The sequence below is a fragment of the Lonchura striata genome, chromosome 19, assembly GCF_046129695.1.
Source record: "Lonchura striata isolate bLonStr1 chromosome 19, bLonStr1.mat, whole genome shotgun sequence".
Lineage (NCBI taxonomy): Eukaryota > Metazoa > Chordata > Aves > Passeriformes > Estrildidae > Lonchura > Lonchura striata.
The window spans coordinates 10815737-10953332 of NC_134621.1; the positions used below are offsets into that span (position 1 = coordinate 10815737).

The 137596-nt window shown below is 56.0% G+C and overlaps 7 protein-coding genes across 8 annotated transcripts in view; 3 read left to right on the forward strand and 4 right to left on the reverse strand.

Moving 5' to 3' along the window:
- Nucleotides 1-5013: 5013 nt before the first annotated feature.
- Nucleotides 5014-96804, reverse strand: SLC39A11 (solute carrier family 39 member 11). The gene is made up of 10 exons (XM_077787397.1): nt 96754-96804; nt 95478-95591; nt 94297-94335; nt 89523-89681; nt 72986-73124; nt 48452-48622; nt 29504-29573; nt 9332-9430; nt 6974-7132; nt 5014-6420 (listed from the first exon to the last, which is right to left on the reverse strand). The coding sequence occupies exons 2-10, from the start codon at nt 95583-95585 to the stop codon at nt 6342-6344; spliced, it is 1023 nt and encodes a 340-aa protein (XP_077643523.1). The 5' UTR covers nt 95586-95591; nt 96754-96804; the 3' UTR covers nt 5014-6341.
- A 6329-nt stretch (nt 96805-103133) lies between these two features.
- Nucleotides 103134-106418, forward strand: SSTR2 (somatostatin receptor 2). Its single transcript, XM_021548511.2, has 2 exons — nt 103134-103238; nt 103695-106418. Exon 2 carries the CDS (start codon nt 103750-103752, stop codon nt 104857-104859), a length of 1110 nt encoding a protein of 369 aa, XP_021404186.1. The 5' UTR covers nt 103134-103238; nt 103695-103749; the 3' UTR covers nt 104860-106418.
- Nucleotides 106419-110287: 3869 nt separating this feature from the next.
- On the forward strand, nt 110288-118141 carry COG1 (component of oligomeric golgi complex 1). The gene is made up of 14 exons (XM_021548512.3): nt 110288-110546; nt 110749-110993; nt 111595-111776; nt 112039-112209; nt 112285-112438; nt 112605-112815; nt 112936-113706; nt 113935-114081; nt 114930-115091; nt 115325-115452; nt 115859-115967; nt 116448-116557; nt 116650-116725; nt 117958-118141. The coding sequence occupies exons 1-14, from the start codon at nt 110289-110291 to the stop codon at nt 118099-118101; spliced, it is 2868 nt and encodes a 955-aa protein (XP_021404187.3). The 5' UTR covers nt 110288; the 3' UTR covers nt 118102-118141.
- Nucleotides 118142-118617: 476 nt separating this feature from the next.
- VCF1 (VCP nuclear cofactor family member 1) lies at nt 118618-126196 on the reverse strand. Of its 2 annotated transcripts, XM_021548513.1 has the most exons (4): nt 126099-126196; nt 124538-124634; nt 120781-120843; nt 118618-119267 (listed from the first exon to the last, which is right to left on the reverse strand). In XM_021548513.1, exons 1-4 carry the CDS (start codon nt 126143-126145, stop codon nt 119028-119030), a joined length of 447 nt encoding a protein of 148 aa, XP_021404188.1. In that variant the 5' UTR covers nt 126146-126196; the 3' UTR covers nt 118618-119027. The 2 variants fall into 2 exon arrangements, with proteins under 2 accessions (XP_021404188.1, XP_021404189.1); XM_021548514.2 differs by lacking the exon at nt 120781-120843.
- A 157-nt stretch (nt 126197-126353) lies between these two features.
- MTNAP1 (mitochondrial nucleoid associated protein 1) lies at nt 126354-129577 on the forward strand. Its single transcript, XM_077787444.1, has 5 exons — nt 126354-126367; nt 126527-127347; nt 127636-127743; nt 128169-128285; nt 128743-129577. The coding sequence occupies exons 1-5, from the start codon at nt 126354-126356 to the stop codon at nt 128769-128771; spliced, it is 1089 nt and encodes a 362-aa protein (XP_077643570.1). The 3' UTR covers nt 128772-129577.
- Nucleotides 129578-129921: 344 nt separating this feature from the next.
- Nucleotides 129922-132243, reverse strand: CPSF4L (cleavage and polyadenylation specific factor 4 like). Its single transcript, XM_077787445.1, has 6 exons — nt 132144-132243; nt 131528-131677; nt 131174-131269; nt 130954-131047; nt 130471-130531; nt 129922-129990 (listed from the first exon to the last, which is right to left on the reverse strand). The coding sequence occupies exons 1-6, from the start codon at nt 132241-132243 to the stop codon at nt 129922-129924; spliced, it is 570 nt and encodes a 189-aa protein (XP_077643571.1).
- A 2356-nt stretch (nt 132244-134599) lies between these two features.
- Nucleotides 134600-137596, reverse strand: part of CDC42EP4 (CDC42 effector protein 4) — a 6830-nt gene continuing 3833 nt past the window's right edge. Inside the window, exon 2 of the mRNA XM_077787398.1 lies at nt 134600-136478. Within this exon, the coding sequence (XP_077643524.1) occupies nt 135426-136376 (951 nt within the window). The 5' untranslated portion in view covers nt 136377-136478 and the 3' untranslated portion in view covers nt 134600-135425. The remainder of the gene's footprint in view (nt 136479-137596) is intronic.

The window sequence follows — 137596 nt, forward strand, 5'->3', positions numbered from 1 at the left end:
TCAGAGCCCCTTGCAGGGCCTAAAGGGGCTCCAGGAGAGCTGGAGAAGGACTGGGGACAAGGGATGGAGGGACAGGACACAGGGAATGGCTTTAAACTGCCAGAGGGCAGGGCTGGGTGGGAGATTGGGAAGGAATTCCTGGCTGGGCTGGAATTGCCAGAGCAGCTGTGGCTGCCCCTGGATCCCTGGAAGTGCCCAAGGCCAGGCTGGACAGGGCTGGGAGCACCGTGGCACAGTGGGAGGTGTCCCTGCCCACGGGATGGTGGCACCAGATGGGATTTAAGGTCCCTCAACCCAACCTATTCCAGGATTCTCCAAAATCTCCTCTCCAAACTCAACAACCCCCGACACAACATCTGCCCTGGGAAAAGGACCCCGTGAGCCGAAATCCCTGTGTTCCCTGTTCTGCCCAGGCCGGGCCGGGCAGGAGGAAGCTCCGGGCTGGCTTTGGGGCACAGGAGGCTGGCAGGGGAGCACGGCTTTAATTGCGGCGCGGCTGCCAAGCCCAACAAAGCCGCGCACGAAGAATGGGAGTCATTTATTCTGTCTGCAGGTCCGGGTTGCTGCCGTGCCTCGGGAGGGGCGGGAGGTGAAATCCATCCCTTTCCAGGCAGTGACTCAGGTGCCGCGATCCGCCCCGGGCGCGCATCTCGCACGGCGAGCGGCTCCAGCCGCGCTCGCCGCGGGCTCATAATGGGATTATTGTTCCTTTGCGTGCAAAGCCTCGCTCGGGCTCGGTGTCCCCGCCCTGCCCTGCAAACCGCAGCCGCCCGCGCCCTGCCAGCCCCCGGCTCGGCACGGGCCGCCCGGCACGGCCCGCTCGGGGCTGGCAGCGCCCGGAGCCGCCCTGCGCCCCGGGCAGCGCCGGGAGCCGGGAACAGCCGGCAGGGACCCCGGGCACAGCCAGCCCCACGGGACTGTCACCGGGATGGCAGACCCGCGGGAGTGTCACCGGGACAGCCAGCCCCATGGGAATGTCACCGGGATAGCCAGCTCCACGGGAATGTCACCGGGACAGCCAGACCCGCGGGAATGTCACCGGGATGGCAGACCCGCGGGAATGTCACCGGGATGGCAGACCCGCGGGATTGTCACCGGGACAGCCAGACCCGCGGGAATGTCACCGGGATGGCAGACCCACGGGAATGTCACCGGGGATGGCAGACCCGCGGGAATGTCACCGGGATGGCAGACCCGCGGGAATGTCACCGGGATGGCAGACCCGCGGGAATGTCACCGGGATGGCAGTCCCGCGGGAATGTCACAGGGACAGCCAGACCCGCGGGAATGTCACCAGGATGGCAGACCCGCGGGAATGTCACCGGCACAGCCAGACCCGCGGGAATGTCACCGGGACAGCCAGACCCACAGGCACAGTCAGCTCCACGGGACTGTCACCAGGGTCACCAGTCCCACAGGGGATGGCAGCCCCACGGGACCATCACAGGGACAGCCAGACCCACAGGACTGTCACAGGGGTCACCAGTCCCACAGGGATCATCCAGACCCACGGGACCATCACAGGGACAGCCAGCCCCACGGGACTGTCACCGGGGATGGCAGTCCCACAGGAATGTCACCGGGGATGGCAGTCCCATGGGACTTTCACTGGGACAGCCAGCCCCACGGGACTATCACAGGGATTATCCAGCCCCACGGGGCCGTCACAGGGAATGTTGGTCCCACAGGGGACATCCAGCCTCACAGGGACTGTCACAAGGATCACCAGTCCCACAGGGATCATCCAGACCCACAGGACTGTCACAGGGGATGGCAGTCCCACAGGACTGTCACAGGGAATGGCAGTCCCACGGGACTGTCACAGGGGTCACCAGTCCCACAGGGATCATCTAGCCCCAAGGGATCTTCACAGGGATCATCCAGCCCCATGGGACCATCATAGGGATCATCCAGCCCCACAGAAATCATCCAGCCCCACAGGGTCCATCATAGGGGACACCAGTCCCACAGGGGACATCACAGGGGACATCAGCCCCACAGGGATCCCACAGGGATCATCCAGCCCCACCCTGAGCATCCCGGGGAGCTCTGGCCACCCCTCCTGGAGCTCTGCCAGCCTTGGGAATGTCCCTGGGTACCCTGGGCAGTGCCCAGCACCCTCTTTAGGGGAGGCACCCTTGAGGGGAGATCTTTCCCTGTGATCCATCCCCTGGCACAGCCCAGCTTTCCCCGGCTCCCGTCCCTGGGAGCAGCTCCTGCCCCGGCACCGCCCCTCAGGGGGAAATTCCCCTTCTCTGCCCGCACAGCCCCGGGCACGGGCACTGCCCCCTGCCCCGGGCGGGCCTGGCACACTTCAGGGATCTGGGCAGGAATTCCTTCAATGTCCCATCCAAAGGTGCTCCCCTCACCGCCAGGCATGAGGGAGGAGGGAAGGAGAAAAGGGGAAAGGGGGAAAAAGGGGAAGGGAAGGGAAGGGAAGGGAAGGGAAGGGAAGGGAAGGGAAGGGAAGGGAAGGGAAGGGAAGGGAAGGGAAGGGAAGGGAAGGGAAGGGAAGGGAAGGGAAGGGAAGGGAAGGGAGAAGGGGAAAGGGAGAAGGGGAAAGGGAGAAGGGGAAAGGGGAAAGGGGGAAAAGGAAAGGGGGAAAAAGGAAAGGGAAAGGGAAAGGGAAAGGGAAAGGGAAAGGAAAAGGAAAAGGAAAAGGAAAAGGAAAAGGAAAAGGAAAAGGAAAAGGAAAAGGAAAAGGAAAAGGAAAAGGAAAAGGAAAAGGAAAAGGAAAAGGAAAAGGAAAGAAAGGAAAAGGCAGTGTCCTGCTACCAGCAGCCTCCATCCTCCACTTGGTGTGGATTTAAGGCCAAGCCCAGCTCATTCCTCCTGGCTCCAGAGGAGCTTCCCTGGGGGCTCCTCCACCATCTCCTCACCAGCCACCGATGGTGCTGGTCCCGGGCAGCACCTCCATGGTGTGGCCTCTGAAACACAAAAAATAACCAGAACAAAAGCAGGAAAATCCACCCAGCCCTGCATTCCTGGCCTTTTCCACAGCCACGGTGCTTGGCCAAGCGCTGGGAGCAGCAGCTCCTGCACAGGCAGCAGCAGAGCACCTCCAGTGCCAAGCACAGACACCCCCGGGGCTGGGAGGAACTGGGGGATTTCCCATTATTTTCCCATTATTTTCCCATTCTCAGGTCACCCCGTTCATCAGCAGGGCTTGGAAAACCCCAAAACATCCACAAAAGCAGCAGCAGAGAGGCCACAGGCTGGGGGATTGGGGTGGGAAAAGGAAAGGAAAAAGTAAAAAGGAAAAAAGAAAGAAAAAGAGAAAAGAGAAGAAAAAAAGAGAAAAGGGGAGGGGAGGGGAGGGGAGGGGAGGGGAGGGGAGAGGAGAGGAGAGGAGAGGAGAGGAGAGGAGAGGAGAGGAGAGGAGAGGAGAGGAGAGGAGAGGAGAGGAGAGGAGAGGAGAGGAGAGGAGAGGAGAGGAGAGGAGAGGAGAGGAGAGGAGAGGAGAGGAGAGGAGAGGAGAGGAGAGGAGAGGAGAGGAGAGGAGAGGAGAGGAGAGGAGAGGAGAGGAGAGGAGAGGAGAGGAGAGGAGAGGAGAGGAGAGGAGAGGAGAGGAGAGGAGAGGAGAGGAGAGGAGAGGAGAGGAGAGGAGAGGAGAGGAGAGGAGAGGAGAGGAGAGGAGAGGAGAGGATTTATTTGGGGGGTTTGAAGTTTTAACTGGAGAGGGGTCAGCGTTTAAGTTTCCCTCCAACCACTGCTAAAATTTATTATGATTTTAATACCAAACCCAAGAATCTAAAGGTATTACTAAAAAATTAGGAAGGAGGGGAGAAATCCCCAGCTAAAATGTGGTATTTTGCTCGTGAGCAGCTCACAGGGCATTTCGTACCCCCCCAAGGGCTGAGTGTTCCCATGGGAAGGATGGAAAGAGAGGGACAAACGTGCCCTGTGCTCAGCAGGAGCTGTGACCCAGGGCTGCTCCCGGGGTTCCTCCCCTCTTCCAGAGGCAGGGGCACAGGCTGGGAGCTCCAGGGCCAGTCCCTGGTATGGGGAGGGAGCACAGCAATCCCTTGGCTGCATCCCGACCCCCAGGACCCCAAACCCCTCTGCAGCCAGGGGATGACTTCCCCCTTTTCCTCCAGCCAGGGAGCAGAGCCCATCTCCGTGTCCCAGGCCTCGGCTGGGTGTTTGTATCCCCTCTGCTCCCAAATCCCACTTTTCCATGGACGTTTCCTGCCCACAGGGGTCATTTCAGGCCTGGCCCCATGCCAGCTTCCCCCCACACCAAGGAATGGGGGGATAATTTCATTTCCCTCCAGGGGACAAAGAGAAAAGAGGGATTTTCCTCTGGGATTTCTATCTCCCTCTCTGCCTGCTCCTTCCCTAGGGCTCCATCCTCATCTGGCCTGGCTGCATCCAGGCAGGATTAAATGCTTCATGTGGCATTATCTCCCAGAAATCTGATTACAAGGCTGCCTTGAACTCTCTAATGGTTTTGGTGTTTGTTTTTTTTTTTGTACCAGCTGGCACCACACGCCAGGAATTAAAGCAGGAACCATCCCTGACAGGCTGGAGAATCCCAAGCCGTGGACATCCCGGAGGATTTGAAGGTTTTTAAGCTGGAAACAGAGGGCTCAGAGCTTCCCAGAGCCTTCAGCGTGGGTGGAATCAGGGAGAGCAGGGGGAGGTGCTCCAGCCCTGGGCATGGGACGCTGGAAGGGCTCTGATTCCCAGCAGGGGCAGATCCCTTCCCTCTCCTGCCCTGGGGTGAAGGACGGCTCTCACCTTTTAAAAAGAAGAGCTTGACCCCACTGCTTATCCTGCTAAAGGCTGAATTCCCAAATTTCCTGCGTGCCTTTAAGGACCTGGCTCAGCCCCAGGCATGCACACCAGGATGAAGCTGCCTCTCCTTGGCTCTCCCCCTCTTTTCCCAGCCCCGAGGAAGCTGCCTTCCCAGCCAAGAGGAGAGCCAGGAGCAGTGAGGCTGGAGGAAGGAAACCCAGCGGAGTGGAGGGAGGAGGAACAAATCCCCGGATTTATGGCAAGGGAACAACTCCGTGCAAACTCCATTTCCCATTTATTGAAAGCAATCACAGTTAAAAGGTCAAATCCATCAGCAAACAGGAGCTTTGGATCATCCAGAGGGACACACAAAGGAAACCCATCCAAAAAACAGGGACCAAACCAAATGGAGAGCTCAGTTTATTCCAGCCTGTTCCCTTTGGCTCCGGTGGGACCGAAGGCGGATCTGGGACATCCCAGCCCCACTTCCAGAGGGACTGAGCAGCAGAGGCAGCCAGGTGATCCAGTTATTCCCACGGGAGGGTTTGGGGAAGCCCTTTGTGCTGGGATTTGCAGCATCCTTCCAAGCCTGGCAGCTCCCTCCTCCCTGGAGCACAGGGATGGGCAGGATTCCCTCCCCAGCCTGCATCAATCCTTGGCGCTCGGGAAGAGCCATTCCACAAGAAATGCTTGGGAAGCATCAGGAGAAGAGGCAGGGACCTCCATGCACAGCTCTGGCTCTCCAGGTGGGATAATTAATCCATGCTGAGGGATTTGTTCAGTCATTCATCCATCCCGGAGCGCTCCAGTGCTGGCTGGGCTCCGCTCTCCCTGCAGCTGCAGGGTGAGCAGGACAAGCCTGGCTCGGCTCTTCAGGGACTTCTGATCACTGGAAGCAGCAGCTGAAATCCAGAATCCCTTGGGAAGGCCAGACAGCTCCACATGGAATTGCATGGGAAAGATTCAAATCCTCCTTTCCTGGTGTTTTTCCCATAGAAAACCCTGGATATCGGAGCGGTGCCCCTCTGAGATACATTTGGGGAAAAATGACATTTCCCTCTTGCAGAGATCCCACGAAAATTCATCTTTATTTGCCTGGACCATCTCCATCCATCCAAACCAACTCCCTGCAGCGTTCCCGAGGAGCAGCAGGATGTGGAAGACCTGTGATCCCATGGCTTATCGCAGTCCTAATGCCTTCAGCCTTCCCAAAAAAGGGTGGAATTCCATACTCCATAAGGAGCTTACTCCATTTCAAGGCCTCAGTACTTAACCCCAGACCAGCCTCCACACGGGAGAGGGAATTCCCAACCTCTGACAGGACAGAGAGAATCAAAATCCCAAATGCCTTTCCTTGGAGAAACCAGCCCAAGTCATCCAAGAGGAAAACCAAACCAGGATCTGGGAGGACCCACCCATATTTGTGTTTGGAAACCGTCGCCAGGAACTCGGAGGGGAGGGGGAGATACAAAATCAGAGGAAATCAACACCAAACCAGATCCCAAAAATCTATGTACAGATCCAGTCCCGGGCTGAGGCGTGTCCGGCTGCCGATCCCGCGGCGCGCGGGGCTCTGCTGTCTCCTCTGGGAAGGCAGCCCTGCCCTATCCCAGCCCCACATCCAGGGACATCATCACCACAAAGCCCAGGATGGAGGTCCAGGATGCCAACTTGCCGTTGCCGCTGCAGGGAGAGGGGAGAGGGGAGCGCTGCAGGAGGGAGCGCTGCTCCTGTCCCGTCCCAGCCCCGCTGCTCCCGAGCCCCCTGCCCGGGGGGACATTCCAGGGCACGGGGAGGGAGCACAGCAATCCCTTGGCTGCATCCCGACCCCTCAGGATCCCAAACCCCATCTCCAGCCAAGGGGTGACTTCCCCCTCTTCTCTCAGTTTGCTGCCTGGAGGATTCGCATCCCCTCCATCCAGCCAAGGAGCAGAGCCCACCTCCACTTCCCAGGCCTTGGCTGGGTGTTTCTATCCCCTCTGCTCCCAAATCCCACTCTTCCATGGACATTTCTTGCCCACAGGGGTCATTTCAGGCCTGGCCCCATGCCAGCTTCCCCTCACACCAAGGAACGAGGAGGTAATTTCATTTCCCTCCAGGGGACAAAGAGAAAAGAGGGATTTTCCTCTGGGATTTCGGCCTCCCTCCCTTTTTCTCCCCAACTCCTCCTTTCCCATGGCCACTCCTCATTCCCAGGGGTAGCTGGGACTCCCCCAGAGGTGCGGGGGGGTCTCACCTGGTCTGTGCCTCGGGAATGATGTCGTCCATCACCACGTAGACCATGGCTCCGGCGGCGAACCCCAGCGCGTAGGGCAGCAGCGGCTCCGCCAGCACCACGGCGAAGGCGCCCAGGACCCCGGCCAGGGGCTCCACCATCCCGCTCAGCTGCCCGTACCTGCCAGGAAAAAGAGCCAAAACATCCCTGGAGCCCCGGAGCAGGGCTGGCACAGCCATCCCAAAGGGATCACGGGGCTCACATCACCCCATCCCCCTGTCCCCCCATTCCCAGCGCAGTCGGACACCGGCCACGCCTGGCTGAGGCACCTGTGGGACTCAGATTCATCAAAGAGAGAAACGTGAGTTTCCAGCCAGGCAGAAGCCTGGGAAAGAGCTGGAGAAGAATGTCAATAATTCTTTATCTCTCTTGTTATTCACATTGTTTATAGTTAAGTTCTATCACTGTGTTTCAAGCACTGTACACCAATGGGCTGAGTTGTTTTCACTTCAGGACCAATGGAGCTGGTCCTCACAAAGCTCTGTATAAAAGAGCAGGGTATTTTGAATATGATTTATTCAATATGATTTATTACTATTATGAGTTTTACTCTCAGCAGCTTCTGAGTCAGAGTCTCTTCATTCCCATCCTGCCTCGACAGACACCTGGACTGTGGTAACAGGAAAGGGTTTGACCTGACCCAGCTGAATTTTCCAGGCAGGATCTAATTCCTGTCCCCAGCAGCTCTGTGGGATTTGGGGATCCAGCTCCCAGACAGAGGAAACACTTCCCATCAGCACAAGTCAGTCCCAAAGAGCACACCTGGCCACAGCCTCAAGCAGGATAAAGCCACGTTCTTCCCACTCCTTTTCTTTCCCTCTAGGATCATTCCCACCTCTCTGGAGCATAGGAACTCCCTTCCCAGCAGCAGAGTCCCAGCACTTAAGGAGGTGGGTGGGAGGAAAGAAAAGCAAAAACTTTGGAGCAGTTTGGGAGCCTCCCCCTGCCCCCCATCCATCACCGGAGCAGGACAGGGGCAGGAACGCAGCTCCTGCTCCCAGGGTTTGTGCCCTTGGCTTTGGCACCTCAGGGAAAAGGGGGTAAAAATAGAAGTGGGGTTAAAATCCAGCCTGAAGGGAAAGAAAAATGAAGTGACATAAAAATTAAATATAATAATACTAATAATACTAATACTAATACTACTGCTAATAATAATAATAATCATATCATAATAATAAAGGAAGTGCAGGATCTGGGACCTCAGCACAGGCACTGAAATGGGAGGTGATGATGTGTCAGGATCAGAGATTCAGCCCCGGGTTCACTCCTGGGATGTGATGATGGTTGGGATCAGGAATTCATCCCTGGGATGTGGTGATTGATGGGATCAGGATTCATCCCTTGGGATCCAGGGGCTGGCTCTGAGCTTGGAGGGTGTGGCAGGAGCAGGACAGCGCTGGAAAGCTGCAGCACTCCCAGCACCAGAGGGAACACAGCAGATCCAGCAAGCCCATCCCTGTGGGAACCCAAAATGTCCCTCAGACATTTTTGGATGTTCTGGTCCAGGTCAGAAGCATTTGGGACCCTGGCAGGCAGCTGCAAACAGCTGTGATTTTGGGTTTGAGCCATGGAATGAACTACCAACCTTGCAGGAAGAACAAGGAGTCACAAAATTTTAGATATTATAGTAGAAGTAGTCACAAAGTAGAGGGAAGAATTTTTGAGTGCCGTACAGGGGGGTTTTAACACCTGTACAGGGGGGTTTTTACTTTGTACATGGGGGCCAGAGGTTTTAAGATGGAGGAATGTAGGCCAGTCCTGTTCCTCCTCTTTCTCCTTCCTCACCTCCATGTTCTTGGTGATGTTGGCACTCACAGATTGGTTTAGAGTAGAAAATCACCATTTAATATAGGTAATAGGCATTGGGAAAAACTGTAACCATGTCACACGTAATGTCCCATATAAAAGATAGAAAATCACCATTTAATATAGGTAATAGGCATTGGGTAAAACTGTAACCATGTAACACGTAATGTCCCATATAAAAGACAGCAGCAGCCTTGGCGGGGAGAGAAGAAGCCGTCGGGGTCAGAGAGGATGTCAGGGTGTGTGTGTGCCTCTGCCTGAGCTCTGAGCAAACCACAGCAGCCCCAGGAGAAAATCTTTTAGATAACTTGCAATAAACTGCCTTGAGACCCAACAACAGAGACTGCAGAGTTTTCTTTGGAAGCTCGGGCTGGAGGAGAGACTTCCCCAACTCAGGGTGGTCTTTGACACATCCCAAGGGCAGCTCCCTGATGGAACAGCCCATGGGTGTGGGGGATCTGTGGGAGGAGAGCTGCTGAAGGCTCCTTCCCTGGGAGCAGAGGCAGAGCTCACCAGAAGGCTTTCCATGTGGAAAATCCAGCGCCACGGAGAGGCAGGCTGACAGCCAGGCCCTCAGGGAAGTTCTGCACCCCAATGCCAATGGCCAAGTTCCTAAAAAAAAGCATAAATAGATCAATTTATTTATGTCAGGGGCAAGGCTCAGCCCAGGATGGGCTGCAGGGAGCACGATTAAGGATTCAGTGGAATTGCTCCCAGACCCAGTGGACAAATTTAACAGGACCCCAGCAAATTCCATCCTCCAACAGCTCCAGAGCTTCCATCAGCCCCATCATCAGGCAGGGAGCAGATGAGGGAGAAGAGATTTGTCCTGGGAGGCCCCTGGAGGGATTCCAGCCCGAGGATTCCCGGGAGCTGCAGCATTCCCAGACCTGGGCACCTCTTTTCTCTCTTTTCCCCCCTCTTGCATCCCATGGAAAGGGAACACTTGGACTTCCAGGGTCAAACTCAGGGCAGGGGAGAGCAGGGCTGTCTGTCAGTCATGGAATCCCAGAATCCTGGAATGGTTTGGGTGGGAAAGGATCTTAAAGTCCATCCCATTCCACCCCCTGCCATGGCAGGGACACCTCCCACTGTCCCAGCTGGCTCCAAGCCTTGTCCAGCCTGGCCTTGGGCACTGCAGGGATCCAGGGCAGCCCCAGCTGCTCTGGGAATTCTATTCCAGGGCCTCCCCACCCTCTCAGGGAAGGATTTTGTCCTTACAGGGAGGAATTCCTTCCCTGAGCAGCTCCCGTTGGGTCCTCCTGGAGCTGTGCCTGGGTCTGGGATTTTGGGGAATGTTTCAGGCACCAAGCAGGGCTCGTGTGTGTTCCCTGGGCTCCCCACACGTGCCTGTCCCACACTGGGAGCTTCTCCAGCCTGGCTGGAGCTTTGCTGGGCTGTGTTGGTGGCACTGGGGGACACCAAGAGTGGGAGCACGCCGGGCTCGGGCTCTGAGGGGTCTCCAGAGAGATCCCAGAGCCTGTCCCAAGCTCATTCCTGCTCTGCCAACAGCTGCCAGCTCCCTTTTCTCACCCCCTCGTTTCCTATGAGTAAAATAAGCCCGGTGAGAAAAACCTCTCCGGGTTGTTTAAACTTCTCCCAGGGTTTACAGAGGAGGGGAGGGGAAGGGGGAGAGGCTCCGGGTTTCCCTGGGCAGGACAGGCCATTACAATCACAAACATTATTCCAGGCAAAGAGAGGGAGGACGGAGGGGGAAAACCATCCCTGCTGGAGAACACTGGAGCCGCTGTCTGGGCTCCGGGGTTTTTTTTCCTCCTTCCCTCGCTCAGCACAAAGCAGCTATTGCTGCTCCTGGCCACAACAAATTACCGGGGAGGGAGCTGTGAATGGAGGGGTCTGTGTGGGAAGGGGGGGAGCTCCCCCCATCCCGATCCCACCGGGAATAGGGACCCCCACGCTGACCCCTGAGGGGCAGGAGGAAGGGATGGAAGGGGGGAGATCCAGGAGAAACCATCAGGGGTTTGTCCCTGCGGTCCTCCTGCTCTCCTTCCCACACACCCCCCAGCACAATCCATGTGGGCTTCCCAAATCCAGGAACAACCCCAGGACAATCCATGTGGGCTTCCCAAATCCAGGAACAACCCCAGCACAATCCATGTGGGCTCCCCAAAACCAGGAATAACCCCAGCACAATCCATCCAGGCTCCCCAAATCCAGGAATAACCCAGCACAATCCATCCAGGCTCCCCAAAACCAGGAACAACCCCAGCACAATCCATGTGGGTTGTCCAAAACCAAGAACACCCCAGGACAATCCATCTGGGCTCCCCAAATCCAGGAATAACCCCAGCACAATCCACCCAGGCTCCCCAAAACTAGGAACAACACCAGGAGAATCCATCCGGGCTCCTCAAAACCAGGAATAACCCCAGCACAATCCACCCAGGCTCCCCAAACCAGGAATAACCCCTGGACAATCCACCCAGGCTCTCCAAAACCAGGAACAACCCCTGGACAATCCACCCAGGCTCCCCAAATCCAGGAATAACCCAGCACAATCCACCCAGGCTCCCCAAATCCAGGAATAACCCCAGCCCTACAGCTGGGGCTGCAATCCCTGCCAGCCCAGGGCAGGATTTTATCCCTTTTCCCAGAACGGAGGTGTTCCCATGGCAGCTCCAGCGCGGGCCAGGGCCGGCCCCGCCCGGGGGTCTCGGGGGGCAGCAGGGACCCCCGGGCCGGGAACGTCCCCAGAGCCTCTCCCGGCCCCAGCCCCTCCTGCTCCCGCCCAGACCTGCTCTGCAAGCCCCGGGACCACCCCAGCCTCCCCCCGGCCACCTCCGCCCGCCGTGGGGCCCGGGAGCCTTTCCCAGGGGCTCGGATCCCGCTGGGATGAGGAGAGCCCCGTGCCAGGCTGGGAGCACCGGGACTGGCCCCGTGCCAGGCTGGGAGCACCGGGACTGGCCCCGTGCCCTGTACCGGGACTGGCCCCGTGCCCTGTACCGGGACTGGCCCCGTGCCCTGTACCGGGACTGGCCCCGTGCCCTGTACCGGGACTGGCCTCGTGCCCTGTACCGGGACTGGCCCCATGTCCTGTACCGGGACTGGCCCCGTGCCCTGCGCGGGCACCACCCCAGGGGCGCCTCGGGGCACCCCGATCCCCCCAGGAGAGGGAAGGGATTCGCCTCCGGTCTCCAAATAAAGCCAGCCCGAGGGACAGTCCCATCCTGAGGGGGCTCCATCCCAAGGGATATTCCCAATCCAATGGAAATGCCCTATCCTGAGGGATGCTCCATCACAAGGGATACTCCAACCTGAGGGATGCTCCATCCCAAGGGATACTCCATCCCAAGGGATACTCCATCCTGAGGGATGCTCCATCCTGAGGGATACTCCCAATCCAAGGGATACTCCATCCCAAGAGATACTCCATCCCAAGGGATACTCCATCTTGAGGGATAGTCCAACCTGAGGGATACTCCCAATCCAAGGGATACTCCATCCCAAGAAATACTCCATCCCAAGGGATACTCCATCCTGAGGGATCCTGAGGGACACTCTGCCCCAAGAGATACTCCACCCCAAGGGATACTCCCAATCCAAGGGATATACTCCATCCCAAGGGATATACTCCATCCCAAGGGATATTCCCATCCTAAAGGAAACTCCATCCCAGGGGATACTCCATCCTGAGGGATATTCCCATGCAAGAGATACTCCATCCCAGAGGATACTCCATCCCGAGGGATGCTCCATCCCAGAGGATACTCAATCCCAGAGGATACTCAATCCCAGAGGATACTCCATCCCGAGGGATGCTCCATCCCAGAGGATACTCAATCCCAGAGGATACTCCATCCCAGGGGATACTCCATCCCAAGGGATATTCCCATGGACGGGATACTCCACCCCACGGGATACTCCACCCCCGGGGAAATCCGTCCCTCCCGGCCGTGTGCAGCTCACACCTTCCCGCAGCTCCGGGCGAGCAGGAGGAATCAAAGCCGCATTGTGTCCGGGGGAACAAAGGCGCCTTTTGACGGAAATAGGTGGGGATTCTTGGAAGGCTTCCCCCGGCTGCAAGGGAATACATTGCAAAACACAGGCACAGAGACACGGCCTCGGGTGGCACAGGGACACGGGGACAGGGACACGGGCACGAGCCGACACGAAAATCCGTGGGGTGAGGGGCTTGGGGTCTCCCAGGAGAGGAGAAGAAAGGTGGGTAAGTGGCAGAGAGGTGGTGGAGTCAGATCCCATCTGGCCGGAGTTTTGCCAGCCCTGGAGGTGCCCAAGGATGTGGCACGCGGTGCTCTGGGCTGGTGACAAGGCAGGGATCAGGCACAGGTTGGACTTGGTGATCCTGGGATTCTGTGTCCAGATGGACAACCTGCGGCTCGTCCCCAGCCTACAAACTTCAGCTGGTCCCACGGAAGCACATCCAGGGAAAATCACACCAGACTCTGACCAGAGTGTCCCACTGGTGGCTGTCACCAGCACAGAAATGTCACTTGTGTGACTCCTCCATGAGGGCACTACAGCCTCCGTGTCCTTGGAAGCATCACGGAACCAACACACACTGATGTGTTGCCTTTCCCAGCTCTGCCTCAACTTCCCCGTCTGTAAAACCAGGGCGGTGACACCCACGGGACAGCCACATCCTCCAGAACCGCCCCAAACTGGGCACAGAACCCCCAGGACACGTGTCACCCACAGGTGAGCTCTGCCCTGGGCTTGGCTCATCCTCCCACGCAGCAGAGCCCAGTTTTTGGGGAAGAAAAGGCCAATCCATGCCCTGCTGGTGGGGGTCCCCCACGGAACAGCTCCGTGACCCCCGGAACATCCCGGGGCCGCACCTCCTACCCCCCTCTCCTGCCAACTGCTCCGGCACCACGCTGCGAGACTCCAAGTTCACTTGCAAAAAAAAAAAAAAAATTGGCATCGCCGCATATTTGCAAGGTCAAGGCACAGAAAGCCTTCTATAAGCCTAAAGCCTTGTTTTCAAGGGCCTATTCTTTGACGGGGTGATTATGAAAGCAGGCTACATATTCTTAACAAGCCCCTTTTCACTCGGGCTTTCAGTTCCCCCGCAGTGGAGAATGTGCATGTGTATTCTTGCATGGCAGCCCTTCCATACTGTTGGGATTGTTATGGGGCCGCCGTGAAAGGCACGATTGTTTGGGGTTGCCGCGATTGCAGCACGGCTGCCCCCGGGCCGCCCGCCGAGGTGTTTGATCAGGGCTGCAGGTGGGAAGGAGCTCCCGGGGCCCTTTCCCCAGACCTGCCCTACCTGTCAAACCCCGCTGGGCACAGCTGCTCCTTCCCTCTGCTCCTAGGACCCGTCTGATGTCACCCAGGTGTCACCCAGGTGTCACCCAGGTGTCTCCCAGGTGTCTCCCAGGCCACCCCGACGCCTTCAGTCTGAGCTGTTCTATTCCCCACATTCTGCACTGCATTGGGAAATAACTCTGAACTCCATGGAAAGTGTCAGCAGCTCTCCTCACAGCTCAGCACACTGAACAATCCTTCTCCAGCCCAGAACCAGCTCAGCACACTGAACAATCCTTCTCCAGCCCAGAACCAGCCCAGGCACACAGAACAATCCTGAACCAGCCCAGAACCAGCTCAGCACACTGAACAATCCTTCTCCAGCCCAGAACCAGCTCAGCACACTGAACAATCCTGAACCAGCCCAGAACCAGCCCAGGCACACTGAACAATCCTTTTCCAGCCCAGAACCAGCTCAGCACACTGAACAATCCTAAACCAGACCAGAACCAGCTCAGCACACTGAACAATCCTGAACCAGCCCAGAACCAGCCCAGGCACACTGAACAATCCTTCTCCAGCCCAGAACCAGCTCAGCACACTGAACAATCCTGAACCAGCCCAGAACCAGCTCAGGAACACTGAACAATCCTTTTCTAGCCCAGAACCAAGGACACCACTGCAGCTTCAGGCCCAAAAAGTGCAAACAGCAGGAAATGGAGGAGAGCAAACTGGGAGAATGGGACTGCACAACCTGGAGCTGGACTTGGACAATGAACCCAACATGGAAATGGACCAGAACTTGTAAAATGTGAAAACTCATGACCCATCATCCATCCTTGGTGTAGCCCTGGCCAGGCTCTTGTGCTGCCCAAGGTGAATCCTTTGAGGCCTTTTAAAAAATCCCCACTTTAACTCTGCCCAGCCTCTGTTCCAGGGAGCCTCCCAAGGCTCACCCAGCACCATCCTGACCCCTCCATGGGCACCTGCTGACCCCCTGGCAGTCGAGGTTTGAAAGGCAAGTCCCCAGAGGAAGAGGAAGGAGGTTATTCCTGCATATTTTTCATCTCCAGCATTTCAAACTGTTCAAAAAACAGGGAAAAAAAAGGATGTAAACCTGCAGTGCCTCCTGGTCTGGAGTGCAGCCACAGGGACACAGAACTGCATGGAACAGCATGGGCCAGGCAGGGATGGAGCAGGAATCCCAGTGCCAGGCAGGGATGGACTGCCTTGGGTTGGAAAGGGAATTAAAGCTCATCCCACTCCTCACTGCCGTGGCAGGGACACCTCCCACAATCCCAGCTGGCTCCAAGCCCCATCCAAGCTGGCCCTGGGCACTGCCAGGGATCCAGGGGCAGCCACAGCTTCTCTGGGAATTCTATCCCAGAACATCCCAAATCTCACATAGAATAATTTTTTCCTCCCAGGGAAGAATTCCTTCCCTGAGAAGCCCCTGCTGGGTGTCTGCTGGAGCTGAGTGTGGCTGGCACATGCCCTGGAACACCAGCTGCCCTCCTGCCACTCTCTGCTCCTCAGGAGCCACTTCCAGCCCCCTCCCCACCCTCCTGTCCCAGTTCCCAGCCCATCCCTCCTGTCCCACCTCCAGCCTGGCCCCGTGCCGGCCCCGCACGCTGCAAACCTCGAGGATTTTAGGAAATTTCATCCTTAATTTCTCCCCAAGGCACAGGAGCTCTGTTCAAAGGCGTAAAACCTGCTCTTCCCTCTGAGTGCAGCAGGAATTCAGCAGCAGTGAATTCAGGAATTCTCCCCTTTTCCCCACACAAATCCCACCAGGGCCAGGCCAGCCCGGGGCCCTCTCCAGCCAACCTCAGCTCCTCATTCCCACCCTGAATCCCAAAAATCAGGAGCCTCCTCCAGCCCCAGTGGGATTCAGGTGCTGCCCTGGCCAGTGATGCCTCAGGTTTCAGTTTTTCTATTTTTCCCATTCTGTGCTGCTTCAGTGTGTGGCTCTGGGCTCCACATGAGGGGATGCTGAGCTCTCTGCACAGAGCAGAGACAAAACAATTCCTGCTCCAGCTGGGCACCAAGGACAAATGATCCAAACCTCAGCCCAGGAGCACAAACAGCGTGGGCTGGAGAGAGAAAAACAAGCAGGATGGGACTGATGGGCTGGAGCTGGAATGGGACAATGAACTCCAAGGTGCCAATGGAGCAGAACTGATCCCAGGGAGAGCCCCGGGAGCGCTCGTGCATTTTGGGACCATTTTGGGTCATTTGGGTGCAGCCTTGGCTGGGCTCTGGTGCTGCCCAAGGTGGATCCATGGAGGAGATCCTTTGGATAAATCCCTGCTTTGTTCTGTAGCTCTGGCCAGCCTCTGCTCCAGCTCAGCCTTCCCAAGGCAGCACCAGGTGAGCCCCAGGTGCTGCCCTGGCCATCACCACCCCCTTCCACGGAGAACTCATCCCCTGTGTGCCTTCATCCCTCACCTCCCCCAGCTGTGGATTTTGGGGAGAAAGCCATCCCAGGATCACAGAATCATGGAATTAAAGAAAAGACCCTGCACATCACCAGACCCAGCTGTTCCTCCAACACGGCCAAGGCCACCACTGGTGTCCCCAAGTGCCACACACATCAGCTGAGCTGTTAAACCCCTCCAGGGACGGCGACTCCACCACTGCTGGGCAGCTGTGCCAGGGCTGGGCAGCCTTTCCAGGATGGAATTTTTTCAGTATCCAGCCTAAACCTCCCCTGGTGCAACTTGAGGTGATTTCCTCCTGTCCTGCCACTTGTCACTGGGGAGAAGAGCCCTGCCCAGCTCAAAACCTCCCTGCTGGCCTGGGTGGGCACCAGGAGACACAAAGTGGAGCTCAGCCCCTGTCAGCGCAGGGAATGCAGGATGGATCCCATGGTTCAGGGTCTGCTTCTTCCTCTGCAGCTTTCAAACCCCGCTCCTTATCTGCCTGCTCATTTCAGAGACTGTTTGGTTTCTGAGTCAGCCTCAGGGTGAAGGTTCAGCTCTGCCCTGGGGTGGGAAGCACAAAAACAAATTTCAGGAGCTCCTCCTGCCCTGCTGAGCAGCAGGAAAAGCTCCGGGAGCCTCAGCACCTTGTCCAAGAGCAGGAACTTGGCCTGGGAGCTCAGGATCCAGCCAGGCTCCAGCTCCCCAGGGCTGCAAATCAGGTTTGTTCACCTCCCTCATCCTCCTCGCCTCACTTTTATTTTCTGTAAGGAAAGGAGCCGTGTGATCCAGGCAATAAATCCCTAAAAACCACCCCTTCAACCATTCCCCCACCCCAGCATGTACTTTACACTGAGATTTCATGGCACATCAAGTGATTTTCCATGTGAAATTGAGGAAAGATGAAGCCCTGGCGCTGCTTCCAGGAAAATTCCTTTGCAGGAGGTGGAACTGCCCTGGTCCTGCTCCCACAGCACGCAGGGAAAAGATCCAGTGCACAGACACTTTTATACTTGCACACTTGTGGTTTGCCAATTTTAAAAGCTCACAGATGCTTGCATAAAATCACAGAATGGTCGGGAAGAAGCTCAAAATTCCCCCAGTTCCATGGGCAGGGAATTGTGGCACCTTCCCCAATGCCAGGTTGCTCCAAGCCCCGTCCAGCCTGGCCTGGAGCAGGTCAGGAATGGCTCAAACACCACAAGTGCCCCTTCCCAGTGTCACCCCCATCCTGGTTACTGGGCTAAAGTCCTGCCCAAGGAAAGGGATCAACACCAGACATCCCAAATATTCCCAAATATTCTCTTTCCCAGAGGCCGGGTCAGCCTCAGCAGGCTGAAGACTGAGGAAGGCTCCCAAACTGCTGCAGGAGATCTGCAACAACCCTAAAATGCAAAGCCTGTGGGGATGGAGAGAGCTCCCACCCCACCAGAGCTGGTTCCTGACAGGAATTCCTCCATTTTCCAGCAGAAAACCAAGGACATCCTTCCCTGGCAGCACCTCCAACCAGCACCAGGAGGTTCCAGTTAAACCCTTACCCCCCCTGTTTTTAAATACCTTAAGACAATCCTCATGTGAGACCTTATTAATTCTATTTTAAAACAGCATCAGCCTGCAAATAATTTCAATTTTTACATATTCACAGTGGGCCAGCCCTAAATAAAGTGGGATTTAACGAGGTGGCTGCATTGATCTGGGGTAGGGCTGGAGCTGCAGGGAGATACAGAACTTTATAAAGGTTTTTTAAATTGTATTTTTTTTTTAAATCAGTCACCCACAGAAGCTGGGTGGTCTAAAAGCAGGGCTGGGACTCTGGTGCACATATAAAAACTCCCAATTAATGTTTATGGCTCCATGCAGAAAGCATCGATTCTCTCCTTTTTGTCTGAATCTCCAACCTGGGAGCACATTTCACATGGAAAATCACTTGATGTGCCATGAAATCCCAGTGTAAAGGCCGTGCTGGGGTGGGGGAATGGTTGAAGGGGTGGTTTTTAGGGATTTATTGCCTGGATCACACGGCTCCTTTCCTTACAGAAAATAAAAGTGAGGCGAGGAGGATGAGGGAGGTGAACAAATCTTGAGCTGAGGATGAGGGAGGTGAACAAACCTGATTTTCCTTCCTGGAAAGAAGCCCCAGGGAATCAGAGCCCAGCTGAATATAGAGATAAAACCAGGGATGTGGGTAGAAGTGGGGATGTGCAAAAAGAGGGATGCAAGGCAAAGCAGGGATGTGGGACAAAGCAGGAGGGATTCAGCCAGAGGTGCTGAGCCGGGGTGCAGCTCAGGAGCCTCCCCTGCTCTGGGGCTCCCCAAACCTGCCAGAGCTGAGCTGAAGCACCCCCGGGGCCACCCCAGCCCCCAAAAACCCTGCAGGACCCTCCCAGCTCCCTAATGAACCTCACCCCCCAGGCAGTTAATTAAAAGGTGTTTAATGAGCATCTTCCCCCCTGCTCTGTAGCAGGGCTGGGCTCTGCTCCCTTTCTCTGGGATTGGGGAGAGGTGGGACCCCCCCTGCCCCAGCTCGGGGGGGTTTCCCTGAGCTGTTCCTGGGCTCGGACAGGGATCAGGGTCCAGCCCCACTCTGGATCTTTGCTCTCTCAGTTCCTCTGGATCAGGGTCCAGCCCCACTGGGGATCTTTGCTCTGAGCTCCTCTGGATCAGGGTCCAGCCCCACTCTGGATCTTTGCTCTCTCAGTTCCTCTGGATCAGGGTCCAGCCCCACTCTGGATCAGGGTCCAGCCCCACTCTGGATCTTTGCTCTCTCAGTTCCTCTGGATCAGGGTCCAGCCCCACTCTGGATCTTTGCTCTGAGCTCCTCTGGATCAGGGTCCAGCCCCACTCTGGATCTTTGCTCTCAGCTCCTCTGGATCAGGGTCCAGCCCCACTCTGGATCTTTGCTCTCTCAGTTCCTCTGGATCAGGGTCCAGCCCCACTCTGGATCAGGGTCCAGCCCCACTCTGGATCTTTGCTCTGAACTCCTCTGGATCAGGGTCCAGCCCCACTCTGGATCTTTGCTCTGAACTCCTCTGGATCAGGGTCCAGCCCCACTCTGGATCAGGGTCCAGCCCCACTCTGGATCTTTGCTCTCTCAGTTCCTCTGGATCAGGGTCCAGCCCCACTCTGGATCTTTGCTCTCTCAGCTCCTCTGGATCAGGGTCCAGCCCCACTCTGGATCTTTGCTCTGTCTGAGCTGCTCTGGCTCCATCCCCAGCAGAGCCAGAAGCTGGGAGTGTGAAGAGCAAACCCCACCGTGTGCTGTGCCACAATGATTCCCATTCATCCCCACCAAACACAGGATAACATTTTCGCCTGGTTTCAATCTCCCTACATTAATCAAACTTTCATTTTTCTTTTTTGTTTCTTTTTGGTTTTTTTCTTTTTTTTTTTTTCCCTCCCCCAGCCTGAGAGATGCAGCGTGGGAGGCACAGGCTGTCCCATGGAATAATATTTTCCAAGCCCTGCTCAAAGTCTGCCTGTCAGGCCGAAGCTCCTCTGCTGTCTGTTCCACCAGAGCTGGACAGGAAACAATCCGTGGGCACAGCAGATCCAAACAAGGCCAGCATTCCCAGCAAAAGGCAGCATGAATGGGAACCATTGTGCTGTGCTGGAGGAAACATCCCCAGCATCGTCCAGGGGGGGAAATATTTCTGTTTCCATCACTTCCCTGCTACTTTCCCCTCTGTCCCAACAGAGATTTCATGGAGGGAATCAAGGATGGGGGTGGGATGGTCCATGGGAAACCAAAGCAGGCTGAGCTGGGCACCCCCAGGTTAACTCTGCGCCATAATAAAACTCAAAAATAATATAAATATAAATATAAATATAAATATAAATATAAATATAAATATAAATATAAATATAAATAATATATAGACAGACAGACAGATATAGATAGATAGATAGATAGATAGATAGATAGATAGATAGATAGATAGATAGATATTTTAATTTCCCCCTTCCCAGCATCCATGGAGAGCCAGGATCAGCCCTGGAGCAAACCTGTTAGGCTTGGAAATATAAAGAATTTTTGCAACTTTTGGGGTTGTAAACTAGATCTTAAAATGAAATACGAGATTTGATCTGAGACCTTAGAAAAGGCTTCTAACCTTAGGCACTAGAAGTGAGAATGTAGATTTGTAGTTTAAAGTATATTTAATACATATATATTTATTATATATAAGATATACTTATCTTTTTTATATATATACATATATATACCTATATATACATATATATACTTATGTTAGGTAAAAGCAAGTTTAAAGTTTCAAAGTTTGAGATACAGAAAAAATGAAAGCAATTACTAAAATAAACAAGAAATTTAGCACACAGTGCTGTAAGTTTGTCATAACATAATTAGCTAAGAAAACTTACACTCTAACATACGAAATATTCTAAAATTAAGTCAAAACCACAAATATCCTTGTTAGTAGCGTTTCATTAGTCAATAAATCCTTAGAAAGTCCTGTAACTAAAAACCTTGTAACCTCTAAATGATGCTCTAAAGGAGCGAGCCGAACTCACCCTTCTCACCCATGTAAAAAACGAGAAAAAACAAACAGCAGCACCAAAACCAACCCAAAAATCCCGCCTCAAACGAGTTCCAAACCCATCCCCAGACCCGAGAGGGGCTCCAGGAGGGACCAGCCCTGCCCAGCAGCTCAGCAGGGACAGGGGAGCTCAGGGGGTCCCCTGGGACAAACCCCCCAAAATCCACCCTCAGCTTCATCCTGAGGCACAGCCCGGCCAAAAACCTTTTCAGCTCCCCAAATTCTCTGTGTCCAATCCAACCTGGATTCTCTGGTGCCCAGAGCAGCTGTGGCTTCACAAATCAGCTCCTTCTGCTCCCCAAATTCCCAGCCGGAGGAATTGAGGGCGTTTCCCTTGGACCTGCCCTGGCCTGGGGAAGAGCAGCCCTCTGGCAGGGCTTTTCCAGGGAAAAAGGCACAGCTGGGAATGCTGCTGGCTCCACCCCGTGAGACCAGGCACAGGAGTGGGATGGGGACATGGATGCAGAGGGGCAGCAGGATGCCCAGGATGGGCACTGCCATGGAATTGCCATCCCAGACACCTCTGCATTCCCAGCACAGGGACAGGAGCTGCCTGGCCTGGAAAAGGAAAATCTCCACGTGCTTTTGTGCAGGGAGAGTGCAGGAAATCCATCCCTGCTCCATCCCCATCCTTCAGTCCCAGTCACACTCACAGGGATTGCTTTGCCTGCAAGCAGCCAGGTTATTCCCTGGAACAGTGAGGCCCATGCTGCCCTGGCCCAGCTTATTTGGGATGGGAGCAGAGGAGCAGCTGTGCCCTGTCCGTGCCAGGAGCACAGGGAAGGTGCCCCAGCATCCTGCAGCACCAATGCCACATCAGCTTCCCAAGATCCAAGCAAAAAATGCAGTGAAAATCCAGGGTTTGGCATTCCCCAGGCTCCATTTTCCAGCCTTAACAACAACTTTGGATCAAATATTTGAAATTATAGCCACAAGGGATCCTAAATTAACCCCACAACTGTGGGATGGGTCACTGGGAGCTGCACCCACACAGAGATATTCCTACTGGAAGAGCATCCCTTCACATCCCAGCTGGAAAACAGCTCAGCCAGAGCAGAACCACAACTGGCAGGCAGAAAAAATCAGCCAAGGGTGCAGGGAACATCCATCCCACCTGCTGGAAACACAGAGCTGGGGCTCCTGACAGAGGAGGAGATCACCCAGCCAGGAACTGGCACAGAAATCCAGCTGGTTCCAAGTTCATTGTGCACCAGATTCCCTTTTCCTGCCCAAATCAGCCAGCCAAGGTGCAGGCACTGCTCACCACACACCCTCCTCCTCCTCCTCCAGCTCATTCCCAAACACTTCTCCTGTTAAAAGCAAATTCCCCTGGCACAGGTTTTTTCCAGCAGTTCTCTGTTCCCTCTGCACACTCCTGAATTCCTGCCATCCTGCCCGAGGAAATTCATTTTATGGCAAATTTCTCCTTGACAGAAAAAAAAAAAAACCCTCAGGAAGCAGCAAGACTCCATAAGAAAATGGATTTGGCTTTTGTGTGCTCGCCTCCAGCATGGGGATGAGCTCCTGCAGACAGCAAAGAGCTCCTGCGGGATTTGGGAGGGGCACACCCAGGATCTGGGAGATTCAGGATTTGGGAGATTCAGGATCTGGGAGATTCAGGATTTGGGAGGGGCAGATTCAGGATTTGGGAGGGGCAGATTTAGAAGATGCAGATTTGGATTTGGGAGGGGCACATTCAGGATTTGGGAGATGCAGATTTAGAAGATGCAGATTTGGATTTGGGAGGGGCACATTCAGGATTTGGGAGATGCAGATATAGGATTTGGGAGATCTAGAGTCAAGATTTAGGAGATGCAGATTTAGGATTTGGGAGATTCAGGATTTGGGAAGGGCAGATTTAGGAGATGCAGATTTAGAATTTGGTAGGTGCACATTCAGGATTTGGAAGATTCAGGATTTGGGAGATGCAGATTCAGGATTTGGGAGGGGCACATTCAGGATTTGGGAAATTCAGGATTTGGGAGGGGCACATTCAGGATTTGGGAGATTCAGGATCTGGGAGATTCAGGATTTGGGAGGGGCAGATTCAGGATTTGGGAGGGGCACATTCAGGATTTGGGAGGCTCCTGCACCCCACTTATCCCTCAGGATCACACTCTGCTGCCACGATGGGGTGGGATGGGAAGGGGATAATCAGCCGCTCGTGCTGATCCTCCGAGGAAGAGCTGCTGATGGGAAAAGGCAGGAAAAGAGACACCAGGGACCCCATTCCCCCCGTGTTCCCGGGATCCCAGCCACGGCTCCCCAGCACCCCAGGCCATGGGGTGAGGGCTCGGGATCACCCCGGGGACCCCTGTGCTGCTGCCACCCTCTGGAGCCACGGAGGGACTTGGCGGAAGGGACACGGCGGGTGTGGCAGCAGCAGGGACCTGGCCTGGTCCCTCTGCTGCTCCATCCAGCCTTGGGAAAGGCACCAGGAAAGGGGAGCAGGGGAGACAGCCCTGGGTGTCCCCTGCATGTCCCCTCTGTGTCCCCTGTCAGTCCCCTCTGTGTCCCCTCTGTGTCCCCTGAGTGTCCCACAGTGTCCCCTGGCTGTCCCACGAGTGTCCCCTGCGTGTCCCCTCTGTGTCCCCTCTGTGTCCCCTCTGTGTCCCCTGTCAGTCCCCTCTGTGTCCCCTGCGTGTCTCTTCTGTGTCCCCTCTGTGTCCCCTGAGTGTCCCACAGTGTCCCCTGCCTGTCCCCTGGCTGTCCCATGAGTGTCCCCTGCGTGTCCCCTCTGTGTCCCCTGCCTGTCCCCTGCCTGTCCCCTCTGTGTCCCCTGCCTGTCCCCTCTGTGTCCCCTGCCTGTCCCCTGCCTGTCCCACGAGTGTCCCCTGCCTGTCCCCTCTGTGTCCCCTGCATGTCCCCTGAGTATCCCTTGTGTGTCCCCTGTCAGACCCTTGCCTGTCCCCTGCGTGTCTCCTGGGTGTCCCCTGAGTGTCCCCCGCGTGTCCCCTCCCTGTCCCCTCCCTGTCCCCTGCCTGTCCCCTCTGTGTCCCCTCCCTGTCCCCTGCGTGTCCCCTGCCCACGCCCGCCCGTGCCGCTCCCCGCAGCTCCAGCCCCATCTGGTTCCTGTTACCGCAGCCACCCAAGGAGGGAGGGGAGGGGAGGGGAGGGGAAGGGAGGGGAGGGGAAGGGAGGGGAGGGGAGGGATCCCTCCCCCGCCGTTCGGGGGAGAACACGAGGAGGCAGAGCGGCTTTTTCAAGCCATGGCTGCCCTTCTCGTTACCTTCCTGCCTGGAAGGCGGCCAGGAGCAGCTCCTGCCTTCCCCATTCCCATCGGGAGGGAGCCTCCCCCGCCGGGCACGCCCGCGCTGTCCTGGCGCTGGCTCCTCTCCCGTGCCCGCAGCACTTCGGCCCCAGCTGCTGTTCCCACCCCGCGGCGATTCCCAACATTCCCACCGCTGGAATGCGGGGCAGGAGCAGCAGGGTCCCACAGCAGCGAGGGATGCTCCTGCCTGGGCTGGGAACAGCTCAGCCCCACCGAACACCCCAAAAGGGGCACCTGCCACCATCCCTGCCAAACCCCATTCCAGGGATGGGGCAGCCGCATTCCCTGGGAATTCCCTGGGAATTCCATCCCAGCCCCCCACAGGGAACAATTCCTTCCCAGTAGCCAACCAACCCTGCCCTCTGGCAGTGGGGAGCCGTTCCCGTTCCTAATCCCGTTCCCATTCCCGTTCCCATTCCCGTTCCCATTCCCAGGCACAGCCTCTCCGTGGGTTCTCCCCACGTACGAAAATCCCGGCCAGGGGCTCCGATCCCGCCGCGGCTCCCGGAGGATCCCGGAGGAGCCCGGGCGCAGGAACGGAGCCTGCACACCCGGTGGCAGCAAAGAAACGCGCAGGAGAATCCCGGGAAGGGCCGGGATGCAGAATCCCGGGATGCTGGATGAGCTGGGTGATGGGCAGGAATGAGAATCCTGGGATCCTGGAGGATGGACAGGATAGGAGAATCCCAGGATTCTGGGAGATTGGCAGGATGGGGAATCCAGGATCCTGGAGGATGGACAGGATGGGGAATCCCAGGATTCTGGATGATGGGCAGGATGGAGAATCCCGGGATCCTGGAGGATGGACAGAATGGGGAATCCTAGGATTCTGGCAGATGGGTGGGATGGGGAATCCCGGGATTCTAGGGGGTTGGGCGGGATGGAGAATCCCAGGACCCTCCCGAGCCCATGGATTCCCGGGCTGGCTGAGCTGATCCAGCACATCCAAGCTCCAGGCGTGTTCCAAGATGGGATTCCCTTCTCCCTAATTCTCATTTCTGGGGTTTCAGCAATTCCCAGGAGTGCCCCTGGCTGGGAGCACCCTTGTGGGGCAGCTCCTGCTCTGCTCACAGCCCCGGGACAGCCCTTGGCATCCCTGCGGAGCCAGGAACGGATCCAAGCGGGATTTGGGGAAGGAATTGCTCCTGCGAGGGTGGAGGCCCAGCTCTGCAGGACCAGCCTGCCCCAGAGGCTCGGTCCCACCCGGGGAAGGAAAGGCGGGATGGAGCAGGGAAACTGAGGCACGGAGCTGCTCCATTAAAAGGAATGGATGTGAGGGGGATCCTGACCCAGAGCTGTGTCCAAAGAGCAATTTTCCCTCTGGATGTGTCCAGAGCCAGCACTACCCATCACATTCAATAAAATATTATATATTTCTATAAATTCTATAAATATAAACTCTATAAATTATAGAAATAGATAATATTGTCTATTTCTATAAATTCTATAAATATAAATGCTATAAATTATATAAATATATAGTGTATATTTATATATAAAAATATATATTATATATATTATATATATTATATATAATATATATTATATATATTATAATATATAAAAATATATATTATATATTTATATAATATTATTATAGAATATTATAGATATATATATATATAATACATATATAACATATCCTGAACCAGGACAAATATATATAATAATAGATAAGAACATAATATATAATAATATAATATATACCAATATAATACAGTACAGTATAATAATATTATAATAGTATAATATTATAATAATATAATATAATACAATATTTATAAATACCATAGAATATAAATTCAATATGATTTAATATCATGGAAATTCCATATGATTTATATTCTATAAAATTTATGATATAATTTCTATTCTATAGAATTTATAATAGAATTTATATTCTATAGAATTTATAATAGAATTTCTAGTTAATGTAATTTATAATAGAATTTATATTCTATATAAACATAATCTATCTAAAAAGATCTCTATTCCAGCTCTTTTTCAAGCCTCCAGAACACCAAGGGACGACCTCCAACCCTCCTGGAGATTCCGGAACCATTTCCCGGAGCTGACACTGATGGCAGGCAGCGGCTCTGCCCCTTCCCAGCTGATCCCTTCGCTTTGGGATTTCCCTGCTCCACCCTCATCCCCGTGACTGATGCCCTTGGAAAAGCCCCAGCTGCTCCTGCCTGCTCAGCTCCCCCAGCAGTGAGGGGAGAAAAAAAATCTCCTTTTGTTCCTGAGCCTCTGCTGGGTGTATGAGGAGCTTTTGATCCCCAAAGGTTAGGGGAACGCAGGGAGTAAAGCTGCAGAATCCTGCTTTTCTCCCTGTGGCATCTGTGGCAGCCAGGGAATTGGGAATGGGAGCTTTGGGATGGGTCTTTGTGGGGCACGGCTTGTGCCGGGCCATAGAAGGGGCTGGGCAGCCTGGATGGACCCAAAATTATCCTGGATGGGCCCAAAATCAGCTTGGATGGATCTAAAATCAACCTGGACAGGTCCAAAATCAGCCTGGATGGGCCCAGAATCAGCCTGGATGGGCCCAGAATCAGCCTGGTGGGATCCAAAATCAGCTTGGATGGATCTAAAATCAACCTGGACAGGTCCAAAATCAGCCTGGCTGGACCCAAAATCAGCTTGGATGGGCCCAAAATCATCCTGCAGAGTTCCAAAATCAGCCTGGATGGACCCAATATCAGCCTGGATGGATCCAAAATGAGCCTGAAGGGACCCGAAATCAGCCTGGACAGGCCCAAAATCAGCTGGGAGGATGATCAGCCTGGATGGATCTAAAATCAACCTGGACAGGTCCAAAATCAACCCAGATGGACCCAAAATCAACCCAGATGGACCCAAAATCAGCCTGGATGGACCCAAAATCAGCCTGGATAGGCCCAAAATCAGCCTGGATGGACCCAATATCAGCCTGGATGGATCCAAAATCAGCCTGAAGGGACCCAAAATCAGCCTGGACAGGCCCAAAATCAGCTGGGAGGATGATCAGCCTGGATGGATCTAAAATCAACCTGGACAGGTCCAAAATCAACCCAGATGGACCCAAAATCAGCCTGGATGGACCCAAAATCAGCCTGGATGGACCCAAAATCAGCCTGGATAGGCCCAAAATCAGCCCGGAGGGACTCGAAATCAGCCTGGATGGATCCAAAACCAGCCTGGATGGATCCAAAATGAGCCTGGACAGATCCAAAACCAGCCTGGATGGATCCAAAACCAACCTGGACGGATCCAAAACCAGCTGTCCGACCCCACAGATCCTTCAGCAGGAATCATGGCAAGGTTTGGGTTGGAAGGGACCTCAAAGATCAAGCCAGGGCCACCTTCCACTATCCCAGGCTGGAGCAGCCTGGCCTGGGGCACTTCCCGGATCCAGGTGCCTCCCCACCCTCACCGGGAGGAATTTCTCCCTAAACTGCAGCCGTTCTCCTCAGGAACGAGGTGCCAGGGCCAGAGCAGCAGGGGCACAGGGCAGGGAGCAGCAGAGCACGGGGAGAGCCCGGCACGTTTGAGAGGTGCCAGCAGCTCTCGAAAGGCTCGGCAGCTCCTCCAGCCCCGCTCCGGGTTTGGGATGCCTTCCTCCTCTTCAGGTTTGTGATCCCTTCTTCCTCCTCTCCAAATCTGTTATCCCTTCTAGCTCCTCTCCAGGCTTGTGATCCCTACCTCCCTCCTCTCCAGGTCTGTTATCCCTTCCTCCTCCTCGCCATGTTTGTGATCCCTTCCTCCTCCTCTCCAGGTTTGTGATCCCTTCCTCCTCTCCAGGTTTGTTATCCCTTCCTCCTCCTCTCCATGTTTGTGATCCCTTCCTCCTCCTTTCCAGGTTTGTTACTCATTCCTCCCTTCTCCCCAGCTCTCTCCAGGTTTGTGATCCTTTCCAGCTCCGTTCCAGGTTTGTGATCCTTTCAAGTTCCGTTCCAGGTTTGTGATCCTTTCCTCCCATCTCTCCAGGTTTGTTTTTCCTTCCTCCTTCCTCTCCAGGTCTGTTATCCCTTCCTCTCTCCTCTGCAGGTTTGTTTTCCCTTCCAGCTCCTCTCCAGGTCTGTTATCCCTTCCTCTCTCCTCTCCAGGTCTGTTTTCCCTTCCAGCTCCTCTCCAGGTCTGTTATCCCTTCCTCTCTCCTCTCCAGGTCTGTTTTCCCTTCCAGCTCCATTCCAGGTTTGTTTTCCCTTCCTCCTCCTCTCCACCCAGCCCAGCTCTGCCGGGGTGGACGCTGCCAGCCGTGCTGTGCCCCTGCTGGGAGGAGCAGGACAGTCCCCAGTGCCCAAAATCCCAGAGTCTGGAGGAGCTGCATGATTGATGCCCCCAAGAGGCAGCAGTGCCAGGAAGGGTTTTCCTGGGAGCTCTGCCAGGAGCAGGAATGCCAGGACTCGGGGGTAGCAGGATGCCAAGAGGACCAGGAGCCTTCCCTGCCACCAATTCCAGCGTCCCTGCCTGGCAGGGATGGCACACAAAGCCACCAGATGCTTCCCAGCAGCTGCTCCCACCATGGGATGCTGCTTTTAGGGAAAATCCCAGCATTTCCCTGTGCCAGGGATCCTGTCTGGAAGCAGCTCTCAGGTGGGACAGCAGCAGGAGGAGGAGGAGGAGGAGATGAAGGAATCCTGCAGGGAGCCACGGAGACACCAGGCAGGGGCACTGGGAAGAGGAGGGTGGAGATTCCACCATTCCTGCTGCCAGCTCCAAGGAAAGGGATTTACCAGGCTGAGGTTTCCCTCATCTCCCCCTGATTTACACATCCCCAGCTCCCAGCCTTATCCCGTTTCTCCTGTCCTCTCCTCTGGAACTCCCCACAGCAAAGCAGCTGCCAGTGCTGAGCTGAGCATCCCCAGGGATGCTTAACAGGGAGAAGGGAGCAGGATGAACACCCCAAAATCCCTGGCTGCACTCCTGAGAGGCAGCAGCACCCACTGGGACACTCAGCTGCCTCTCCCCAGCTCCAGTGATCCCAGAGAGGCAAAAACCACGGAGCCACTGCGGGACCATCAGCACCAGAAACCTTTTCTCACATCTGGCCAGCACAGCGTGAGGAAAACGCAGCAGCACCAGGAATTTCTTCCACTCCCTTTGCCACCCTTGTGCTTCCAGGCAGGTTTCATCAATCCATGGATCTCCAACCCCCCCCAGCACGGGACAAGGTGGGACAGCCAAGCTCCAAGAGGCAAAGGAACACACAAAAAGCAGGACTGGGCCTTACCTGGCACTTTGGAACGTGGCAGACTCGGATTTCCCAATGGCCCCGAATCCAACTCCCACTGCCAGGCCCTCTGAAACAGCAGGGAAAAACCAGTAAGGACCAGTAAGGTGCAGCCCTGAGCCCACCAGCCCTCCTGCTGTGCTGCTGGGGGGAACAGGAGCCCAGCCCAGGGGGATCCTGGATTTGAATCCAGGAGAATTCAATCCAGCGCTGCCCAGGGATTCCCACTATGGACCCAAGCTGCTCTCCAGCACGGGGAGAAGGTTCTGGATTGATGAAGGAGAAAAGATCCCAATCCCCAGCAGCTGGAACGGGATTTCACCAAGGAGCCAAGCAGGGCAAAACAGCAAAGCTGCTCCAAAAGGCTCAGCCAAGCTTGGGGCATTCCAGAAGAACCAAAGCCCAGCTTCTCCCAGGAATCCCCCAGGAGCTGGGCTACACCAGGACCAGGCTCCCAGCAGTGCCCCCTCCCCTCTCTCTGTGCCCCAAAACCAGCACAACACCTGTAGGGACAGGCTCCAAAGCACAAGAAAAGCTAAATTCCATGAGAAAATTCCTGCCTTGCAGATTATTGTACATTACGGCTAATCCCATAATTTTAAATACAGTTAATCCCATAAACCACAAGGATAACAGCTGAAAAGCCTTCCCAGGGAAAAAAACAAAACAAAACAAAACAAACCCTGATTTCCAGAAAGCACCAAAGCCTCAATATTTTATCCCCCTTGGTTTAAAATCCCCATTTTTGGGGTTTTTCCAGCCTGGTGGCCTCGCTGCCCTCCCAGCAAGGGCTGGGGGGAATGTTCAGAGGACAGAACCAAAACTGGAGGGATTTTAGAGCCTCCAAGGAGGGGCTCAGGTGAGCATTCCAACAGGTGGGAAACTGGAGGAGGAGTCTCAGAGCTCTCAGGAGGGCACCATGTGCGTGTTTGTGGCCCTGAGAGTTCCCAGTTGCCTTGGAAACATCAGGAAAAGCAGAACTCCCCGGGATAATCACGACATCCCCATCCCTGAGCCCTCAACCAGAACACTTGGCAGCTCCTCAGAGCCTGGAGCCCAGGGCAGGGGCAAAACCAGAGCAGAACCAGCCCTAAAAGGGGGCTGGAGGGCAAGGAGATCCCAAAAATCCCCAAAAAATTGGCCCAAAAATCCCGCCGTGGGTTCCAGCTCCGGGAGGGGCACGGGTGGCACGTGCCACACCTGGGGGTCACACGTCCTGCCAGGTGCTCCCACTGTCCCCAGATGTGCCAGGCAGGAGCCAAAGCAGGGGCTGAGCCCTGCAGGGTGGGGGTGCCCTGGGGGGCTCAGCAGAACTGGGGCACAACCCTGGAAAATGGAATTTCCTGCCTGGGCTCCATCCGGCCACGGAGCCCCACCAATCCAGGCCGGGCACTGCTCCTCCCAAAAATCCCTCTGGAAGCGTGGCTCGCCCAGGGAGCAGCACGCAAAGGGAAAAAGCCCTTTTTTAGCAATTCCCCTTCCAAATGGTTGGTGTGAGGAGCAGAAATAGCTCTGGCAGAGGGGCGAGGCCACGGCGAGTCCCTGCTGCAGAGGGAAACCCACAATTGCTGAGAGCAGATCCCAAACCCGGGAGCAGATCCCAAACCCGGGAGCAGATCCCAAACACGGGAGCAGATCCCAGACCCGGGAGCAGATCCCAGACCCGGGAGCAGATCCCAGATCCGGGAGCAGATCCCAGACCCGGGAGCAGATCCCAAACCCGGGAGCAGATCCCAAACCCGGGAGCAGATCCCAGACCCGGGAGCAGATCCCAAACCTGGGAGCAGATCCCAGATCTGGGAGCAGATCCCAAACCCAGGAGCAGATCCCAGATCCAGGAGCAGATCCCAAACCCGGGAGCAGATCCCAGATCTGGGAGCAGATCCCAAACCCAGGAGCAGATCCCAGATCCAGGAGCAGATCCCAAACCCAGGAGCAGATCCCAAACCCGGGAGCAGATCCCAGATCCAGGAGCAGATCCCAAACCCGGGAGCAGATCCCAAACCCGGGAGCAGATCACAGATCCAGGAGCAGATCCCAAATCCGGGAGCAGATCCCAGATCCAGGAGCAGATCCCAAACCCGGGAGCAGATCCCAGATCCAGGAGCAGATCCCAAACCCAGGAGCAGATCCCAAACCCAGGAGCAGATCCCAGATCTGGGAGCAGATCCCAAACCCAGGAGCAGACCCCAAACCCGGGAGCAGATCCCAGATCTGGGAGCAGATCCCAGACCTGGGAGCAGATCCCAAACCCGGGAGCAGATCCCAAACCCAGGAGCAGATCCCAGAAGCAGGAACAGATCCCAGAAGCAGGAACAGATCCCAAACCTGGGAGCAGATCCCAAACCCGGGAGCAGATCCCAAACCCAGGAGCAGATCCCAAATCTGGGAGCAGATCCCAAACCCAGGAACAGATCCCAAACCCGGGAGCAGATCCCAAACACGGGAGCAGATCCCAAACACGGGAGCAGATCCCAGACCCGGGAGCAGATCCCAAACACAGGAGCAGATCCCAGATCTGGGAGCAGATCCCAAATCTGGGAGCAGATCCCAAACCCAGGAACAGATCCCAAACCCGGGAGCAGATCCCAAACCCGGGAGCAGATCCCAAACCCAGGAGCAGATCCCAGATCTGGGAGCAGATCCCAGACCCGGGAGCAGATCCCAGATCTGGGAGCAGATCCCAAACGCAGGAATAGATCCCAAACCTGGGAGCAGATCCCAAACCCGGGAGCAGATCCCAAACCCGGGAGCAGATCCCAGATCCGGGAGCAGATCCCAAACCTGGGAGCAGATCCCAAACCCAGGAGCAGATCCCAAACCCAGGAGCAGATCCCAAACCCGGGAACAGATCCCAAACGCAGGAACAGATCCCAAACGCAGGAACAGATCCCAAACCCGGGAGCAGATCCCAAACCCGGGAGCAGATCCCAGATCTGGGAGCAGATCCCAAACCCGGGAGCAGATCCCAAACCCTGGAGCAGATCCCAAATACGGGAGCAGATCCCAAATCTGGGAGCAGATCCCAAACCCAGGAGCAGATCCCAAACCCAGGAGCAGATCCCAGATCCAGGAGCAGATCCCAAACCCAGGAGCAGATCCCAAACCCGGGAGCAGATCCCAGATCCAGGAGCAGATCCCAAACCTGGGAGCAGATCCCAGATCCGGGAGCAGATCCCAGACCCGGGAGCAGATCCCAGACCCGGGAGCAGATCCCAAACCCAGGAGCAGATCCCAAACCCAGGAGCAGATCCCAAACCTGGGAGCAGATCCCAGATCCGGGAGCAGATCCCAGACCCGGGAGCAGATCCCAAACCCGGGAGCAGATCCCAGATCCGGGAGCAGATCCCAGACCCGGGAGCAGATCCCAGATCCAGGAGCAGATCCCAGATCCTGGAGCAGATCCCAGATCCAGGAGCAGATCCCAGACCCGGGAGCAGATCCCAAACCCAGGAGCAGATCCCAGATCCGGGAGCAGATCCCAGATCCAGGAGCAGATCCCAAATCCCTGCCACGGGAGGCAGCAGATGGTGCTGGGGAAGGGCTGAGCTGCTCGGGGAGGAGCTGCAGCGTGGGGGGACAGCTCGGGGGGAGGAGGAGGAGGAGGGGACACGGCAGCTGGGCCAGGTCCCCATGGCTGGGATGGAGCCAGATCCCAAATGAGCCAAGGATGGTCCCAGAGCGGCCAAGGAGCCACCCGGGCAGGTGTGGGGGCAGCAGGGGGACCCAGGGACAGCAGGGACAGCCCAGCAGCTGGGAGGGGAGGGGAGCTCGGATCCCATGGAGCAGGGATTGTGGGATGGAGCAGGAGTTGTGGGATGGAGCAGGGATTGTGGGATGGAGCAGGGATTCTGGGACACAGCAGGGACTGTGGGATGGAGCAGGGACTGTGGGATGGAGCAGAGATTGGGGGATGGAGCAGGGATTGTGGGATGGAGCAGGGATTTTGGGATGGAGCAGGGATTGTGGGATGGAGCAGGAGTTGTGGGATGGAGCAGGGATTGTGGGATGGAGCAGGGATTCTGGGACACAGCAGGGACTGTGGGATGGAGCAGGGATTATGGGATGGAGCAGGGATTGTGGGATGGAGCAGAGATTTTGGGATGGAGCAGGGATTGTGGGATGGAGCAGGGATTATGGGATGGAGCAGGGATTGTGGGATGGAGCAGGGATTGTGGGATGGAGCAGGGATTGTGGGATGGAGCAGAGATTTTGGGATGGAGCAGAGATTGTGGGATGGAGCAGGGATTATGGGATGGAGCAGGCATTGTGGGATGCTCTCAACCCAGTGCTGTGGTTTATTCTAAATATTTCATTTCCATCCTCCCACTGCTGCAGGCTCGGACAGCAGCTGGAGAACCAAAGAGCCCTGGGGAGTTTCTGGCTCTTGGCACCATCCTGGGCAGAGGAGTCCTAAAACCCTGGAACAATTTGTGTTGGAAGGATCTCCAAGCTCATCCAGTGCCACCCCTGCCATGGCAGGGACACCTTCCACTGTCCCAGGGGCTCCAAACCCTGTCCAACCTGGCCTCTGACACTTCCAGGGATCCAGGGGCCTCCCCACCCTCCCAGGCAGGAATTCCTTCCCAATATCTCCCCTAAATCCCGAGCCAGTGAAGAAGAAGGCAGGAATGGAAGGAAAAGCAGGATTTGTCAAAAATCTTCTTCCTACAAAACCCCCAGCTGTGCCTGAGGGGTTTTCAGGGCTCAGCAGAGGACAGTGCCTGCAGAACTCAGGGAAAACCAGCAGGAATTCAGGATTTAACAGCAGGAAATGCCTCTTTTTGGTGATAAAAAGGGAATTTAGCATGCTGAGAACCCCCTTTGCATGAGCGGGACTGTGGCTACCAGCACGGACACCCCGAGCTGATCCCAAAAAATCCATCCCTGTGATGAAACCGAGCCCAAAGACTTCCCAAATCCTGCAGGATCTGCACATCCCACAGCACTGGGACCCCCAGGTCCTGCCAGAGGGGCTCTGCAGCCCAGTCTCCTGCCTCGGCACAGGGAGGGAAGGTTTCTCCAGCTGCCGAGGTCTCATCCATTATTCATCCTGCTCTTGGAAGAGCTGTTAAGTTCCTAGTGGGAAATTAATCTTGCCATAATGAGGTTTGGATTTCTCCAAGAGTTTAAGCACTGCCACTCAGAGCTTTTTCCCTGCAGCCTGAAGCCCAGGGCCCTCCAGGAAACATCATTTTGCCATTATTGCTCAAGGATTAAGCAGATTTCCAAGGATTTGCCAGGTTTGTAGGTTCCCCCGCCGCCTGAGGGTTTGCGGGCATTCAGGTGGAATTTGGGAGGCGGGAGGAAATCCTGCTTATTCCTAATCCTGGTTTAACCCCCACGGGAGCCAGCCCATCCTCATCCCACCCTTTCCTCTTTTCTCCTCCTCCCACAAAAGCAAATCCTCATTTCAATCCTCAGTTCAGTTCCATGGAGCTGCAGCAGCTGAGCAGGAGCTGACAACTCAACCTCCACGTGAATTTAAAGAATTCCACCTGATTTGAAAGAACTCCATCTGGTTTTAAAGAACTCCACCTGGTTTTAGAGAATTCCTCCTGATTTTAAAGCATTCCACGTGATTTGAAAGAATTCCACCTGGTTTTTAAAAATTACACCTGGTTTTAAAGAATTCCACCTGATTTTAAGGCATTCCATCTGATTTGAAAGATCTCCACCTGATTTTAAAGAATTCCATCTAGTTTTAAAGAACTCCACCTGATTTTAAAGAATTCCACCCAATTTTAAAGAATTCCACCTGATTTTAAAGAACTCCACCCAATTTTAAAGAATTCCTCCTGATTTTAAAGCTTTACACCTAGTTTTAAAGCATTCCACCTGATTTGAAATAACTCCACCTGGTTTGAAAGAATTGCACCCAATTTTAAAGAATTCCACCCGGTTTTAAAGAACTCCACCTGGTTTGAAAGAACTCCACCTGGTTTTAAAGAATTACACCCAATTTGAAAGAATTACACCCAATTTTAAAGCATTCCACCTGATTTTAAAGAACTCCACCCAATTTTAAAGAATTCCACCTGGTTTTAAAGCATTCAAGCAACTGTCCAACATCCCAGAACTCCTCCATCCTGGAAATACTTCTCTGGAAGCAGAAAATTCTTTCCCAAATTACCCAAGCTGGACTGAGCTAAAAGCAGGGACTGACCCTGCTGGAACTGAGCTCTCCTGACCCCACAGCACCTGAATCCATCAGAGATATTTAAAGTTTCATTCCCAGCACGTAAATGCTTTCTCAGGCCACTGCTTTAATGTGACAGACCTGAGATCTGATGGGGACAAGGCAGGAAAGCAGCTCCCACATGCATATTTCAGTGGAATATTTCATTCCAGCTGGTGAAAATCCTGGATTTAATTGCCTTTTGTCACCTTTGTGCCTGCTGCTGCTGACAAAACACCGATGTGTTATCAGTGCCTGTCACTGGCTGCCTCCAAATGAGTTTTTGACAGATGAGCTGGTGACAGGGGGACATCAGAGACCCACCCTGTCCCTTCCTTACCAGCCTGAGGCTGGCAGGAAAACTTCCCAGCCTGGAAAACGTGGAATTTCCTTCAGCTGCTCCCAGTGCAGAGCCTCCAGCTGCCTGGGAGGAGTGGGGAGAGCCCTGAGGAGCAGAGCCAAAACCAGCCTGAGAGCAGCAGCCAAGCCTGGGGGTGTCACCTGAGCCCTGGGGTGTCACCTGGAGCCCTCACTGAGAGCAGCACTGAAACCTGGGGGTGTCACCCGCATCCTTCACCTGAGAATGTCACCTGAACCCTGGGGGTGTCACCTGTGTCCTACACTGAGAGCAGCACTGAAACCTGGAGGTTTCACCTGAGAATGTCACCTGAACCCTGGGGATGTCACCTGGAGCCATGGGGGTGTCACCTGGAGCCCTCACTGAGAGCAGCACCCAAACCTGAGGGTGTCACCTGCATCTTTCACCTGAGAAGTCACCTGTGTCCTTCACCTGAGGGCATCACCCAGATCTGATAATGTCATCAGAGCCCCAGGGATGTCACCTGTGTCCCTCACTGAGAGTAGCACCCAAACCTGGAGGTGTCACCTGTGTCCCTCACCGAGAGCACACCCAGAGCTGGTGGTGGCACCTGGATCTTTCACCTGAGAATGTCACCTGTGTCCTTCACCTGAGGGCATCACCCAGACCTGAGAATGTCATCTGAGCCCTGGGGGTGTCACCTGAGCCCCGGGGGTGTCACCCGTGTCCCTCACCGAGAGCAGCAGCCATGGCTAGGGATGTCACCTGCATCTCTCCCCTGTGAATGTCACCTGTGTCCTTCACCTGAGGGCATCCCACATGGCTGGGGATGTCACCTGGGGACGTCCCAGCCCTGCTGGGGATGTGACAATTAACAGGACGTTAACGAGTCAGTGCCGTGGGACGTTCTGGAACGTTCTGGAACGTTCTGGATGGAGAACGCTCCCAGCTCTGTCTCCATCCCCTCGGACCTCTCTCCTCCCCCTGCTCAGGGGCCATCCCCACTCATCCCTGACTCCCTCTGGAATTCCCCCCGGAGCTGCCACGGGAGCCAATCCCAGAAAATCCGGATTTTCTCCCCAGAGCAGAAAATCCATGGACGTTGCGATGTGCACCTTTCCACCCCTCTGAGGCAGCCCCAGGGCCAGCACCCTGCTCCAGTGCCCTGAAATTCCATTGAATTGCTGCCCACGAGCTCCCTGTCCCCACCAACACCCCATTCCTGCATCTTCCTTGGGATGCAACACCTTTTCCTCCTTTTCCTTACTAAAAAGGAGCCCTTCCAGTGGGAATGGGGGGTGCTCCAAGTGCCCGGGAGCAGCCAGGAATAGGCAGGGCAGGAGGGATGTTGGAATTCCAGGAAGAGGCATCACCCAGACGAGGCACAGATTAATGGGTGCAGCTAAACCGGCTCCTGCTCTCACGCTCTGCTGAGCCCCGGCGGGTTCCCAAATCCTCATTAAAATCAACAATTGGAAAACAGCCTCAATTTCAACAGCCCCACGAAAATAAAAAAAAAAAAAAACAAAACAAACCCATCACTCCAAATGAATGTTCCCAGCCCTGTAATGGATCTGGGAGCATATTCATACAAATAATCAGCGCCGTTCATAATTGAGATGCAATCTGGCGCTCATTGCCCTTCCCTCGGGAGGCCGAGGGCCTGTCCCAGGAGGGTGAATCCAATCAATTTTTGCTAATGACAAAGCAAGCAGCCTGGAAATCACCTCCTTTCCCAGGAACTGCAATCTGGCAGCCCAGCACGGAGCCCCAGCGCTGCTGCCATGAGCAGCCCCCTCCCTTCTCCCCAGCCCCCTCCTGCCAGGGGCTGCTCCAGCTCGGCACAGGGGGTGGCCGGGCTCTGCCGGACCCTCCTGGGGCTGCTCGGAGCTTCCAAAAGCTGCAGCGCCCGGAACTGCAGCTGGGAACAGCAGGGATGCACCAGCACCGCTGAGGGAGCTCGGCTGGGAGGTGGCAAAGCCCAGGGGTGAGGCACAAAGCCCATGGGTCAGGCACAAACCCCACAAATCAGGCACAAACCCCTCAGGTGCTGAGGGAGCTCACCTGGGAGGTGTCAAAGCCCAGGGGTGAGGCACAAAGCCCATGGGTCAGGTAAAAACCCCACAGGTGAGATAAAAACCCCATGGTCAGGTACAAAACCCCCTGGGAGCTGAGGGAGCTCACCTGGGAGGTGTCAAAGCCCAGGGGTGAGACACAAACCCTATGGGTCAGATAAAAACCCCACAGAACAAGTACAAACCCAATGGGTCAGGCACAAACCCCACAGATCAGGCACAAACCCCATGGGTCAGGTAAAAACCCCACAGAACAAGTACAAACCCAATGGATCAGGCACAAACCTCACAGATCAGGCACAAACCCCATGGGTCAGGTAAAAACCCCACAGAACAAGTACAAACCCCATGGATCAGGCACAAACTCCATGGATCAAGTACAAACCCCACAGATCAGGCACAAACCCCTCAGGTGCTAAGGGAGCTCACCTGGGAGGTGTCAAAGCCCAGGGGTGAGGCACAAACCCCATGCGTCAGATAAAACCCCACAGGTCAGGCACAAACCCCACAAATGAGGCACAAACCCCATGGGTCAGGCACAAACCCCCAGATCAGGCACAAACTCGATGGGTCAGATAAAAACCCCACAGAACAGGCACAAACCCCATGGGTACCCCATGGGTGAGGTACAAACCCCAGGAGTGAGGCACAAACCCCACAGATCAGGCACAAACCCCACAAATGAGATACGAACCCCAAAATGAGACACAAACCCCACAAATGAGGCACAAACTCCATGGATCAGGCACAAACCCCACAAATGAGATACAAACCCCACAGATCAAATACAAACCCCACAAATCAGGCACAAACCCCAAAATGAGGCTGGAGGGGTGTGGAATGTTCCTCCTGTGCAATGTTCAGCATCCCTTATTTCCCCATTTTCCCTCTCTTTCACCATGCTTCTGCCTAGCTGATTTTATTTCCCCATTTCCCCTCTTTCTCACCAAGATCCTGCTTGCTTTCTGTCACTATATTCATATTTTCCCTCTTTCTCACTACTCTCCTGCTTCCTTTGTGTCTCTATATTCCTATTTCCCTCTTTCTCACTAGGATCCTGCTTCCTTTGTGTCATAATTTTCCTAATTCCCTCTTTTTCACTACAATCCTGCTTCATTTGTGTCATAATTTTCCTATTTCCCTCTTTTTCACCAGGATCCTGCTTCCTTTGTGTCACTATATTCTCATTTCCCCTTTTCCTCACTAGGGCCCTGCTTGCTTTCTGTCACTATTTTCCCTCTTTTTCACCAGGATGCTGCTTCCTTTGTGTCTCTATATTCCTATTTTCCCTCTTTTTCACCATGATCCTGCTTCTTTTGTGTCAGTTTTCCTATTTCCCTCTTTCTCACTAGGATCCTGCTTCCTTTGTGTCATAATTTTCCTATTTCCCTCTTTTTCACTACAATCCTGCTTCTTTTGTATCACAACTTTCTTATCTACCCTCTTTTTTACTACAATCCTGCTTCATTTGTGTCATAATTTTCCTATTTCCTTCTTTTTCACCAGGATGCTGCTTCCTTTGTGTCTCTATATTCCTATTTCCCTCTTTCTACTAGGATCCTGCTTGCTTTGTGTCTCTATATTCCTATTTCCCTCTTTTTCACTACAATCCTTCTTCTTTTGTGTCAAAATATTCCTAATTCCCTCTTTTTCACCAGGATCCTGCTTCCTTTGTGCCTGTATATTCCTATTTCCTTCTTTCTCACTAGGGCCCTGCTTGCTTTCTGTCACTATATTCCCTCTTTTTCACCAGGATCCTGCTTCATTGTGTCTCTATATTCCCATTTTTCCTCTTTCTCACTAGGATTCTGCTTCCCTTATTTAACTATTTTCACACTTTTCCACTCGATTCCCACTCCCCTTATTTGGTCTGTGCTGGTTTCCAGGTTGTTTATTCTGTTCATCTCTCACATGTTCTGCTGCCCTGCCCAGCTCTGTCCTGCAGGGCAGCGTGTGGGGCTCTGCCCTCAGTGGGATGTGACAAACATTAAATACCAGAAACTCCCTGGGCTGCATTTACAAGAACGTGCCAATATCTGTCACCTACGTTGGACAGTGTGTCCCCAGCCTGAACCAACAGAAAAATGCCAACACCATAGTGAGACATGGAGGGCACGAAGAAGGAGAAAAAGGACAAGGCACACCCAATTTCCTCCAGCTTGTCCCCTTTGGACCCCTCATCTAGAATCCTAAAATTTTACTTTTGCACCCGTGCCACACCTAATTATTACTGATATCAAACACTCAGAGCTGGTAATTGATCCTGTAAGATTGAAAACTCTTTTCCATGGACAGAGATCACAGCCAGTGTCTCTGGGGGCTCTGTCCAGGGGTTTCCTGACCCCTGCCAGGGTCCCAGACCTGCTAGGGCAGCCAGAGGCATTCCCTGGATTCCCACACCCCAAAACGCCACAAGGCAGTGCCAAAGCAGGGCAGTGCCTCTTGCTGCCACCTCCAAATTCAATCCCAAGGGGAAGGAACTTGGCTGCTGCCACCTGGGCGTGCAGGAATCCTCCCCCCAAGCCAGAGCAGCTTCCAGGAGCCTCAGTCACCCTTCCCAGAGCTGTCAGCACCTCCAAGGGTCTCCTTCCCACCTTTTGGCCCTCCCTGGCAGGGATTTGTTCCCTATTCAGCTCACAGGTTCTGCCCTGCTCCTCCTCATTAAAAATAAATCAATCCCAGCTCGTTAATGGATTCGTGGCACTGGGAACTGGAGAGGAAACCTCTGTGAGGTTTGGGGTGAGCAGGGCACGCCAGTGCCACCTCACCCTGTGACCTGGTGGCTCTGCCACGTCCCTTTACTCCTTCCAGACCCCTCTGCTCAGGAGTGGAGGCAGAAACTTGGGGAAAATCCTGGAGGGGTTGGGCTGGATGCAAAAACTTGGGAAAAATCCTGGAGGGGTTGGACTGGATGAAAAAACTTGGGAAAAATCCTGGAGGGGTTGGGCTGGAGGCAGAATCTTGGGAAAAATCCTGGAGGGGTTGGATTAGAGGCAGAATCTTGGGAAAAATCCTGGAGGGGTTGGATTGGAAGCAGAATCTTGGGAAAAATCCCAGAGGGGTTGGGCTGGAGGCAGAGGAGTGAGGCTGTGCCTGCAGGGAGCAAAGGATAACCCTGGGATGGGCTCAGGCTGGGTCCACCCAGCTCTGCCCAGCACAGCAGAAAGAAAATCGGGAATTTCAGGTTTCCTTGGCAACGTGCTGGGGCTGGAAGCATCCCCTGTGTCTGGCTGGCAGCAGCCTGTCCTGGCTGGATGCCCCGGGGCAGGCACGGGACAGGTCCCTGCTGTCACCTGGGTGGGGTTGGAGGGTGGGGAACACACATTTCCCACCAGCCAGGGGCAAGCAAGGCAGGAATTGTCACCACCGACACCTGCAACCCCTCGCTGCCTCAGGAAGGACAGGGAGGGACTGCCACAGGGAGGGACACCAGGTCTGCCTGAGCCACCAGAAGTCCCCATAGGATCCCTGTGACTCCTCTGAGCGAGCTGGGAAGGGGCTGGAGAACTCCTGAGGGAGCTGGGAAGGGGCTGGAGAACTCCTGAGGGAGCTGGGAAGGGGCTCAGCCTGAGAAAAGGGGGATCAGGGGGGACCTTGTGGCTCTGCACAAACCGTGACAGGAGGGGACAGCTGGAGGGTCAGGGTCTGCTCCAGGGAACAGGGACAGGAGGAGAGGGAACGGCCTCAGGCTGGGCCAGGGCAGCTCAGGGTGGAGAATTCTCCTTGGGAAGGGTGGCCAGGCCTTGGAATGGGCTGCTGGAGTCCCCAGCCCTGCAGGCATCCAGGGAGGGGCTGGATGGCAGAAACCCAGCCTGGTTCAGGAGCTCCGTGTGCTGGAAAAGTCTCTCCTCCAGCCCGAGCTCCCAAAGAAAGGCTCAGCAGTCTCTGTTGTTGGTCTCAAGGCAGTTTATTGCAAGTTATCTAAAAGATTTTCTCCTGGGGCTGCTGTGGTTTGCTCAGAGCTCAGGCAGAGGCACACACACACCCTGACATCCTCTCTGACCCCGACTGCTTCTTCTCTCCCTGCCAGGGCTGCTGCTGTCTTTTATATGGGACATTACGTGTGACATGGTTACAGTTTTACCAATGCCTATTACCTATATTAAATGGTGCTTTTCTATCTTTTATATGTACATTACGTGTGACATGGTTACAGTTTTTCCCAATGCCCATTACCTATATTAAATGGTGATTTTCTATCTTTTATATGGTACATTACGTGTTACATGTTTACAGTTTTCCCCAATGCCTATTACCTATATTAAATGGTGATTTTCTATCTTTTATATGGTACATTACGTGTGACATGGTTACAGTTTTTCCCAATGCCTATTACCTATATTAAATGGTGCTTTTCTATCTTTTATATGTACATTACGTGTGACATGGTTACAGTTTTTCCCAATGCCCATTACCTATATTAAATGGTGATTTTCTATCTTTTATATGGTACATTACGTGTTACATGTTTACAGTTTTCCCCAATGCCTATTACCTATATTAAATGGTGATTTTCTACTCTAAACCAATCTGTGAGTGCCAACATCACCAAGAACATGGAGGTAAGGAAGGAGAAAGAGGAGGAACAGGATCGGCCTACATTCCTCCATCTTAAAATCTCTGACTCCCATGTACAAAGTAAAAACCTCCCTGTACAGGTGCTAAAACCCCCCTGTACAATACTAAAAAAATTTCCCCTCTACTTTGTGACTACCTCTCCTATAATATCTAAACTTTTGTGACTGTTTGTTCCACCTGCAAAGTTGGTAACTCATTCCATGGCTCAAACCCAAAATCACAGCTGTTTCCAGCTGCCTGCCAGGGTCTCAAATGCTTCTGACCAGGACCTGGAACCTCCAAAAATGTCTGAGGGACATTTGGAGTTCCAACACCTGGAGGTGGCACCCAGGGCTGGGGACAAGGGGGGCACCGGGCACAGCTCGGACTGAGCTTGGTGAGCTTCCCCAACCTCACAGCTCTGCAATTCCGAGCCCCCAGGGTGTGAGGCTGAGCAGAACAGAGCCTTGGTCCTCTCCTGGAGCACCAGGGGCTCCTGCAGCCATGCAGCCAGGCAGCAGAGCCAGCCCTGAGCGGGGAGCAGGGCAGAGCCCCCCGGGAGCATCCCTGGAGCTCCCGGGATCCAGCCCCGGAGGGTCCCTCCCCTCCCAGCACAAGGGGGAGGCTGCTCAGCTCACACCTCGCTAATTGTTATTTGTGATACAGCAGTAACATTTTAATTAATGTGAAATCTTCAGCCTAACAGCCACCCAAGGTACAAAGCTAAACCAGAATAAACAGGGCTTGATTAAATACATAATTAATGTTCTGCTAAAGCCGGCATGTATGAATATTAATTAGCAGCAAGAGTCTGCAGTTTGGCATCTCCTGTCATTATCAATTTATCCTTTCCATTGGCATTCCCAGCTTTGGAACAAATTATCCAACCTTTCCTGCACAAACACGCAGTGACTGTGGGAGGCTGGGCTGGGGCTTCCATTCTCTGCCCTCCACAAGAAGCTGCTCCCAGCCTGCAAACAAAGACAGAGGCACCGCCAGGACCCAGCCAGCTCAGCCCTAAAACGGGCTCCAAGGCCCTGAAACAATTCCCTGCTGGCAATAAATGGGGAGCTCGTCCCCCACCAGCAGGGATGGAGCTTGGGAAGGCAGGCAGAGGAAACTGAGGCAGAGTTTGGGGTGAGAGTGAGGATTCACAGCAGCTCAGAGCCCCACCAGGGCGGGCTGGATCCCCTCCTGCAGCATCCCAGCCTCTCCCAGGGATGCGGAGCTGTGGGAAGAGTTCTGGAGGCACAGGAAGGACAGAAAATCTCGGGAATGACAGAAAACCCTCGGGAATGACCCGGAAACCTCTTTGGGAGTACAGAGGGCTCCTGGGGAAGCAGAGGGAGCAGCAGAGCCAGGAGTTGCTGCCAGAGGAAGCTGGAGAAGAACAGGCTCTGGAGAGAGCCCTTTCAGTACATTTGAAGCACTTCAAAAAGCTGATTTTCCTTAGAAGAGCTTGTAAAAAAGATGGAGTGTGGCTTTTTACACAGGCAGCTGGTGATAGGACAAGGGGGAATGGTTTGAAAGGGAAAGAGGGAAGATCTCCATGAAATGTCAGGAACCAATTGCTCCCTGTGAGGCTGGGGAGTCCCTGGAATGGATTTCCCAGGGCAGCTGTGGCTGCTCCATCCCTGGAGGTGCCCAAGGCCAGCTTGGAGCACCCAGGGGCAATGGGAAGTGTCCCTGCCCATGGCAGGGGTGGCACTGGATGAGCTCTGAGGTCTTTTCCTGTGGGAACCCAGAGCTTCCCTCTGGCTGCCCTGGCAGGTCTGGGACCCCGGCACGGGTCAGAAATCCCCTGGACAGAGCCCCCAGAGACACTGTCTGTGATCTCTGTCCATGGAAAAGAGTTTTCAATCTTACAGGATCAATTACCAGCTCTGAGTGTTTGATATCAGTAATAATTAAGTGTGGCATGGGTGCAAAAGTAAAATTTTAGGATTCTAGATGAGGGGTCCAAAGGGGACAAGCTGGAGGAAATTGGGTGTGCCTTGTCCTTTTTCTCCTTCTTCATGCCCTCCATTTCTCACTGTGGTGTTGGCATTTTTCTGTTGGTTCAGGCTGGGGACACACTGTCCAACGGAGGTGACAGATATTGGCACGTTCTTGTAAATGCAGCCCAGGGAGTTTCTGGTATTTAATGTTTGTCACATCCCACTGAGGGCAGAGCCCCACACGCTGCCCTGCAGGACAGAGCTGGGCAGGGCAGCAGAACATGTGAGAGATAAACAGAATAAACAACCTGGAAACCAGCACAGACCAATTCTGGCTTCTGCTTTGGCAGGGGGCTGACAGACAGAGACTTTTACAATCTCGGGATCATCAATAGCTCAGATTCTGACACTTTCCCACCCAAAGCATTCCAGGACTCCCTGAGGAGGAGGGGGTGATGTTCCAGGGCTCAGAGCACCCCCAGCAGCAGGAGTGCTCACCCTGGAGGAGCCTGTGCTAATTTCAATTAAATCCCACTTCACTCACGCCCGTGCCAGCCTTTCCTCTGGCAGGGCTGCTGGTGGAGGCAGAGTTTCCTGCCTTTCCAAACCCTGCCTGCAGCTGGCACCCCGCTGCTTTCTCTGGGAGAGCAGAGGGAATTCAGAGCCCCAGAGTGCTGCTCACCTGTCGGAATCTGAGATGAGCCCTCAGTGGGATGTGACAAACATTAAATACCAGAAACTCCCTGGGCTGCATTTACAAGAACGTGCCAATATCTGTCACCTACGTTGGACAGTGTGTCCCCAGCCTGAACCAACAGAAAAATGCCAACACCACAGTGAGACATGGAGGGCATGAAGAAGGAGAAAAAGGAAAAGGCACACCCAATTTCCTCCATCTCGTCCCCTTTGCACCCCTCATCTAGAATCCTAAAATTTTACTTTTGCACCCGTGCCACACTTAATTATTACTGATATCAAACACTCAGAGCTGGTAATTGATCCTGTAAGATTGGAAACTCTTTTCCATGGACAGAGATCACAGCCAGTGTCTCTGGGGGCTCTGTCCAGGGGGTTCCTGACCCCTGCCAGGGTCCCAGGGCAGGCAGGGCAGCCAGAGGGAAGCCCTGGGTTCCCACACTCACCTGATTTATCCACAGATTTCTCAGGGCACCAGGGCAGCTGGCAGCCTGTGCCCTGTGGGGAGGCTCAGGTGTCACCTCTGTCATTTGGGACTGGAGGTGATTTTGGACAAATCCCCACGGACAGGAGGGTGTGCCTCAGGGCTCTGGCGTTGCTGAGCAGCCCCAGTGTCACCAGCAGCAGCGGGGGCTGCAGGACAGCCCCTGGGGAGAGCAGGAGGGGATTTGGGGGTGGGAGCTCAGCAGGGACAGAGCAGCCCTGGCTGAGCCCCAGCAGGGCCTTGTTGGAACTCAAAATGTCCCTCAGACATTTTTGGATGTTCCGAGCCCAGGTCAGAAGCATTTGAGACCCTGGCAGGCAGCTGGAAGCAGCTGTGATTTTGGGTTTGAGCCATGGAATGAGTTACCAACTTTGCAGGGAGAACAAGAAGTCACAAAAGTTTAGATATTAGAGTAGAAGTAGTCACAAAGTAAAGGGAAGAATTTTTGAGTGCTGTACAGGGGAGTTTTGGATTTGGGCCTGCCCTATTCCTCCACTTTCTCCTTCCTCACCTCCATGTTCTTGGTGATGTTGGCACTCACAGATTGGTTTAGAGTAGAAAAGCACCATTTAATATAGGTAATAGGCATTGGGAAAAACTGTAACCATGTCACACGTAATGTACCATATAAAAGATAGAAAATCACCATTTAATATAGGTAATAGGCATTGGGGAAAACTGTAACCATGTCACACGTAATGTCCCATATAAAAGATAGAAAATCACCATTTAATATAGGTAATAGGCATTGGGAAAAACTGTAACCATGTCACACGTAATGTACATATAAAAGATAGAAAATCACCATTTAATATAGGTAATAGGCATTGGGAAAAACTGTAACCATGTCACACGTACTGTCCCATATAAAAGACAGCAGCAGCCCTGGTGGGGAGAGAAGAAGCAGTCGGGGTCAGAGAGGATGTCAGGGTGTGTGTGTGCCTCTGCCTGAGCTCTGAGCAAACCACAGCAGCCCCAGGAGAAAATATTTTAGATAACTTGCAAGAAACTGCCTTGAGACCAACAACAGAGACTGCAGAGCCTTTCTTTGGAAGCTCGGGCTGGAGGAGAGACTTTTCCAGCACACGGCGCCACCCCCGACCCAGGGTGAGCCCCACTCTCACCTCTCTGGGGGTGAAGGTTGCTGGTGTGGCCTGTGAGATGTGAGGGAGGGTTTGAGACCCTCGGTGACCCTGCAGAGGTGGCTTTGTGCTCCTGGAGCAGCAGGGACAGGGCAGCTTTAACCTTCTGGTGCCGCTTTGGTCACCCCTCTGCAGAGCTGTCTCCTCCTGTGGTGACAGCAGGAATCAGGGAGGTGCCACCTGCCTCTTCGCCCCCTGACCCCTCGTCTGAGGGATGAAATCCAATTCCACTTCACTCAGTGCAGACATTTCCCCTTTTTTTTGAGTGTGTGGTTAATTTAAAGCTCCTTCCTCACCTCTCCTGCCAGGCACCTTCCTCTCCCAGCAACACCTGGAGCTGAACCGCAGCACCCAAATGATCCCACTCCAATTAATTCAAAAAAGAGGGATGAGGAGGGAGAAATGTTTTGCTGCTGATGACAAACTGGAGCAGGTTCATGCCCAGGAACAGCTCGTGCTGGTGATGCAAGAAGAGCAGCAAATCATTAACTCCCAGCTTCTTATCAGGATAACCCAGCCCCAGGCAGCTGCCTGCCCCAGGGGGCACAGCGAGCACCCAAAGGTGCCCACAGCCAGCTGGAAGGAGGCAATTCCCAGCCCAGGATCACCAGGAGGCTGGAAGGGAGGAGGAGGAAGCAGCCAGGAGCTCTGCGTGTGTTCCCTTGGATTTTGTCACTGCCAGGGAAAGCCAGGAGCTGGGATTCCACACCCACCGTGGAAGGGCATCCCAGGGGGATTGAGCATGGATGTCCTGGCACTGCAGAAAGTCACTCCCAACGTCACCAGGCACAAGGGGAGGTGTGGGGGTCCAAGGGAGCCCCGAGCCCAGCAGCTCCACACTGCCAGTACCCAAGGAAACATGGCTCTCTCCAAAACCTTCCTGGTTCCTTCCCAAATTTACAGATCCTGAAGCCTTTCCCTGGACTGACCCAGCCTGAGCCCGGCACGGAGCAGAGGAGGCGAGGGAAGTAGAGGAGGAGGAGGAGGAGGAGGAGGAGGAGGAGGAGGAAGGGGGAAGGAGCCAGGAGAAAAGCCCTGGAAAAGGTTGCTTTATTTTACTTCCAACATCCCCAAGGACTGCAGAGCAGCTGAGCTGTCCCAAATCCATCTCCTCACCCTCTGATCTCTTCTGCCAGCCCCACCAAGCCCAGCCTGGCAGGACCTGCAGCTCCACAGTTTTCCACCCACTGTCCAGGAAATAAACGCTGAGGCAGGATCTGCAGATCCCCCTGCAGAGACTGATCCCAGATCTCTGGCTGGCCACAGGCAGAGGGAGGCTCAAGGGGAGCAGGCTTTGCCACCTTTCCCAAGCCACCCTTGGCAATTACAACTCCCACCCACCCTGGGCTGGCACCAGGCAGGCTGCAGCTGCTCCAGGCTCCCCCCGAGCCCCCTCCCCACGTTGCTCCTGCTGCCAAAGGCCTCACGTGGCTCAGCCCCACAAAATGTGGAACGGGATCGTGGCCAGAGGCGCCCACTCAGCGAGTGCCATCTGCCAGGGGAGCTGGGATCCGTGGGAGCTGTGCAGGGAGAGGCTGCTGGCAGCAGGGATGGGCTCACCTGGGATGTTGTGGATGGTGATAGCCAGGATCATCAGCATTATCCTCCTCCAGCTGCTGCTCCCGGCCTGGGGGGCTCCGTCCCGGGGTGCCAGGAATGTCGGGGGGCCCTCGGACAGTGGGGACCCCGCTGCCCTCCTCCTCTGGTAGGGCTCCCCGTTCTCAGCCTTGTCTGGGGACACAAAACACGGGGTCAGCCAAGGTGGGGACACAAAACACCAGGGACAGCCAAGGTGGGCACAGCTGGGCAGCTCCTGCCCCCCTTCCCAGAAGGAAAAAGCAAAGAAAAGTAATAAAACCAAGCAGAGCAGGGGTTCCCCACACTGCAGAGCTCAGGGGGACCCCAAGGTTCCACCTCCTCCTCCTCCAGGGATCCTGGTCCCAGCAAAGCTCCAGCCTGGCTGGGCCAAGCTCTGGGGCTGATGAGGAGGATGAGGATGATGAGGGTGATGCCCCCATCCCAAACCTGCCAGGCCTGCAGCTCCAAGGCCTTTACTGATGAAGAAAATCCCCCAAATCTTCCTTTGGACTTCAGCCCCTCCCAGAACAGCTGCATTTAGCCATTATTTCTTCCACTACCAAAAACATTTGTTCTTTGGATCTCTGGGTAATTCCAGGCTCTCCCAAGCCTCTGCTTCCAGCAGGACTGGTGCTCTCAGCTCTCTTCCAGTCAGTTATTTGGAACCAAATTCCAAAAACCTGAGGCCAAATCCAGGCTGGGCAGGGTGGAAGGATCCAGGCAAAGCCCACCCAGCACCTTCAGCACAACCAGGGCAAGAAATGAGCTCAGCTTCCTCAGCCTCCCCCAGCCAAGCCAAGATTTGACACTGCCTGTAATTCTCCCCAGGTGGATTATAAAATTCTCCCTCCTGCTCCTTGACCCCCCCAGCTCCAAGGTTTTGTCTGGGCAGCGCAGGGAGCTGTCTGAAACCATTCTGATGGGATGCCAGAGCTGCCCTGGCACGGGGAAGCAGGCTGTGCCCACTGGCACATCACCCATGGCAGGGTGGGATTCCAGAGCCAGGTAAGGACCTGAGCACCACGGGGCTGCTGCAAATCCAGGGATGTCACCTTGGGGAAGGCAGAGGTGTCACCAACACTGCACATCATGCCAGCTGTGACACAAAACCAGACACCTGCAGGCCTCCGAAAGCACAGGGACCACAAGCAGGAGCTGAAGGTGTTTGCACAGAATCACCCAGCATGGAGCAGACCCCCAGGATCATCGAGTCCAACCCGTGACCGATCCCCAGAGCACTGAGTCCTTCCTTGGCCACCTCCAGGGGTGGTGACACCTCCCTGAGCAGCCCCTTCCAGCACCTGCCCACCCTTCCCACGAGGGAATCCCAGCCTGAGCCTCCCCAGGCCCAGCTGAGGCCACATCCCCTGGATTTTTGGTGCCACAACCCAAAAGCTCCCCGCCCTGGGCAGCAGCGGGCCCTGTGCATTCCCTGGTGTCACAGGTGACAGCAGCACCCCTGGCTGGCCCCAGCACAGAGCCACTGTCACAGCACTCTGCAAACACAGCAGATATTGTCCTTGTCCCCGGCCGCCAGCGCGGGCTGTGACGCTCGGTGGCAGAGCTCCGCTCCAGCCCGTGGGGACAAGGATAAATATTTTGTTTGAAGCAGGACAAGGACAAACAGATGGCAGGGAGCAGCCCGGCCAGGGCACTGTGGGAATGCTGGCACGGCGAGCCCTGGCACAGGGGCAGCCAAGGCTGCGGCCGCCCCGGCACGGAGCTCCCACGGAAAGCTCCCAGCACTGCTCTGGGTTAATGCAATTGCTTGGCACGCGTCCCCTGGCCCCACAAACAGCCCCACCCTGAGCTGGCACTGCCCAGGCTGACCCCAGAGCAGACAGAACAGGGAATGGGGTCACCAAAGCTCCCTGGTGGCCCATGGAAAGCAGGAGTGGGGATGCAGAGGGGCAGGAATCCTCCTCTGGCACCAAAGAATTTCAGCATTCTGGGCAGACAAGTCACCTTCAAGTGACAAAACCCCAGAAAGATCCAAGTGTTCCATAAAACACCACAAGAGCCACGGCAGATTTTCACAGAATCACAGAATTATGGAGTGGCTTGCGGGGGAAGGGACCTCAAAGCTCATCCAGTGTCACCCCTGCCATGGGGACAGGATGAGCAGCTCCGTTCTTGCTCTCCACAATTCCTCTCCTTCTTTCCTCCTGGCATTCCAAAGTCACCTGCTGCTCCTTTCACTCCAAAAGGACACGGTGCCTTCACCTGAAAAACCCTCATTGCACATTAATGAAATCAATTTTTAAATGAAAATAAATTGATAAAAGCATTAGATCCCAGATGTTTAGGCAGAGATGGAAGTGCCCAGTGGGGCAGTGCCCATGATTATGGAAGGATTGGGTGGGAAGGGAGCTCAAAGCCCATCCAGCTCCACAGGGACACCTCCCACTGTCCCAGGCTGCTCCAGCCTGGCCTAGGACACTTCCAGGGATCCAGGGGCAGCCACAGCTGCTCTGGGAATTCTCTTCCAGGGCCTCCCCACCCTTGCAGCCAGGAATTCCTTCCCAATACCCCATCTAACCCTGCCCTTGGGCACTTTAAAACTCCTCCCAGCACATCAGCTCCTTGCAAGCCAATTCCTAGAAGGAATTCCTCCAGCCCCAGGCTGCATTTGCTGCTCAGCAGCTCCCAGCGCTCTGGGATCAATCCACATCTGGAGAGACACATCTGGAGCTCCCATCCTCATCCCCCACCCAGCACAGGGAGGCAGCACCAACTTCCCAGGCCAGGGCTGGCAGGGCTGGCACACACCTGGCAAAAGGGGCCCCTCTCAGAGCTGGAAAAACAAAATAAGGAATCGATTTCTGAGGAAAATAAATAAAGTGCTCCTTTGTTCTCAGCCCTTGGACTCACAAAATCAATCCCAGCTCCCTCTGGAGGGACAGACTGATTGGATTTTTTGCCTGTTCCCCAGGAATAACCAAAGCATGAGGCTGCTTCCAGGAGCACAATCCATCATCCAGGCAGATGGGACTGGGAGTGGGATACCCTGGTGGTACCACACCCCCTGAAGGAACCACACACACCCCCCTTGATCCACCTCCACTTTCCCAGGCTGCTCCAACCTGGCCTTGGACACGTCCAGGGATCCAGGGGCAGCCACAGCTGCTCTGGGAATTCTCTTCCAGGGCCTCCCCACCCTTGCAGCCAGGAATTCCTTCCCAATACCCCATCTAATCCTCCTGTCTTTCAGTTTGAAACCAACCAACAAAACCAAAAGCCCAGCCCAGCCCTGTTGCTTCACGGCCACTTCCTCAGGTGCTCAGTCCCAGCTCACTTTGATCAGACACCTTGTTAATGATTCCTTTATCTATTATTTTTAATTAATCTGCTTATTGGGGGGAAAACTATGAAAAATTGCCTTTTCTGAGGAAATCTGAAGTCCCTCCAAAGCCAGTGGTGACAAAGGATGGGGGAGATGCCACAAGGGTGAGGAAAACAGGGAAAACCTGTGGGAATGAAAAAGAATTGGTGCAGCTTTTCTAGGGGGAGTGCCAAGGAGGGGCTCGGAGGGACAGTTTGAACACAAAATCACCTCTCCTATAAACCACCCCTGGATGAGCCAGGGATAAAGGCAGCAGGGAGACAATCCCGGCATCGTTTTCAGAGGAGTGCCACACAGAGCCGCCTCGAGGGATGGGCTCCACTGCCACGTGCTGCTGGAAAAGAGGATAAAAAGGAAAGGATAATTACAGAGCAGCGATGCCACCAGTGCCAGCTCGGGACAGGAGCGTTCCCAGCTGGAAACGCCGGGCTGGGGGAACAAAACAGTCATTAGGGATAAGCACGGGCTTGGCTGGGAATCAGGAAAGCCTCAATGGCAAACTGGAGTGGAGATAAGAGCAGAACAAGGGCTGGGCTGTAAAGAAGAGCTGACACCACAGACAGGCTGCTCCCACAGCCGTGCCAAGACAATTAGGTGGCAAATAACTCTCAGTGCCACAGACATTATTTTAAATCTTGTTCACAAAAAGTCCTTTAGATACTCCACTCGATTTATCATTATTGAATTTCTTAGTAAAGCTGCGGGGCAAAGATTCTGCCAAAAGTTTAATTACATATGTGCAGCCTGCTGCATTTTTCATATCCTCTGCAGCCAGCACTGGAGAAAAGATAAATGGCTTTGAGCATGGCTTAAACTGCTGCTGAAGTGAAAAAACCGACCGGCTCCTTATCAGCATGTGAAAAGGCTTTTTATTTTTGATTATTCCTTAATGAAAACTGTTTGCATTAGCCGTGAGCTCAGCTCTGGTGCACAAACAGACCGAGGCTCTGTTGACTCTGGGCTCCAAAGCCCTGCTCCTGCACTCCCTCAGCTCCAAATCCACACCCTGGAGCTCTCCAGCTTTCCACACCTGCTCCAGAACCCTTCTCCTCCTCCCACCTAGGCCTGGCTTTAACCTCTCCTAAGCCCTGTGCTGGAATCTGAGGTATTGATGATTCCAAAATTGCAGAAAGTCTCTGTCTTTCTGCCCAGTTGCCAAAGCAGAAGCCAGAATTGGTCTGTGCTGGTTTCCAGGTTGTTTATTCTGTTTATCTCTACCATGTTCTGCTGCCCTGCCCAGCTCTGTCCTGCAGGGCAGCGTGTGGGGCTCTGCCCTCAGTGGGATGTGACAAACATTAAATACCAGAAACTCCCTGGGCTGCATTTACAAGAACGTGCCAATATCTGTCACCTACGTTGGACAGTGTGTCCCCAGCCTGAACCAACAGAAAAATGCCAACACCACAGTGACACATGGAGGGCATGAAGAAGGAGAAAAAGGACAAGGCACACCCAATTTCCTCCAGCTTGTCCCCTTTGGACCCCTCATCTAGAATCCTAAAATTTTACTTTTGCACCCGTGCCACACTTAATTATTACTGATATCAAACACTCAGAGCTGGTAATTCACCCTGTGAGATTGAAAACTCTTTTCCATGGACAGAGATCACAGCCAGTGTCTCTGGGGGCTCTGTCCAGGGGGTTCCTGACCCCTGCCAGGGTCCCAGGGCAGCCAGAGGGAAGCTCTGGGTTCCCACACCCTGGAGTTCAGAGTGCTCCAGGCAGCCCAAACTCCCCCTGGCACAGCTTTGGAGCCCACGCAGCCCCTCTGAGGGGGTTTAGGACCTGGTTCAGTCCCAGTTTAGTTGCAAAACCCCTGCAGACAGCCCGGGGGCAGGAGGGGCTGGTCCCCTCTGGCACAGGTTCCTTCTCCAGGCAACATCTCTCTGTGCTGGAACAAACTCACCAGGGACAATCTGGAGCTTCCCTTGGCTGGAGATGCTGGAAGGAAAACCATTCCCAGCTCCTCCATCTTTCCCCCACCCATTTCCTCATCCAATCCTTCCAACAAGGCTCTGGAGAGATCTCCAAGCTTGGGGACTCCAGGAATTCTTCCTTCAGCTGAACTGGTTCCCCTGTTCAGATTTGTCAGCTCCCATCTCTCAGGTGTGGGAGAAGGGGAGGAGAGGCAGTGCCAAGCACAGATGCACCACAGACTTATTAAAATCCCTAATTAACTGCTGCTCGCTGGCTGATTGTGGAAATTATTTGGTGTTGATGAATATGGGAAAGGCAGAAAAGCCTCAAATGTTCATCTGCTGCGTAATTCCAACTCCACCGGAGCGGCTGCTCAAAGCTCAGGTAACACCTGGAGGGAGCAGCAGAGCAGCAAAAAAGCTGCTCCAAATTCCTCTCCAAGCCCCATGACACCCCTTATTCCCTGCAGCTGGAATTCTGGGTTATTGCTGTCCCAGGAAAAGCAGGAGAGTCGAACAGCTTGCACTGACCCTTGTCTGGGCATGGGGAAGGGGAGAAGGAACAATTACCCAAAGAGATGACATCCCTTCCCCAGGAACACAAAGGAGTTGCAGTGAAATCCTCCCCCTTAACAGCTGAGATAAATCAGAATCACTTGGAAAATCTCCGATTCCCAAAGGCTCCAACAGGCAATCCCAGCCCTGTGCTCAGCTCCCCTCCACAAACCCTGGATGCTCCATTAGCTCGGAGCAGATGGAGGGAACGGGGCCCTTGGCATCCACCCACCGGGGCTCCAGCTCGGAGCCAGGCAGGTGAAGCATCCCCAGGGAGCCCCAGAGACCCTGGCTGGGCATCCCAGGGGAGTCACCCGGGAAGGAGCATCCTCCACACCCAAAGGCTGAGGGAGGCTCAGCAGCTTTCCCTGCTTTTAAAGGCTTTTTCCACAGCCCCCGTGCCCACCCCTCTCTCCAGCCTCTCCTTTTCCTGCTTTCATGGCCCATGAGGAAGGCTCGGATGAGAAACTGGATCAAAATCCAGAGCCGTGGGAACTGGAGCCCCACAGGATGCCAGGAGTGCTCCTCACCCCGGCACAGCACGCTCGGCTTCCCAAGGGCTCCAGCCCAGCTTCCCTCAGATTTCCCTGCTTTAAAGGTTTTTTCCAAGGATTCCACCCTGCTTTCTCTGGTTTAAGACCTTTTCCATGGATTCCACCCTGCTCTCCCTCAGCCTTTCCTGCTTTAAAGGCTTTTTCCAAGGATTCCACCCTGCTTTCTCTGGTTTAAGGCCTTTTTCCAGGGATTCCACCCTGCTCTCCCTCAGCCTTTCCTGGTTTAAAGGCTTTTTCCAGTGATTCCACCCTGCTTTCCCTCAGATTTCCCTGCTTTAAAGGCTTTTTCCAAGGATTCCACCCTGCTTTCTCTGGTTTAAGGCCTTTTTCAAGGATTCCACCCTGCTTTCCCTCAGATTTCCCCGGTTTAAAGGCTTTTTCCAAGGATTCCACCCTGCTCTCCCTCAGCTTTTCCTGGTTTAAGGCCTTTTCCAAGGATTATAGCCCTGCTTTCCCTCAGCTTTTCCTGGTTTAAAGGCTTTTTTCAAGGATTCCACCCTGCTCTCCCTCAGCCTTTCCTTCTTTAAAGGCTTTTTCCTAGAATTCCAGCCATGTCTTCCTTCAGATTTCCCTGCTTTAAAGGCTTTTTTTCAAGGATTGTAGCCCTGCTTTCCCTCAGCTTTTCCTGGTTTAAGGCCTTTTTCAAGGATTCCATCCTGCTTTCCGTCAGCTTTTCCTGGTTTAAAGGCTTTTTCCAAGGATTCCAGCCATGTTTCCCCTCAGCTATTCCTGTTTCAGAGGCTTTCTAAGGTTTCCAGCCATATCTTCCCTCAGCTTTTCCCATTTTAAAGGCTTTTTCCAAAGATTCCACCCTTGTCTTCCCTCAGATTTCCCTAGTTTAAGGCCTTTTCCAAGGATTCCACCCTGCTTTCCCTCAGCCTTTCCCGGTTTAAAGGTTATTTCCAAAGATTCTAGCCATGTCTTCCTTCAGATTTTCCTGTTTTAAAGGCTATTTCCAAGGATTTCACCCTGCTTGCCCTCAGTTTTTCCCATTTTAAAGACTTTTCCCAAGGATTCCACCTTTGTCTTCTCTCAGATTTCCCCTGTTTTTTTAAAGCCTTTTTCTAAGGATTCTAGCCATGTCTTTCCTCAGCTTTCCCTGCTTTTTAAAGGATTTTTCCTAGAATTCCAGCCATTTTTTCCTTCAGCTTTTCCCATTTTTACAACGCTTTTTCCAAGAATTCCGCCCTTGCCTTCTGTCAGATTCCCCTGGTTTTTAAAGGGTTTTTTTCAAGGATTCCAGACATGTTTTCCCTCAGATTTCCCTGTTTTAAAGGAATCCTTTTTCCAAGGATTCCAGCCATGTCTTCCCTCATATTTCCCTGCTTTAAAGGCTATTTCCAAGAATTCCACCCCTGCTTGCCCTCGGCTTTTCCCATTTTAAAGACTTTTCCCAAGGATTCCACCCTTGTCTTCTCTCAGATTTCCCTGGTTTTTAAAGCCTTTTTCTAAGGATTCTAGCCATGTCTTCCCTCAGCTTTCCCTGTTTTTTAAAATATTTTTTCCTAGAATTCCAGCCATATTTTCCCTCAGCTTTTCCCATTTTTACAACGCTTTTTCCAAGAATTCCACCCTTGCCTTCTGTCAGATTTCCCTGGTTTTTAAAGGTTTTTTTTTCAAGGATTCCAAACATGTTTTCCCTCTTTTAAAGAATCCTTTTTCCAAGGATTCCAGCCATGTCTTCCCTCAGCTTTCCCTGTTTTTAAAGCCTTTTTCCAAGGAATTCTGGCAGCTCCTGGGGCTGAAGCCATCAGTGTCACTGCTCTCCAAGCACCCCTCCCAGCCAAATCCATTCCCTGCTGCCACCTCCTCCTCCAGACCTCCCCACATCCTTGTTTTCCTCATCCTTCTCCCACTGCAGGAGGAATTCCAGGGAGCACAGAAGGGCCTGGAAGCCGAGGAGCAGATGGGTGGTAGGGAGCATCTGCTGCCACACAGGAAGCGCTGCTGCTCTTCTCTCCCACCTCCAGGAGAGGTTTTAATTAGTGCCAGTAATTAGGCACAGCACGTCTTTGGGGGATGGCTGCAGACAGGTACAGGGAAAGCGGCTTCAGTGCTGGGACTCACACCTCTGACAGCACGGATCCCAGCAGAGCTGCAAACCAAACTGCCAGGGAAAAGCTGGGAATGAGCCCCCAAAGCTGGGCAAAAGCAAGCCTTGGGAAGGCTACACTCAGGCAACAGAAATGCTGGAAAAGAGGCTCTGTGCAGCTGCCCAACTATGGTCAAAATAAGGATTTCTTTTTAAAAATAGCTTTTATTTACTGCTAGGAAGGCTCAGGGTGCTTGAGCAGAGAGCACAGGCTTCCCATGCTCCAGAGCCCTGGGATTCAGTGGGAATGGCACAGCCAGGACCCCCCTGTGCAGGGTGTGTGACTGCAGCCCCAACCTGCTGGCCCCACATGGAAAAAAAACTCATTTTCCAACATTTTTGGCGGATCAAAGAGGTGCCTGCCTGTGCTGAGGCTTTCAGAGGAACATAAACAGAGACTCGGGGTTTGTCTGGGGCCTCCATGCAGCCAGGCATGCACAGGAGCTCCCAGAAAAGGCTGCTCCCCTCAGCACCACTGACTCCCTCTTGCTCCCATGGATCATTCCTGGCATCTGGCTGGAGCCTGGAGGAGGAGGGTGCTGGAGCACCAGCCTGGACCATGCCAGCCCCAGCCTGGACCGTGCCAGCCCCAGCACTGGCCCCATCAGCTCCCTCCTGCACCAAACTGGGGTCCCAGTCACCAAACACAGGGAGTTCAACACACAAATTGGTCCTGAATGGCACTCGGAGCAAATCCCACCACAAAAAAGTCACTCAGAGCTCAACCCCCAAACCCCTCCTCAAACATCACCCAGGGCACAGCACCCAAATCCCACCCCAAACATCACCCAGGGCACAGCACCCAAATCCCACCCCAAACATCACCCAGAGAACAGCACCCAAATCCTCCTCAAAACATCACCCAGAGAACAGCACCCAAATTCCTCCTCAAAACATCACTCAGAGTTTGACCCCCAAATCCCACCCCAAACACCCCTGAGAGCCCAACACTCAGATTCCTCCTGAATGTCACTCAGAGCACAACACCCAAATCCCACCACAAAAAAAAAAAAATCACTCAGAGCTTGATCCCCAAATCCCTCCTCAAACCTCAGCCAGAGCCCAACACCCAAATCCCTCCTCAAACATCACTCCAGGACCAATCCAGCCCATGAAGAGCCCCAGAAGCTTCCAGCCCCCCCACAAGTCCCCAGTGGGTGGGGGGAATTCCCTGGCAAGGCACAGAACTTCCCGGGGATGGTGCCACCAGGGCTGCTCCCAGGGAAGGACCAAACCCAGGTGCCAGGGCTGACACAGCACGTGGTGACAACACGAGGTGCTGCTGGTCCCTAGGTGCCACGGGCTGGCAGAGCACACAGGACTAATTCCCAGACCCTGGCAGAGCACACAGGACTAATTCCCAAACCCTGGCAGAGCACACAGGATTAATTCCCAAACCCTGGCAGAGCACACAGGATTAATTCCCAAACCCTCCCTGACCTCACAGCTCCGTGTTTAAGGATTAATTCCTGAGGCAGGAGCGGCAGCACCACACTCAATATCATTACATGCACCAGGTCCTTTGAGCAAACCAACTCCTGCTCCCTTCCAAGAGCTCCTGAAAGAGCTCCCAGCAGATGAAGTGCTTGGCTGAACCATTTGATGCTGAAATTTTACACATCCCAGTTAATTCAATCGGATCATTTCCGAGGGCTGAGCCACGCTCGCGTCTCCCAGCCTTGGCAGGGATCAGACACAGAGAGCCTCTGAGGGAAGGCAGGAAAAACCACTCAGAACCACTTGAAAAGAAAAGTGGGATTTATCAGGGGCTGTTAAGGAACCAGGCAGCACCAGGCTGGGATGATAAGGCTGGAGCTGGGGATTGTGCTGCTCCCCCTGTGCCATTCCCACATGTTCCTGCCATTCCCTCAGGGCCCTGCCACCATCCCAGCACCCCCAGAACACCTGCACACACCCCAGCTGCACCCCCTGCCCAGCTCCTGGAGAGGAGCCAGTGGTGGGATCCCTTGGGAAGTTAAACAGAAACATTCCTGAGCCCCACAGAGGGGCTGGATCCCAACAAATCCCACGGGGAGGAGAGCAGGAGACTCCCCATCTCCCACTGGGAAAATCAGCAGCAGAAAACACCGACAGGGAGGGAAATGGAACTGAAATGAGCTCTGCTGGCTGAGCAGGAGCCACTGCCCACATTGCTGACAGGATCCTGGTTTTATTCCGAGAGCAGCTCTCTCCAGCCCTGTTCCGTGTTCCATGTTCCTATTTTAGGGATAAAAGCAAAGCCAGGGCTGGGAGCGACGTGGCCAAAGGGAGGATTTGGGAAGACAAGGCTCAGGCTCCGGGCCTGGGATTTTTCCTCCTATAAACTCTGATTTATGGACCTGGGATGAAGAGCTCTGAAATGAGAACTCCTGTCTCTGGCAGAAGCAGAAACAGGCTGTGGCTCCAGCCCAGGAATCCAGGGTGGCTCCAGGGAGACCAGCAGGATTCCCTCACTCCAGCCCTGCAGGAAGCACACACTTTCCAGGGCTTGGACAACATCTGTCCCCACAGAGGGAACAAAACCATGCCCAGCATCATCCTCACAACAACCCCAAATCCCAGGCACATCCTCACACCAATTCTAAATCCCAAATCCCAGGCACATCCTCACACCAATCCCAAATTCCAAATCCCAGGCACATCCTCACACCAACCCCAAATCCCAGGCACGTCCTCACACCAATCCCAAATTCCAAATCCCAGGCACATCCTCACACCAATTCTAAATCCCAAACCCCAGGCACATCCTCACAACCATCCCAAATTCCAAATCCCAGGCACATCCTCACACCAATTCTAAACCCCAAACCCCAGGCACATTCTCACAACCATCCCAAATTCCAAATCCCAGGCATATCTTGATACCAATCCCAAATCCCCCAGAGCTGGGGGAGGGCAGCAAACACCACCCCAAAATCCATTCTCTATAAAACAAGGATCTGAAGCACTCCTGGGGTTTATGGCAGAAGGAGCTGGGTTCTTTTTCCTCCTCAGAATCCAAGGGAAATGGATGTCCCTGAGCCCGAGGTGGGAATGCAGGGATGACTCAGCTGGAGCTGAGCGGGAGCACACATGGAAAAAAATCCTCCTCTTTCCATTTGCCTCCTGTGTTCCCAAAAAGGATCACTCCAAACTGCCTTCAGCTGCCTTGCCGTGGGAAATCCCTCCCACTCAGCACCCCAGGCTGCTCCTGCTGCACCCCTGATGTGTCTGACAGCCCCGCAGCAGGAAAACACGGACAGGGAGCGGGAAACAAGGGAGAATCTGCAGGGATTTGGCACCCAGCACCCCGAGCCACCTCGCTGGGAAAGCTGCTGAGATCCCCCTGGGAAAGGGTGGAAAGGTGCTGAGATCCTCCTGGGAAAGGATGGAAAGGTGCTGAGATCTACCAGAGAAAGGATGGAAAGATGCTGAGATCCTCCTGGGAAAGGATGGAAAGATGCTGAGATCCAGCTGGGAAAGGATGGAAAGGTGCTGAGATCTACCAGGGAATGGATGGAAAGGTGCTGAGGTCCTCCTGGGAAAGGATGGAAAGGTGCTGATATCCCGCTGGGAAAGGATGGAAAGGTGCTGAGATCCTCCTGGGAAAGGATGGAAAGGTGCAGAGATCTACCAGAGAAAGGATGGAAAGATGCTGAGATCCTCCTGGGAAAGGATGGAAAGGTGCTGAGATCTACCAGAGAAAGGATGGAAAGATGCTGAGGTCCTCCTGGGAAAGGATGGAAAGGTGCTGATATCCCGCTGGGAAAGGATGGAAAGGTGCTGAGATCCTCCTGGGAAAGGATGGAAAGGTGCAGAGATCTACCAGAGAAAGGATGGAAAGATGCTGAGATCCTCCTGGGAAAGGGAGGAAAGGTGCTGAGATCCAGCTGGGAATGGATGGAAAGGTGCTGAGATCCAGCTGGGAAAGGGAGGAAAGGTGCTGAGATCCAGCTGGGAAAGGGAGGAAAGGTGCTGAGATCCTCCTGAGAAAGGGTGGAAAGGTGCTGAGATCCAGCTGGGAATGGATGGAAAGGTGCTGAGATCCAGCTGGGAATGGATGGAAAGGTGCTGAGATCCTCCTGGGAATGGATGGAAAGGTGCTGAGATCCAGCTGGGAAAGGGAGGAAAGGTGCTGAGGTCCAGCTGGGAAAGCTGCTGAGATCCTCCTGGAAAAGGATGGAAAGGTGCTGAGATCTACCAGGGAAAGGATGGAAAGCTGCTGAGATCCTCCTGGAAAAGGATGGAAAGGTGCTGAGATCCAGCTGGGAAAGGATGGAATATGGCATTGCTTGGAAGAGATCTTTAAGCTCATCCAGCTCCACCCCACAGCCACAGGCAGGGATTTTTCCCCATCCCAGGTTGCTCCAAGCCCCATTTCAAACAAAACCAGAATAACCCCCCGAAGTGCCTCCTGTGGGATGGAACTCCCATTCCCGGCCCGGAGTGGGATGCTGGCTGGGAAAAGCCCCCCAGGCAGGGTGGATTCGAAGCGCCAGCACCTCCTGCAGGTGCCACGGATCCGCGGGCAGCTCCTGGGAGCAGGGAAGGAACCAGGACCAAGGGAAGCGACGCCGCCGGCAGCCAAAGAAACAAACGAACCCCGTTTTAATTACACTTAATTGGCAATTCAGCGCGGCTTTCCGGCGGTTCACACCATCTGCCGCAGATCCCTCTTTCCCTGGCAGGGAGAAATCCCCGCTCCAGAGCCCCGGGCTGGAGTTTTATCGCCGAGCATCAGCCGGGGGGGTGACACGGGCCCGGCAGCTCGGGGCTGCGGAGGAGCCGCGTCCGCTCAGCGCCGCGCCCCGCAGATAACGCGGGCTCGGAGACAGAGCTCGGCTAGAGGCTGGCGACGTGCGGATGCAGCAGGGCTTGGGAAAAGCCAAATAAATCAAAAGAAATGGATTGTCAAAGTAAAGAAAAAGAAATAAAAATAAAAGTAAAATAACAGCCAAAATAAAATTAAAATAAAAATAAATTAAAGTTTAAAAAAGGAAAAATAAAAGGAAAAATAAAAGGAAACCCAAACTAAAATAAAAATTAAGAAAAACAAAAGGAAGAATAAAAGGAAAAATAAAAGGAAAAATAAAAGGAAACCCAAACTAAAATAAAAATTAAGAAAAACAAAAGGAAGAATAAAAGGAAAAATAAAAGGAAAAATAAAAGGAAACCCAAACTAAAATAAAAATTAAGAAAAACAAAAGGAAGAATAAAAGGAAAAATAAAAGGAAAAATAAAAGGAAACCCAAACTAAAATAAAAATAAAAGGAAAAATAAAAGGAAAAATAAAATGAAAACTAAAAGGAAAAATAAAAGGAAACCCAAACTAAAACAAAAATTAAGAAAAACAAAAGGAAAAATAAAAGGAAGAATAAAAGGAAAACTAAAAGGAAAACCAAATTCAAATAAAAATAAAATGAAAACTAAAAGGAAAACTAAAAGGAAAAATAAAAGGAAAAATAAAAGGAAAAATAAAAGAAAACCCAAACTAAAACAAAAAATAAGAAAAACAAAAGGAAGAATAAAAGGAAAAATAAAAGGAAAATAAAAGAAAAATAAAAGAAAACCCAAACTAAAATAAAAATTAAAAAAAATAAAAGGAAAAATAAAAGGAAAAATAAAAGGAAAACCAAATTCAAATAAAAATAAAAGGAAAAATAAAAGGAAAAATATAATAAAAACCAAATTCAAATAGAAATAAAAGGAAAAATAAAAGGAAAAATAAAAGGAAAAATAAAATAAAACCCAAACTAAAATAAAAATTAAGAAAAACAAAAGGAAGAATAAAAGGAAAAATAAAAGGAAAACCAAATTCAAATAAAAATAAAAGGAAAAATAAAAGGAAAAAATATAAACCAAAGTAAAAAAAAAAAAATCAAATAAAATTCTAAATAAAAATCAATTACATCTTTGGGCCCAAGAAGCTGAGCACAAACCCTGCTGTCACCTCCCCCCTGCAGGCAGCCAGAGGCCACTGGTGCCATGGCCAGGTGATGGGACACTCAGGGGACACATTGCCATGCCAGCAGCCCCCCAGGATGGAAAGCTGCTGAGATCCACTGGAAGGGATGGAATCCTGGGAAGGGACCTGCCAGCTGCTCCAGCCCCACGCCGCAGCCCTGGGCTGCAGAGGGAGGTGCTGTGCTGGGCAGGGCCTCAGCTGGGAAGCAAATCCCACTGCAGGAGGCAGAAAGAGCCTCGGAACTGGGGTGATTTACCAGCACCTCTCCTGGGGGCTGCACAAACTGGGATTTGGTGCAGGGATGCGCCACGAAGCTGAGCTAGGGGCTCCCCCCAGCCCCAAATCCCAGCACAAACCCGGCTTGTGGGAACCCAAAATGTCCCTCAGACATTTTTGGATGTTCTGGTCCAGGTCAGAAGCATTTGAGACCCTGGCAGGCAGCTGCAAACAGCTGTGATTTTGGGTTTGAGCCATGGAATGAGTTACCAACCTTGCAGGGAGAACAAGGAGTCACAAAAGTTTAGATATTAGAGTAGGAGTAGTCACAAAGTAGAGGGAAGAATTTTTGAGTGCTGTACAGGGGGGTTTTGGTTTTGTACATGGGGGTCAGAAGTTTTAAGATGGATTTGGGATCTGGGCCTGCCCTGTCCTCCCTCTTTCTCCTTCCTCACCTCCATGTTCTTGGTGATGTTGGCACTCACAGATTGGTTTAGAGTAGAAAAGCACCATTTAATATAGGAAATAGGCATTGGGGAAAAACTGTAAACATGTAACACGTAATGTCCCATATAAAAGATAGAAAAGCACCATTTAATATAGGTAATAGGCATTGGGTAAAACTGTAACCATGTCACACGTAATGTCCCATATAAAAGATAGAAAATCACCATTTAATATAGGTAATAGGCATTGGGAAAACTGTAACCATGTCACACGTAATGTCCCATATAAAAGACAGCAGCAGCCCTGGCGGGGAGAGAAGAAGCCGTCGGGGTCAGAGAGGATGTCAGGGTGTGTGTGTGCCTCTGCCTGAGCTCTGAGCAAACCACAGCAGCCCCAGGAGAAAATCTTTTAGATAACTTGCAATAAACTGCCTTGAGACCAACAACAGAGACTGCTGAGCCTTTCTTTGGAAGCTCGGGCTGGAGGAGAGACTTTTCCAGCACACAGAACCCCTGCCCCAGGGTGAGCTCCGGCACCAGCTGCTCCGTGTCCCCTCTGGGATGGCACAGGCAGCCTGGAGGCACAGCAGCTGCTCCAGAGCCTCCAAAGGGAAGGAGGATGAAGCAGGGGGATGATCTGAGCCAGGGTTCCCTCCCTGGAAATGGCTCCATCCCTCCTTGGCTGGAAATTCAGAGGAAATAAATCCACGGCAGAAAGGAAATAAATGCACTCAATCCACTGGAGGCCAACAAAGCCTCAGTCCCAGCCTTGGTGTGCTCAGAGCAGAGCCCTGCCTGCCCCTACAGAGCTGCTGCTCCCAGGAGGGGAAAATCCTCCTGGAACCGTGTGGAACCTCCAGGGAACCCCAATCCCAGGGACCCCTGAATCCCAGGGCTGGAGGGATGAGCAGACCCCGCTGTTCTGGGGCTCCCAGTGCTGCCCAGAGCCAGGACTGGGAGGCACTGGGGGAATTCCAGGTCCTGCACAGCTCAGGAAGGTGCAGACACACTGCTGAGCCAGCAGGCACCACCTTTCCTTGAGCCAGGAGAAACCTGGCATAAAAAGCAGCCTGGGAAAAAAAGCAGCCTGGGATTTTTTTACAGCAAAAAAAATGTTGGTTTGGAATGGCCCTAAAATTCCCATTCTGCATCAGACACCCTCTGTGGCTCAATGCCTCCATCCCACACAGCCCTGGGCAGATGTCCCACAGCAGAGGCTCCTCCAAAATATTATCTGAGCTCCTAAATATCCTTATCCAAGGGGCAGCTCCATCCCAGGGCACCCCTCAGCTCTGCAGTGGTTTAAAGAATAATTAAAGTGAAAAGCCCCCAGCCCCACTGAATTAAAGAGGAATTTCAGTGAAAGCCCGCAGTCCCACTGATTTAAAGAATAATTAAAGTTAAAAATCCCCAGTCCCATTGAATTAAAGAATAATTAAAGTGAAAACCCCCCAGCCCCACTGAATTAAAGAATAATTAAAATGAAAACCTCCCCAGTCCCATTCAATTAAAGAATAATTAAAGTGAACCCCCCCAGCCCCACTGAATTAAAGAGCAATTACGGTGCAAACCCCCCAACCCCACTGATTTAAAGGGTAATTATGATCTAAACATGGCTTTTAGCTCAACAATCAATATTTGTATCTGGGAGAGCTTCCTGGTGGGAGGGGGGAGGAACTCCAGCATTGATTTTTAGGGAAAAGGCATATTCCATCATCCTGTGCCATATACCACGTGCAAGGGCAAAAAAGGGAGGCCTGGACATGAACAACCTGCTCAGGACACCGGGAGCTGCCAGGGAAAAAACGTGTGGGGATGGAAATCAGATGGGAGGGAAATCACAGCACAAATCACATCAGAGCAGCCACTGAGGGAGAGGAAACCTGCTCCTGCAGGAGGGAAAAGGATCCCAAACTCCTGCAGGAGGGAAAAGGATCCCAAACTCCTGCAAATGTACAAAGGATCCCAGCTCCTGCAGGAGGGAAAAGGATCCCAAACTCCTGCAAATGTACAAAGGATCCCAGCTCCTGCAGGAGGGAAAAGGATCCCAAACTCCTGCAAATGTACAAAGGATCCCAGCTCCTGCAGGAGGGAAAAGGATCTCAGCTCCTGCAAATGTAAAAAGGATCCCAGCTCCTGCAGGAGGGAAAAGGATCCCAAACTCCTGCAGGAGGGAAAACAATCCCAGATCCTGCAGGAGGGAAAAGGATCCCAAACTCCTGCAGATGGAAAAAGGATCCCAGATCCTGCAAATGGAAAAAGGATCCCAAACTCCTGCAGAAAGGAAAAACATCCAGCTGCAGGAAGATGAGCAGGATGAGCTCTGCCCAGCAGCTCCCCAGTCACTGGTGCCCAGCTCCGGTTCAAACTGGAGTTAAACTGGTGTGTGAGAGCAAAACCAGCTGGGAGAGCTCACCCCAAATCCCAGCCAAGATGGGAATTCACCCATTTTCCCAGGCCAGAGGGAAGTCCACCCATTTCTCCAGCTCCACCAAGAGCCCAGGGCTGCCCATGGCTGCTGTCACCCCCAGCAGCTCAGGAGCCCCTTATGCAGCCCTGCCAAGACCCCGGGTGCTTTCAGGGAATAAACCACGGCCCAAGGTGCCCCCAAACCCCTGGGAGCACCCCGAGGCTGAGGAGGTTTGGGGGTGCTCAGAGCTGAGGAAGCAGAAGCAGAGCCAGGCTGGTCCCAGCGGCCAAAGCAGCAGCAGGCACAGGGAGAGCAGTGGAAATCCCAAAGCAGCTCGGGCTTTTTTGGACCTAAATCCACCCCTTGGGGTGACACTGCAGGGAAGGAAACGGGGCACAGGCAGAGCAGGACTGTGGTTTTATGTATTTCTGTCTCCAGGACATGGCCAAACTGCTCCACACACCCCCAGGGGCTCAGGGCCACTCCAGTGTCCCCACAGCTGCATTTTGGGATCACTCCACGCCCTGGCAGCCCATTTCCCACCCCACACCTGCATCCACAGCCCCTCTGCAGCTGGGCAGTGCTTTTTTACACCCTCCACTATCCTTACAGTGTTGTTTAGGGGCAGCAATCTGGGCAATAACCTTTTTTTCTGGGCTTCCCACACTTCCCAGCCCCTGCTTCTCATTCATTCCACCCCTCCAAACCTTCCTTAGGGTGACTCCAAACCATTCCCATCCCCTCCCAGCTGAAGAAGCAGCTCCAGAACACAAATGAATTCCTGTGCTGGCTGAGTGGAGCCAAACCAAGCTCCACTCCAGGGGCTGCAGCAAACCAATTGTTGGTTTGGTTTAATAAACCTTGAAATTTAAGGCTTTTTCTCAGAGCAGCTGCACTGGAGTGCTTAATTCTCTGTAGCAGACTTCAACTTCCCCCCACTCAGCCAAGGAAGAAAAGAAGCAGCAAGTGAGCTCCAATTCAGCAATTCTCCAGACATCATAGGTCAGATTTGCCTTTAGAATGGATTTTTAAGTGCAAAATAACTGCCACTCATGTCAACTAGAAACTCTCTGTTCTTCAGGAGCTCTGACATTTTGATCTAGATAATAAACTGGCTAGCCTATGAAACAGGAAAAAGTCAATTAGAAAAGTTAATACCAAGCAAGTTCACCTGTGGATTTTCTATCTGTTTAGAGCATTTTAATTTATAGTCTACTTAAAATACTCAACATCTAGAAGCCCCTAGAGCTGCTGGGCTCTAGGAGTTCCTGAGGAATTTGTTTCATCTGAATTAAACAGACTGTGAGGTGCAGCCAGGAAACAAAACCTCCTTGACAACAGTGGGTGATAAGTGAGGATGCATTTGGGAAAAGGCCCCACAAAAAAACCTCCCTGCACCCCCAGAGCCTCCCCAGCTCATCACTGAGTCCCAGCAGGCTCCTGGATGAACAAAAAGCCCCTGGAATTAAAGACTGGCTGCTCCACACACAGATCCCATCCCCAGAGCCCCTGCAGCCAGCACAGCTGCCCACTGGCAGGTTGGCTGGAAATCCTCATTTCAAGCTTCCAAAATTGACTGATAACACCAGAATGACAAATGTGTAATTAGCTAGAAGCGTGTAATATCACAGGGTGAAAAATTTAAAGTTTAGGGGTTTAGAATATAATAATAAATATGAAGCAAAATAGAAGTTGTAAGTTATTCTTCTTTACCTTCTTCGTAAGTTTAGGTAGTAGTTTGTAATTGAACAGAAAAGTCTGCAGTGCAGACTTGGAAGAATTAAAAGTGAAAATAATTTAAGTATCATTTCTTAATTAGATAATTTAACCTTTAAAAACCTTATAACAAAAAAATAATTAACCATTTTATACCTTATTAATAAAAAACTACAAAACTCACTACTGTAAAAACTGTAACATTAATAAAAATATTAAACACCTAAATCCAAACACAATCATCTCAAATACCTTCAATCCCAACCTCGACAAAAATAAAGGGGAAAAAACCCAAAGTTAACCATTTTCTGTCCAGATAAACCTGCTCTGGGTGCTTCACTGACGGCAGAGCTGGGTCCTCTACAAGTAAATCCAAGAAGCAGCAGCCACCAGGTGGCTTTTCAAAATTAAGTGAAAATTCCTGGTGGCAGGAGCAGGGCAGGGCGTGGACGTTGGGGGCACAGACCCCGAGTGAAGCAGCAGGAATGATGTGCCCCCGTGGGTCTCAGATTCAGTCAGAGACAGAAACAAGAGTTTCTAGCCAGGCAGAAGCCTGGGGAAAAGCTAAAAAATAATGTAAATAATGATTTCTCTCTTATTATTAACATTGTTTAAAGTTCTAGCACTGTGCATCAAGCACTGCACACCAATGGTTTGAGTTATTTTCACTTCAGGACCAATGGAGTTGGTCCCCACAAAGCTCTGTATAAAAGAGCAGTATATTTTAAATAAACCAGATTTTTTACTCTCAGCAGACTTCTGGTCAGAGTCTCTTCATTCCCGTCCTGCCTCAACAGCAACAACCCCTCTGATTTATTCCTGTGCAGCTCTGGCTCCATAAATCCACATTTAGCCCGGCCCATAAACGCCGAGCACGGCACCGGGCTGCCAGGGACGGTCAATAACCATTTGAAACGCTTCAGAAAGGGGCATCGGGATGTTTTTTAATCAATACAGACACTGCCAGAGGCATTTATCACCCAGGCTGGCTCTGAGGCCTCCGGAGGGATTGATGGCTTCTGAAAGTTCAAGGAGCACGGTGTGAACGTGTCCAAGTTATCCCAGACAGAGCTGGGAGCACGCAAAACTGGGCAACAGCCCCCTTTTAACTCCTTTTAAAGCAGGACTTTCACTTTATATAAGTCACAAGGGCTTTTAACTCCTTTTAACTCCCCCTTTTTCACTCCTTTTAAAGCAGGACTCTCACATTATATAAGCCACAAGGGCTTAATGAACCTCTTGGATGCACACAGGAGGCTCTGGCTGAATGGCCCCGATCAATCCCCAGGGTTTGGATCCATCATTTCTCCCTCACAGCCACTGCTTCTGCTCAGGGAGGGAGGGAACAGGGAGAGGATCCACAGGCTGAGCAGCAGCAAGCTGCCCCTGCTCCTGGCAGGGGAGCTGGGCACGGCTGGGCAGGTTTTCCCTCAGGGTTTTCCTTCTTTCTCAGAAGAACCAGGGAAAAACGGGCATTTTTTGGCTCTAAGGACAAGCCCCACTGATGTGCTGCCTCAAGCATCAGTGCCAAGCCCAAAATTCACCTTGTGTTTTCTCTCTGTGTTGGTTCCCAGGGGTTTTTGGTCTCCTCTCCCCAGCTCCTCCCAGCACACTTCAGTGCACTGAGAGAAAGAGATGCAGCTTCTGCTTCCTCTCCTGTGCAGCCCCCTCGGGCAGCCCTGGTGCATGGAAACTTCCTTTGGAGGGGAAAACTAGGGCCAAAAATGGCAAGAATGAGCTTAGGGAGGGGGTGATGCTGCTGCAAGGGGCCCAGCAGGTCCTGGCAGGGCTGGGGTGTCCCCAGCCCACCCAAATCCCCACCTGGGCCTCAGATGTGATGCAGCAGCTCCAATTTAAGGGGAAAAAAACCCACAATTTCTACCTACTGAGGTGTCCATGCAGGTCCCCCAGAGCTCCCAGCTGATCTAAGTAACGAGCTTAACAAAATTTCATTTCTAACAGACGCTGCTGCAAACACGGGGTGGTTTTTGCAGCCACGAAATCCATCTGGATCTGCTCCCTGAGCAGCCAGGCAGGGATGCCAGGGCAGCAGCTCCTAAATCACAGCCCAGAAAAGCCAACTGAGTCATTCCTCCAGTAACAGCAGTGACTCCACACTGCTGCAGCCAGAGGCACAACAGGCACCACGGCGTCAGGGGAATTAAAGATGATCCACTTGAGCCATGGCATCAACACCTTCCACCAGCCCAGGTGGCTCCAACCTGCCCTTGGACACTTCTGGGAATGGGGCAGGCACAGCTTCTCTGGGAATTCCATCCCAGCCCCTCCTCATCCTCACAGGGAGAGATTCTGCTCTCCCAGGGATGGATTTCACCCTCCCAGGGATGGATTCTGCCTTCCCAAGGAAGGATTTCACCCTTACAGGGATGGATTTCACCCTCCCAGGGACAGATTCTGCTCTCCCAGGGAGAGATTTCAACTTACAGGGATGGATTTCACCCTTACAGGGACAGATTCTGCCCTCCCAGGGATGGATTTCACCCTCCCAGGGACAGATTTCTCCCGAACATCAATCCCAGCCCACTCCCTGTCAGCTTGAAGCTGTTCCTCCTTGTCCTGTCACTCCACGCTCCTGTAAAATCTCTCTCCAGGAGCCAGCCACACATCCCTGGCTCTGGGGTGGAGGATGAGCAGCAGAGATGCTGCTGCTTCCTCAGACATTTCTCTGGAGTTGAGCTCAGCAGCCAGCACAGGAATTCCCAGCACAGAAATTCAATTCCCACTGCCCTTCCCTCCCTGGAGGCCGCTCCTGCCCAGGCACCAAAGGGATATTTGGGCACCAAAGGGATATTTGGGCACCAAAGGGATATTTGGGGTTTTCTCCAGCTTTGCAGCCACCTTGCTGTGCCCTGCTCTGCCCCAGCAGCTCCCCAGAGCTCTCCCAGCTGCAGGGGGATGAGGAGGCTGCTGGAGCAGCATCTCCCACTCCAGACCGGGCTGGGGATCTGACTCAGCAGCAGGAGGCATCAGCTGTTCCATACCCAGCTGTCCTGAGCCCCAGCTCAGCTTTCCAGCTGCTCTGCTGCCTGGAAATCCTTTCTGGGACACAGCAGGGTCAGGCCTGGCCTCCAGCCCCGGCTGACCCTGCCCTGGCCATTTCCTCTGGATTGGGCACCTGGAAAAGCAGCAGGACGGGCTGGCCCCAGCCCTGGCTGCCCACAGGGAGCAGGGCAGGGTGGGCACAGCCCAGCCAGGGCACTCCTGGCACCCCAGAGGGCTCCAGAACTGGGAACAAACCCCCCCAGCTCCATCCCAGCTGCTCCCAAGAACTGAACCACAACCACAGCCCTTGCCTACCCAGAGCTCTGAGAGACAAGGCTGGATTCTCTCTCCCTTGCAGTAATTAAAGCCTGGTGATTATCCCACTCATCAAACGGTCTAGACAGACTTTGCAGTGCAATTCAGGGCGAATCCACCATCCTGCATTTCCCAGGGATACACACACCTTACTCCAGGCAGCCACGAGGCACAGGCAGCTTTTAGCAGCTCCCAGAAAGTTTCAATTCTACTCAGGACAGGCTGGAGAGGGGCTGGAGCAGAGTAAAACCAAGTGATGGAAAGCCAAAGGATTTGGGATGAGGGGGAAGAGCAGCTATGGAATGGTTTGGGATGGGAGGGAGCTTAAACCTCATCCCATTCCATCCCTGCCATAGCCTAGGCTGCTCCACAGCGCTGCTGGCTGAGGGAAAAAACCCAAATTAGGCTTTTTTGTCTCCCCAGAGCAGATGAGGGACAGGTTTAACTCCCACCTTTCCCCCACCTCCCTCTCCTAGGTGTGAAGGAAACCTCCTGGCTTGGCGAGCACAGCCCAAAGCCTCCCCAGGCAGGCTCCAAATGCATCCCCAGCCCCAGAGAGACCCCAGCCCCACAGGCAGGCCCTGGAGAGAGGCACAATTCCCACATTTCCAGCCCTCCCCATCCCAGCTCCTCACCCCCATCCCTCCCCAGGCACCCCGGCAGAACAAGGCAGCTGCTGCTTTGGGATTTTCCTTTGTTTTCACAGCTTTAGCGATTTAAAAAGATGTAAATATGAAGGAAGGGTCAATGATTCAACAGTGATTAAGCCTGAAATATTCCACTTAGTACCCATTAGACTTTGAAAACACCCATTATGTTCCCAGAGCTTCCCCAGAGCCCGGCAGGCACTACCCAGCCCTAGGGAAAGCAGCTTTCTTGGAAGGCTGGGGGCATCTTGTGAAAATACCGAGTTTATTTCACTAGAAAGAAAGGGGAAAAAAAAGGAAAAGACAATAAAAAGAATTAATGTATTGTAGGGTCTTAATACCATTTCCCCAGAGAGAGGAAAAAAAAAAACAACAAAGCCTAATGGAAATTTTCTATTCCCCAAACCATTTGCACTGTTATTGTCTGCAACCAAAAAAGAGATGGAAACATAAAAACCACAGCAGCTCGAGCTGCTGAGAACTGCAGGGCTGAGCACTTCTGCTTTCCCTTCAAGAATAAAATTAAACTGTGCCTGAGATGGGAAGTTTGCACCTGACAAAAACATCAACCCCCCTGCAGCTGCCTCCTAAAGACTCACAGGATGCAAAGCTCACTGCATGGAGCAGAAAAAATCCTCCCATCCCTCTGGAAAAAGCCAGGCTGCTGCTTCCAATCCTGAGGATTTGCAGCGTTTTGGGAAACGTGCAATTAAGCAATGTGGTTAAATAAAAGAGGCAGATTTAAGAGGGGAGCAGTGCTGCTCGTGGCAAAAGGAAGGAAATCAATCTGCTCCCAGTTGCACTCGTCATGTTTTAAACCACAATTCCAAGCAAATAAGCGGAGGAGAAATAAAATTAATTTAATGAATTGCATTTGCTTTGTCTCCTGGAAAGCTGTTGAGTGGAGGAAGAGCCACTTGTGCTGTCTCAGTGGACATGTCCCCACCACCCACCCCACGCACACCCCGGGGGCTGGGGAAGCCCAAAGAGGCACCCAAAATTCCTTCTTTAAAAGGTGTTTAAGTAGGAAAGAGTGTGTTCCACCCTCTGGCAGCTGCGATTGGATTCACCCCCAGAATGAGGGGGGACAGCAAGTCCCCAGCTGGCACTGGGGAGGCCACAGGGGCAGAGCTGGAAATACCCCGAGGGTTTCACTCCTCCAGCACAGCAGAGAGCTCCTGGTCAATAATTCATGGCCCAGACAGCACAAGTGGCTTGGAGAGCTGCAGGAGAAAGCCAAGAACAAGAAGGCAGCAGAGGGAGGGAGGGAGAGGGGAGGAACCCCGGGGATGGGGATGGCAGCCCCGGTGCCAGGGCAGCTCTGTGCCCTCTGGGGGTGGGATATGGCAGGATGCTTGCCTGGCTGGAGCCCAGCTCTACCTATCCTGATGGCCAGCTCGTTCCCCAGGTCCCGGCCGGGCTCCTGCTCCTGCTTCTCCTTGACGGCTCGCTGCTCCCAGCTCAGGGCCACGGCGGCGTGGGAAGGGCCAGGGAACCCCTGCAAGGCAACACAGACACGTCAGCACATCCCAGAGCCCGGCCCTGGGGAGCAGGGTGGATGGGGATGGAGCAGGATGGATGGGGATGTGTCACAGCAGCTCCTCACCGCTGTGTCACCCGGGCTGGAAAATGTGCCACTCACAGTCTCTGCACAGAGAGACTCCATTCTGTCTCTCAGGATTCCTTGGAGAAGCACAGAGAGAAGAGAAAGCTTTATCTCTGCTGCTTTGTTTTGCCCATGTGGAATGTGGCTGTTTACCTGCAGTGATTGCTTGATGAGATTTTAGTGAAAGTTGTTGAAGTTCAATGATCAATCAGATCCAGCTGTGGCTCGGGCTCTCAGCAGTTATGACTTTGAGTTAGGTAAGTAAAAAGTGAGTATGTAGAATAGGATAGTATCTCTTTAAATAGCATATTAATGTCATATAGCATAGTTTTAATAAAGCAATCCTGCAGCCTTCTGGAGCCAGACAGAAATCATCATTTCTTCCCTGAGCCGGGGGTCACTGCATTGTTGCTACAGAAAAGGACCTTAAAGTCCATCCAGTGCCACCCCCTGCCACGGGCAGGGACACCTTTCAGCAGCCCAGAGTGCTCAGAGCCCTGTCCAGCCCGGCCTGGGACACTCCCAGGGATGGGGCAGCCACAGCTTCCCGGGAATTCCACCCCAGCCCCTCCACCACCACAGGGAAGAATTCCTTCCCCGTATCCCATCCAGCCCTGCCCTCTGGCAGGGGTAAGCCCTTCCCAATCTCCTGTCACTGATAAAAGGAATCCAGGTCGGTGTTTCTGGATGTGCTCAGGTTCCTCAAAGCCACCTGGAGCTACCACAGCAGGAGGAACCTCGGGATTAGAGGCACGGGAGCACAGCACATGTCCCTGGCAGTGATTTGTGACAGGGTGTCATCCTGAGTCCCCTCCTGCTGCAGGGCTGGGCATGAGCCCCAGGAGCATCCCGAGAGGGATGTGCAGCTGGGATCAGCCCCAGGAGCATCCCCAGGGAGGGACGTGCAGCTGGCATCACCTGGAGTCACCCCGGGAGCAGGGGTGTAGCTGTGGGGATGAGGGCAGCAGATAACCCAGCACCCTGAGCCAGAGCAGCAACAGGAGCCTCACCGGGGGGGTCACACGAACCCAAAATAAAGGTTAAAGATGAATAACTCAACTGGCTCCTCTCCCCTCATTTGCATAACGAGTCTGAGCAGGGCTATTAATACTAATGACATATCTGCAGTTCAGCCCGGAGCTCTCACCTCCACTGACCCAGCCAGAGGAGCTGGGGATGAAATCCCTCGGGAGGTGGGAGAGCCTCCCCTGCCAGCACAGCTCCTGCAGCAGCAGGGCAGGAGGGAAGGAGGAGTTCTCCAGCAAAACCGGGTGCTGAGAGCCAGCAAAGGGAGAGGGGAGCTTTCCTTGGATAAGGAATGAGGGGACTGGGGATGGGAGCTCAGGGGCCCCTCCTGCTGCAGGGTGAGGGAGTCATGGAATCCTGTCCCAAAATCCTGGAATGGTTTGGGTTGGGAAGGACCTTAAAGCCCATCCCATTCCACCCCTGCCATGGCAGGGACACCTTCCACTGTCCCAGGGTGCTCCAAACCCCATCCAGCCCAGCCTGGAGCACTGCCAGGGATGGAGCAGCCACAGCTGCTCTGGGAATCCCATCCCAGGGCCTCCCCTGCTCACATTGGGGAAGGATTTCCCCCAATATCCCATCCCTCCCTGCCTCTGGCAGTGGGGAGCTGCTGGAACTCAAAACGCCCCTCAGACATTTTTGGAGGTTCCAGGCCCAGGTCAGAAGCATTTGAGACCCTGGCAGGCAGCTGCAAACAGCTGTGATTTTGGGTTTGAGCCATGGAATGAGTTACCAACCTTGCAGGAAGAACAAGGAGCCACAAAAGTTTAGATATTAGAGTAGGAGTAGTCACAAAGTAAAGGGGAGAATTTTTTAGTATTGTACAAGGGGGTTTTAACACCTGTGCAGGGAGGTTTTTACTTTGTACATGGGGGCCAGAGGGTTTAAGATGGAGGAATGTAGGCCGGTCCTGTTCCTCCTCTTTCTCCTTCCTCACCTCCATGTTCTTGGTGATGTTGGCACTCACAGATTGGTTTAGAGTAGAAAATCACCATTTAATATAGGCAATAGGCATTGGGGGAAACTGGAAACATGTAACATGTAATGTACCATATAAAAGATAGAAAAGCACCATTTAATATAGGTAATAGGCATTGGGAAAAACTGTCACCATGTCACACGTAATGTACATATAAAAGACAGCAGCAGCCCTGGCGGGGAGAGAAGAAGCAGTCGGGGTCAGAGAGGATGTCAGGGTGTGTGTGTGCCTCTGCCTGAGCTCTGAGCAAACCACAGCAGCCCCAGGAGAAAATCTTTTAGATAACTTGCAATAAACTGCCTTGAGACCCAACAACAGAGACTGCTGAGCCTTTCTTTGGGAGCTCGGGCTGGAGGAGAGACTTTCCCACCACATGGAACCCCTGAACCAGGCCGGGGTTCTGACAGGGAACATTCCCTGTGTCCTCTCCATGCCTTGCCCAAAGCCTCTCCCCATCCTTCCTGCTAAATCCAAAGGGATTTTCACCTCCAGAAAGGAGCAGCACCCCAAAAACCAAACCCACAGTGACCCCCACAAAGCTGCACGGAGATGGAGGCGATTGCAGCTGGATTTGGGGGGGACAGGTGCCCTCTCCGCCGCCGGGGACAATTTGTGACAATATCGGTGACCTTCAGCAAAGCACACGACTGATCCCAGCTGAGACTGCTCTGAGTCATCCCAGCCCGGGGCCTGCAGGAGGCCCTTAATTGGAATGTGTCAGTGGGTTAAAAAACACTGCGGAGAGAAGAGGAAAGGCAACTGGCATTAATTAGTTCATGGCAGTAATTAGCGTCGGCTGAAATAACCACGGGGGTTGATTATTGCAAAAAGCGAGAGGCAGGGAGAGATTTGGACAGGAAGAACTTGGAGGAAAACTATTCTGGGATGTGGGAGCTCCCACTGCACTCCTCTGCTCGTGGAGTGAAGTTGTGGGATTGGCCTGACCCTGTGTGGAGAAGAAAATGAGGGAAAAAAGTGTCCTTTATATAGGAAAAAGGTGTCCTTTATATGGGAAAAAAAGTGTTCTTTATATAGGAAAAAAGGTGTCCCTTATGTAGAAAAAAGGTGTCCCTTATATGGGAAAAAAGGTATCCTTTTTGATACAAAATGGATATTCTTTTAGATTTTAAAAAAATATGTATCCTTTTAGGCAAAGCAAGGATTTGGGATCACATCCCCCTGCCCAAGATGTTAATTGATCTGAAGGCAATTTTAAAAAGAATTGGAGACTGACACCTCTGAGAAATAATCTGCTCTTCTCCTCCAGGCCAAGGGAGGAGAGTGAATTCATGAAGAAATCCGGATGGGCTGGGAGAGATCAGATCACAGCCCTGGATGCTGCTCCTCCTGTGCAGGATTTTAGCAGGGAAAACGCCCTTGCAAAGGCTCTGCAAAGCCCCAGCACCACGATGGGAAAGACAAACAGAATCCATTTTACTGCTCTCTGTAAAAAAAGAATAAAAATAATATCCCCAACTTGTCCAGGAGCAGACACAGAGATAAGGGACGGTAAAAATCCTGGGTCAGGTGGGGCCCAGAGGCTCCTGTTTCACACTCAGGGAGTGATAACACCCAGAGAGAACAGAGCAGGGACCAGCAGCAGGGAGGGAAGAGAGAGGGTGGCTCAGGGCTGCTCCTGAACATCTGGACAGAGCCCAGGGCAGCAAAGCCTCTAAAGGGGGGAATGATGCCTTCAGTCTGAGCTGTTCTATTCCCCACATTCTGCACTGCGTTGGGAAATAACTCTGAACTCCATGGAAAGTGTCAGCAGCTCTCCTCACAGCCCAGGCACACTGAACAATCCTGAACCAGCCCAGAACCAGCTCAGGCACACTGAACAATCCTGAACCAGCCCAGAACCAGCCCAGCACACTGAACAATCCTTCTCCAGCCCAGAACCAGCCCAGGCACACTGAACAATCCTTTTCCAGCCCAGAACCAGCTCAGCACACTGAACAATCCTTCTCCAGCCCAGAACCAGCTCAGCACACTGAACAATCCTGAACCAGCCCAGAACCAGCTCAGCACACTGAACAATCCTGAACCAGCCCAGAACCAGCTCAGCACACTGAACAATCCTGAACCAGCCCAGAACCAGCTCAGCACACTGAACAATCCTTCTCCAGCCCAGAACCAGCTCAGCACACTGAACAATCCTGAACCAGCCCAGAACCAGCTCAGCACACTGAACAATCCTGAACCAGCCCAGAACCAGCTCAGGCACACTGAACAATCCTGAACCAGCCCAGAACCAGCTCAGGCACACTGAACAATCCTGAACCAGCCCAGAACCAGCTCAGCACACTGAACAATCCTTTTCCAGCCCAGAACCAGCTCAGCACACTGAACAATCCTGAACCAGCCCAGAACCAGCTCAGCACACTGAACAATCCTGAACCAGCCCAGAACCAGCTCAGCACACTGAACAATCCTTCTCCAGCCCAGAACCAGCTCAGCACACTGAACAATCCTGAACCAGCCCAGAACCAGCTCAGGCACACTGAACAATCCTGAACCAGCCCAGAACCAGCTCAGCACACTGAACAATCCTGAACCAGCCCAGAACCAGCTCAGGCACACTGAACAATCCTGAACCAGCCCAGAACCAAGGACACCGCTGCAGCTCCAGCCCCAAAAAGTGCAAACAGCAGGGACTGAGGAGAGCAAACTGGGAGAATGGGACTGCACAACCTGGAGCTGGACTTGGACAATGAACCCAACATGGAAACGGACCAGAACTTGTAAAAGTGTGAAAACTCATGACCTGTCACCCATCTTGGGTGTAGCCCTGGCCAGGCTCTTGTGCTGCCCAAGGTGAATCCTTTGAGGCCTTTTAATAAATCCCCACTTTATTCTTCAGCTCTGTGGGAATCAGAAAAACAGAAACTTCCACAGACACTGAAGGGTTTGATCTGCAGCCTTGGGAGAAGCTTGGACTGATGTAAAAACACAATGCACAGGTATTAAGCAGGAAAATCATAAATTTCTGTTTCTACAGTTGTAAGAAAAATGTGCCTGAAGTAAGTGAGAATCTGCATGGGTAAGAGGCTGAAGGGTTTGTAATGCAGGGATGTGCTTGTATAAAATAAGCCAGGAGTTTAGAAGTTATGATAAAAGCATATGTGTGCAAGGGAGACAGAAGCCATTAGACAGCAGAAGTAAAGGTGACGGGTTGGAAAAGCAAAATAAACCCTGTAACAACTGTCTGTTGGGTTAGAAAGTTCTCTTATCACCTTGTAAAGAACAAACTTGTGACCTCTTTTAAGCTATGGCTGACTGCTTGTTCCTGTAAAATCTCACAGCCTTTGAGACTGATGTTTATCTGAGCAGTAAATCCTTCTTAGCCTGAAAATAGTCCCATCCCCTCATTTTTAGCACCAGCAAACTCTGTTCCAGGCAGCCTCTCCCCCCCGCCACGTGGAGCATCTCCAGCCTGGCTCCTGCAGCCCCACAGGAGCTGTGGGATTGGGAAAAGGTGCACCCCCAGCCAGGAACCCCAGAGTTTTCCCCAGATCTGCTCCAGGAGCAGCTCCCAGCACCCTGAGCCCTCCCCAAAAGCTGCAGCCAGGGAGTGAGGTGGGAGCAGGGGAGGGTGGCCTCAGTTTCCCCATGGCAGCTCACGGCAAGGATGTTTGAGAGCCCTGGCTGCTGCTCCTCCTGCAGCTTTGGGAGCAGCCTGGCAGGGCAGGGGTGTCAGTCCCCTCCTCTGTGTCCCCCCAGCGTGGGGACAGCCCTGGGGGTGCCACCGCAGCTGCCCAGCCCTGGGAGCTGCCAGCTGACCCTTGGCAGTGCCCAGGTGCAGCCGTGTCCTGAGCTGGCAGCACCAGAACCCCCCCAGAACCAGCAGGAGGGAGGCAAAGCGACCAAAAAAATCCCCCCCAGACCTTGAAAAATCAGGAATGGGGGGAAAGAATCCCACAGCCCTTCCAATCCAGGGGTGCTGCAGCCTGTGCCAGCCAGCCCAGCCCAGCTGGATCCCCAAAAATAGACAGGGAACATCACTGGCACCAGCCCCAGCGGGCAGGGGGGCACAGCCCAGCCCATCCTTTGGCTCAAACAAAATAAAATATTAAAAATGAACACGTGGGGTTTTCCCCCTGGCACATCTGGGGCTTTTCCCTCCCCAGGAGGGAGGAGGGGACACACTCCCAGTCCCCTCGGGAAGCTGGGATGTTCCTCTGACACAGCACAAGGCTTTTGTAACCTCTGCCACGACCAAAACAACAGCACGGGAATGTTTTCCCTGCTTTGGCAAAAAAAAACCAAAAAAAAAGAACCAAACAAACCCCATCCCTGCAGCATCAGGAGTTTCCTGTCACCAACCTCCTTCCCACCAGGAACCCTGGAAAAGCCTCAGCCACAACCAGCACAATTCATTTTTCAATGCAGTAATTGCTCCAAGCAGAGCATCTGAGCCCAGCAGAAGCAGCGAGGATGGAGATGCACTCCCAGCTGTGTGCTGGGAGGAGATTTGCCTCTTCCAGCCACAGCCAGACCTCCAGGAGTGTTTTCCTGGGGGGGTTTATTTTCCTCACACCCCCTCAGAGAGGTTGGTGCCAGAGAGGCAGCCCCACAATGTGAGATTTTAATTGTTTGAGATGTTAATAACCAGATGGGATCAACAGGAGCCATTCTGCACACATCTATTAAACCCTGGCAGGGACCAGTTCCACCCCTTTTCCCACTCCCTGCCCCCTTCCCACGTGGATTTCCACAGGCTTTTTGCCAGGGTGAAAGAAAAAGCAAACAAACCTTCAATTAGCAGCTCATTCCTCCCCAGTATTTCCTCAGCAAGGATTTCGCAGAGGGAATTGATGGGGAAGGGTGAGCTTTGGGGTGTGGGAGCTCTGGCAGGATGCAGCAGGGCTCAGCCAGCCATCCATCCTTCCCCAAATGAAGAGCCAGGAGCGTGGCAGCACTGCCTAATTCCATTACTGTGACACACGGCTTCCTCTGCATCCTCAGCCCCCCCTGCGGACGTGAGCGAGGCCTCGGCAGCCCCAGCCCCCATCCCAGCCCCCCGTATTCCATCCCAGCCCCCTGTGTCCCCCTGTGCTCCATCCCAGCCCCTGTGTTCCATCCCAGCCCCCTGTGTCCCCCTGTGCTCCATCCCAGCCCCCTGTGTCCCCCTGTGCTCCATCCCAGCCCCTGTGCTCCATCCCAGCCCCCTGTGTCCCCCTGTGCTCCATCCCAGCCCCCAGGAGCAGCCCAGGCACGGGCTATGTGGGATTTTGCCCTGTAGGAATTTGGGACTTTCCATGCTGCCAGGCACTGACCCCCAGGAGAACACTGCACTGACCTGAGGCCGTGGAGAAGCTTCCAAAATGGAATGATGGAACTGGGATTGTGGGGGTGGAGTTTGGATAGAAGTGTGTGATATCATAGGGGGAAAACTCAGAGTTTGGGGTTTAGAATACAGGAATATCTATAAAGCAAGATGGAGGTTTTAGGGTGGAGGCTGCTCCTTCTTCTCCATGGTTTGGGTGGTTTTGTGTAATTGGATAAAAAAGTCCCCACTGTGGACCACAGGTGGTTAGTGATTGGGTTAAAAATAAAAATAATTTAAGTGTCATCTCTTAATTACTCACTTCATCCTTAAAAATCCTTGTAGAAAGAAAGATGGGTCTCCATTTTTAGTTTGTTAGAGTGAAGTGCTGCAGAGCTCAGGGTTGCTGAGACTGTGACAGAAATGAGGACTAACAAACACCTGAGTCCCAACAAGAAATACCTTCTCACACATTAAATCCCAACCGTGGCAAAAAAAAAAACCCAACCAAAATCAGCAAAAACTCCACAGTGAGTCAGAGCTTCCCCTGCAGCTCCAGAGCCGTGGGGATCCCCATGGAAGCAGCTTCCCCCTCCTGCCTCCCCCCAGGCAGCCACAGAACCTCCCCTGCTGCCTGCCCTGACACCTTAATGGCAGGTTTGCCTTGCAGCCTGGAGGAATTAATTTGGGGTTGTGCTCTGAGCAAATTCAGAGGCACACGGTGAGCTCCAGAAGGGCTGGGGGAGCATCCAGGGCCCGGATCAACAGGGGCTGTGCACGGGCGGAGGGAGGGCAGGGAGGAGATCCTGCTCTGCTCCTCCTTGTGGGAAACTTCCATGCACCCTTCCCAGCCCAAACAGAAAGCAAAATGCAGGCAGCAAAGGCTGAGCCAGGAGGAGGGAAAAGCCCAGGGAATATCAGAGCTGGGAACAGGGAATAGCCCATGGACTATCAGAGCTGGGAAAGGAGAAAAGCCCAGGGAATATCAGAGCCAGGAACAGCGAATAGCCCAGGGAATAGCAGGGCCAGGAGGAGGGAAAATCCCTTGGAATATCAGAGCCAGGAGGGGAGAAAAGCCCATGGAATATCAAAGACAATATGAGGGAAAAGCCAGGGAATATCAGAGCCAGGAGGAGGGAAAAGCCCAGGGAATATCAGAGCCAAGAACAGGGAAAAGACCATGGAATATCAGAGCTGGGAGAGGAGAAAAACCCACGGAATATCAGAGGCAGGAACAGGGAAAATCCCATGGAATATCAGAGCTGGGAGAGGAGAAAATCCCATGGAATATCAGAGCGAGGAACAGGGAGAAGCCCATGGAATACCAGCAGCCTTCCCAGCAATTGCTGCTGCAGGGGCAGGAGGCTCAGGATGGAGAGGGGGATGCAGGAGCTGCTGGAATGAAGAATTCAGCCAGGATTTCTCAGTCCCTGCTTTTTCCCAGAGGGATTTCTCAGTCCCTGCTTTTTCCCAGAGGGATTTCTCAGTCCCTGCTTTTTCCCAGAAGGATTTTTCACCCCAGCCCATCCCAGTGCTCCCAATCCCACAACCCTGAGCAGGCTGGGAGGGGATTCAAGCCCAACTCAGAACCAAGGAGCTCTGCAGCTCCAGCTCTGGGACTTCCCAAATAATGCTTTTATGAAATGCTTGATGCATAATGAGAGAGAATTCTAATTAAGAGCAGCTGACAAATTGCACTGCGGCAGTAAATAAGCCTTTATCTCCATTAATAGAATGAAATGCTTTGGTAGAAATTAGGATAATTAGGATTTTGTGGGGTTTTTTTGGCAAAGAATTCCGACCTCTCCAGCCACCACTGGGTTCCAAGCACTGAAGGGCTGCACAGGGGCAGGGCAGGGGTGGGAAGCAGGCAGGTTTTCCATGGATCCCAGGGAAAAACAGATCAAAAAGAAACTTGGGGGCTTCTGAGTCTCTCCCAGGATCCCACGGGTGGGTTTGTTTGGTGGTCAGCACCACCAAACAGGGATTTTCATGGCACAAATTCCACCTGGGACAGGAGCCAGGGATCAATCCCTCATGGATCTGTAACCTGTGGGTTGGGGTTAATTGATAAATGAATTAAACCCACGCCCAGGTAACTCTGGGTTCTTTGGAGATGGAAGGGAAGGATGTTTCCCAATGGGAGGCTTTGCTGCATTCCCAAAAAACAAAACAGCTCATCCTCAGAGGCAGATCCCTCCTTCCTCCCCAGCCTGTGGAGAAGGGCCAGGGCTCCACAAAACCAAACAAACACAAGGGCTGCTGTTTGTTTTGCCCTGAGCAGAGGAAATCTGAGCAAAGCAGGAATGCAGGAGCCCCCAGCTCCATCCTGCCCCTCCAGCAGGGAAAGGCTCCACCCCAGCCCCACACTCCAAAACTTAATAAAGCAGAAAACCCTGCCTGGAAAAACCCTCCACCTTGCCCAGCAATGAGGTTGTGCAGCTAATTAACTGGCTGGGAGTCCCAGCTGAGGAGGAAAAAGCACATTAAAATGGGAATGGGAGCTGGGCAGAGGAATTTGGGTCCTGCACCTTCCCTGCAATAATGACCCAGCACAGGGAGCAGCAGGGCACAGGCAGGAGCAGCTTCCCAGCCCTGGGGGTGGGAGTGCACCCACGGCTGCCCTGCCTGTCCCAGCACGTGGAGAATCCCCAAATCCCTCAATTATTGAGGCTGGAAAAGCCTGCCAAGATCTCCGAGTCCCCACCTTGTCCCCAGAGCTCCGAGTGCCACCTCCAGGGATGGACACTCCAACTCCCTCCAATGCCTGGTACCTTTTCCTGGAAGAAATTCCTCCTAAAATGCAATTATTTACAAGGAATCACTTCCTAGTGGCCCCCTCTCCCAAAAAATATATGCTCTCCATGGTTTAATCCGGCTGTGGTTTAGGCCTGAGGGAAAAATTGCAATTTTAAACAACGTGTAGCTACACCTTGATGGTCCTTCCTCCTCCTCCTCTTCCTCCTCTGTGCACCACTCCCAGCTTTCCCTCCCAAAAGGGGACTTGTATGGATTTAGAAGGCAAAATATTCACCCTGAGGGCACATTCTGAGCCAGACACGAGGGGATCCTCGGGGCTCTTCATGGAGCTCTCAAAGCCTTCCCAAGAGCTGTGGCCCAAAATAGCCCAAAATTCTCTGTGCAAAACATCCAGTCCCAAACCATACTCCCAAAGAGCCTCCAAGCACATCCAGAAAAAGGCAGGAGCACCAAAAAAATCCTGTTTGGAGGGGGCCAAAGGGATTCGGCTCCCACCAGGAGCATCCTGACCCTGCTCAGGGAAACCTTGGGGCAGCTGCAGAGCAGAGCCCAAATTGTTCCCCAGGCAGGTGTGAGACAATGGCCAGAGAGGGATTTTGGCTGTGCTGGGTCTGTGGGATGAGGGGAATAAATACCCACCCCACAAAAGGCTTTTTAAAGGCACTTTTAAACAAAGCTGCTGTTTGTTTAAACCCAAGGAATGCTCTGCCCATCACATGAGGCTTTATTGATTTCCTCTGTGCTCAGGAGCAAAATAAAACCACCAAACCTGTACCCAGCAGACCAGGGGAAAAAAAAAAACACCACTAAAATCCAATGGAGATGGTAATTCCAGGTTGGAATTACAGCCCTGGCTCCCCATCCTCCCTCCCTGATCATCTTTCACACCCCAGGTATTGGCAGGCTCCTGGTCAGAGCTGAGTGATGGCCCAGCAGCTCTGGCCTGGGTTATTCATTAACTCCTGCTGCTCCTGCAGCCTCTGCCCTGCTCCCCTGGGAGACCCCCGGACCCCCCAGCAGCCCTGGGACCCCACAGGGCAGGGATGGAGCTCCTCCCTGTGCACACAGATGCTCCTGAGCAAAACCAAGCCTGCAGGGAGAGGAGATGAGGCTGATGAAGCCTCATTATCCTATTTGGTGATTTAATGATGGCAGCAGAGGAGTGGGAAGAGCAGGAGCTGAGGCAGGGCTGGGGCAGCAGCTCCTGGGGCTTTGCAGCTCCCACCAGGACCAGCTGCATTCCTCCCTCTCCCTGCTCCTGCCCCAGCCCCAGCAGGGAATTCCATGAAGAGCAGGAGCCAGGGAGCTCCTGGGGGGCTGCGCTGCACCCAAAGCCCCCAAACCCCACCCAGGTGGGCTTGGGAACACCTCAGGATTCCTCAGGAGAGCTCCCGGGGACTCAGCAGCTCCCAGGGAGTGGTAAAATCCCTCAGGGTGGAAAAGCCCTCTGGGAACACCGAGTGCCACCACGGCACATCCCCAAGTGCCACATCCACAGAGCTTTGACCCCTCAGGGGTGGGCATCCACCCTGGGCAGCTGGGCCAGCTCCTGACGCTTCCAATTTCCACCTGCACGTGAAAATCCAGCAGCAAAAGCAGCCAGGGACTGCCTGGAAACCAGAGCCAGGGCTGGGGGAATCCTCTGGCCCCTCCTGGGATTGCCCCAGGAAGGGCAAGCAGCACATCCCAAAGCCAATAAAACAACCAACCTCTGAACAAAACCCACCCCAGGCAGCAGAGCTGCACGACAGATTTGAAGGATGGGAATAATAACACTTAATTCCAGCATTCTTATGCCTTTCAGTAGATCCAAAATAGCTCCTGAGCCATCAGGGACCTGATGCACTGAATTTTAAAGTAAACTTTCCCTCAGAGGCTTTGGGTCTTGGCAGTGAAGGCACTGAGCCCCAAACCCTTTTTAGGAAAGGCTCCAGAGGCTCACCCAGCCCCATCAGCACCCAAAACCTCCACAAGCACCAGCTGAAATTTAAATTTAGATTAAAAAAACAGGTTAAACTGGAGGCTCCATGCCAGGAGATTTGGGGAAATCGAGGAGAGCCCATTTCTGAAACCCCTGGGATCTGTTTTTGCCCTGCTCTCGCCCTCCAAGTGACCCCAAATTTCCCAGTGAGGTTTGCCAACCCCACCAGCATCTCCTCCTCAGCTGGAGGATGAACAAACACCCGGGGGGAAAAGGCAAAGATAAAGATGTAATAGATTAGATCTGCCTTTTGTGAGGAGTGGAATGACTCCAGCTGCTCAGGCACCACTGGAGCTGGGAGCTTAACCCTTCCTCTGCCACGGGCACACCCCAGCTCCAGCAGGGCTGAGGCAGGGGAAGAACCCTCCTGGCTGGCAGCAGGCAGGGCTGGGCTGCCAGGGAGTCGATAGAAGCTTTTGGGGGTGGCTGCTGTCCAGCCTGGAGCTGTGCCAGGGCTCCCAACCAGCCTCACTGGCACCGAGAGGGAACCAGCCACACACCCTGGGGGGAAATGCGGGCTCCAGGGGAAGGGAGATGGCCCCAGAGCACACTGCCAGCCTCACCAAACTTTTGTTTTTCATTTCAACTGGCTCAGCTCGACCCTCTCCCCACAACCTGCCGAGTTTCTTCCCAAAGCATCCCAAAATTCCCATCCTGAAGCCAGCTGCAGTGACACAGAGCCCCCCACCCCTGCCAGCTCTCCTGCCCCTTCCCAAGGCAGCCAGGGGGAGGAAAAGCAGCCTTGGGATGAACAGACCCTGACAGGGTGGCTCCTGCCCCTTCTCCAGGAGGAGAACACACACACAGCACTATTTTGGGATAAAAACCCTCCCCCAGCTCCACCTGAGGGGGTAAATCCTCCTTGTCCACGTCCCAGCCAGCAGAATTCCCATGGGATGAGCATGTCCCACATGGAGCAAAGCAGGCAGGAGAGAGCAGCTCTGCTCCCAGCAGCATTGCAGCTGGATTTGAGGACAGATTTGGATGGTTTTACACCTGCACTGCTCCCTGCAAGGCCAGCACCCTCCTCCCTGTCCTTCTCACTGCACCCCACTCCACTTCCCCCAAAAACCACCCAGCACAAACTCCAGCCACCAGAACAGGTGGGGTTTTGTGGGAACCCAGGGCTTCCCTCTGGCTGCCCTGGCAGGTCTGGGACCCTGGCAGGGGTCAGGAACCCCCTGGACAGAGCCCCCAGAGACACTGGCTGTGATCTCTGTCCATGGAAAAGAGTTTTCAATCTCACAGGGTGAATTACCAGCTCTGAGTGTTTGATATCAGTAATAATTAAGTGTGGCACGGGTGCAAAAGTAAAATTTTAGGATTCTAGATGAGGGGTCCAAAGGAGACAAGCTGGAGGAAATTGGGTGTGCCTTGTCCTTTTTCTCCTTCTTCATGCCCTCCATGTCTCACTGTGGTGTTGGCATTTTTCTGTTGGTTCAGGCTGGGGACACACTGTCCAACGTAGGTGACAGATATTGGCACGTTCTTGTAAATGCAGCCCAGGGAGTTTCTGGTATTGAATGTTTGTCACATCCCACTGAGGGCAGAGCCCCACACGCTGTCCTGCAGGACAGAGCTGGGCAGGGCAGCAGAACATGTGAGAGATCAACAGAATAAACAACCTGGAAACCAGCACAGACCAATTCTGGCTTCTGCTTTGGCAGGGGGCTGACAGACAGAGACTTTCTACAATTTTGGAATTATCAATACCTCAGATTCCAACAGGGTTTGTGCTCCAGCTCCTTCTCCATCCTGCTGGCAAACTCCAGCCCAGCCCAGGGGGACACCCTGGCACAGGGAGAGCAGCAGCAAAGGGCAGAGCTCGGGGCCAAACAGCTCCCAGGGGATCCAAGAGCAGCTCCTGCATCCTGCAGGGTGTTTGGGAACCCCAAAAAACCCAAAGAGAGGGCGAGGAGAGGAAGGAGAGTCCCAGCAGGGGCATTTCAGCCACTGGCACTGGGAGTGGGTCTCAGGCTGGGGGTGTGTGTTCAATTCCCATCTTGGGGCAGGTCTCTGCTGTTCTTGGGGCAGGTCTCTGCTGTTCTTCGGGCAGTTTTCTTTATCTCTCCCACAACCAACCCTCCCTTCAGTAGATATCTTCTGTTCATTGGCTATTAATTATTAATTATCTTCTGTTCATGGGTTAATTATTAATTATCTTCTATTCATGGCCACTGAGTGTCCCTGCATGGCTGAGAAAATTCCATCATCCATGGGGAGATGCTGCACCCAGGGGAGGAGCCAAACATTCCTACCTGGATCCAATCTGACCTGGGAACAGCACAGCAGCCTTTGCCCCCTGCATTCCCAGAGGAGCAGCTTTCTTCCCCCTGCATTCCCAGAGGAGCAGCTTCCTTCCCCCTGCATTCCCAGAGGAGCAGCTTCCTTCCCCTGCATTCCCAGAGGAGCCCAGGCCCATCTCCCCCAGCCCTGGAGCTCCAAGGAAAACTCCCCCCTTGTGCAGATCCTGCTCCAGCAGAAGCACAGCTGGCACTGCAGGAGGGCTGAGCCCCCCTGGGATGGGGCTGAGCCACCTCCCTGACCCACATTTCTGACTCTGGCAGTGTGGGTTTGTATTACTGCATTTTTATTTTATTTTTTCCCTAATAAAGGACTGGTATTCTTGCTTCCACATCTTTGCCTGAGAGCCCCTTAATTTCAAAATTATAATAATTCAAAGGGAGGGGGTTCACATTTTCCATTTCAGGGGAGGATCCTGCTTTCCTTAGCAGACACCTGGGCTTTTCAAACCAAGACAGAGTGACCCCACAACTTCCAGCGACCCCACAACATCCAGCAATTCTCCTCCCAGCTGAGATGCACCTGACTGGAGCTGTGACCCTGTCAGGAGAGGCTCCAAAATCCAGGGGAAAAAAAAAGCCTCTGGTGCTACAGACTCCTAAAAACCTCCCATTCCTTCCTCACAACCACAGGCCAGTAAAATCCCACTGAGCTAAATATGAAAATGGAAGGATCTCCTTGGAAATTTTGGAAATCTCTTCACTGACTGCACCATTCTCACGTCCCCAGCTGCAGAAATCCACCAGCTCCCCATTTATTGATATTTTTAGCAGCAGGCTCAGGCTGCCTGCTTGGGTTGAGCAGCACTGCCAGGGCTGGCAGCTCTGCAGATGAAGCCCCTGGGCTGGGACACGAGGTCACACCTGAGCTGTTTGAGGAGTGCTGCCAGCCACAAGAACAAAAGCAGAAGTGTGAAGGGAAAAAAAAACAGGAAGATTAAAAGAAAAAACCAACAGAGCTCAGCGAGCCTAAAGCTGCATCCAGCACGGCCAGAGCCAGGGGAAATCACAAAATCATTAAATCTGGGAGAGAATCCATCCGTGCCTGGCGAGCAGCAGCTCTTCCCTGCAGCTGGAGGAAGGGCAGGAACCCCCAAACTGGGAATTCCCACTGCCAGCACTGGGATGAGCCCTCAGACTGGGAATTCCCACTGATAAACACTGGGATGAGCCCTCAGACTGGGAATTCCCACTGATAAACACTGGGATGAGCCCCAAACTGGGAATTCCCACTGATAAACACTGGGATGAGCCCCCAGACTGGGAATTCCCACTGATAAACACTGGGATGAGCCCCAAACTGGGAATTCCCACTGATAAACACTGGGATGAGCCCCAAACTGGGAATTCCCACTGATAAACACTGGGATGAGCCCCAAACTGGGAATTCCCACTGATAAACACTGGGATGAGCCCCCAGACTGGGAATTCCCACTGATAAACACTGGGATGAGCCCCCAGACTGGGAATTCCCACTGATAAACACTGGGATGAGCCCCCAGACTGGGAATACCCACTGCCAGCACTGGAGCAGCCCCCCAGCCCCCCAATTCCCACTCACCATCACTGGGATGAGCCCCCAGCCTGGACATTCCCACTGATAAACACTGGATGAGCCCCCAGCCCCACAATTCCAAATGACAGCACTGGGATGAGCCCTCAGAGTGGGAATTCCCACTCACCAGCACTGGGATCATTCCCCATTCCCACTCACCAGCACTGGGATCATTCCCCATTCCCATTCACCAGCACTGGGATCATTCCCCATTCCCACTCACCAGCACTGGGATCATTCCCCATTCCCACTCACCAGCACTGGGATCATTCCCAGCCCAGTTCCCACTCACCAGCACTGGGATCATTCCCCATTCCCACTCACCAGCACTGGGATCATTCCCAGTTCCCACTCACCAGCACTGGGATCATTCCCAGTTCCCACTCACCAGCACTGGGATCATTCCCCATTCCCACTCACCAGCACTGGGAGCAGCAGGTCGGCCCCGTACACGAACGCTGCCCCCAGGGCAAAGCCCGCGGCCACCGGGAAGAAGGAGAAGGCCCCAAAGGCCCCGGATTCCTCGGCCAGCTCGATGGCCGGGGCCAGCAGGGACCAGTAGGACGCTGCCAGCATCACCTGGGGACACAAGGGGAGTGGTGAGACCCCCTGGAAGCTGAAATCCCAAAGGAGAAGCAGGTGCAGGATGCAGTGGAAGGAGCCCGGGGCTGCAGCAGGAGGATGCTGTGGGGAAGGTGAGCCCAGCTCTGCCCAGCAGCCCCCAGAAGCCCAGGAAATTCCCTTGGCAGGATGCTCAGAGCCACAGGGATGGTTTGGGCTGGAAAAGACCTCAAAGCCCATCCAGGGCCACCGTGGCAGGGACCCCTCCCACTGTCCCAGGTGCTCCCAGCCCTGCCCAGCCTAGTCTTGGGCACTGCCAGGGATCCAGGGGCAGCCACAGCTGCTCTGGGCACCTGTGCCAGCGTCCCAACACCCTCCCAGAGAATTCCTTCCCAACTTCCAACCCAAACCTCCTCTCCTCAGCTCCAAGGCCCTGACGAGGAGCTGCTGCCCAGCTCTGCCACCCCCAGCCCCTCCTCAGGAGGGAGGAAGGAGCTGCCTGTGCTGCAGACACCAGTCCCTGGGGGTTGTGTAAATCTGAGCTGCCTGTGAGTAAGAAGAACGAGGGCTGTCATGTCAGGCTTAAGCACGGCTGTCAAACCTCATATTTCAAATGCCACCTCCTTTAAAAAACAACCACACGCCCCAACGTGGCAACACAGGCAACAGGGAGAGGCTCAGGAGAATTATGTTGTCAGCTCACGTTAAGCTATCATTTCCCCACGGCAAACAGAGCCCTGACAGAGCTCAGCCCCCAGATCCTGCCAGGATCCCACAGCTCAGGGGAGCTGACACAGCTGAGGCAGCCCCAGGTGCAGGAAAAGGGATTTATTCCATGGGTTTGTGTTGTGCAGATCAGGTCTGGAGGCTTTGTCATGGATTTACAGAGCACTCCAAGCTGCAGGGGAGCCCTTCAGCAGCTTGCCCCGAGCTCAGGGTGGGATTTAGGGATTTAGGATCTCCTGCCCACCCAGGGCAGGGTCAGAGCCTGGTTTCAGCTGATCCCAGGAGTGAGAAAAGGGAGGATTCCTGCCAAGGACCCGGCTGCAGTGACAAATTCACTCTGATCTCAAAGCTCTGCAGTGGCTCAGCCAGGGACAGCAGCCAGGCCCAGTGTCCCCAAGGCAGCTGGTGGCAAAGGCAGGAATAAAAGGCAGGAAAATCCCCCTGGATCAACAAACCTGGAACCAGAGAGGATTTTCCACAGCTTCCCCTCGTTCCAGCCCCACGGAGCCAGGGAGCCAAAGTGGATTTGGGGCATTCTCACAGCCTTTGTGCCCCAAAGATGCCACAATGCCATCAATCCAGCAGGACTGGGAAAACACAGGGCAGGCGGGATCAGCTCAGGGACCCAGAGCATCACAAACCCTGCCCAGCAGTGGGACAGGAGACAAAAAACCAACCAGGGCAATGAATCCAGATCCGTGCCCTCACTCTGGTGGTAATCCCTCCAAACACAGCAGGATTTCAACCCAAACCTCTCCCAGGGCTGGGCATCTCCTTCCACCAGGACTCAGAGCAGGAATCCCCCAAATTCTGGGCTCTCCTCAGCCCCCAAGCCCAGGGATCCAGCACTGCCCCCGTGGCTGTGGAGCCACACAGGAGCTTTTGTGTTAAAATTCAGAATAAACTGAGCCACGAGCTTCACACTCAGGGCTGGGCTACCATTAAATCCCTCATTAAAGCAGAAAGTCCTGGTGGGATCCCTGGGGTGGGAATGGGAACACCAAGGGAAAGGTGGGGAGCAGGAAATCCAGGAAAAGGAGATGGGAAAGGCAGGTGGAAGATGAAGACATTGGCAGGGCACTTTCCTTGCCAAACTTTTCCACCTGGCTCCATAAAGGCTCCATTAAGCAGCCTCAGCTGAGCTCTGTGAATCCCTGGTGCAGTTTGAAGGGATTCTTTGATCTGGGGAGGGCTGAGGATGAATTCCTGCTGCACCTGGGACAGGGAAAAAGCAAAGTGCAGCCCTGCCTGTCCCAGTGTCACAGCCCTGCCTGTCCCCTCAGTGTCACATTCCTGCCGGTCCCATTGTCACATCCCTGCCTGTCCCCTCAGTGTCACAACCCTGCCTGTGTAAGTGTCACACTCCTGCCTGTCCCAATGTCACATTCCTGCCTGTTCCCTCAGTGTCACATTCCTGCCTGTCCCAGTGTCACATTCCTGCCTGTCCCCTCAGTGTCACATTCCTGCCTGTCCCCTCAGTGTCACAGCCCAGGGCAGCTCCCCCCTGAGCCCTGCCTGTCCAGCAGGGAAGGAGCAGCCCCAGAGCCCCTAAAATGCACATTAAACACCAAGAGGGGACAAATCTGCTGCCACCTCCCATCAGGGTGACCGAGACCTGACGAGGGGCAGCTCCAGGGAGCGCTGGGGCAGCCAGGACCCAAATCCTTTGGGATTTTTGGCCTGGGGCAGAGAGGCACATCCCGCCCAGGGCTGGCACCGGGCACTGCCGGCTGAGGACGTCCCTGGGAAGGGCCAGCGTGTCCCTGCAGTGTCCCTGGGCTCAGCCTGGCCTCACGGCCGGGCTCTTGCCCAACCCAAACCCGTCTGTGCCAGGCAAAGCTGTGCCAGGCTGCAGGAAAGGGGCTGCAGGTGTTTGCTCCTGGTGCCTGAGCCCAGCCCTGCAGCAGCACAGAGAGCGGCTGGGGGGGAAGAAAAATAAAAAAATCTCATTTAAGGATATGAAGATTTAAGAGAAAAGGCAGAATTTCCCATCAGATCACCCAGCAAGCAAAGCTTTGTCTCTATGGAAACACATCACCTCGGAGGATCCTGCCTGCAGAAGCCTGGATTAGCTGGGACTTCCAGAGAGGGAACTGAGGCAGGGGAAAGGCAAAGGGGAAAAGGAGGGGGGAAAGGGGAAAAAAAGGAGGGGGGAAAAGGGAAAAAAAGGAGGGGGAAAGGGGCAAAAAAAGGAGGGGGAAAGGGGCAAAAAAAGGAGGGGGAAAGGGCAAAAAAAGGAGGGGGGAAAAGGGAAAAAAAGGAGGGGGAAAGGGGCAAAAAAAGGAGGGGGAAAGGGGCAAAAAAAGGAGGGGGAAAGGGGCAAAAAAAGGAGGGGGAAAGGGGCAAAAAAAGGAGGGGGAAAGGGGCAAAAAAAGGAGGGGGAAAGGGGCAAAAAAAGGAGGGGGAAAGGGGCAAAAAAAGGAGGGGGAAAGGGGCAAAAAAACGAGGGGGAAAGGGGCAAAAAAACGAGGGGGAAAGGGGCAAAAAAACGAGGGGGAAAGGGGCAAAAAAACGAGGGGGAAAGGGGCAAAAAAACGAGGGGGAAAGGGAAAAAAAAAGGAGGGGGAAAGGGAAAAAAAAAGGAGGGGGAAAGGGAAAAAAAAAGGAGGGGGAAAGGGAAAAAAAAATGAGGGGGAAAGGGGAAAACAGGAGGGGGGAAAGGGGAAAAAAGGAGGGGAAGGAAAAAAGGGGAAGAAAAAAAAGGGGAAGAAGAAAAAAAGGGGAAGAAAAAAAGGAGAAGAAAAAAAGGAGAAGAAAAAAAAAGGTGGAAGGAGGAACAAAGGGGGAAAGGAGAAAAAAACAAAGGGGGAAAGGAAAAGGTTCCTCGTGTTGTTAAACCCTTCTGAGGCAGGGAAAGGATGAGACCCAGCTGTTGGCCAAGCAATGGCAACGCTGGCCAGCTGGAAAAATTCAAACTCAGGGGGATCCTGGTGTCCCCAAGGCTGCCTGGCCCTGGTGTCCCTGGTGTCCCCAGGGCTGCCTGGCCCCTGCAGCACCCCAGGAACAATTCCCCCTTGCTGTTCCCAGGGAAAAGCAAATGTTTGCAGGAGTTCTGCTTCCTGAGCCACACCTGGGCTGGGCAGGGCTGACTCAGAGCTGCTGGCAGGGTGACCTGGTGGCCTCAGCAGGGACAGCCAGGCCTCATCCTGATGGGATTCCTGCAGAAACGTCAGCCCAAGGATCCCCCAGAGCCACCGAGGTGAACAGTCCTCCCCCTGCAGGGAGCAAACCCAGCTGCTGGCACCCAGGTGCCACCTGCCCTGGCAGGACACAGCCAGGGGCACCTGGCAGAGCCCAGGTGAGCCCAGCACGCAGGTGGGAAGGGGCAGCTCCCCCCAGAGCACATCCCAGGTGCCCTCCAGCACCTGCAGGGTGGGGTTTGGCAGCTGGACTCGAGCTTTAATGAGGGAAACAATTTAATGAGCCTGGGTGAGGCCCCACCTGCCCCAGCACCTGGGCAGGGGCAGCCCCACATTGCCAAGCCCCTGCACAGCTCCCAAATCCCAGGTTTTCCTCCAGGAAAAGCTGCCAGGAGCCCCACAGGTCACATGCAGGTTCCATGGAGAGCTGCAGCTCTCTCTTCCCTCTCCCCACAAGATTTAAAGCACCCCTGGGGAAGCACAAAGCCAGCAGCCCCCAGCACAGCTCTCCTGCCCATCCCAGTGCTCCCAGTGCCCCCAGTGCCACCCAGAGCCCCCAGGAAACCAGGGGGGTTTGAGTGCAGGGAGCCAGAGCAGCGTGGGCAGCTCGGCCGCCTCGTGACCGTCCCGGTGCCAGGAGCAGCCTGAGCCCTTCCCTGCCCTCAGGGAATCCTCCAAGGGATTTTAACTCCAGTGGGCAACCAAACCAAGCGTGGAGGGGCTGCAGAGAACACGGAGGAGGAGGAGGAGGAGGATGCTGCACTCACCCCTGCGGCGAAGCCCAGGCTCCCATCGAGGATCCGCCTCTGGAACAAACCAAGCACAAAGCAGCCTCAGCCCCTGGTGACAGCACTGCCACGGTGCTGGGGAGCTGGGAAAGGGGTCCCCAGGCTGCACAGGGACCTGCACAACAGGCAATGGCTTCCCATTGCCAGGAGACAGGGTTAGGTGGGATTTTGGGAAGGAGTTGTTCCCTGGGATGGGATTCCCAGAGCAGCTGTGGCTGCCCCTGGTCCCTGGCAGTGCCCAAGGCCAGGCTGGACAGGGCTGGGACACCCTGGGACAGTAGAAGGTGTCCCTGCCACCCCAGGGCAGGTTTTGCCCCCTCCCCAAGGAAGAAAAGCAAAGTGCTCCTCCAAAGGGAGCCTCACTTGGCAGCCACCTCCTGAATAAATCATCACAAGACCGAGGCATAAATAATAAATCCATCTGGGCAATTTGGAACACCCTGGCGAGGGGGGCTCTAAATTTGGATCCAGGATGACTTAAACTCCTCAGTTTGCTCGTTCTGACCCAAATCCTGCCCTGGAAACGTGGCAGCAAAACCAGGTTAGAGGCAGGGGAGCTGCTGCTCCCAGCCCAGAGCCCCAGGAGCTGCAGAGCCCCAGGAGCTCATCCTGGGCTCAGCAATTCACTTTCCTTCCCCTCCTGGGTGTTGGGAGAGGAGCTGGATTTTTCTTCTTCTTGTCCCCCAGAGCTGGGAGCAGACAGGAGAACCCAGCCATGAGCAGGGCACAGCCCAGATCCTCTGGGATGCCACGGCTCCCCTGCCCCTGGATCAGGATCTGTGGGGTGCCAGGGGTTGTCCCAGGGCTCACCTGCCCCTGGATCAGGATCTGTGCGATCCCCAGGGCTCACCTGCCCTTGGATTTGATCTGTGGGGTCCCCCAGGGCTCCCCTGCCCTTGGATCAGGATCCTGTGGGATCTGTGGGATCCCAGGGGCTGTCCCAGGGCTCACCTACCCTTGGATCAGGATCTGTGGGGTCCCAGGGCTCCCCTGCACTGGGGGCAGGATCCAGGGGGTGCCAGGGCAGGATCCGGGGGGTGCCAGGGCAGGATCCGGGGGTGCCAGGGCAGGATCCGGGGGGGTGCCAGGGCAGGATCCAGGGGGTGCCAGGGCAGGATCCAGGGGGTGCCAGGGCAGGATCCGGGGGGTGCCAGGCTCACCTGCCCGCTGGAGAAGACGAACACCAGCGCCGAGCCCGCCGCCGTCAGCCCCCAGGTGAGCAGCGTCCCCAGCAGCGCCTGCGGCACCGGCCCCGCTCCCGGGATCATGCTGGCCTAGGAGACAGCAGCAACCTCGGGGAGCAGCCAGGGAGCCCCCAAATCCCAGCCAGACCCCTCTGCACAGCAGGGCTCCAGCCAGCTCAGCCATCTTCCCCTGACTCCTGTCTGTCCCTTAGGAGACTTTGTCACTAAAGCTCAGCGGGTCCCAGCACATCCCGCTGGAGCAGAACCCCAGCAGGATTTGGGGTCAGACCTCACCCAGGCCCCTTTTTTGTGCCCTCAGTCTGACTTTTCTGGTGTGGAAGGTGAAAACGCTCAGAGCAGCTGCTCCCCGCACCTCGGGAAAGGGGAAAAGGGCAACAAAGCCCCGGGGATGGGCAACAAAGCCCAGGAGGGGATGGCCCAGGGAGCAGCTGTGCCACGGAAATACAGCCGGGCTGGAAATGCATCACACACGCCTGCATGGATGCATTTATAGGGAAAAACATGGAGTGTACAGGCACTGATAGATTTATGTGTGACTGTGTAAGAAATACACACACCCCACCTCCAAAGGCTCCCCCAGCCTTGTCCCGGGGCTTTTCCCAGCCCCTGCAGCTGCGTGCCCGGCTCAGACCCCCCCCAGCCCCCCAGGAAAATTCCCCTTCCTACAGGGGGTCCTGCAGCCCACCCGAACACCCCCAAATCCCTCTCCCAACCCCTCCCCGGCACCCCCGGGCCCTCCAGCCGCGGGGCCGGTCCCAGCACCACCGAATCCTCCGAACCTGGAGCCTCCGGACCCCCGAGTCCCCCAAACCCCCAAACCTGGAGTCCCCAAACCCCCAAACCTGGAACCCCCGGACCCCCAAACCTGGAACCCCCGGACCTCCAAACCCCCAAACCTGGAGTCCCCAGTCCCCCAAACCACCGAACCTGGAGCCCCCAGACACCCCGGACCTCCGAGCCCCCAAGCCTGGAGCCCCCGGACCCCCCAGACCCCCAAATCTGGACCCCCCCTGACCCCACAAACCTGGAGCCCCGCAACCCCGAGCCCCCAAACCCGGGCCCCCCGGGGCAGCCCCAGGACCCCCGCAACCCCGGACACCCCCGAGCCGCTGGCCTGCCCAGGACCCCTGACCCCCAAACCCGCAGCCCCGGAGCCCCCGACCCACGCAGAGCCGCCGAACCCCCAAACGCGGCGCCCCGGGCGCTGCCAGGACCCCCGCAACCCGCACACCTGGGGCTGGGGGACGGTGCGGGGGCGCGCTGGCACACGGTGGGTGCTGGAGCAGCCCGAGCCGGGCGGTCCGTCCGGTCCGGTTCCGTTCCGTTCCGTTCCCGGTCCCCGCGCCCGGCCCGGGCCGGTCCCGCCGCCACTTCCGGGTGCGCACACGTGTCCGCGGGCTGGCCCCGCCCCCCGCGGCGCTCAGCCAATGGCAGCGCGGCGGGGGCGGGCCGCCCGCGGCTCTGCGGTTGGCGCGGGCGCGCCGGGCACGAAGCGAGGCGGGCGGGCGGCGCGGGCGGGCGCGGCAAGGCGGCGGTGCCGCTGTCACCGCCACTGTCACCGCCTGTCCCCGCCGCAGAGACCCCCGGACACAGCCCCGCCTTGGCACCGGAGCGCCCCGAGAGCCCTTCCCTACCGACACCCCCGCCATCAGCCCCGCTAATTAGCAACGTTAATGAGCAGCACGTGCAGCGTGGGGCAGCGCGCGGGGGCGAGCGGAGCCGGCTCGGTGGCCAGCGGCGTCACTGTCACTCGGGGTGCAGCCAGTGTCACCTGTCCGCCCGTGGGGGCTACAGAACCCCGGGATTCCTGAGGCTGGAAGAGACTTCTGGGGTCACAGCCTTGTCCCCAGCCCAGAGCTCTGAGTGCCACCTCCAGGGACGGGCGCTCCAAACCTCCCCTGGCAGCTCCTCCGACGTTTCACAACCTTGCCACGGGGGAACACCTCCTGATGCCCAAGCTGGGCACCCCAAACCATCACTGCTGGGGGCAGAGACATCCCTGTCACCGATTGCCCCCCGCCACAGAGCCCCGTGTCCCCTCCTGTGCCACGGCAGACGGAGCAGGGGTGGCACAAGGACACAGCTTTGTGACACAGCCCCCGCTCAGCCCCGCTGCCCCAGCTGGGAAAGGTCAGGGCCGTTTGAAAGCTCCGTGATTTAGGATTTAATCAATCTGGCCCTGTAATTGCTGCATCCCTCATTAGCTGCAGGGCCAGGCAGATGCAGGGCCAGGTGCCAGCTGGGAGGGACACGGGGACAGACGCACAGAGCTGCCCCCGCCACCCCGGGGATCCCCGGCCGGCTGTGACAGGGCAGGGGACAGCTGTGACCCGGCAGGGCTGGCCCTGGGGACACGGTGACACGCTGCACCGGGCTGGGGGCGGCTGGCAATGATGGCTCTGCCTGGGGACGTGTGGGTGGCAATGGGGACAGTGATGGCTCTGTGCAGGAGCACCAGCAAAATCAACTGCCACCCCTGTTCCGACAGTGTCACTTCTGTGGGCAGAGACACTTGAGTGTCACAGCCCTGCTTGTCCCAGTGTCACATTCCTGCCTGTCCCCTCACTGTCACATCCCTGCCTGTGTCAGTGTCACAGCCCTCCATTGTCACATCCCTGCCTGTCCCTTCAGTGCCACAACCCTGCCTGTCCCATTGTCACATTCCTGCCTGTTCCCTCAGTGTCACAGCCCTGCCTGTCCCATTGTCACAACCCTGCCTGTCCCATTGTCACATTCCTGCCTGTTCCCTCAGTGTCACAGCCCTGCCTGTCCCATTGTCACAACCCTGCCTGTCCCATTGTCACATTCCTGCCTGTTCCCTCAGTGTCACAACCCTGCCTGTCCCAGTGTCACATTCCTGCCTGTCCCAGTGTCACATTCCTGCCTGTCCCATTGTCACATTCCTGCCTGTTCCCTCAGTGTCACATTCCTGCCTGTCCCCTCAGTGTCACAGCCCAGGGCTGGCAGCTCCCCCCTGAGCCCTGCCTGTCCAGCAGGGAAGGAGCAGCCCCAGAGCCCCTAAAATGCACATTAAACACCAAGAGGGGACAAATCTGCTGCCACCTCCCATCAGGGTGACCGAGACCTGACGAGGGGCAGCTCCAGGGAGCGCTGGGGCAGCCAGGACCCAAATCCTTTGGGATTTTTGGCCTGGGGCAGAGAGGCACATCCCGCCCAGGGCTGGCACCGGGCACTGCCGGCTGAGGACGTCCCTGGGAAGGGCCAGCGTGTCCCTGCAGTGTCCCTGGGCTCAGCCTGGCCTCACGGCCGGGCTCTTGCCCAACCCAAACCCGTCTGTGCCAGGCTGGGGCGGCGGCTGGAGCCAGCCTGGATGGCGAGACAGGGAATGAGGACACGCGGGGCTGTCCCCAAGGACGGGGCAGGGCCAGGCGGGGTCACGGTCCCATGCCAGGGGCTGAGGTGCCCGATCCGTCCCAGGGCACCCAGGAACGCTGTTCTCGTTCTCTCCGGCTTGGGGCTGGCCGGGAGGGACGCGAGGGTCGCGGGAGCAGTGCGTGCTGCCACCAGCCGTGACATTTCCAGCTGGAGCAGAGCCCGGCTGCCAAAGCCAGCGTGTGCAGCCCCGGATTCACCGCAGGACCCTGCAGCGAGGCAGGCGCAGCCGGCGCGGGAGCCGGGGCTCGCCGCGGCTGCCGGAGGCTCGTTAGTGTCAGCGCTCCGGGACGTGATCCACCGGCGCGGCCCCTGCACAGATCAATAAACCAATTAGGGAGGCAAATAACGGCGGGGCGAGAAGGGGAGGGAGGCAGGGGGAGGAAGGAACCGGCTGCGAGGAGGTCTGGAAGCAGCAGGAGCCGGGAGGGGTGGAGGGGAGAGCCCCGGGGTATAGAGAGGGATGGGGGGTGTGGATGCTGCCCTGGATCCTGGGAGTGGAGACTGCCCTGGATCCCAGGAGGGTCTGGATGCTGCCCTGGATCCCAGGAGGGTCTGGATGCTGCTCTGGATCCCAGGAGAGTCTGGGTGCTGCCCTGGATCCCAGGAGGTTCTGGATGCTGCCCTGGATCCCTGCTGTGGATGCTGCCCTGAATCCCACGAGGATCTGGGTGCTGCCCTGGATCCCAGGAGGGTCTGGGTGCTGCCCCGGATCCTGGGGGTGGAGGCTGCTCTGGATCCTAGAACGATCTGGGTGCTGCTCTGGATCCCAGGAGGGTCTGGGTACTGCCCTGGATCCTGGGTGTGGACACTACCCTGGATCCCGGCTGTGGATGCTGCCCCGGACCCCGGCAGGTCCGGATGCTGCCCCGGACCCCGGCCGTGGATGCTGCCCCGGATCCCGGCCGTGGATGCTGCCCCGGACCCCGGCAGGTCCGGATGCTGCCCCCGATCCCGGCCGTGGATGCTGCCCCGGACCCCGGCAGGTCCGGACGCTGCCCCGGGCGCAGGTGACGGCCTCGGCGCCTCTCCCCCGCCATCCATCAGCGCTGCAGACGCTCCCGATCAGCTCTGGCAGCCACCAGCCGGGTCCTGCCGCGCCTCGGGGCGCGGGGACATGGCCCAGACTGATTGTCTGGTTAATTAGCAGAAAGCCAAGCCTCCCCCCGGCCCGAGCATCCCTGAAACGCAGCCAGGCCGCCTCCGGGCAGGAATCAGCAGAGCCGCCGAAGCCACGCGGGGCTGGAGCTGGGAAGGGAAAAGGCAGGGAAAGGGCAGTGCCAGCGCAGTGTCCCTGGGACAGAAACAGCACGGTCATCCCTGCCGGGGCTGGCTTTGTCCCCACGGCCGCAGGGGACAGCGGGGTCCCTCTGAGGGCAGCGGGGGGAAGAGGCTGGGCCAGCTTTCCAAAGAGAGATCATCAAATCCAAGAGATCCACAGGGATCCTGGGCCTGGCTGCACAGCAAATCCTCCCCGTCCTGGGGGACAGCAGCGGCACCCCCTGCCAGCCCAGCCCAGCCCAGCCCAGCCCCTTCATTCCTGCCTCCCTGCCATGGATCCAGGAGAAAGGCCAGCTCACCCTACCCCTCCTTTGGCATCCCAGCCCCAGCTCCTTACAACACTCATTTCCAGGACAGGGGTCGAAAGCTCTGTTTTCCACAGGGACTCTTGTGGAACAGCTGGGAAGGGACGGCAGAAAGCTTGGAAGGGCTTTGAAAGCCTCTCTGTGGTCACGTAACCCCCGTGCCCCTCTCCCAGGGGTTATTTCGGCCGTGTGGGAAGGGGCTGTGTGTTCCTCCTCTCCCCAGCCCTGCCAGTAAAGTGCTTTTCAGTGCTGTGGATGCTTCCCAGGCAAAAGGACAAAGAGGAGTTTATCTGCCAGCACCAAACCAGCTGCTGGTACAGCGTCCCTCCGAACCAGGGACCACCCAGGGACGCAGAGCAGACTCTGCACTGGGCTTTAATTCAGCCCCAAAACTAGGCAGAATGGAAAAAACAATCCCTTCAAAAGGCTCAAGGATGGTTTCCTGACTCAGGCAGCTGCTGCTGCCCTCCTCCTGGATGGAGATCAGCTCCGATCAGCTCCTCAACACCCACCGGGCCATCATCTCATTAATTTTATGGGGTTTTTAATGAAGATCAGATCTGGGTTCAGCCAGGCAGAACTGCCTGGATTCCCCCAGCTCCCTGGCCCTGGCTTCCCACCGAGGTGGAAGTGCAAAGCAGGGAGAGGCTGGAGCCCTGGTGCTCCCCTGGCAGCCCCCTGGGATCCCTGTGCCCCCCCTGCCCCTCCTGCAGCCCTCCAGGAGAGGCCTCTGCCAGCCGGGCTGGGGTGATCTCGGTGCCAGGGCTTGGTGACCGAGGAACCCAGGGCAGGGACGTGGCAGCGTCACCTGCTCCGGGGAGAGATTCCAGGAGGCAGCGCTGGGAATGCTCACAGCCACCACTGCCCAGGGAAGGGCACCGCTGCTGGGCACGGGCACCAGCCAGGAGAGGATAAAACAGCTCTGGAAAGGTCACAGGGCACCAAACCCCTCTCCTGGGCTGTCCTCCCTCCTCCGGGGGCCGGTGCAGCCACCCAGGGACTGCCGTTCCTCGGGACACCCCAAAGATCCGATCCCCCTCACACCAGCCGAGCATCCTTCACCCCCTCCCTCCTCTCCCGCTATTACCAGGACATTAATTCCCACATCATCTCCAGCAGAAGCAGCTTTTTCCTGCCTCCTAAAGATTAATGAGGCTGATAACAACTCTGCCGGTGCTCCAGGACCTGATGTCTTTAGATTCGCCTGGGGAAGTGGATGGCGAAGTGAAAACGAGGAGCTGCCGGCCGCGCTCGGCAGCCTCAGCGCGGGGCTCTTTGTTCACAGCCACTCTTAATTTCCTGCTCTCTATTGTCTCCTGGACAAGTGATGGGAAGGGGGGCAGGAATAGAGATAATTTAATTGCTCTCAAGATCCCAAACAAACCAGAGCAGAGGTTATCTGCCCCAAACCTCTCTTTTTTGGTCTTCCTTATCCGGGGAGAGGCTGTGGCAGGAGCCACCTGTACTACACAAGTCCCCAGAGACCCAAATATTTCAGCATCACCTTCTGACTTCTCCCAGATGGGAGGACCCACAAGAAACTGCCTCGGCTTGGCTGTGGAGGCAAGATGCAAACTCCTGGGGCCAAGGAATTTCCAGCATTCCTTTGGGGCTCTCAGAAGCTTTTTGGGTCACCCTCCATTGGGGTGGCCAGCATGCTGCCCTCTCCCCGGTGGCTCTGGAGAAGCTGAGGCCGTGTCTGGAATCAAAATGTAGCTTGACAGTGGGGCTGGAGGCAGGGTGGGCATGGCAGGAGAGGGAACGCAGGTGGGATGGGCAGGACAGGGTGGGCAGTGTGGGGAGGTGGGCAGGGCGGGTGGGCAGAGCAAGGTGGGCAGAGCAGGGTGGAGAGAGGAGGATGGACACGGCAGAGTGGACAGGGCAGGGTGGGCAGAGTAGGATGGACAGAGCAGGGTGGGCAGTGTGGGGAGGTGGGCAGCACGGGGTGGGCAGGGTAGGGTGGGCAGTGTGGGGAGGTGAGTAGGCAGGATGGGCAGGGCAGGGTGGGCAGTGTGGGGTGGGCAGCGCGGGGTGGGCAGCGCAGGGTGGGCAGCGCGGGGTGGGCAGCGCAGGGTGGGCAGTGCGGGGAGGTGGGCAGCGCAGGGTGGGCAGGGCAGGGTGGGCAGTGCAGGGTGGGCAGGGCAGGGTGGGCAGTGCGGGGAGGTGGGCAGGGCAGGGTGGGCAGCGCAGGGTGGGCAGGGCAGGGTGGGCAGTGCGGGGAGGTGGGCAGGGCAGGGTGGGCAGCGCAGGGTGGGCAGGGCAGGGTGGGCAGCGCAGGGTGGGCAGGGCAGGGTGGGCAGTGCGGGGAGGTGGGCAGGGCAGGGTGGGCAGCGCAGGGTGGGCAGGGCAGGGTGGGCAGCGCAGGGTGGGCAGTGCAGGATGGGCAGCGCAGGGTGGGCAGCGCAGGGTGGGCAGTGCAGGGTGGGCAGCGCAGGGTGGGCAGGGCAGGGTGGGCAGTGCGGGGAGGTGGGCAGCGCAGGGTGGGCAGCGCAGGGTGGGCAGCGCAGGGTGGGCAGCGCTGGGCGCCGCGGGCTGTCCCCGCCCCGGCCCCGCAGAGCCGCCCCGCGCGGGGCGGGGCGCAGCCGGTGCGCTGGTCCAGCGGCGGAGCCGCGCCGGGAGCGGGTGCGCGGAGCCGTGCGGAGCCGTGCGGTGCGGAACCGAGCGGAGCCCAGCGGGGCACCGGCGCTGCGGCGCCTCCCCGGTGCCCGCCGGGCCGGGCCGGGGGCGGCGGGAGCAGGTGAGCGGCGGGGCAGCACCGCCCGCTGCCCTCTGCAGCGGACAGACGGGGCCGGGGCCGGGGGGCTCCTCGCAGCGAGTTCGTCGCCCACCGGAGCCGCCCGGGCTCGGCGTGCCGGTGCCGGCTGGGAGGGAAGGGGCTGCACCCGCCGAACGGCCTGGAGAGGAGGAGGCTTTCCCCCGGCGCTCGGTGCTCCCGGGCATCAGTCGCAGCCGCCGGGACGCACCGGTTGGATTTGTGGAGTCGCAAAGGCTCCGGGATCGCCGGAGCCAGGAGGAGCTGAGGCGTGCTCGGGCAGGCTGCTCCAGGAGGGGACATGGCGAGGTGGATTGGGAACCCCCCCTGCAGGGAGCCTCTCTCCCGCTGAGCTTGGCAGCAGGATGGACGGATCCTCCCCAGGAATCCCTTCATTCCTATTTACTCCCTGATTTCTAGAATCTTCTCCTCTCTTCCCAGAGCCAGAGAAGATGACATCTCGGCTCCTCTGAGCCAGCAGTGCCCAGGGAGAGCCATGGAGTACGAGCTGCCCAACGCCACCGCCTTCTGGTTCTCCCCGGCCTCCCCCTTCGACAACTTCTCCCTGGAGGCACCCACCAACACCTCCCAGAACGCCACGGGCCAGCACTTCGACCTGACCAGCAACGCCATCCTCACCTTCATCTACTTCGTGGTCTGCATCATCGGGCTGTGCGGCAACACGCTGGTCATCTACGTCATCCTCCGCTACGCCAAGATGAAAACCATCACCAACATCTACATCCTCAACCTGGCCATCGCCGACGAGCTCTTCATGCTCGGGCTGCCCTTCCTGGCCATGCAGGTGGCCCTGGTGCACTGGCCCTTCGGCAAAGCCCTCTGCAGGATCGTCATGACGGTGGATGGCATCAACCAGTTCACCAGCATCTTCTGCCTGACGGTTATGAGCGTGGATCGCTACCTGGCTGTGGTCCATCCCATCAAATCTGCCAAGTGGAGGCGGCCCAGGACAGCCAAAATGATCAACGTGGCCGTTTGGGGTGTCTCCCTGCTGGTGATCATGCCCATCATGATTTATGCCGGGGTGCAGCACAACCACGGCAGGAGTAGCTGCACCATCATCTGGCCGGGAGAGTCGGGCGCCTGGTACACGGGGTTCATCATCTACGCCTTCATCCTGGGCTTCCTGGTGCCTCTCACCATCATCTGCCTTTGCTACCTGTTCATCATCATCAAAGTCAAGTCCTCGGGCATCAGGGTGGGCTCCTCCAAGAGGAAAAAGTCCGAGAAGAAAGTCACCAGGATGGTGTCCATCGTGGTCGCCGTCTTCATCTTCTGCTGGCTCCCCTTCTACATCTTCAACGTCTCCTCCGTGTCTGTCATGATCGTGCCCACACCCGTCCTCAAGGGCATGTTTGACTTCGTGGTGGTCCTGAGCTACGCCAACAGCTGTGCCAACCCCATCCTCTACGCCTTCCTGTCCGACAACTTCAAGAAGAGCTTTCAGAACGTCCTGTGCCTGGTGAAGGTCAGCGGCATGGACGAGGCCGACCGCAGCGACAGCAAGCAGGACAAATCCCGCCTCAACGAGACCACGGAAACCCAGAGGACCCTGCTCAACGGCGACCTGCAGACGAGCATCTGAGGGGACGGCGGGGTTTGTCCTGCCCGCGTCCCTCCCCTTCCCGCTGGCTCCCGGCTGCAGCGGGGGGTGGCAGCACGGGGCCAGGCCAGGAATGCCACCTGAGGGGACGCGCGGTGGCCTCGGGGCTCCTCTGCTGGGCTCCTCTCTGCTGGCTTGGCTTGCAGGTGTCGGGATGGATACGGGTCAGGAGGAGCCGCCTCGGCAGGAAAACCAAGACAATTCACGGCGACACCAAAGTGCCACCAAAGTGGGCACAGGTACGGCCGGGGCGGCTCTGCTGGGTCCCCCGTGCCACCCTCGGCGCCGGCTGGCTTCGGGGCTCTGCACCGGGACACACCGGGGGACCTCAGGAGGAGCCGAGGCCACAGGTGTGCGACACCCTGCACCGACCTGGTGGGAGCTGCCGGCGAGCGTCCCTCCCGAGGAGACCGGGATTTTTGGGATTGCGTTTTTTCCCCGGGATATTCCCTGCTCCGCCGCGTGCCCTGCCGCCTCCCCGCGCTCTGTGACTGCCGCAGCCGCCCTGCCGGGAGGGGACACGCCAGCACGGAGGTGACTTCCCCACGGGAAGCAGCTCTGCCCCCGCAGCAGCCCCTCTGATGCCACCCTGCCTCCTCCAGCCCTTTCCCTGCCCTGCCGCGGCGTCACCCGCCCGCACATTTTCTCCCGGGATGGAGAATTTCTCCCTTTGCCCTCCCCGGGAGCCGCTGCCTCTCCCACCGCCCGCACCGGCCGCGACCGCTGCTCCGGGCACCACCAGCGCTCCGCTCCCTGCTGGAAAATCCCTGGAAGTGTTTCAGCAGCGCTCACACGTTGGAGAAGCCTGGCACGGGCACCTCGCGCTGCCAGCGGCTGAGATCGGGGTTTGTCCGGCCACGGCTCCGAGGGCTGACGCCTCCCTGCTCCTTCCAGGCAAGTCACGCTGGAGAGAGGATGGGGACGGGCAGGGGGTGCTGGGGACTCGGTCCCCACCCTTGGCCCAGCCGAAGGGAGCGGGCAGAGCAGACAAGGGGGCTCCCAGCAGCAGGGGATGAGGAAGGGCAGGGCAGCACGGATCCATCCCCCTGGATCCTGCACTGTGTGACGGGTGGCGGGGCTGGCCCCACATCCGCTCTATTTGCCTTCCCGAGACTGTCCCGAAGCGTTCGGCTCTGTCCCTGTCCCTGTGCCCGGCTGCCCTCCCAGCTGGGCACAAACCGGGGCTCTGACCCCCCAGCCGAGCCCCTCCTTGGGACGGGAGGGATTCCGGGGAAAGCCCGGGGGAGAGGGAGAAGTGGCGGCTTCCTGCCGGAGCCCCGGAGCAGCTGCCGCCCCGGACCGGGTCCGTTCACAGGCCCCTGCTCCGGCGCTGAGCCGTGGGAACCCGGGGCGCTGGGTGCAGCGAGCAGCCGGGGCTCGGTCACCCTGTCCCGTGCCACCGGCACCGGCAGAACGGAGCCTTCACCCCGTGCACCAACAGGGTGGGAGCTGAGGCCGCAGCCGGTGCCGCCTGCCCTGGGGTCCCACTTGCTCCATGGCCAGGCCACGCTCCATCCCAGAGCACCAGCTCCGCCTGAAGTTTTCCCATGGCTCTGCCCAGCTCCTGCGGCAAATCCCAGCCTGGGGCATCCCATCCGGCCGTGCCAGCCCTGCCAGCTCCCCAAAAAGCGTTCGGTGCCAGGCTGGTACCTGCTCCTGCCTCTGTCGGACGCTGCATTTACTGCAAGACAAAGCAGAGCCGTGTCAGCAATTGTTTGCTTTTAACTCTTTCCTGCTCCTCCGAGGAACGGTGCCCGCGTGGCACCTCCCTGTCCCCCCGCCGGGCACCGAGCGCTGGTGCGGGGAGCGCGGCTGCCCCCGGGCTCGGGGCACGGCGGGTCGCCGCTGACGCTGCAGGAATTGCAGCAGCAGCTCGGGGCACGGTGAAACGGCGGCCGGGGCGGGCCGGGAGCGGGGCTGGGCTCGGTGGCACAGCCGCAGCGATGCGTCAGTGCCGCCGTGGGCACTCCGTGGGGGAGGCGTGTGCGTGGGCAGCGGCGTGCGGTGGGCAGGGGGATGCGCGCAGCCCCCAGCTCTCACCTGCAGCCGGCCCAAACCCCGATGGATGGAAGGGGGACACCACAGGAGTCCCCAGCGGGAGCCTCCAGCTGGGAGCACCTCCCTCTGCGCTGGTTTCATGTGGAAATACAGAAATCCCAGGAATTCCCTGCCCAGGGCAGCTTTGTCCTGGCAAACCCCCAGGCAGTGACACTTCTGGGTGCTCAGAGTGGGATCTGGAATGTGTCCCCGCTTTGCTGGGATGGGGATAACTGCCGGGATGGGGATAACGGGGCTGCAGGTGAGGAATGAGGAGCGTGGGGCACTGCCACCAACATCCCAAAGGCCACCGAGGCAGGATGAGGCAGGGCAGGGGCACGAGGTGGCTCTTGGGGGCTGCCAAGGCTCTCCTTGGCCACCTTTCCATGGCTCACCAAGGAAAAAGAGCAGGAAAGCAAAATGTGTTGCCTTAGAGTGCTGGGAAGGAGCTGCAGCCACAGCCCACCGGTGGCTGTAAAACCAGCAAAATAAAACCTTTTGCTGTTCATTGCTGACTAATAAACATCAGCCCCGCTGCTGCTGCTGCTGCTGGTAACGAAGTTTTCCTTCCCAGCCACTTGATTTTAGTGGGAACTTGACCTCAGATTGGATCTGCTCTGCAAAGCCTCTCAGGGCTGCTGGCAGCGGGATGAGAAATCTCTGCCGGTGACTGCAGAGCCCAGAGACCGAGCGTGCAAGTGCCTCTCACTCAGACTGGCCTGGGCAGCAGGGAGCACTGACGAAGTTTTCCCAAATCCCAGGTGATGGGAAGCACGGATTGGGGTGTGCCACAAGCTCCCTGGGATGCCTGGAGCAGGGATCTGGGTCACTCCTGCACGAGCCTTCCATTCCCAGCGTGGTCTCCCCAGAGCCCGTGGGAGCCAATTCCCCTTTTCCTCCTCACCGCTGCTCGCCCCAGCGAGGCTGAGGGGTGGCTCCACAGCTCCCCAGTGCCATGGGATCCACCTGCATGGAGACATCCCTGCTGTCTCCTTCCTCAGCAGGGCTGTGGCAGGGCTGGGCACCCCCCGGTGTCCCCTCGGACCCAGCCTAGCTCTGGGCACTCTGCTGGCCAGTGCCCTGCTGTGCTCCAGAGCCAAATCCTGCTCGGGTGGGCAGCAGGGGCTGGGGCTGGACCTGGAGCCTTCCCAGAGCATCTCTGCAGCTCTTCATGCTGGCTCCAGTGCTGCTTTGGACCGAAATCATCTCCTGAGTGCACTGCTGTGGGCCCGGGGCTTTCCCCACCCTGCCACAGTGGAGAGCCTTGTCTTTGTGGGACACTCCACCGAGAGGTCCCAGCACTGCCCAGGTCCCCATCCTGCCCCAGCCAGGCAAGGAGAGCTCCCAGGCTCAGAGCCGATTCCAAAGTGCTCAGGGAGAGTCTCCATTCCCTCCCTGCTGCTGCTCCAAGGGGGAATCACCAGCGAGGCACGAGCAAAGGACACAGCAAACCCCAACGATGCCTTCCTACTACCGAGTCTGGAACTTGTCTGCCCAGCCCAGGGCACCTCTGCCCTTCCCTCTGACACCCAGCCTGGCACCTTGCTCTCCTGAGGGATTTCAGCTCCACTCCCTGCTCGCTCCAGGACCTGGACTGTGAAAAGCCACAACAGGAGGGCCAGAGTGGGAGGATCCTCCTCCAGCAGTGTCCAGGCAGGAGATGCTGAGGGACGCAAAGCCTGGCCACTCCCTCTATCCATCCCTCCATCCCTCCATGGATTCCATCCACCCTCCATCCCACCCCACGCCGTGTCTGGGAGGAGGGACGGGATGGCTGACTGTAAATATGTGTAAATTGTATATACTGGCTGTGCCCAGGGGGGTTTTCTGTTCGCGGACCCACAGGGCACCCTTGACTCCCCCTGTGCCAGGGGCTGGGTGGCACACACGAGCCAGGAGGGACCCCGGAGGCTGCTGCCACCCTGCCAGGTGACTTCTGCAGGGCAAGGGAGGTGAAGTGAGGCCTCTGCTCCCTGCAGAGATCCAGGGCTCCCCAGCAGCACTGTCCACACCGTGTCCGTAGCTGTGCCCTGTCAGTGATCCGTGGTGACCAGGACGTGCCAAGGCCGTGTCCCTGCTCCCAGCCCTGTTTTCATCCCTGGTAATCGTTCCTCAGTGTGGGACTGAGCCTTCACACAGAGAAGGCTCCCCACTGCCACAGTCTGTGCCACGGGGAGGGAAATAAAAGAGTTTTCCTACAGCTTCTGGTTTTTTGTGTGTGTTGGAGCTGGGGGATATGAGCCAGGCTTGGACACCTCCCTGCGAGATCATCCCAGAGTTGTTCAGGTTGGAAAACCCCTCAAACATCACCGAGTCCAACCCTGGCACTGCCAAGGCCACCACTGACCATGTCCCCAAGTGCCACATCCACACAGCTTTAAATCCCTCCAGGAACGGGGACTCCACCACCGCCCTGGGCACCTCCAGTGCCCGACAGCCCTTTCCATGAAGGAATTCCTCCTGTGCCCAACCTGACCCTGCCCTGGCACTGTTTGGGGCACTTTTGTCCTGTCCCTGGCAGCAAAATTTACCAACTCCTATAAACACAAAGTTCAGCTCTGAGCAGCTGTGCAGCCCAGCAGCAGCAACACTGCCCACGCAAATAAACCAAACCACTCCAAAACACCTGTGATTCTTTTGCTTCCCATCTCAATTTCCAGCACAGACGGGGGGTTTTGAGATTTAAATACAGCACCCTCAGAGCTCACCTGCTCCGTCTCAGCATCATCCCTCGGAGCTGCATCCTGCCTGCCTCCGCCTTGGGGCTGGCAGGGACCCTAAAGCTCAGTCCCGTTCCGCCGCATCCTGGGTGGATTTTGGGGAACATCCCGGTGCTCAGGGCGGTGATTTTGGAAGCCCTGTTCGAACCAAGCCCCCCCAACACAAAGCGCCCTGAGGGCGAAACCTCCCGGGGTGTGTGGAGTGACAGCGGCACCCGCAGGCCGCGGGGCCCGCCCCGTTTCCCGGGAAACGGGGAAGAAAAAGAAAACGCAATTAAATAAATAAACAAGTTAGAAATAAAATAAATAAAGCGGCGCTTGCTCCCCTCGGGCCGCGTCGCCGTGGCAACGCGGCTGTGCCCGGCACAAAGATGGCGGCGCTGCCATTGTAGACGGCACAGGGGTGCGGCTGTGCCCGACACAAAGATGGCGGCGGCGCTGCCATGGAAATGGCACGGAGGGGCGGCTGTGCCCGGCACAAAGATGGCGGCGGCGCTGCCATGGAAATGGCACGGAGGGGCGGCTGTGCCCGGCACAAAGATGGCGGCACCGCCCAGCGGTGACGCCCGGAAGCGCCGTGCCCTTCCCGTGACCAAGATGGCGGCGGCGGCGGCGGCGGCGCGGGCCGGGCCCGGTGCCGGTGTGGCGGCGGCGATGGCGGCGCGCGGCGCCGAGGCCGAGGCGCTGTTCGAGGCGCACACGGCGGCCGAGCTGCGGGCGGTGGAGCGGCGGCTGCGCGCCGGCATCGAGCAGAAGCGGGAGGAGCTGCGGCAGATGGTGGGCGAGCGCTACCGCGACCTGATCGAGGCGGCCGACACCATCGCGGAGATGCGGCGGAGCGCCGAGCGCCTGCTGGGCGCCGTGCGGGGGCTGCAGCGCGGCGGCGCCGCCCGGCCCGGCCCCGCCGGCACGGTGAGGGGCCGCGGGCAGCGCCCCTCGGGCCCTCTGTCCCGCTCGGAACCATTCTTTCCCCCTCTCATCTCCCTCCCGCTCTGCGCTTTCCCACCTCCCCATCCCCATCCCTTCTCGTCTCCGCTCATCCCGTTCTCCTTCCCCGCTTCTATCCCGCCGTCCATTCCCCCATCCTCCCCTGAGCCCCGTGTGCCCTCTCCAGGTTGGCCCCGCCGCTCGGCAGGGTTTTTACGGGGCGGCGGCGCAGCTGAAGCTGCTGCTGGAGGTTCCCGAGCAGGTGTGGGGGGCGGTGGAAGGCGGCCGCTTCCTGCCCGCGGCCCGGCTCCACCTGCTCGGGGCTCACCTGCGCCGCCAGCTGCAGCTGGACACCGCCCGGGCCCGCGCCGGCCCCGTCCTCGCCCGCTTCCCCATCCTGCTGCGCCAGGTGGCGGCTGCCAGCCACCTCAGGTAAGCGCTGGGGGAGGCCCCGCCACGGCTTACCCGCTGTCCCATCCCTGGAGGTGTCCCAGTGCTCCACCCTGGAAGCTGGATGAGCCTCGGAGCAGCCTGGATTAGGGATTTGGGACTGGCCGAGCCTAAAGTTCCCTCCCAGCCCAAAGCGTTCCCTGTCAGTGGGGCTGGCTCAGACACAGCCCTGGGAAGGCAGGACAGAGATGGGCTCAGCGAGGTGGGGGAATTCTTCAGCTGTCCCACAGGCTCTGCATGAGGCAGCTGCACCTGGATCCCATGGGGCAGGATCCTGGGCTGGGGCAGGTGCCAGGCTGGGAGCACAGTGCCCCAGGAATGCCCTGGAAAGCTGGCAGGTGAGGGAATATCCCATGGCCAGCAAGCACAGCCTGGGGGCTCCATCAAGTAACGGGACAGGGCTGACGGGGAGATCCTTTCCAATCCAAACCATTCCACAAGGCTGGCACAACAACCACCTCACCAGTCCTGTAATATCCAGATACAAGTGGCACAGTGTGAACAGAGTCACAGGGTGGGCTGGCTCAGCGAGCCCGGCTGAGCGTGTGGCTCAGGCAGTGACTCCAGCTGGTTCCTGTGGCAGATCCACCATCCTGCAGGAGAGCAAGGCCCTGCTGCGCTGCCCCACGGGCTCGGACCAGGCGGTGGCAGAAGCCCTGTGTGCCATCATGCTGCTGGAGGACAGCTCGCCACGCCAGGCCCTGGCTGACTTCCTGCTGGCCAGGAAACTGGCCATCCAGCAGCTGCTCAACCAGCCACACCACGGTCAGTGCCACGGGGCTGCTGCTTGGGGAGCTGGGGCTGAGCCTCCTGCCCCCAGAGCAGGGACGGGCAATTCCCAAAAATCTCATGGTGGCAGGGACACTGTGGAACAGCACAAAAATTAACAGTGCTCAGGGGCTTAGGCCAAGCCCACCTGCAATGGGGAAGCAGGTGGGGCATGAGGCTGAGTCCTTCACCCTCCAGCCCTTCCCTGCCACTGACCTGTGCTGAAGGGCTGCCTTGGCTCAAAGTCACCTCTCTGCAGGCGCAGGAATCAAAGCTCAGGTGTGTTCCCTGATGGAGCTGCTCAGCACCACGCTGTACCAGGCCCACGCTCTCTTCTACACCGTGCCTGAGGGGATGGTCCCGGAGCCAGCCCTGCCCTGTGGGTTGCTCTTCTCCACCCTGGAGAGCAGCACGGGCCAGAACCCCGCAGGTGAGGCCTGCACCTGCCCAGGTGTGCAGGCAGGAGGGTGCCCCGTGCTGGGCTGATCCCTGGCTGTGGTTCCAGGGAGAGGAGGGGTGCTGGAGGAGGATCTGAAGCTGAGCAGCTGGTTCAAGTACCTGCCTGAGTCGGTGGTGGAATTCCAGCCGGCCCTGCGGACCCTGGCGCACCCCATCAGCCAGGAGTACCTCAGGGAGACCCTGCAGCAGTGGATCAACATGTGAGTGGGGCAGGGAAGTCCCAGCCTGGCTGACTTCCTCCTCATGCCCTCATCCTCCTCATCCTTCACCCCGACTGAAGCAGCCAGAGGCAGCACAGCACACCCCGCAGCCGGGCACCCTGTGCCAGGGCCTCGCCCCCTCACAGAGGAGAAACTTTGCCTGCAGGTGCAGTGATGACATCAGGACGGGGGTCAGGAGCCTGCTGGTGTACGTGAAGAGCATGAGGGGGCTGGCAGGGATCCGTGATGCCGTGTGGGAGCTGTTGTCCAGCGAGTCCAGCAGCCACAACTGGGAGGCCGTGTGCCGGCGGCTGCTGGACAGGCCCGTGTCCTTCTGGGAGGAGCTGCTGCAGGAGCTCTTCCTGGACAGGCTGCAGGTGGGTGCTGCTGTGCTGTGGGGAGCCTTGCTCTGCTCCCCCAGGTGTCGTCTCACCAGTGCACTGAGGGTGTGTTTTAGTGGCACACTGAACTTGTTTTTTCTCCCTGTTCCGTTGCAGACTCTGACCAAAGAAGGCTTTGACTCCATCTCAAGCAACTCCAAGCAGCTGCTGGCTGTAGCCTTGCAGGAGTTGGAAGTGAAAGCCGGCAGCGGTGCCCTGAGCAAGCAGGTCCAGCAGGAGCACAATGTGGCCCTGTTCCTGTGGTCGGAGAGCCCCGGGGACCTGCCCGGGGACGCGGCGTGGCTCAGCGTGGGGCAGCGCGGGCCCTTCGCCAGGAGCGGGCTGGCCATGAAGGCACAGGCGCTCACGCCGTGCGTGCAGAGCTTCTGCTCCGCGCTGGACTCCCAGCTGAAGGCCAGGCTGGAGGATGTCCTGTCCTACCTCCCCGGGGACGACTCTGTCCCCAAGGAGCCCGCGGTGCCACCGCGCTCCGCCTTCGACCGCTTCGCCGACGCCGGCACCGTGCAGGGGCTGCTCCGCGACCGCTGCGTCGCCTGCGTCCAGCACCTCCTGGGCTGCGTCCAGGAGCAGCTCCAGAGTGCCCAGAGCCAGCTGGATGCCCCAGGGGACGCCAGGCTCAACGCCGTGCTCTTCATGGCCAGGCTGTGCCAGGCGCTGCCCGAGCTGTGCCCTCACCTGCAGCGCTGTGTGCTGGGCCAGGCGGGCGGCGCGGAGCCGGCGCCCAGGGAACCGCGCTCTGCCAAGAAGCTGGGCAAGGGCAAAGCCCAGGAAGCATCCCCCGAGCTGGCCAAGTGGCAGGGGGTGAAGGCAGAGCTCCTGCAGCAGAGCCTGCTGGCCTATCAGCTCTGGAGCTCGGCTGTCACCAAAGTAAGGAGCAGTTTCCCTCCTCAGAGATGGTTTGGGGAGGGTTCCCTCGCTGGGGCTGCCCAGAGCTCCCTGTGCTGCTGCCCGGTCAGGGAGGGGTGGCTCCGTGCCCTGCTGTCCCTCAGGTTCACTCTGGGAGCTGCAGGGATGCAGCAGGCACAGGCAGGGTGGGCTGGCTGGCCCTGGCCCTGTTAGAAGTGTCCTGTGATCAGTTCCACTGTTGTGCTCCAGGGCCTGGTTCAGTGCTTCACCCACACCTTGCTGCTCGACACAGCCGGCTCCGTCCTGGCCACGGCCACCAACTGGGAGGAGATTGAAATCCAGGAGGAGAGCGAGTCTGGGAGCAGCGTGACGTCCAAGATCCGGCTGCCTGTGCAGGTATGAGCAGCAGCCTGAGGGAGGAGCCCAGTGCTGCTGCCAGAACCTCGCTGGGCTGCTGGGGAGGGTGTTTGGTGTCACCAGCAGAGGAGAAACACTCTCTGGTGCTCTTTGAGGTACTCGTGAGGACAGAGGTCAGAGGAAGGAAATAGGTCATTGTCACTGTTTATCTCTGTGAGTAGGGTTGGCCCAGATCCTGTAAAGCTGAGCCAAAGGAGGACTTAGGCCTGGTTTTAAACACAGAGGTCCCAGGAGAGAGGTTCAGTGGAAGTTGGATGCACTGAAGGACAGGGCTGCAACAGTGGGACTGTGGAATCCTAAGGGAACTGAGACGTGTGGCTTCCCAGGGCTGTGGTGGTGGCACAGGAAGGACGTCACAGGGACAGAGCAGGTGGCAGGGGGAGGAGGGCCAGGCCTGGAGTGAGTTCTGTGTTTGCACAGCACGGGAGGGACTGGACAGGGAAATGCAGTGAGCCTTACCCAGTGAGCTCTGTTATCTGAGGGGAAAAGCAGCTGGGTGGGAATTCAGGAGGCCCAGGAGATGAGGGAGGAACAGCCCCAGGGAGTGGGTGGGCAGAGCAGGGTCTGTGCTGACAGAAGGTGCATAAGCAGTTCTCTTCTCACTGCACTCAGTGTCTGGTAAAGTCTTTTGGGGGCTTTGGGAGCTGCTGTAACCCAAAATCTGGGGCTGTCAGTAACCCAGACCCTGTGAGATGCCTGAGGCAAGCTGAGGGGTAGAGCTTTGTGGCTGCTGAGGAAGTGGGACACTCCCACCAGCCTTCTGAAGGGATGTGGAAGGGAATGGAGTTTAGAGAGCAACTGCAAATAAACTCTCTTCCCCTGGCCAGCCCTCGTGGCACGTGCAGTGCCTCCTGTTCAGCCTGTGCCAGGAGGTGAACAGGGTTGGGGGGCACACCCTGCCCAAGGTCACCCTGCAGGAGCTGCTGAGGAGCTGCATGGCAGAGGTGCTCGCTGCCTATGGAAAGCTGGTGGAGCAGAAGCAGGAGAAGGTACCTGGGTGTGGGATGGGAGCGTGGCTGGGAATGCAGGGACACATCCAGCACCTGGGACAGAAAATGTCCTGACAGCTGGAGAGGGGACACCCTTACACTCACCCTGCCTCCCCCACAGCTGAGGCAGACACCAGATGTCACACTCTGGTTGTGCCTTGGGGTTGGTGTGCCCCTTGGGCAGCCTCCCCTGTGCCAGGGCGGAGCCCCAATCCTGCCTGTCCTGTTTGCAGAGGCCGGACAGCTTCCCCCTGACCCAGAGCAGGGCTCTGCAGTTACTCTACGACCTGAGGTACCTCAGCATCATCCTGACAGCCAAGAGTGAGGACACAAAACCCAGCAGGTTCAAGCAGGACTCCAGGTATGGCGCGTTCTGGGGTACACATCCTCCAGCAGTGTTTTGGGGGCCCCAAAACAGTGCAAGCTCCAAGCTCTGACACTGCTCAAACACTGAGTTCACCCTCAAAACAGGGGAGGGGTGTGGTTCTGTGTCCCCCTTCCTTGTGTGTGCATAGGATCCCCCCTCAGAGGGTGCCCCTGGACAGAGCAGTTGAGCTTCCAGCCAAGAGTTAAAGCCTTGGGGGTACCACGGGGAGCAGGTTCCTGCTGCTGGGGTTGTGTAAGAGTTGGAAACCCGTGGGGCAGCTGCTGTTCTGCTGAGTAATTCCTGTTGTGCTCAGTCACTGCAGACAGGAAATCCCTGGCTGCTTCAGAGCTGGCATCACCAGGATGTCACCCCTGACAGGAGCCCTCTGCTCTGCCTGCAGGACTGAGAAGGTCATCGACTTCCTGGAGGGACACATCGACCCCTTCGACCTGGATGTGTTCACCCCTCACCTGAACAGCAACCTGAACCGCCTGGTGCAGAGAACCTCGGTAGGGAGCAGGGAGACTGCAGAGAGCCTTCAGCAGGGCAGCTGGGCTCCTTTAAACTGCTCAGTGCCTCAAGATAAGCACTGGCACTTGCTTGGGAAGGGGAAGAATGTTCAGTGCCAGCTGAAGATAAGAGGAGCTGGCTGAGCCGGCTGCACACCCTGCATGTGGAGCTGCCTGAACTTTATCTAACAGGATTCACCAGAGCCTGTGCAACACTAATTGGGTTAAGTAGTGCTGAAACAGCTCTGGGACTCAACTGTGGGAATAATTAAACACCAGAGTTCAGAGGGGGAAGGGAGACATTTTGTGTTCACACTCAGTGGTGATGGTGTGCCAGTGGACTTACCACGTACTGTGGGGTCAGCTCTGCAGGAACCCCAAATCTAAGCAGCTCCTGGTGCCTTCCAGCTTTTCTTCCCCAAATCCTGGTGCCTTTCAGCTTCTCTTCCCCAAATCCAAGCATCTCCTGGTGCCTTCCAGGTTCTCTTTGGCCTGCTGACTGGGACAGAAAACCAGTACACGAGCAGGGGCAGCATGCTGAGCTCGCAGGAGCTCCACAACATCCTGCCCTTAGCATCCAGCCAGATCAGGTGAGGCACCCGGCTCTTCCAGGCATTCTGCTGCCTCTGGGAAGCTGCTCTGCAATCACTGCTTCCCACATTTCTTTCTTCCATTTCTTAAGGTTTGGACTTCTGCCGCTGAGCATGTCGAGCTCAAGGAAGAGCAAGTCCACTGCCAGGAGCACAGAAAGAGTCCAGGTTGGTGTTTGAACTGAGCTGTAAAAATAGGAATATTTTCCCAGTTTTCATCGTTCCCCTGACACTGGAGTTTGTGGGCAAAGAAGAAAGTAGCCAAATGTTATTTCACCTGATTTTTATTTCCAGTAAAATGAATCAGTATGGCAGCACAGCAGGGGACGGGGTGGATTTCTCCACCTCCAAAACCCCACCCACCCTTTGCCCCTGTGGTTTTGGGGTCACTGCTCTGTGGCAGGCTGCAGAGGCAGTGGGGGTTTACATGGATGAGGGCAATGCATCAAAGACAACTCACTGAAGAGAGCTGCAAGAAAGGCTGAGGGACAGTAGCTAATGCTTGAACTCCTTTGCAGTGGGATGCTGCCCTGTAACCCCCGAGGAGGCCTGGCCAGGTACCCCAGCTGTGTGAGGAGTGTCCTGCTGCTCCCCTGGTGCTCAGCTGTAGCAGCCAATCTTTCTGTTGCTCCATTTCCCCCAGTTTAAAACATCTGCTTAGATGGAGCTCTGTGTGCTGGGTGAGAGCCAAGGAACACCTCGCTGCTGTAGGAAGCAGCAATTCATGTTTCCTTTACTTATTACCAGCCCAATCTATCCGTGGTGGTCTTGGCAACTGGGACAAGTTGTTGAGTTGACAAGAGCCAAGACAAAGAGGTAAAGGCCTGGTTTTACCTGTGTCACTTGAGATGATGTTCAATTTGCAACTCTCCTTCTCCATTTTTTGGAGCCCTTAAGGACCAGACCCAGCAGAAGGGGTGTTTAAAAGCCCAAAACTTCCCAGCAAAGGTATTCCTTACCTCTCACAGCTCAGCTGGACTAGAGCATAGAAGTGTGCAGTGATGTCTGGCTCGTTCTGTCACTCCCCTCAGCTGCTGTGCTGTGCTCAGCACACCCATGTCCTGTGCTAGCCACACTTGCCAGGATCCCTGACAGATGCTTGCTCCTTCTTCAATGCTAAAACTCTTCTGGAGAGGTTAAAATCCGCAGTTCTCCAAGAACAGCTCCTGCAAGGGCACCAGCTGTGCTTCCACCACGCTGTGATCCCTTGCTCTGAGAGCAGCAGCCCCTGCCCTGCTGCTCAGAGGGTTTTGATGGGTGTTCAGGGGTTTTAGGAGCATCGAGTGACATCTGCCAAGTGCCTGTTGCTGCCAGCAGCGAGGTGTCTGTCACTGCCCCAGCAGTGCTGGGGGGACGGAGGGAGCCCGGGGGTGCTGTGAGAGTCATTTTGTCACCCCCAGGGAGTGGCTGCTGCTGCCGTGCTGCCCAGGGAGGACGAGGCGGCTCGGCCGGGCTCCCTGTTCCGGCAGCTCGTCACCGACGACGAGGACACGGCGGCACCGTCCCTCTTCAGGCTGGGCTGGCTCTCGGGCATGACCAAGTGAGGCAGCAACAATAAAACTGCTCTGGGTTTGTCTTCACTGACATCTGTCTGTCTGTCCCCTTGGTGACACCTCCGGGATTGGCAGTGCTTCCCATCCGCGTGTCACGGGAACCAGGCACAGCTTGGATTGTCCTTGTCCCCTGGCTGCTGGAACAGAGGTGGAGCTGCTCTTTCACCTCTTATCCTTACATTGTTAAAGTAAAATTAAAAGAAAAAAAAAAAAAGCCAAAACAACCTACACACTAACAGAAAACAAACCATTTCACAGCTGGAGAGGGGTGCTGGAGCAGGGTAGGACAGCTGTGTCCTCCAGGCACCACCACCCTGCTCTGAGTGGCCCCTGCAGCACCTGCCCGACCTGTCCTGGCTCCAATTTCACATTTCCCTTCCACTCCTGCAGCAGTGAAGCTCATGAGAGACGACTCATCACCCTGAGCTGGGCTCACAGGCCTAAGGACCTGCACTCGCTGCTCCTATTCTCGCTAACTCTGAATGCTCAAAAAATTATGTTGCCAAATCATTTTTTAACTAGTTTATTGAAATTAAAAAAAGACTTATAAAACTGAAGAGGAACGCTTAAGAGAACTTTACAGAAAGCAACAACTTGCTAACAAACAGATTAGGCAGTCGATTGGAATTGGACAGTTTGCAATCCTATAACACACATGTGGACTCCTCAGTCTCCTCTTGCCACGTACTTCAGAACCAACCAAAAAGAATCCTATAAAAATTGCTTCAAAGCCCCTTTTGCATTGCAATAGTGCAGCAAACCACAAGTAAACAATCTCCTGTTAACCTGTTATTTCAAATATAGACTGAAAAGGCAACAGGCAATTTTGTGCAATTCCATTTTAACAAACTTTGAAGTTGAAATATCAAATCTACACAGTGCTGTCCCTTCACAGAAGGCAGGGAGCTGCTGGATCATCATGTAGGGAGGCGTCCCCGGCTCTGTAGGCTGTGGAAGTGGGCTTCCTTCAGGATCTGGTTGATGTGGAAGTAAGGACCTTGGCTTAGTGCAGACTGCTCATGGAAAGGCTGGGAGGAGACAGGGCTGGATCCTGCAATCCTGGGGTTGAGGCTGGACTCTCCTCTGTCGGGGCTGTTGATGCTGCTGCTGCTACAGCTGCTGCTGCTGCTGCTGCTCCCACTGTCACTGCTGGAGGACTGGGACACACAGAGGTGAACAGCAACATCAGACACTGCTTCCTCACCCCGCAGAAGCAAGCCTTTAGCATAAATCCCTCCCTCCACATTTCCAGCCCGATGGACTGAATAAATCCACCTTGGCACGGAGAGGTTGTTGTTGCCCACACCAGTGTGACAGAGCTGAAGGGACAAGCCTTCACCCGGGGTTCAGTGACCTCCAGGGCGTTGGATTTCAATCCTCCCCAGTTAAACCCCTCAGCTCTGCCCCCAACCCCACGTTTGCACTAGTGAAGTTTGCTGGGGTGATCAGAGAATTGGAAAATAAAGAACATTCCCAGGGAGCTGCAGTGTCAGTGCAGGCAGGCAGGGCAGGGTTGGCACTTCTGCTCTTGCAGAGGTTTGAGGGAAGCACCATGCAAAGCACTTTCCTACAAGGCAATCCTAAAGTGAGATCTGAAGCATCCAAAGCAAGAGGCTGTGAGAAACAAACGCACACAACACCCAGCTGAAGTCTTTGAACACCACCATCAAGTACTCCTCTCCCAGTTAAGCACTCCATGGCAGTTAACTGGAAGTGCTCCATAGCAATTCCACACCAATTTACTTGATTTGGCAGTGAAAGAGCAACAGGCACTGAGGAATTGCTCATGCAGGAAAGACAACCCAGCATTTGACTGGGATAAGAGGCCAGGGCTCATTTGCCAGCATTTAGGACAACCACATTTCAAGGGAATGGCTGGAAGAGCATTTGTCATCACCATAAGGGATTCAAAGACATAAAACACCATTTTAAGGGCTGCTAAGGAAACGTTCCATTAGTTCCAGTTTTAGTTTGTGTGATCTGCTGGTCAGGACTGCAAATATTTGGGTGAGTCAATCAGCAAGTGGCTACTCTGCCACCCCATAAATGATTCATAAAAGCAGACAGAGTAAGTGACAGCAGCTAAAGAAAAATCGATATTTTTGTAAGGATTAAGCCACAAAGTCACAGCTTTGTGACCATATCAGAAGAGGACAAATTTCACTAAATCCTCAGGGATTTACCAGTCAGCACCACTTCCAGAAGGGCCTCCTCACCTGGAGTAAATCAGGAATGGTGCAAACGGCACCCAGCAGTGTGTTTGGAATAAATCAGGAATGGTGCAAACCAGCAGCTGTGCAGAGCCCGGGGAGGCACTGTGGATGTTTGGGTGGAACACAACACAACCCTCCCCTCCCCCGGCCCCGATCCACCATCGATCCTGACCATCCAACCCTGACAAACCCCTTTGTTTCGCTAAGCACCACAATCCCTTCAGCTCCCTGCGAGCACAGCAAGCCAAGCCCAGGGCCCCGGGCTGCGAGGAGAGAGAAACACACAGCGGGGTCATTGCCGAGGGAGCAGAGATGGAACCGCGGGAGCAACCAGCTCCTCTTCCTGCATCTAGAGAGGGAGAGAGCCCGCAGGACAGGGAGGAGTGGGGTGGTGCAGAGCAGCACAAAGAGTCACCCGCGATGCTGAGGGGTCAGGCAGCCTCGGAGAGAAACCCACCGCACAGGGCACTTTGTTTCCTTTTAGTCTGCGCTCCTTAGTGAGCTTCGTTACAGCCACCTTCTGCAAATCAAGGTAAAAATCCAAATCAGAACCTGGCCCCGCTCGCTGCTGCCGTTTCACATCCCAACGAATATTCTCCAGCTGTTAGCAGTGATTATTTTGTGCATCTCAAAGCTGGCAGTGTGTCCTGGGACGTGCTTCTGACACCTCAGGCTGGTGACAGATGGGGTTTGTCAGACCCTCTTTATTTCCAGTTCTCCAAGGCAAAGGTTCACTAGCACTGGCTCACCCCCCCATCACACGGAACACCTACCGTGTCCCCAGGCTGTGGTGCACATTCTGTAACGCATTTGGACTACAATCAGACAAGAAAAGAATCCTTAAAGTCATCAAGTCAGCAAGACAGGCATCAACAAAGCTTTACAGGGGCAAAGGAAAGCAGCCCGGTGATATTTATGAATGCTTTAACTATCAAAGGGCATCTTCAAGGTTTACTGGGCTCATTAACCCTTAACATCACACTTCAAGTTTTAAAACAAATGTCCTGTTAAATGTGTAGATCTGGGACAATCCCTTGGGACAGGAACTGGAGAAAAAGCCACTCAGCCCCTGCTACTCTCAACACCTTCCAAGAGGAGTTTAACAAAGCCACGATCTGGTTTTAGTTAGAACTGAAGAGCAGTCCTTCCCTGGATAGTGGGGGACAAGAACTTTGATTTGATCTCTGCCAAGAACCCGGCAGTGTTTCAATCCTGGCCAGAACAAAGACGAACTATGAGAAATTGGGGTTTGCAGAAGTTGTTCAGGAAGGAAAGGGTCAGCCAGAACACTCAGACTCGCTTCCTTCCCTGGAAAAACGAGAGCAAAGGGTTTGCACTGGTGATTCCCCAGGCTGCAGAACCTCAGCATTCCCAAGAGGGGGGTCCCCTTGGAGGATCCACTACAGCTTCTCCTGGTTAGATGTGGGGACAAGCAATGGATTTCTAACCCAATATAGGGCAAACACCACAGCTGACCTGGAAAAGGGAGGACAGGCTGAACAGGAAGTGAAATTCTGTGGCAAAGGCTCTGCCTCGCTAATGTTTAACCCTGGCTGCAGCTGCAGCCCCGTGGCTGTGCCTGCCCACGGACTGAGCCCAGGCCTGAGGGTTCTGTCACCCTCAGGGTGGCTGTACCCTGCGAGTGGCTTCTCCAGGAGCACCAGGAATGGCACATCCTCACAGCAACTGGCCAGAAAGCTGCACTGATGGAGACTGAAGAGACTCTGTTTCCATCCTGTGAAAGTCAGAAGTCAGGGGTGCTGCCTGTCCTGGGTAAAAGGAATCCAGAAGGAGAAAACAGCAAATCCTTTGGAATTGGATGTGATTTGGATGAGCAGTGGGACTCAAAATCAGGGACTGAGGGATAACATCACAGAAGGGCCCAGGTTTGAACTGCCACTAAGGAAAAACCTCCCTTCACCTCATTCTCCAGAGCAAAACACGGAAGACAAAAAAAAAAATGGGAAGAGATCCTGGCAAAAAACACTGCTTGATTACCATCAAGTTTAAAACACTGCTTGATTGCCATCAAGTTTAAAACACTGCTTGATTACCATCAAGTTTAAAACACTGCTTGATTGCCATCCCGATGCTGTGTTCTCAAAGAGGCCTGTTCTGGCCAGAGGGAACAGTCAGTTTGAACCAAAACATGCCAGAGGAATCAGGACTTTGGGTAATGTTTCACAAAAAGCAGGTGTGCGATGCTCGGTGATGAAAAGCGACTCTCACTTGGCTCTTGGAAGTCACAGATTGCTCCCATTCCCCTTTCCCAGGCAATATCCCAAAACAAGTGGGGATCTTTAACCAGCAAGAGGTGTCTTTGCAGACAGCAAAGTATCAGGAAGCTAAATCCAAGCGTTGCAAACTGGCTGAGACTTTCCAAGCGGCACCAATCGGAAGAACTCGTGCACAATGAGCATAAGGATTTCTCCCTTTGGCACAGGAAGTCCTTAACCAAATGTTGGAATAAAACAGATTTAATCTCGTGTCTTGAATTTCTGGGCATGCTCAGCTGAGGGATCCGACAAGAAAACAAGCCAAAAAAACAAAAAGAAAAAGCTCCATTCATCAGGAGAAAACACTGGGAATTCTGTTCCCGTGCTGTTTGAGAAGCTGTGTCCACACTCCTCAGCAGTGAGAGCTCCTCCCCGCCTCACACCAGCTTTAAAGTGTTAAAACCAGATTTTACCAGGCAAGTGCATGCAAGAAGCAGAGTCTGTGTTAGGCTGAGCAGTGACCTTGCCCTGGGTCAGCCATGCTCCCCCGCAGGAAACCAGGCCAGGGTTGATGTCACCCTGCTGTGTGGCCACTGCCAGCCCTGCTTTCAGTGGCTCTGCCCAAACTCCGGGTGTTTACACGACAAGCAAAGGTGCTTCTGCCACTCACCATCGGGGGGTTCTCCTGATATCCTTAATTTCATTACTCCCACTTCAATCCCTTGTTCCACACTAAATCCGTCCTCCTCCCGCCACAAAGCTGCTTTAGCCTGTAACTACCCTACGCACACGGAGGGCTCTGACCTGTTGGACAAGTGATTCAGTGTCAGACAGCAGCAAACCAGCGCTGCTGCTCCCCAGCACACCCCAAAAAATGCAAAGTCTCCCTCCTGAGAACACAGCAGCACGGGGCAGGTTCCATCCCAGAGGATTCCTTTGTGACAGACAGCAGCTCTTAGAGCATTTCCAGCAGTGTCCTGTCACGTACCCTACTTGTCCAGGCTAAGAGAGAGTCACTCTCACAACAGGAATGTAGAAGTAGCCATCAGAAACCATTTCCAGATTATAAAAGAGCTCCAAGTTGCACAGCAACTAAATGTTTTCTGCGAAGTACAGCTAACAGTTGAATAATTGAGTTAATTCCATAATAATTCAGACTGTAATTGCTCATTGCAATCCACCTTCAAAGTGAGGAGGCTTTAAAAAACCAAGGATACTTCCAAAACCTTCAAAGAAATTAATTTCATTAACTTCAGAGAGGAAGCCTCTGCTCTCTACCCTCTTTTCCATGCATGTTTTACAACACAAGGACATTGCTCACAGTGAATTTTCAGGTGATTCACCCAGGTAACATCTCAGAAAATCTGGCAGCACTTGGGAAATCAGCAATTTAAATTATTTTTTTCTAAGAAATTAAATCTCAAATTGCACAGAGAGAACAGCTGTCTGGTGAGGGGTAAGAAAACAAGAGTTTATCCCACATCCAGCAAAGAAATAATGGAAAATATGAGAAAATAACAATGAGTTTTGAGTCTGATTTAGCTGTGAACAAGTCTTGCTTAAACTGAGCAGCTCTATTAGGGCATTTTATTCCACATCAGATAAGGCCTGCCTGGAATGTGTTTTGTCTTTCTCCCACAAATAATCAGCTCACTGTGGGGAAAGGCAAAGTTGATGGTCAGGCAGAGTGAGCACCTCACAGCCCCTCAGCTCTGGGCACAGCCCAGCCCACACAGCAAAAACAAAAAGCAGGAAATCATTTCCCTGGGTGCTGTGAGGCAGGATTTGAAGTTTCTTCCCAGAAATATTCAGGCCAAGGATAAGCAGGCTCACTGGGAATGCTGATTTTTCCAAACTGATTTCTATCTCTGATGTCACCGAGTCAAACCTCACGACCTCAAACACAAAGCTAAGAAATCAAAATGCAAAAAAAAAAAAGCACAGGATATTCCAGCTGCTGCTGGAATGCAGGATGGGTTTGCCTGGGAAGGCTCTCACCTCAGTGTCCCACGAGTCCTGCAGGACAGTGCTCCTGCTGCTACGTTTGGTCTGGGGAACGTGGCCATCATCTTCATTGCCATTCCTCCTCCTCTTCCTGCAGGGAAAAGAAATGATCAGCTCACTGATCCACCTTCTGCTTCGTCCTCTGAAGGCACCCAAAAAAGGCAGGAACGCCTGATAAATGAATGCAGGATGTCTCCAGCCCCCTGAGCTGCTGGGGGCTCCCATATTCCCCTTTTAGCTGCAGCCTGAGGGCACAGAGAAAAGGATCTTGTTCCTCACAAGATGTTTCCTGCCACTATAAGGGACATGGATTAAAGCCAAACTCATTTAACAATTGCCAACTTTGCAGATATAAAAATAATCCCTGGGCTCAGAGTGACACCTGACAGGCTGGGGACAGCCCAGCCAATCTCCAATTATTCACCTGCTCACACCACCCCACAATGATTCTCTCCACTCTGACAGTGTTTGGAGTTGAGTCACACTCCAAAACAATCACATTTCCCATGCGGGAATAAGGTTTTGTCAGGAAACACCTCATGAAAACAAACTCCTCCCTGTTTCTGATGTGTTTACCATCCTCTGGTGACACTGCACTGTCTGGCATGGTGAGTACAAGCTTTAACCTAATTTCCATCCAAATCTTTGCGGGCATCGAAGCCAAGCAGAGTTTGGAGGAGTATAATGGGGTGGGGGCAGTGCTAATGCTCCCAGATTCGAGGAGATAAAGGGAAGACCTCAAAGCCCAGGCTGGACAGGACCTGGAACAGCCTGGGACAGTAGGAGGTGTCCCTGCCCGTGGTGGGGGTGGCACTGGATGAGCTGGGTCACTTCCGACCCCCGCCACTGTGCGATTCTGTGACACCAACACAGCGCAGCTGCTCCCCAGCAGCATCCCAGAATTCCTACACAAACATCAAACGATTCCTCCCCGCCCTACAAACACGACAAGTCAGCCAGGATCTCAGCAGCCTCCAAAAAAACACGGCACGGAGCTGTTTTGGTGTGCCTAAAATTAATCCGTGCTCGAATGAGTCAAAACAGACTGGAGGGAGGTATTTATAACTGGCTCCTTTCCGTGCAGCAGCCTCAGCTGCCGGGGTTTGGCCCACGCCTACAGCCCGAGCTGCCTCCCTGCTCCCCATCGCTGGGATCGCTCGCTGCCCATCTGCCCGGGAGCGCTGGGGAAGGGCTATTCCTGATTTCCCCCACGCTGCCTCTGGATCCCTCCTTTCAACCCCTGCAGTGACCTCGGCAGCCCGGAGGGGCTCGGGGCGCGCTGGGCCATGGAAGGTGTCCGTGCCCGTGGCAGGGGCGATACAGGACGGCCTTTAGGGTCCCTTCCACCGCATTCCCTGACCGCAGCATCCCCCAGCTCCCCCCGCTCCGCCGCCCCTCAGCTTCCGCCGAGAATCTCCCCCGAATCCCCCGCAGCCCCACGGAACCCTCCGAGCGCTCGGGGCCCGCTCTCCCCTCCCCGCCCCCGGGGCTGCCCCGAGCGGCCGGGCCCCCTCCCCTCAGCGCGGCCGCTCCTTCCCCGCCAGGCCCTCCGCACCTCTGTCTGGCTCCCCGCTCGCTGGGCAGCGGCTGCCGGCAGCTCATGGCGGGCGGGAGCGCGGCCCGGGGCGGGCCGGAGCGGCGCGGGGCGGAGGCCGCGGGGAGCGGCGGCAGCGCGGCCCGGCCCGGCCCGACCGCCGCTTCCGCCGCCTCGCCCGTGACGTCACTGCGCGCGCCCGGGGGCGGGGCCGCGCCTCTGTGACGGCGGCGGCGGGAGGCGCGGCGTTGTGACGTCACGGGGGGCCGGGCGGCGATGGCGGCGGCGGGGCCGGCGGCGGGAGCGGGGCTGGAGCTGTGCCCGCACTGCCGGCGGCCCTTCAAGCGGCTCCGCGCGCACCTCCCGCACTGCCGGGCAGCCCCGGCCCCCGGCAGCGCCGCGCCGCCCCTTCCCAGCCCGGCCCCGGGTCCCCGCCCGGCCCCCGGCAGCGGCCCCGGTGCAAGGAGCGGCTCCCGCGCGGTGCGGGACGTGGCCCGGAGCCTGGACCTGCGGCCCGAGGAGGTGCGGGACGTGCCCAGGAAGCTGCAGAAGGGGGTGAAGGTGGTGATCGAGAAGCACCGAGCCCGGGTGGTCCGGGAGAAGGAGCCGCGGAGCGCGGCGGGGAGCCGCGGGGAAGGGACGGAGCCCGGCCCCGCTCCCCACCCGCAGCGCCGCGAAACCGCCCCAAAATCCAAGAGCAAGGAGACGCGGAGCCGGGCAGCCCTGGGGAGCGCGACTGGGAGCTCCAAGGGAAAAGAAAGCAGCTTGACGGCAGCAAAGACACTTCAAGAACCCGCTGGCAGCACCAACAGCCCCGGTGACCTCGTCCAGCAGGAGGGAAGAGACAAATTTGGGACAGGGGGCGAGCGGGTGCGCCTGGAAGTTGGGGCGGGATCTGACCCCCCCGCGGGTGCTTTGCATCCCGGGACGCTCCATCTGTCCCTGGCGCTCGGAGCTGGCGGTCGGGGGACATCCAGAAATGAGCTCGGCCTGCGGGGGCCGCGGGCCGGCGGGGAGCGAGTGCCCGAGCCCGTCCCGAGCCCGGGCACAGCCCCGCAGCTGCCTCTGCTCCACACGCCCCAAACCCAGCGGCCCTGCTCGGGGCACGCCTCGGGCAGCAGCGCCAGGGCCGGCGCCGCGGGCTTGGAGTGGTTTCCAGACTTGTATCCCGATTGGGAAGGGCTGAGGATTTTTCCAGGGAAGCGTTTCCACGAGGATGTGAGGATCACGGCGGAGACACCCAAGGGTGGCTTGGCACAGGGGCACCAAGGTAACGAAAATCGCCCTGCTGGGATGTGCTGGAATGGCAGAGAAGGGGTAGGGAATGCTGGGCTTGCCCAGGGAAGGGTCCAGGAGAATCCAAGGAGGTTTCACTGCGCCTCCTCCAGCCTGCAAAGTCCACGTGTGATGTGATTATGGAGCCTTGGGCTGATGCAGCCCAAACTTGGTGGGAGAGGCGATTCCCTGTCCTTTTCCAAGCCCAAATCCCACATCCCATCCCAGCTCCCTGCTCCCCTGGCAGCACAGAGCCCCGCTGTGACTGTTTGTCACCCTGCAGGTCCCCTCTCGGAGAGGCCCCTGATGGAGGTGAGGCTGGGCGAGCTGCACTCCTGGATCAGCACCTGCAGCTTCTCTCCCCAGAGGCTGCTGGCAGCAGTGCAGAGAGGTGAGAATTCCTGGCTTTTGGGGCAAGTCCATCCCACCTCCCTGATTTACTCTGCTGGGCCAAGTAGCCAGCCTGGATCTTTACAAAGCACAAGTCATGGAATGATGGAAGGGTCCAGGAGGGACCATAAAGATGATCCAGTGGTCCATAAAGATGTCCCCACTGTCCCAGCTGGCTCCAAACTCCATCCAGCCTGGCCTTGGGCACTGCCAGGGATCCAGGGGCAGCCACAGCTCCTCTGGGCACCCCGTGCAGTGCCTGCCCTCCCTTACAAGGAACAATTCCTTCCCATCCATCATCCCAACATCTCATCTATCCCTGGGATAAACAAATATCCCCAACATTTTAGCTCTGTAAAGTTGCAGAGAAGCAGTGAATTCCCAAGAGCAGCCCATGATTTATCCCTCTCCTTTCTCTCCCAACAGCCTGGGGCAGTTATTGTGCCAAATACATCCACGTGAAGCAGGGAGGACCTGCTGGAATCTCCATGCTCCTGGCTGGGTACTGCCTGCTCAGCTATGGCTGGAACTATCAGCACCTCAGTAAGACTTCCTATTTCAGGAGTTCTTCCTTCTGCAACACTTGGAAAGTCTATTTAACATTCCTGTTAATTAAAGCTCCGGAATAACTGAAATAATTAAATTATTTAAACACTCCCCATTTAAGGCTTAATACCAGAGCTCAGAGAGCAGGATTCTCTAGGTGGGCAGAGGAATTTGGTTAATAAAAGTGCTGATAGCAGTTGCTGACTCACAGCTTCTCCCTGGAGAGCAGCAGCATTGTCAGGAGCACTTTGAAAAGCCCACACAGGGCAGAGGGAGGAGATGTTCCAACAGCAGCTGCGTTTCCTGACAGATGACAAGGGATCTGCTGCTGTTTGGGTGGTTCCCCCTGGCAGCACACAAACACAGAAGCTGCAGTCGGGCTCCTCACCCCAGCTGGAGCCCCCAAACAGATCCCTCTGCTGACACTGGAATGATTTTCTCCCTATTCTTCCAGAGCGGCACCGCTGGCGAAAATACCACTGAAGGAGCTGGAGCAGCACCCAGGGAACAGCCCCAGCTCTTGGGGAGGCAGCAGAGCACCCAGGACCAGGATCCCAGCAGGAATTCCCAGCAGCAGGGGCCTGGCTGGGGCTGGAGCTGAGGAGGAGCCCCTTTGCAGGTCGGCTTGTGTAGCAGAGAGGTGACAGGGACAGCATGTGGCCACCCCTCCTGGTCAGGCAGCTTTTCTTTGTGAAATGAGAAAGCATTAGAGGCACCCCGAGAAATCTGTGGGGGCAGGAGAGTTTCTGGAGGCAGCAGAGTCCCAGAGCAGCCTCCCCTGTTTGGGGCAGGGGACAGCACCTTGTCCTGAGCTGTCATTAGGGATGATTTCACAATTCCGCTGTAGCTGTGTGGGCTTCAACCCCAAGAACCATTCCCTTTAAATTCAGAGCTCTGCCCGGCCCAACCCAGTTTGTACTCGCCCCTTGTACTGGTGGGACTGGCCAGGACCTGTGTGAAGGCACTGGAGCAGCAGCTCAGACCACAGCACCCTAATTCCCTAATTCTGGGGAAGACAAATCCGTGGGATGAGCTGTTGTGCCCAAAGGGCAAAGCTGTGCCTGCAGCAGGCAAACCAGGGCAGCCAGGAGTGCTAGTTGGAGCCTGCCATTCCCAGACATGTCTGGGAAAGGGTTGCTCATGTTGCAAGCATGAAGGGCAAAAAAACAGTCAAGAATTAAAAAGTCTGAGCTCTTTATTCTGCAGAGTGTAGTAGTGCTGTGACAGAGGTGTTGCACCAAAAACTCTCACCAGCAATAAAAACCTGTGTGGATTTTGCTTTCCTGCTAGGGTTGTGATCTGAAAAGTGGTGTTTTGTGCCCCCTCCCCAAGGGATGAGCACATCCTCACCCCTGTGCCCAGGATGCTGGCACCAGCCAGTCCTGCACCCCTCCAAACCTTGGGAATGCTGCTGTTGCCCCGGCCTGCCCACAGCTGGCAGTGCCAGGGGGAGCAGCCAGCTGTGGCAAGTCCCGATTTTCATTGCATGAAGTGATTTCTGTGCTGCCTGTGCCAGCTGTGAGCTGGTGCTGGGCAGACCCTGCTGGCTTTCCTAGCCCAGGGGCTGCCCCGGTGCCGTGTCCATGGTGTCCCGTCGTGTCCCTGTCCCCTGAGCCGTGTGGCAGCACTGGAGTCACTTCCCCAGCAGCATTTCCAGTGGAGTCCTCCCTCTCTTGCTGGCACAGGGACTGGCTGATCCGCTCTGGGGGCACAGGGAATGGGTTTGTGCTGGATCAGCCCCTGCCACGTGTCCCCACATGTTCGATTTGACCCCCTTTCCAAAGGAATGGGATCATGGAAACAGCACCCCGAGAGTTCCAACTACACCAAACCTCTGAGCAGAAGGATTTGTTGTTCCCAGGGTTCTCACCACCAAAATCCCTTCCCCTGCTGGTTCCCACCCCAGCTCCAAGGGGACCACAAGGAAAAGACACATCTCCAGTCAAAGAGGCTGTTTTGGGAGCACTCTGAGAATCCCCACAGCACCTTCTACCCCTCATCCTCCCTCCACGGTGAGACTGCTGCTCCCAGCCCTCCCATTCCCCAAAATCTCTCACCTTGGAGCAGGTGCCTCCTTCCAGCAGGCTCTGTGGGCTCGGGGAGCAGCCACTGCTGTCCCACAGATGAGCTGCCCAGTGCTGGGTGCCAGGTGGAGGTCGCTCCTTGGGTGGCACATGCTCACCTCCCCTCTCCTCTGCAGCAGCCAGATCCCGCTGTACCAGCCCCCATGGACATCCAGCGTCCTGGGGGAAAAGGGGCAGGGTGGGCAGTTGGCAGCTGCTGCCCCACAGGAGCTGGGGGCAGCTGGGGCACCATCCCTGTGGGCACAGGGACAACAGCTTCACCTTGGATGGGTCTGTGCTGCGCATCATCAGCCCGGCCTTGAGGCTGCAGGGGACACAGAGGACAGGCAGTTACTCCCTGGGGTGTCCCCAGACCTTCCTGAGGCTCCCACAGCCCCTCAGGGATGTCCTGCAGCTGGTACAGGCACCTCTGTGGGGACCAGGGCTGCCCCTGCTGCCAGCAGCACAGCTTGGGTGTGGGGTTAGGTTAATTGAGACCCTTTGTGTCCTTGTCCTGGACCCTGCAAGGGCCACAGCCACCTCAGAGAGGGAATTTTACCCCCCCAAACCACATTCCAAGCCCCCCCACCCCCAGTACGTACTGCACGAATTTGCACTTGGGTCCCTCCGGGCAGAAGCCCACCAGGTAGTTGGCACACATCACCCTCCTCGTGTGCTTGTACTTGCACAGGGGACCTGCCAGGCAGAGGGGACACTCACAGGGACACGCCATCACCCCAGCATGGTGGGAGCTCTGCTCTCCCTGCAGCCCCGAGCCCAAATGCCCACCGGGCCGTGGGCACCCGCCCCGTCCCAGCTCACCGTGCCTGCAGAAGCCACGGTCGTACCAGGGACAGCCCAGGGCGCTGGCGGTGGCACCGACGTGCAGGAAGGGACAGTCCTTGTTGCTGCACTCACCTGCGGGAGCGAGGCGTGGGACATTGGGGACAGGGCTCGCTCGCAGCGGGAATCGCTCAGGGGTGGGCTGGGTGAAGGGAATTGGGATGCCCTGGGAACAGCCGGGTTCGGCTGGGCGTGGGGACAGTGACCCCGGCTGCGCGACAGTGACACTTCTTCCCGCAGGCAGGAGGTGGCATCAGCCGCTCGCTCGAGGCCAGCCCCGAGGGATGAGAGGCGTGGGAAGAGGCTCCCTGGGATGCCCGGCCCCGCACCTACCGAACTTGGAGTAGAAATAGCACTCGGGCGTCCTGGTGGCATCGTAGTCGTGCAGGAAGTCGCAGCCTTCGCCCCTCCGGCAGAGCCCTCGCAGCCAATGCTTGCACACCGCGGGCTTGGCCCCGCCGTGCCGGGGGTGGCCCTGCACTCCTGGGACAGCCCTGTCACCGCCAGCCTGTCCCACTGCCCCAGCCCTGCCTGACCCACAGCCCCGGGGGTGGCCCTGCACTCCTGGGACAGCCCTGTCACCGCCAGCCTGTCCCACTGCCCCAGCCCTGCCTGAGCCACAGCCCCGGGGGTGGCCCTGCACTCCTGGGACAGCCCTGTCACCGCCAGCCTGTCCCACTGCCCCAGCCCTGTCACCGCCAGCCTGTCCCACTGCCCCAACCCTAGGGTGGGGAGGGCTTCACCTTCTACCCCCAGTCCTAGGACTTCAGGGACACTGGGAACCCTGGCAGCTCCCCAGCAGCTTTCCATCTGCATCCCGAAGGGAGCAATGCCCAGAGCCAAGACAAAAACCACCCAGGTGTTGCAGGAGGGCAGCAAAAGGAGAACCCTAAAGAATCCTGCAGCCCTGCCACCCTCCAAAAATGCCACAGCCCTGGCCCCAACTTACTGTCCATCCCTGGGAAGGGCAGGGGTTGAGCTCTGAGCCCCTCCACATCAGCCTCTGAGTCAAACCTGATCTTCTCCACGCCAGCCACCAGCTCCTGCATCATCCCTGCTGCGGGAAGAGCCTGCTCCAGCCCGGCAGGGGAAGGGGAAAAGGCAGGGACACTCCCCAAAGAAAACACAGCTCTCCAAAGGGAGCACCACACTCTGGAGGTCCTTACAGCAACCCTGGGCCCCAGCAGAACCCTCCTCTTCCTCCTCCTCCTCAGGCAGAGCAGAACCAGCCCAAGCAGCCCTGGAGTGCTGCATTTAGAGGGGGGAGTTGCCCACATCTGATCCCAATTTGCAGCCCTGATTGCTTGGTGCCGCAGCTGGGGAGCTCAGCCCCAGGCCCCAGCCAGCCCCTCTCAGCCTCCCCGCTCCCACATCTGCTTCTCCTCCAGAAAATGTGTCTGGGGCTGGCTGGGAGCCGGGTTAACCCCTCACTTTGAGGCCTTAAATGGAGACAAATATGGCCGGAGTGCTGGGATTGAGCATTCCAATAGCACGGGGTGGATGCTGGATGTGTTTTGGGGTGCTCTGGGCACAGCAGCACCAGCTCCAGGCCTGCTCTCCAGCACCTGGCAAAACAGATCCACATCCCTGAGCTCCTGGAAGGAGTCACACCTTGCATCCCAGCAAACCACAGAATGGTTTCTTGTGAAATGGTCTTTACAGCCCTTCCTGTTCCATCCACAGGCAGGGCCACTTCCACTGGGCTGCCCAGAAGCCCCTTCCATGCCCACTTTCATGGGTGCCAGGCTCCAGTGGCATATTCTGGGCATGACCAGGGCTCCATGGGTTTCCTGGAGCCCACCTGGAGCAGAGCCCTGGATTTATCCCAATGCTCCATCCCTGCTCCATCCCGCGGCCTCGCTCAGCGCCCGCGGCGCCCGGGGCTGACACGGCCATGGAGCCCTGCTCCCATTCTGTCACTTGGCATCAAAGCACTGGACCAGCAGTGCCACAGCACTGCCCGTGGGTGCTGCAGGGCGCTGGGCACCCATCAGCCGTGTGGCACAGCCCAGGTGCCACCCCGGGGGTGTGACAGATGTCACTGTGCCACCACGGGGCTTGGGGACGCTGGGGTGCAGCCTGCTCCCGGCGCTGGCCGGACACGGGCGGTGCTGGTGTCACTCCCCACTGCCCAGGACACGTGGCAGTGTCCCTGTGCCCGCTCCCTGCCGGTGTTGCAGGCTGCCCTGTCCGTGCAGCGGGGCCGTGTCCCGGCTGTGCCCCGCAGCCCCGCTCGCGCTTTCTGCCCCATCAGCTCCAGGCACCGCGGCGCTGCCGAGCCAAGCCTGGAGCCGACAGGCGTCACAAAGATCAGGGCGACCAAGTGACAGTGGCAGGCGGCCCGTGAAGTGTCACCCCAGGGCTTCTCCCCACCCCGCAGCCCCGGGGGGAAAAGCGGGCAAAGCCCAGGGACCGCAGCTCACTGCTTTGTGCCAGAGCATCCCTAAGGGACAAGAGGAGCCGGCTGTCCCCCAGCAGCCTGGTGACCTCCCAGGTGACAGTGACCAGGATCACTGCCTCAGGGGATGGGCCATGGGACCCTGGCACAGGGCAGGGGGGCACAGTGACCAGGGCAGAGGCAGCCTGTGAGCTCAGAGCCTCCCGCTGCAGCTGCTGTTGTTCTCCCTGTCCCAGACAATGGCCCAATGTCCCCTGCCCAGGGTGACAGGACAGGACCCCATTGTGTGCCCACTGTGGCACAGCATTTGCCACTCCCCTGGCATCTCCAGGGAGATCCATTGGGGTGGACAGGGGCATCCAGCCCCTCCCAGGGCTGGGAGATGTTTGGGGAGATAAATCATTCCCTCTCTCCAGTGAGGAGGCCAGCGCTCAGGGAAAGGCTGTGGGGCCATTCCTGGCACTTTGCCCCATCTCAGCCCAGCTCCATCCCAGGGGCTGGAGCGGGAAGTCCCTCCCAGCACTGGCAAAGCCCCATTTCCCCAGTGGCTGAGCTGTGGGAAGCTGGCTGTGTGATCAGACTGCTCTGATGCTCTGCTGGGATCATCCAGGGCCACAGCAGCCCCGCAGGGCCAGGAACCCCCAGGGCACGCCTTGGCCCCCAGCCCGTGGGAGCAGGGACAGCCAGTCCTGCCCCCCAGCACCGTCCCCTCCTCCCAGGCTGGAGGCAGCAGGGCTGGGGGAGGAGAGGGCAGCGTTGGCAGGGCCAGCCCTTGGCAGGAGCCACCTGGCCTGAGGGTCCCAGCCCCGAGCCAGATCCGGCCAGCAGGAGCTCTCCCGCTTCCTCAGGCAACGGCACAGAGAGCTGGGCCACGGCAGGTGCCCCACTGCGGCCAGGAGCAGGGCCAGCGATGGGCAGCAGGACAGGGCTGGTGGCAGCACAGGGACACTGCTCCTGCTTGGGCAGCAGCTCCCCGCCACGTGTCACCCCTCAGGAACTCAGGCCACTGCGGTCACTACCATTTCCTTTTATTCCTTGTATTTGTACATAGACGGTATAAAACCTCCTGTTCCAGCCGCCTGCTCCCGGCACTGCCCGGCCCCACCGGGACACCGGAATTCCCCGGCTCCAGCAGCTTCCAGGAGCTCCTCCCACAGGGGACAGACCTGCACTTCCATCAGCATGCCTAGAGCTGGCTGGGAGCATGCCTGTGACCCCCAGGCTGGTTGGAGAGTCAAGCATCTGGGATGGAACCATCCATCCTTCCATCTTTCCATCCGAGGGATGGGGAGCGAGCACCTGCCACGGCACTGGGAGGCTCTTGGCCTGCAGAAAGTTCCCAGGAAACCCAGGAAGCTGGAGCTGCCCATAGTCCCAGGCCACCTCTCAGCTCCAGAGCAAAGTTCTTCCTCACGGGAAATCTTCCCTCAGTTAAAACCAAAAGAGAGTAGAGAAAGGTAAGTACAAATCAGAAAACAGTAAAAACTGTACGACGGAAAATATATATATATTACTAAAAGGGCTAAAACTCCAAAGGCTCGTCTCGTTGGATCCTAAATCGCTTTACACGGGCAGGGGGGCAGGAGAAAGGAGCTAATATCCAAAGTCCAACAGAAAGAACCGAAATCGAGTCTGCTTCCCCCTCCCAGGAAGTGCTGGAGCTGGCTGGGGCTGTCAGGAACGGCCCCGGCCCCGGGAGCAGAGCGCTGTCCTGCTGCAGCACAGAGAGGGACCGAGGCAGGAGTTGAGTCTTCCCCAGTGCCACCAGTTGGGGTGTTCAGCCCTGTGTCCAGGCCACCGCAGTGAGAACCAGACCCTCGGCTTGGCCCTCCTTTATACCCGGATCTCGTCGTCATCCTCGTCGGCGAACGAGAACTCCTTGTCGGGGCGTTTCAGGGGCCCCCCACGCTGGCTCGGTGGCCGGGGGACGGGGCTGCGCTCCTCGGGCCCCGAGGTGCAGCTGGACACGGAACTGCTGTCCCTGGGGCTGCGGCCACCGGCGCCACGGGCCGGGCTCTGGCTCGGCAGGGCCGCCGCGGCCACCAGCGGGGAGCCAGGCGGGGCAGGCTCCTCTTCCTCCTCCTCCTCCTCCTCCTCGCGGCTCTCCTCCGCCTCGGGATCTTCGTCCGGCTCCCATTGATCCTTATCCATGATGCTCAGCACGTCCCCGAGCATGGAGGGCCCCAGGTCGATGTGGAAGGACATGATGGACTCGGCGTGCTTCAAGCCCGCGCCACCCTTGGCCACCACCACGGGCAGGTCTGTGATGTCCCCGAAGTCGCGCTCGTCCAAGCCGGGGCTCAGCGGCCCCGCGGCCGCCCCGTTCGGGCGCTGCTGCTCTTCGGGGCTCATCTCCTCGGGCAGCTTCTTCACGGGGCTGGAGGAGAGGCTCTTGGGCAGCTGCCCCGCGCTCCTGTCCGCGTCCTTCTCGTTGAGCTGGGGCAGGGACACGGCGTTCTTGACGAAGAGCGCCGAGTCCCGCAGCGAGCCCAGCATGTCCCGCCGGTCGCCGCGCGTCACCGACTGCGAGCGCTTGCTGCTGCGGAAGCGGCGGGACAGCAGGCCGGGCTTGGAGGCGCCCGGCTCCTCTCCCGCCTCCGGCACCGGCTCCCCGGCCTTGCTGGTGAGGAAGGAGGTGTCCCCGAAGGCGTCCCCGGCGCGCCCCACGTGCATGGTGTGGCGGAAGTCTCCCAGGGGTGCGCTGATCATCTCGGCCGTCAGGTCGGCGCGCGAGCGGCGCTTGGAGTGCGCCGAGTTGGACACGAGCTGCTTGAGGATCGGCATGGTGGCACCCAGGGGAGGCTGTGCCGCGCCGGGTCCCGTGCCTGGCGCTCGCAGGTGGGGTTCCGCAGCCGGGATCCCGCCGGCGTCACGGATGGGTCACTCCTAGGGGAGAGGAGAGAGGGACGCGGTCAGGCTTCGAGGATGTGGGTGGGGCACCAGATTTCATCCCAGCAAGCTGCAAAATGTGACCCTGTGCCCACCAGCCTGCTTGGCTCTCCTGGGAATTGGCTCCATGCAGGGTATCATTCCACACAGGACACATCTTCAGGCCCCTCTGAGCTCCCCACAGCCCCAGACCCATTCCCGGAGCAGAGAGACCCTCAGGAGAAAGACCTGGGCACAGAAATCCCTCAGGATGATCCCTGTGTGCCCCACATGAATGGGCACCACGGGCACGCTCTGCCCCTCCCCGTGCAGCCCCAGCCCTCCCAAGTGGGGCACGGCAGCTCCAGCCTCTGCGAGCAGCGCGCTGAGAAGATGCCTGGGATTTTTTTTTTCCTAATTGGAAGAAAGCAGGGAGGAGCAGACGCCAGGAGGAATTGGAAACAGACGGCAGGAAGTGTGTGAGGAGGGCGTAGAGCCCCCGGGAGGCACCGCCAGCCGAGCAGGGGGACGGGGGGACCAGGATGGGGACCCCTTCATGCTCGGCAGGCTGGGCACGTGGGGACACTGCTTTGCTGCTGCCCTGGAGCCCCCAAAACCCTCCGCGCTGCCCCTCGGAGCTGGGTCCATGTGTGGCCGTCCCCACCCTCCCCAGCCGTCCCATCGTCACCGCTGTGACTCAGAGGTGACAGAGATGACGAGGGCTCCGTCCGACCACAATGGCAGCGGGCACGTTACTCCTTCCCTCGGCCACCTCGGGGCCACCAGCCGAGCCGTGCAACCCAGCGCCGGTAGCCACGCAGGAGGGGACAAGGACAGCGACCGTGCCGCCGCATCCCGCGGCGCCAGGCAGCCGCAGGTGGTCCCGGGGGACGCTGCCGGGGAGGAAGGGCTCGTGGCCGCCCTCTTCCTCCCTCCGGGCACCGCCGCCCCGTGACACGCACGGGAAGGGACGGACGTGTGTCCTCGGAGCGAGCCGCGGGGCGGCGGCCACGGCCCCGCTGCCCGCGGTGGCCCCAGCACAGCCCGGCCCTGCCCGGCTGGAGCACCGGGAGCCACGGCCACAGCTCCAGCAGGGCCAGGGGACACCCCCACGCTGTGACACCCCGCCGTCCCCC

Excerpts from the sequence above, each read along its gene's own strand:
- SSTR2 (XM_021548511.2), top strand. The coding sequence starts at position 103,750 with ATGGAGTACGAGCTGCCCAACGCCACCGCCTTCTGGTTCTCCCCGGCC.
- COG1 (XM_021548512.3), top strand. The coding sequence starts at position 110,289 with ATGGCGGCGCGCGGCGCCGAGGCCGAGGCGCTGTTCGAGGCGCACACG. Across the intron at positions 115,092-115,324 it reads TGGAGCAGAAGCAGGAGAAG|AGGCCGGACAGCTTCCCCCT; the intron begins GTACCTGGGTGT and ends TCCTGTTTGCAG. Across the intron at positions 115,968-116,447 it reads GCCTGGTGCAGAGAACCTCG|GTTCTCTTTGGCCTGCTGAC; the intron begins GTAGGGAGCAGG and ends GGTGCCTTCCAG.
- MTNAP1 (XM_077787444.1), top strand. Across the intron at positions 127,348-127,635 it reads CTTGGCACAGGGGCACCAAG|GTCCCCTCTCGGAGAGGCCC; the intron begins GTAACGAAAATC and ends GTCACCCTGCAG. Across the intron at positions 127,744-128,168 it reads GCTGGCAGCAGTGCAGAGAG|CCTGGGGCAGTTATTGTGCC; the intron begins GTGAGAATTCCT and ends CTCTCCCAACAG.
- SLC39A11 (XM_077787397.1), bottom strand. The coding sequence starts at position 95,585 with ATGATCCCGGGAGCGGGGCCGGTGCCGCAGGCGCTGCTGGGGACGCTG. Across the intron at positions 48,623-72,985 it reads TAGAGCTGGGCTCCAGCCAG|ACAAGGCTGAGAACGGGGAG; the intron begins GCAAGCATCCTG and ends TTGTGTCCCCAG. Across the intron at positions 7,133-9,331 it reads TCCACATGGAAAGCCTTCTG|GTACGGGCAGCTGAGCGGGA; the intron begins GTGAGCTCTGCC and ends TTTTCCTGGCAG.
- VCF1 (XM_021548513.1), bottom strand. The coding sequence starts at position 126,145 with ATGAGCTGCCGGCAGCCGCTGCCCAGCGAGCGGGGAGCCAGACAGAG. Across the intron at positions 124,635-126,098 it reads GAGCGGGGAGCCAGACAGAG|GAAGAGGAGGAGGAATGGCA; the intron begins GTGCGGAGGGCC and ends TTTTCCCTGCAG. Across the intron at positions 119,268-120,780 it reads GAAACAAAGTGCCCTGTGCG|TCCTCCAGCAGTGACAGTGG; the intron begins GTGGGTTTCTCT and ends TGTGTGTCCCAG.
- CPSF4L (XM_077787445.1), bottom strand. The coding sequence starts at position 132,243 with ATGCAGGAGCTGGTGGCTGGCGTGGAGAAGATCAGGTTTGACTCAGAG. Across the intron at positions 131,678-132,143 it reads GCCCTTCCCAGGGATGGACA|GAGTGCAGGGCCACCCCCGG; the intron begins GTAAGTTGGGGC and ends GGGCTGTCCCAG. Across the intron at positions 130,532-130,953 it reads CCCAAGTGCAAATTCGTGCA|GACGCTGGATGTCCATGGGG; the intron begins GTACGTACTGGG and ends CTTTTCCCCCAG.